This window comes from Oncorhynchus kisutch, linkage group LG6 (genome assembly GCF_002021735.2).
Source record: "Oncorhynchus kisutch isolate 150728-3 linkage group LG6, Okis_V2, whole genome shotgun sequence".
Taxonomy (NCBI): domain Eukaryota; kingdom Metazoa; phylum Chordata; class Actinopteri; order Salmoniformes; family Salmonidae; genus Oncorhynchus; species Oncorhynchus kisutch.
In genome coordinates, this window is record NC_034179.2 from 68,826,085 (window position 1) to 68,970,263 (window position 144,179).

The 144,179-nt window shown below is 43.9% G+C and overlaps 4 protein-coding genes and 2 non-coding genes across 15 annotated transcripts; 2 read left to right on the forward strand and 4 right to left on the reverse strand.

The window, feature by feature from the left end:
* Positions 1-16,840: 16,840 nt before the first annotated feature.
* On the reverse strand, positions 16,841-61,978 carry LOC109893288 (LIM and SH3 domain protein 1-like). Its single transcript, XM_020486446.2, has 7 exons — positions 61,450-61,978; positions 43,322-43,416; positions 37,229-37,313; positions 25,973-26,080; positions 21,856-21,934; positions 20,991-21,103; positions 16,841-20,482 (listed from the first exon to the last, which is right to left on the reverse strand). Exons 1-7 carry the CDS (start codon positions 61,516-61,518, stop codon positions 20,309-20,311), a joined length of 723 nt encoding a protein of 240 aa, XP_020342035.2. The 5' UTR covers positions 61,519-61,978; the 3' UTR covers positions 16,841-20,308.
* A 276-nt stretch (positions 61,979-62,254) lies between these two features.
* LOC109892227 (plexin domain-containing protein 1) lies at positions 62,255-80,527 on the reverse strand. Of its 3 annotated transcripts, none has more exons than XM_020484666.2 (14): positions 80,204-80,527; positions 66,843-66,997; positions 66,140-66,283; positions 65,940-66,009; positions 65,631-65,753; positions 65,421-65,539; positions 65,194-65,293; positions 65,004-65,096; positions 64,766-64,847; positions 64,624-64,684; positions 64,379-64,505; positions 64,063-64,098; positions 63,818-63,975; positions 62,255-63,690 (listed from the first exon to the last, which is right to left on the reverse strand). In XM_020484666.2, the coding sequence occupies exons 1-14, from the start codon at positions 80,277-80,279 to the stop codon at positions 63,571-63,573; spliced, it is 1,464 nt and encodes a 487-aa protein (XP_020340255.1). In that variant the 5' UTR covers positions 80,280-80,527; the 3' UTR covers positions 62,255-63,570. The 3 variants fall into 3 exon arrangements, with proteins under 3 accessions (XP_020340255.1, XP_031683134.1, XP_031683133.1); XM_031827274.1 differs by lacking the exon at positions 80,204-80,527 and adding an exon at positions 71,345-72,059 and having other exon boundaries at positions 62,948-63,690; positions 64,069-64,098; XM_031827273.1 differs by lacking the exon at positions 80,204-80,527 and adding an exon at positions 71,345-72,056 and having other exon boundaries at positions 62,948-63,690.
* A 2,288-nt stretch (positions 80,528-82,815) lies between these two features.
* trnac-gca (transfer RNA cysteine (anticodon GCA)) lies at positions 82,816-82,887 on the forward strand. The gene has a single exon. It is a non-coding gene; the product is annotated as a tRNA-Cys (tRNA).
* Positions 82,888-86,332: 3,445 nt separating this feature from the next.
* trnac-gca (transfer RNA cysteine (anticodon GCA)) lies at positions 86,333-86,404 on the forward strand. Its single transcript has one exon. It is a non-coding gene; the product is annotated as a tRNA-Cys (tRNA).
* A 1,489-nt stretch (positions 86,405-87,893) lies between these two features.
* LOC109893289 (ADP-ribosylation factor-like protein 5B) lies at positions 87,894-92,090 on the reverse strand. Its single transcript, XM_020486447.2, has 6 exons — positions 91,662-92,090; positions 90,823-90,883; positions 90,567-90,714; positions 89,997-90,080; positions 88,909-89,060; positions 87,894-88,763 (listed from the first exon to the last, which is right to left on the reverse strand). The coding sequence occupies exons 1-6, from the start codon at positions 91,705-91,707 to the stop codon at positions 88,715-88,717; spliced, it is 540 nt and encodes a 179-aa protein (XP_020342036.1). The 5' UTR covers positions 91,708-92,090; the 3' UTR covers positions 87,894-88,714.
* A 5,181-nt stretch (positions 92,091-97,271) lies between these two features.
* On the reverse strand, positions 97,272-132,434 carry LOC109893290 (voltage-dependent L-type calcium channel subunit beta-1). Of its 8 annotated transcripts, none has more exons than XM_031827276.1 (15): positions 132,164-132,426; positions 128,614-128,700; positions 114,319-114,438; positions 113,848-113,970; positions 113,412-113,548; positions 112,877-112,944; positions 109,292-109,320; positions 105,597-105,677; positions 105,435-105,493; positions 105,177-105,286; positions 104,113-104,121; positions 102,327-102,478; positions 102,097-102,192; positions 101,704-101,889; positions 97,272-99,579 (listed from the first exon to the last, which is right to left on the reverse strand). In XM_031827276.1, the coding sequence occupies exons 1-15, from the start codon at positions 132,251-132,253 to the stop codon at positions 99,025-99,027; spliced, it is 1,902 nt and encodes a 633-aa protein (XP_031683136.1). In that variant the 5' UTR covers positions 132,254-132,426; the 3' UTR covers positions 97,272-99,024. The 8 variants fall into 8 exon arrangements, with proteins under 8 accessions (XP_031683136.1, XP_020342037.2, XP_031683138.1 ...); XM_020486448.2 differs by lacking the exon at positions 109,292-109,320 and adding an exon at positions 109,907-110,067; XM_031827278.1 differs by lacking the exon at positions 104,113-104,121 and having other exon boundaries at positions 132,164-132,434.
* Between the last annotated feature and the right edge of the window lie 11,745 nt (positions 132,435-144,179).

Sequence of the window (144,179 nt, forward strand, 5' to 3'; positions counted from 1 at the left end):
AATGACCCAACACACTGTGTAAGGATTATTTGACCAAGAAGGAGAGTGAAGGAGTGCTGCATCAGATGACCTGGCCTCCACAATCAGCCGACCTGAACCCAATTGAGATTGTTTGGGATGAGTTGGACCACAGTGTGATGGAAAAGCAGCCAACAAGTGCTCAGCATATGTGGGAACTCCTTCAAGACTGTTGGAAAAGCATTCCAGGTGAAACTGGTTGAGAGATTGCCAAGAGTGTGCAAAGCTGCCATCAAGGCAAAGGGTGGCTACTTTCAAGAATCTCAAATCTAAAATATATTTTTATTTGTTTAACACTTTTTTGGTTACTACATGATTCCATGTGTTATTTCATAGTTTTGATGTCTTCACTATTATTCTACAATGTAGAAAATAGTAAAAATAAAGAAAAACACTTGGATGAGTAGGTGTGTCCAAACTTTTGATTGGTACTGTAAGTATTCAGACCCTTTCCTCAGTACTTTGTTGAAGCACCTTTGGCAGCGATTACAGCCTTGAGTTTTCTTGGGTATGACGCTACAAGCTTGGCACACATGTATTTGGGGAGTTTCTCCCATTCTTTTCTACATATCCTCTCAAGCTCTGTCAGGTTGGATGTTGAGCATTGCTGCACAGCTGTTTTCAGGTCTCTCCAGAGATGTTGATCGGGTTCAAGTCCGGGCTCTGGCTGTGCCACTCAAGGACTTTCAGAGACTTGTCCCTAAGTCACTTTTGCTTTGTCTTGGCTGTGTGCTTTGGGTCGTTATCCTGTTGGAAGGGGAACCTTCACCTCAGTCTGAGGTCCTGAGTGCTCCTAAGCAGGTTTTCATCAAGGATCTCTGTACTTTTCTCCATTCATTTTTCCCTCGATCCTGACTAGTCTCAGTCCCTGCCGCTGAAAAACGTCCCCACAACATGAAAATGCCACTACCATGCTTCACCGTAGGGATGGTGCCAAGGTTCCTCCAGGTGTGACGCTTGGCATTCAGGCCGATCTTGGTTTCATCAGACCAGAGAATCTTGTTTCTCCATTAGGTGGCTTTTGGCAAACTCCAATTGGGCTGTCGTGTGCATTTTACTGAGTGGCTTCCATCTTGCCATAAAGACCTGATTGGTGGAGTGAATTTCTGGGATCTTTTATTTAAGCTCTTGAAACATGGGACCAACACACTTCACATGTTGCGTTTATATTTTGCGGTTGTGATTGGATTTACATGAGCCAACCACAAGATGTCGCCAGCACCACAAATAACAGTTGCACTGCTTACGTGGCAGGACCTGTCATCATTAACTGTGCAGCATCTCAGTACACACAAAATGCCTGTGTGAAATACCTGGATAGCTGAGAACAAATTCCCATCCACCATGTTGATGCTACCTATCCTGTGTTTTCAGATCAGTGCAAATGAAGGAGAGGAGACAAAGACAGGAGGCCACCATTAGACTATTAAGATGCTGCCCACCCATTGAGTGATGATCCCTCATTCCCAGATCTAAACCAGTCCCTAATTAGAAGGGAAGAATAAAAAAGAGAGAAGTTGAATTGGCTTCAAGGTCCAAATTTGAATTTGAGGGCCGTATACTGCTATTACTGACTGACTGACTGACTGACTGACTGTCTGTCTGGTCTGGTCTGTCTATGAGAACCAGTTCTGATAAGCCTGGAGTGCCGATACCATTATCACGGATGGATGAGGGAGTGGGGGATGAGAGGGGATAAGAAGGTGGGAGAGGGGGTTGATAAATGTGCTTGTTGTTTGTTTAAAAAATTGAAACATGATTGCCTTCAAGAAAACTGGATAGCTTAAATAACATTAAAGGGATAGTTCACCCATATTACAAAATTACATATTGGTTTCCTTATCTTGTAAGCAGTCTTTGGACAAGGTATGACCGTAATCCATGCTTTATCATCTATAAGTAACTTTGTTGAGTTACACAATAAATGTTTAGAAACTGAGGCAAACACCCGGGTCACTATCCCACTTCTGACGCCAACGTAGCAAACTGCGGGGCAGAGAAGCAAACCTGGCTTGCCTGGCGTGAAAGACAAACATCCTACGCATTGGGCCAATGGGGTTAACCCACTTGGTTGGAATCGTAATGTCGCTCATATAGCGCGGATCGCTACAATACTTTAACACTTTAGGATGATTTGGACATGAAGCGCAAAAATGCTAATATAGCTACTGTTGACTTTGTGCCACAAATGATAAAAAGTTAGCATTTGAAATAGTGGCCAGGTAAACAATGTATGTCCAGGTCTATATTGAGGGCCAGGCTGTTGAAATGCCCAATTGATTATCTAAATAGTCTTGTAATCCTCTGGGTATTGATGGTCCTTTTGAAGGTGGCACACCCAGGGGAGGACCAAGACATTGAACTCAAACGTCTATTCATGGCTGTGTTAAGTACGGAAAAACGATGTGCAACGTTCAATTAAACGGAAACAGTGCTGTTCTAAATGACCAGTTGAGAAACGGGGGGTTGGGTTGTGGGTTGAATGTTTAGGGGAAACGCTTCGTGCAGTACAAACAGTCACGCAACATAGCAAACATTTAATCGAATTGAACGCACCCCTGGACTGGGATCCGTGTTGCCAGTTTGACAGTGAGGGCAAACACCAGTGGATGCTGTTTAGGGGAAGATGGCTAATAATGACCGGAACGGAGCAAATGGAATGGTATAAAACACATGTATTTGATACAATTCAAATTATTCAGCTCCAGCCATTATCACAAGCCTCCTGTTGCAAACACTGTTATGCATAACCTCTCGTGGGCAGATTCTGCGTGTAATTTAGCAATAATGTCCTTCTGGGTAACTGAAATTACTGTTTGGGTGTATTCATAAATCAGATTTTGTAGCAAAACATTGTCTGTTGCAAAACGTTTTAAAACTGAACCCGTTAATCCAAACGGAAAATGTTTTGCAACAAAAACAGGAGTTTATATTGGACAAGTTCAGATAGGTCCCTCCGGTTTTGAACTGTTTGCTTTCTCGAGTAAACTGCTACTGACCAAACGTTTTGCAACGCAATCCGATTAATGAATACACCCTTGGATCCAGAAATGGCATCAGTGAAGCTGGAAGACAGCAGTCCAACACTCAGACTGAATGTCAACATTAAAGATGAAGAAGAGGAAGAGAAGAACGGGAAATTTGTTTATCATGATATTTGTTTTTATTTGATTTAACCTTTATTTTAACCAGGCAAGAGCAGATGGTTCTAACCAGATGGTTTATCATCATAAGTTATACATCCATAAGTGATGATGACCAAGTCTAGTACAGACCAAATCAGAATGTTTATAAAGTGGTACAGGCTTGGTGGGCCTCATACTTTACATTCCCAGCACTGCAACCAGACCTCCTTGGACTTGGAATTGTTAAAGTTTTCCTCGTTGGAGGAATCTGAATCTTCTGGTTCAATCTGCTTTGTTTTGTATTGTTTTCTTAAGCAGGACAGTTTTTAGTTGTTATTTGGTGTGGTTTGTTTTGGCTTGCTTTTTTTCAGAAGTTTTTTTTAGGCAGAGCAAATATAATTTTTTCCTTCTGAGTGCTTGAATGGGTGTACATCAACTGGGTTGAAATCAGAAGAGTATTCAGGCATGTAGCTGGCCTGGAAGGCAGCTGGAGAGGTGGCCTGGAAGTGGGCATAAATCAGCTGCCCTCAAGAGATACTCAGACATGTTCTGCTCCTGCTCATCAATGAAGATGGTAGCCTACAAGCTCTCTCGGCCACTTCTCCAGTAGCTTCTTTCTCTTTTTGCAGAATCTGCGCAGCATCACATGACATATGCCATACAACTTTGCAACTGATCTAATTGATTTCCCCTGCTCTGTTACATCATTTGACGTTCTGTTCAAAGAGTGGAGAGGTACTCCCCTGTCTGTCTTTTCCGTGATCAAGGCATGCTGAAACTAAAAGACATGTACCAAAAACATGTACCAAAAACATCCAGTTTTAGTCAGGGTTAGTTGTAACATTTTCTCACAAGTTGTTACAACTAACACAGACCCTTGCAGCCATTAGCAAGCTTCTATTTTAGCTTAATGTTAAAACTTTAGCATTGCTAACTTGCATCAAATGTCTCTACACAGACTGGTTATCAACCTGATATAAGTTATTTGTTTCTGGCCATTTTGAGCCTGTAATCCAACCCAGAAATGCTGATGCTCCAGATACTCAACTAGTCTAAAGAAGGACAGTTTTATTGCTTCATTAAATCAGGACAACAGTTTTCAGCTGTGCTAACATAATTGCAAAAGGGTTTTCTAATGATCAAATAGCCTAAACTTGGATTAGCTAACACAACGTGCCATTGGAATACAGGAGTGATGGTTGCTGATAAATGGCCTCTACGCCTATGTAGATATTCCTTTTAAAAAAATCAGCAGTTTCCAGCTACAATAGTTGTTTACAACATTAACAATGTCTACACTGTATTTCTGATCAATTTGATGTTATTTTAATTGACAGAATGTGCTTTTCTTTCAATTCGTTTAGGACATCTACTTTGTGCATGACAAGTCATTTTTCCAACAATTGTTTACAGACAGATTATTTCACATATAATTCACTGTATCACAATTCCAGTGGGTCAGAAGTTTACATACACTAACTTGACTGTGCCTTTTAACAGCTTGGAAAATTCCAGAAAATTATGTCATGGCTTTAGAAGCTTCTGATAGGCTAATTGACATCATGTGAGTCAATTGGAGGTGTACCTGTGGATGTATTTCAATGCCTACCTTCAAACTCTTGACATCATGGGAAAATCAAAAGAAATCAGCCAAGACCTCAGAAAAAAAATTGTAGACCTCCACAAGTCTGGTTCATCCTTGGGAGCAATTTCCAAACGCCTGAAGGTACCACGTTCATCTGTACCAAACAATAGTACACAAGTATAAACATCCATGGGACCATGCCGCCGTCATACCGCTCAGGAAGGAGACACATTCTGTCTCCTAGAGATGAACGTACCTTGGTGTGAAAAGTGCAAATCAATCCCAGAACAATAGCAAAGGACCTTGTGAAGATGCTGGAGGAAACAGGTACAAAAGTATCTATATCCACAATAAAATGAGTCCTATATCGACAGAACCTGAAAAGCCACTCAGCAAGAAAGAATCCACTGCTCCAAAACCGTCATAAAAAAGCCAGACTACAGTTTGCAACTGCACATGGGGACAAAGATCGTACTATTTGGAGAAATGTCCTCTGGTTTGATTAAGCAAAAAAAGAACTTAGGCCATAATGACCATCGTTATGTTTGGAGGGAAAAGGGGGAGGCTTGCAAGTGTAGCCGATGTGAAATGGCTAGCTAGTTAGCGGTGGTGCGCGCCAGTGCCGTTTCAAATCGGTGATGTCACTTGCTCTGAGACCTTAAAGTAGTGGTTCCCCTTGCTCTTGTGGGGCGATGGGTAATGATGCTTCGAGGGTGACTGTTGATGTGTGCAGAGCGTCCCTGGTTCGCGCCCAGGTCGGGGCGAGGGGACTGACGTAAAGTCTACACTGTTACACAAGCTTTTCTGCAGGAGGGACTGGTGCACTTCACAAAATCAATGGCATCATTAGAAAGGAAAAATATGTGGATATATTGAAGCAACAGCTCAAGACATCAGCCAGGAAGTTAAAGCTTGGTCACAAATGGGTCTTCCAAATGGACAATGACCCCAAGCATACTTCCACAGTTTTGGCAAAATGGCTTAAGGACAACAAAGTCAAGGTGTTGGAGTGGCCATCACAAAGCCCTGAACTCAATCCAAAAGAAAATTTGTGGGCAGAACTGAAAAAGCTTGTGTGAGCAAGGAGGCCTACAAACCTGATTCAGTTACACCAGCTCTGTCAGGAGGAATGGGCAAAAATTCACCCAACTTGTTGTTGGAAGCTTGTGGAAGGCTACCCGAAATGTTTGACCCTAGTTAAATAATTTGAAGGCAATGCTACCAAATACTAATTGAGTGTATGTAAACTTCTGACCCACTGGGAATGTGATGAAAGAAATAAAAGCTGAAATAAATCTCTCTTTCTACTATTATTCTGACATTTCACCGTCTTAAAATAAAGTGGTGATCCTAACTGACATAAGACAGGGTTTTTTACTAGGATTAAATGTCAGGAATTGTGAAAAACTGAGTTTAAATGTATTTGGCTACGGTGCATGTAAATTTCCGACTTCAAATGTATGTGTGTGTATATATTTTATATATAAAAAATATATATATAAAATATATACACACAAATACATTTGAAGTCGGAAATGTACATGCACCGTAGCCAAATACATTTAAACTCAGTCTTTCACAAATGTCTTATATATATATATAAATAAATAAATAAAATGACCCTGCTATCTATCCCTACACTCATTAATAATCCAGAGACGCCACCAATCAACACACCTGTAACTCTTCTGAAGTCAAATCTCCTTCACCCAAATACTTCTCTGCAGCTGCCACCACAACCTCTATTTTCTGCGATTTACATTCCACCCCGCGGTACAGTTGATAACCATTGCTATAAATGCTAAGAAGCCAATCTTATATCACTCGTTGGCCTATCCCTCTGTGCTGACACAGATCTACTACTCACACTGATCCTCTCAGGATCTCTCACCTGTCACGAACCGGCTCAAGCCCGTAACAAAGGGAGACAACGTGGAGATAAGGAGTAACAAAATATATATTTATTAACTAAAGCAACTAAGGAAAATATACAATGGTGTGTGTAATCAGTAATCAGTAGTGTAAGTGAATGTTTTGCATGCATGAATGTGATAATGCAGGGTGTTGAAAGGTGCCAAAGCAAACAAACAAAAGGCCACCAAGAACCACAACACAATCTACAAAGGTGTCTGCATGGAGAGAGTCTCTTCCATGAATGTGGAAGAGGTCTATTTATCCTGGGAGACACATGGCCCAGGTGTTTCCCATGAAGCTGACGACCCTCCCAACTCCACCCACCGGCATCCTAATAAGGAAACAAGAACAGACAGAATACGGCAGACAGAGTGGGAGGGTCGTCACATTCCCCCCCATAAAACCGGGGACCAACAAGGACCCCGGAACATCATACCAGCCTCTGCGTCCCAAATTGACACAGCCTCTGCGTCCCAAATTGACACAGCCTCTGCGTCCCAAATTGACACAGCCTCTGCGTCCCAAATTGACACAGCCTCTGCGTCCCAAATTGACACAGCCTCTGCGTCCCAAATTGACACAGCCTCTGCGTCCCAAATTGACACAGCCTCTGCGTCCCAAATTGACACAGCCTCTGCGTCCCAAATTGACACAGCCTCTGCGTCCCAAATTGACACAGCCTCTGCGTCCCAAATTGACACAGCCTCTGCGTCCCAAATTGACACAGCCTCTGCGTCCCAAATTGACACAGCCTCTGCGTCCCAAATTGACACAGCCTCTGCGTCCCAAATTGACACAGCCTCTGCGTCCCAAATTGACACAGCCTCTGCGTCCCAAATTGACACAGCCTCTGCGTCCCAAATTGACACAGCCTCTGCGTCCCAAATTGACGAGGGGTTATGTGTTCACACCTCCACCAACCAACCTCCTCCTCCCCAGACCTCAGCAACCTTTGTGCATAGGAAGCAATATTTAAGAGGAAAGAAGAACACGACCAGGAGGGAACAGACATTATGAGGGGTTATGTGTTCACACCTCCACCTGCACCAACCAACCTCCTCCCCAGACCTCAGCAACCTTTGTGCATAGGAAGCAATATTTAAGAGGAAAGAAGAACACGACCAGGAGGGAACAGACATTATGAGGGGTTATGTGTTCACACCTCCACCTGCACCAACCAACCTCCTCCCCAGACCTCAGCAACCTTTGTGCATAGGAAGCAATATTTAAGAGGAAAGAAGAACACGACCAGGAGGGAACAGACATTATGAGGGGTTATGTGTTCACACCTCCACCAACCAACCTCCTCCCCAGACCTCAGCAACCTTTGTGCATAGGAAGCAATATTTAAGAGGAAAGAACACAAGACCAGGAGGGAACAGACAGGAAAGATAGAACATGACAACCCGAAACAATGGTCAGTCACGTAAACATTCAGAAACATGGCACAAAAGACCAACAGCTACAAACTCCAACGAAAAGAACATCAGGGTCCTTCTTAATTTTTACAACTCCCAACGATTCATAGTCACTTCCAACGATTCATAGTCACTGCCAACGAAACAGAATTTCACTAATTTCAATCATTTAACCTTGTAGTGTTCAGCGATCTTCAACGGCTGTTCTTTAGTACATAATTCTAACAGGTCCTCTGATGGAAAGCGAATGAACTTGTATACATGAGACACCATAGTCATAAGTAAATAATCTTGCTCAACCCCTCTGCTGAGCACATCAGACCACAACCAGAGAAATGACAATCACCCTGAGCACCACAGAAGAGAGATGAGATACGGAGCTTCCCCAAAACCTACAATAACTCAACCCTAGTCTTCGTGCAGATTTGCGGTGGGTATTTACGCACTGTAGCCCGCTGGCAAGGAAATAGAACTCCCCAGCATGCTGGCAAACTCCACCAAGCCACGGATGTGCCCCCGAGACAACTGCTCAGTCCACAGACACCACACAAAAATAACAAACATTTAACCATGCCCAACATGTCCAAAATTTAAACACGTCGCTAAGCCTATCAGGGGAAAAAGGCTATAGCTCCGGGTAGCAAGTTCCACTACCCTACACAAATCTCCTGAGGTACACAGCCGATTTACTCACCTCCTCAGACTGACTTCCCAACAGAAAGTAGAACAAGAGTTTCCAGGCTAGGCAGGGCCTGGAAACTAACCATTCTCTCTCCAACGCAGCACACAAACCAAACAACAAAGGCAACCAATACTGGGCCTATCAAACTCAATATGCAAACCAAACACGTACCTCCACGGTCTCCCAAACCAATAGTTCAAAGATCCCGGATGAGCCCCCACTTGTCACGAACCGGCTCAAGCCCGTAACAAAGGGAGACAACGTGGAGATAAGGAGTAACAAAATATATATTTATTAACTAAAGCAACTAAGGAAAATATACAATGGTGTGTGTAATCAGTAATCAGTAGTGTAAGTGAATGTTTTGCATGCATGAATGTGATAATGCAGGGTGTTGAAAGGTGCCAAAGCAAACAAACAAAAGGCCACCAAGAACCACAACACAATCTACAAAGGTGTCTGCATGGAGAGAGTCTCTTCCATGAATGTGGAAGAGGTCTATTTATCCTGGGAGACACATGGCCCAGGTGTTTCCCATGAAGCTGACGACCCTCCCAACTCCACCCACCGGCATCCTAATAAGGAAACAAGAACAGACAGAATACGGCAGACAGAGTGGGAGGGTCGTCACACACCCATGACCCAGCATACAACACCCTCTGCACTACTCTAACCCTGGTAACCTCAACCTATCTACCTACCTTTCAATGGCGCCATGTTCTTGAGGGGAAAAACAAGTCACCGTTAGTCCCCATTCGTGTGGCGCGGAGTGCCCGCTCCCTGTGACCGACAGAAATACAAACAATTATCACAAGCCCACCTTACCTCCTCCGTTTTCACCCACCCTGAAACCACATATTGATCAGCCAAAAGGCGGGTGTCCACTTTCTCCAAAAATAACAGACTTGTCTTTACCCTGACAATTGGTGCAGGGCTCAGACTCCAAGAACCTCACCAAACCTGCCACCTCTGGTAATTCGCACTCATTTTAAAAATGTATTTCACCATTATTTAACCAGGAAATGCCCATTGAGACCCAGAGTCTCTTTTTCAAGGTAGACCTGGCCAGAAAGGCAGCAACAATCAATACTTTACAGAATTCAAACATACACATAAACAACACAATTCAACAACATGATCCAGCATTTTTTTTTAAAGCCTTTACACTCCTCTATAAGAGTCTCCCGTCAAAAATGTTAATTCATTCAGTGGCACTAACATATCTAGATGAAGCATGGATTGTAAACTATTCCATGCCTCTGGTGCACAAGACAAGAAGGCAGTCATGCCTAATACTGTAAATGTCCTGGGGACTTTAAGTAGCAACCACCAAACAGACCGGGTATGGTAACTGCTGGTGGTGAAGGAGACCAGACTACAGAGATAAAGAAGGAGTTTACCCAAAAGGGCTTTGTAGATGAACACATACAAATGTAGCTTTCTGCGCATATAATGTGAGGTCCAACCCACCATTTAGTACAAGCGCAAGGATTCATGATAAACAGAGCCCAGTCTCTGAAAGACAGAGGAGGCTGCATGCATATAGAACAAGTCACCATAATCAATTACATAGAGAAAACGGTCCTGTACAAGCTTCTTTCTCGTCATAAGCGGGAAGTAAGTCTTAATACGAAAATAAAAACCCAATTTCTACTTAAGATCCCACACAAGACTATCCATGTGAACTTTAAAGGACAACTTGTCATTCAACCATATACCTAGGTATTTGTCAGATGACACTTTTTCAATGGATAAGCCACCAGATGTGACAATGCTAACCTCTGGCTGAGTGCGAGCTCTGGTGAAGGTCATGAATTTAGTTTTTTTGTACATTCAAGACCAGTTTGAGATCATAAAGGGAGGCCTGCAGTGACTGAAACGCAGTCTGGAGCTCTTCAACAGCCTGAACCAGAGAAGGAGCACATGAATATATGACTGTATCTGCATATACTGTAGATGTAACTTTGCTGGTTGCATCCCATTTCCCAAATCATTAATACAAATTGAGAACAACACAGGAGCTAAAATGGAACCCTGAGGCACACCTCTATTAATCTCAAGAAAGCTAGACTTGTGATTGTCAGTATATTCACATTGTGTTCTGTCAGAAAGATAGTCCTTGAACCAATTTACTGCCCCTTCAACAATTTGTCAAGTGAATCAAATGTCTTTTGATAAATCAACAAACAGAGCAGCACAATGTTGCTTTTTATCATTCACTTCCATAACTGGATAAGGCGTACAGCTCACTCTGTTTGCACTTGCCAGCAGCCTTCTTCGACCTACCATCTCCCTTTGTTCCAACATCTTCAACAGATTCACCCTCTACCACCCTCACTCTCTTCAACCTCCACCTCTCTCTTTCCCAACGTTCCTCCTCTGTATTCCAAGTATACGTCTCCTTGTGATAATATTGCATTTCTCCAAACAAACATTGCATTCTTGCCCTCTGAAGGGACACCATTTCCTCCTCCCTTGATCGTCACTACAACCGGAACTCAGTCACCAATGACAGCTAGCTTTATTTTCAGTGTTGGATGCATTGGTGGACTGCGACAAAAATTCAGCCCTGGCATTTTGGCCACATCAGCCCACATCACTGTGCACCCAGACTGTCAAGAATATTACCGAAGGTGGCTCCCCTTATTGTTCGGTTGGCGGTCGCCGGTCTACTAGCTGCCACCGATCCTTTGTTCCGTGTTCGTTTGGTTTTGTCTAATTGTTTTCGCCTGTTCATTGTTTGGTTGTTAGGGTGGTGTTATTTAAGGTCGTTTAACCCGCTTCTGTTTGTGCGGGCTTGTTCTTCTGTATTTGTGAGAGGTGTTAGTGTTTTGTTGGGTTTTCGCGCTGTCCTGGTATTTTTACCTATGGGTACTTATTGTAGTAATAGTTACGCCTGTGTTGGGTATAACTATTTTGTTATTTTTGATTTCGGACATTAAAGCATGTTTTTTCCCCGAATCCTTTGCTCTCTGCGCCTGACTCCACACCCATTCACTCATTGAGCGTTACACAGACAGCAACATTCAAACCTGTCCAGCATTGCCAGCATTTCATTTGATTTATGAACTGTGCTATCTGGAGTGCTCAACGAGTAGTTTAAAGAAATGAAGTAGACAAACTGCCTGTGATTTGAAGTTCTATGAAATGAGTCTGTGTAGTTACTAAGTGATACTGAGTGGCAGGTCATTTTCTTTGACTGTCATCCACTTTTACAACCGTTTGATCCCCCCTTGGTATTGTAGAGTCTATGTATAAGTCATGTGTACAGAGTGTACAAAACATTAGGAACACCTTCCTAATATTGAGTTGCACACCCTTTTGCCCTCAGAACAGCCTCAATTCTTCGGGCATGGACTCTACAAGGTGTCGAAAGCGTTCCACAGGGATGCTGGCCCATGTTTACTCCAATGCTTCCCACAGTTGTGTCGAGTTGGTTGGATGTCCTTTGGGTAGTGGACTATTCCTGATACACACAGGAAACTGTTGAGCGTGGGAAAACCCAGCAACGTTGCAGTTAATGACACACTCAAACCGGTGCGCCTGGCACCTACTACCCTACCTTGTTCAAAGGCACTTAAATATTCTGTCTTGCCCACTCACCCGCTGAATGACACACATACATCTGTCTCAAGGTTTAAAAATACTTCTTTAACCTGTCTCCCCTTCATCTACATTGACTTGAAGTGGATTTAACAGGTGACATCAATAAGGGATCTTAGCTTTCACATGGATTCACCTGGTCAGTCTGTCATCGAAAGAGCAGGTGTTCCTAATGTTTTGTACACTGTGTATATCACACCAACTGACTTGTTCTTTGGATGTTGTTCACACAGGAGACCGTGTTGAGACATTCTCTACATCCAGAGAGCAACAGCAGAAAGATCACAGAGCAACGAGGTCTCACAACTGCCCACATTGCGAGGAGATGTTCCCATTTCTATAAAAAAAAATACACCTAAAAATACACACAGGAGAGAATCCGTATTACTGCACTGACTGTGGGAAGTGCTTCACAAAATCACAAGCTCCATCAGTTCATCAGAGAGTGCACATTGGAGAAAAGCCTTTCTCCTGTTCTGACTGTGGGGAGAGTTTCTCTCAACTGGGCAGCTTTAAAAAACACCAAGGTATACACACAGGTGAGAAGCCCTACTCCTGCTCTGACTGTGGGATGAGTTTCTCCTGATTGGATACCTTAAAATATCACCAATGGGCAGTTTCCCATTGAAGAAAATTGACATGGTTCCTGTCTGCTTAAGTGGGCACTCTCTCTCGCGTGACCATCTTTGAGCATGCGTTCCCGTGCGAGATCACAGCTCATGCGAAAGACAGGAACCTTGACCCTTTTTATGGGGAAAAAAAACATGCATTTAAATTTATCCACCATCTTTGATAAACAGGGCATTCGGAAAGTATTCAGAACCCTGGACTTATTCCACTTTGTTACGTCACAGCCTTATTCTAAAATTGATTATTTAAAAAAAATCCCTCATCGATCAACACACAATACCCCATAATGACAACCCCAACCCACCCAGTTGACCATTTTAAAATGCTGGAAGTCCTCAATGCCAATGTCCATGCTAAAACGGGTTATGTCCACCTAGATATCTCTATCTTGATGGAATAAGCTTGTACACATCAGATCATATAAAGATGGTGTGGTGATTCGTTTTCTTTCAGCATTAGTTTGGATGGATAATTTTTTATACTACACAACTATGACTTTAATGATACACAGGCTTTAAAATGACTACGTCTTTATTAAATCATCTTTTAAAACTCAACGTGTTATTTTAGTCATTGATAGTGAATGTGTTTGGAGATCTGCATTGAACTTAATTGATCAGCCAATGAAAAATTGTTTGTACATGAATTTGTGCTGGTCAAATGCTCCTTCACTTTTGTATGATTAACTACAAAAATGTTTTAAGAGAAATCATTTGTCTGAAGCAGAAAAACACAGGAAATTCAAATGAGCATCACAAAGCTACATTTGACCTATGTACTAGCAAGGTTTTTCAGCTTATGCAGCTTTCACACCTGCTAGAGCAGTGTTTCCCAAACTCGGTCCTGGGGCCCCGCTTGGGTGCACGTGTAGTTTTTTGCCATAGCAATACACAGCTGAATCAAATAATCAAAGCTTGATGATGAGATGATTATTTAAATCAGCTGTGTAGTGCTGGGGCAAAAACCAAAATGTGCACCCAGTTGGGGCCCCAGGACCGAGTTTGGGAAACCATGTGTTAGAGTATTGTAGCTTAATTGATCTACTGTACTCAATGCAGTTTCCCTCGACCTCTAGGGGGCCTCCCACCCCAAAATAAAAATGGTTTATCTGGAATGCAAGTCATGTGCCCAGGGGCCCTGACCTCCAGGGGGCCCCCATTGATTGTGTAAGTCACTCTCACTCAAATATCAGATGAACATATGTAATGGCAAAATGTGTAGAATTGCAAGATCGCAAGCCAGCTGGACTTCGTGTCAATTGCTTCATGTTGACATGAGGGGACGTGTGCGCACAGTGTACTTCTATAGAAGTATTTGAAAATAGGTTACAATTATTTCCTTGAAATAGCCTATGATTTTAAAATACTTAATTCCAAAAATATTAGTTCAAATAACCCTATAACCAAACAGACCTGGTTCAAATACATGGGATTGAGGTGCCTTTGAATGGGGAATAGCAGTAGATGCCAGGTGCACCGGTTTGTGTCATCAACAGCAACGCTGCTGGGTTTTTCACGCGCAACAGTTTCCCCATGTGTGTCAAGAATAGTCCACAACCCAAAGGACATCCAGCCAACTCGACAACTGTGGGAAGCATTGAAGTGAACGAGCCAACAACCCTGTGGAACGCTTTCAACACATTGTAGAGTCCATGCCCTGACCAATCGAAGCTGTTCTGAGGGCAAAATATATCTTGTACACTGTGTAGGTTCACACACAATCCCTCTTATGTCAACAGCTGGCTTGCGATCTTGTTTCTTCTGTACTCAAACCTTCAAATGTAGGCAAACATTTAAAAAAATCCTACAAATGATTCACTCCCTCTCGCATACCTATGCACATTCACCCATTTTGAAGTAAAATAAAGTTAGCCAGGTTTTCGTGCGCAAACCTTTATTTCAATGGCATCACAAAGATATCAGCATTTGCATTGGCTCTGATAAATATAACACTTATATTTGTGTGAGAAAAACAAACTGCAGTGATGAATCTGAGGGATAAAAACATGCATTCAGTGTGTGGACCACTCGACTGTTATCAATACTGTTTAAGATAAATCAGTCATTCATGATTACAGAGACAAGAGTGATGATATGGGAGTTACTTCCGGATCCTATCAATTTAATGCCATAATTAGATGGAATACTTCTCTTCCAGGAACACAAACAGAGCTTCTGAAAAAAACAGTTTAGCTAATACCTTTAATGTATACATTTTTGTTAGTACTGACATGCCAATATAATCTCTGTGTGACTGTGGCTAATAGCTATTGCATTAACACAACCCCCTGGCCTTTTAGGTTCACTGACTGTAAAAAGGGCAGAGAGGACATAGTCCTGCTTCAACGCTTAGATCAAGTAGAGGTCAATCAAGATCATCTCAGCCTGTTCATAGAAAACAACTAGGACTAAGATAATAACTGTCCAAGTTCCTTGATAGGATGAAGTCTCTATCCTTTGACTTACTTATATAGCCTAACACACGAAACCATGCACTTAACATGGAGATATTGTACATTGCACAGTTTGGGGGTTAGTGTTAACCCTCACAGTGTAGTCAAATAGGCACAAACAATACTACTGCAATACAACCATACTCCTTATAGCTTTACATCCTTACCAATTTGACATCTTTACTAACTCCTATGCGTTCTACACACAGATCATCATTTTAGAAGGAGTCAGTAGGGCACAGGGGTTGCCTATTGGAGCCTACTGGGGTACAGGAGACCAGATCTCGATAAGGGTCATCATAGTCGGGTGGCTGAATCTAGAGACCAACAGAGAAGTGTCCACCAGCTGCCAGTCTATCCACCCTACAAGGTCTTCCCCCTCTGATGGGCCATCTTCATTCCCCCCCAGAGGAGCAGTAAAGCCCCCCTTCTCCTCCACGTTGAAGAGCATTCCTCCCTGGAACAGAGATTGAGCAGGATGCACAGGTGTCACATTTATTATGCTCCCCGTCAGTGTTATTCTTTCCTGTTATTTCTATCATGCGGGACACAGGGTAAACGGAGTTCCCAACACCTTAACCACCATTAATATAGCGTCATAATTTAAAATAAATACCGGTGGAAAGATTTGTAATAGTATGAACCAACATCGTACCATAACGCTAACTAGAAACTGTTTTTAGATTCTCAAAAATATGAATATATAGCCCATCAATGTTTCAGCACCATCTGTCATATACAACTTAATCTTTCATTCGTGTATCTTTGCAATTTTACAACCTACAATTCAATAACTAAAGAGCATAAGAGGCTGACGTTTTCATCTGTGTGCGCTTTACTTACCATTGTCAGCGATGGGTACCGCGGATGTAGGAGCGGCTCACCGGCTGGGTCCAAAATCCGGACACACATCATAACATGTAAATTATGTAGGATAGGAAAACAAGTCCCATGATAGCAAAAAACATCAACACTAAAATGTCCAACATGATGAGAATGCCAGAAATGGAGGATGCAGATGTATCGCCAGAACACACGACGAAGAAATTGGAAGCCCCCTTAAAACCGGCGCAGATCGGGGGAGATCGGAAATAGCCGGAGCAGAATAATCTCTTCTCTGCACGAAACCCCTCCCCGCCCTATACTTTCTATAATATTGTACGCGTGAAAGCATACGGGTAGACATTAAAACCAGGTTAGGGAGTAGCGTAAAACATGTGACATTTATTTTTGCTGAGGACCCGGTCCCATATACATGTAATACATGCAATCTGCGTTTAGTGTTCAGCAAAGTCGTAGTCATATAGTCAAGGAATCACACCGAATGAGGAAGAATTTACACCGAATGAGGAAGAATTTACACCGAATGAGGAAGAATTTACACTGAAGGAAGCAAATATTACTGGACGCTACTGAGTAAAAATGACATTTTATTTAATCTGTAGAATATTTAAGTACAATTCGAAGTGCTGAAACAGGGCAACATGAGATGCTTTTATCAGTTCCTTAAAATTCAACTGGAGATTCTTTTAAGAATGTCAATATATGCATGTAAAAAAAAAAAATCTGAATAACAAAAATGCTATCAAAACAAAATCATTTTTTGATGGAATGCACAACATCGGTCTGAATGCTAGGTCAGTGTTTGTGGTTGGTTGATTTATATCTGCACTTCCTATACCAGTATCATACAAAAGCAAGGAATGGTTGATTCATCAGAAGCATAGGACATAAGAGTCTTTAATTGGGGTAGAAGGTTGGAGGACTCTTGGCCATAGGACTGATATGACCACATACATTGGGGGAGGAGAACAAGGTGATGATATGAGATATGATACTGCAGAGTTGTAGGAGTGATACCAAAGCAGAAGAGAATATTGGTCTCCTGGCAGATTCCTAGTCTTTCCTTACACCCAGGTTGGGGGTAGTAGTACGCTTTCCTAGTAGCATCCCTTTCCTAGCCCCATCCAGCTCAATACAGACAATAACATGGTACAATAATAATGTCTACACCTTGCCGCTGTGGTCTATCATCACTCAAGTCACACAAAAACACAATTGGCTTGTCTTTAGCCACTTTGGATTGGCTTCCCTCCAACTACCACCATCATTCACCTCGCTCCGAAATCACCCTAGCAACTAAAACAAAATCACTGCAAAGGAAAAACAGCTGTGGCAGCCAACGTAGGCTTGGTTTATTCCCCATCTATAAAACACACCAAAGCCTCCCAAGTAGCCACGGCTATTTTATTTTGAGAGGCATTGACTGCAGATACTGTACAAGGCCAACCAAATTCATAAAAACTCCAACACCCCATTCACGTCAAGCCAAACCACCTCTTCCTCCTCGCCCTTTCTTCAGTTACTGCAGCAAAGCAAGAGAGACTTCAAATGGCTCTGCCCCAAAACTGCCCTTCATACAGTGTACGAGTTTTAAAATGTCCAGTTGTCAAGTAGAGATCATAGATGCTAAATGCCAGCCTAGACTTACTTTAAAAAAAAAAAATTTATCAGGATGGCAATCTGATTATCTAGTCGGGTTGAGGTGTGCGTTGTGTTCATTCTAATTCATTTAAGCATCATTGTTATAACTCATCACATTACAAAGTTGAAGCCAAAATGATATGAACGGTCAACACCTAACTTACTGTCCAACACGTCCCACCACACTGGTACTAAAAAGGGTACCGTTTACCCTTTATACTGCCCCTTCACCTCATTAGATCAAAATCATTCCACACTACAGCTTTAGTCTGCAGGCAAAAGCCCCTTCCTTCCCCAGCACCATGACCTACAACCCAAAACTGTACAACACCACTATCAAATCAGGCTACACGGCGGGAGTACGGCTTTGTTTTTATAAAGCGGAACAAGACTTTTAATCCCATTCCCCCCCCCCTCACCTGTGACAGTCACAGCGCATCAGAGAAGGGGAAGAAACAGTAGGGTGGGAAAGATAAGGGAAGAAGTAAGTGGTCGAGGAGGAGTTCACCGCGTCCCTCTCCCAGCCTCACACGGTCCCTCAGGACACGGAATGTACAACGATCCGGCGGCACTGGAAGAACCTGCCCCTGACAGGACATCCAGACAGATCTCGTAGCTACGACTATGAAAGTTACGCCATTGTCGCGTAAACATTTCTCAGTTTTCTGTGCAACTACATAGGTAGGGAATGTCCTCTGGAAATGTGTGCCTATAGAATGTCAGAGATTATCTATAAATGCGGGCGAGAGAGCGGGGGCCTAATGTTACTGAGCGCCATGACGACTGCTCATTAATGAGCATGTGAATATTCATGAGCCAGTGGCACTCCAGAACATTGCTCTCCAATGTTGGCACAACAAAACAGGCAAATTGGGTTGAGGAATTATCAGGCAAATACATAACCCATGATGGTTGATTTACCCCATGGATCTAAATCGGTGGGATTGCTAACCCAGCATACGCACACGTCTAGACAAAATTTGCGTGCCTTATTGGTTCATAAATCGAGTTGCCGTTTTATTTCCGAAATGTATTTGATACATTGCCATTTTTAAAATAAGCCTCTTAGAATACCAAACAAAAGCAAAGGGGGAAAAAAACAGCATGATAGGAAATTGAAACACTAACATTTACCACAGCCTGGATTTCTGACCCGGTTCAACACTTCTCATAACAAAGGACTGGAATGTTTAACAACAAAACAAGTGAAAAAAATAAACATTTGAAAAAAAGAAAAGATTGACAATACAGAATTGTTTTGGGAATTGTGTTTGGCCTTCGCGCTTACGATTGATAAACTCGGATGTTGGTTCTCTTGGAATAGGGGCAGGACCTGGCCTGATCCTACCCCCTCTCTCCGCCCCAGACCCCCTCCAACCATCACGTCACTCATCTTCCTGTAAGACTGTCGGAAGGCATGAGGCTGCGAGCGGGAGACAGCAAGAATGAGGAATAGCTTCACACCCACTGACTAAGGTGATGACATGATTGTAAGAAGATTGTAACCACATCCCCTAACTAACTCGTCCCTGATCCCTCCTGTACTTCAAATGCCTGAACTTGAGGTACAAGGCAATGCAGGAGGCGCTCTTCAGTTTAGATAGGATTCCAGTTGAGTTTCAGAACAATACCCACAATGCAGTGCAGGACAGGGTAAGACAGGTGAGGTAACAGATAAGTACTATTGATAAATGCGTACGTGTAGTTATAGAAATATATAAGACCTCTCTGGTAAGACTGATACTGTAGACTGCTCACTGACTGGCTGATGCAACAACAATGGGGTATTGATGGATAATGGAATGTACACAAGTCAAATATTCAAGCTGAGTAACTGCCCAGATATAGTAAGATTCTACACTAAGCTTCCAGTCAGACCAATTTCAACCAGTTTGAAAAACGGAAAAAAGAAGAAAAAACAACTTCTGAAGATGCCACACCCACATTCCAAACTCATTTTCTCATGACCACATTGGCCTCAGTTCTCTGCTGTCATGGCAACTTGATTGACAAATGGGGAGGTTCATATCGTTTTGCATCATAGTTTGCTGGAAAATGAAGTGCTGTAGCTAGGATAGTTGTGATACACTATGACCCCTGACGTATATATAGCCTGTAAGATGGAGGCATGTTACTTCTGTAAGACTTAAATTCCATTTGTGACTGCTTTTTTTTAGTGGACCGAAGAATTGGGACAGAGACAGGCAGACAAACAGACAGACAGGAGACGGCAGCACAGAGAGTCTGTCGTTGGAGGAGAGCAGACCGGGGGGGGGGGGGGGGGGGTCTTACAGGACAGATCAGAGAACGAGTGAAAGAAATAGAAAGCGGCATTAAGATGAGATGGCACTGGGCTTTTCATTTGCTTCTCTCCCTCCCACACTTCTCCTTCTCAGATCAGATGGCCTCTACATAGTTAGCAGGCAGCATGCCCTGCTGGCCAGTGCGCTCGACACGGCCGTACATCCAGCCCTCGTCGATCACCTGCGCGTCCACGATCACATCTCCCTCCTGGAAGCCCACCTCGTCCTCGTCGGCTGCAGCATAGTCATACACCGCCTGGTATCGCTTCTACACACAGGAAGAGAAGGGGGAGATATATATATATATATATAGAACGAGTGAAAGAGAGAAGAGAAAAAGAGAAAGAGGAGAAAAAGAGAGAAAGAGAAAGAGAGAGAGAAAAAAGAGAGAGAAAAAGAGGGAGAGAGATGGAGGGTGAGGGGATGTAAAGGAATAGGAGGGAGGGAAGGGAGAAGGTACGGAAAAAGGGAGAGAAAGAGAACATGAAGTTCCTATAACACCACCTTCAACAGAGACAGTCAGTCTCTGCTACAAGACAAAGCTACTGGGGGGGGGGGGGGGGGGGGGGGTCATGTGGATACTGCCAAACACAGTGGAGGTCCCCATGCAGAGAGAACAGTGCTTACGTCCCAAACGGCACCCCTTTCCCTAAATAGTGCATTACTTTTGACCGGGCCACAATGGGCCCTGGTAAAAAAAAGCAGTGCTTTAAATAGGGAATAGGGTGCCATTTGGGATAGATCCTAACACAAGAGAGAGGAGGGTTCTGTCTCACCCCGGAGCTGGGAGGGGGGGCGGCGGCCACCTGACGGACTGGTCCAGGAGCCGCTGCTGACTCATAGCTGTAGTTCTTAGACGCAGCAGGGGGCTGGTGGGGCTGCTGGAACACTGGTGAGAGAGGGGGAAAAGGAGAGGGGGAGGAGAGAGCCAGAGATAGCGAGAGAGAGTTGGGGAGAGAGAATTGTGAGAGGGAGAGTGAGTGATTGAATCAGAGTGAAGGATTGACATTTCTGGCTATTCAGTCTGACAAATGGGATCCCCCATTCCCCGGGACTCTGAAACAATCCCCCCTATCCCTCCATCTAACTGGCACCTCATTGGTCAGCCCCGGGGCTCTGATACAGAGAATTCCACAGCACAGCAAGTCAAAACTTGCAGCCATCATTTAGCGCCTTTCAGTCAATTATTATAACAATGACTCTCTGTGATATTGAGAGGTGATAACATGTACACAGTGAATGCACAGGTTAACCACTAGCTCACAATCATTGTATTCACGTGTGCTAAAAAACAGGAACTGTCCACAGAGCAGAAAAATCAAAAATGTTATGCCCAGGGATAAATGTAACCATGTGTCTACTCTCACTGATGTTAAAGCTACAAAATGTAATCAAATTTTGGTCTTGAAAAATATATTTTAGATGGTACAATAATTCTCTACACTTTACTTGCTTGTGAAATTAGGCAGACCATTGGAATTTTAGCAACCAGGAAATGTCATCGTGCATCTTTAATAAATGTATTTTCATAGTGTGTGTGTGTGTGTGTGTGTGTGTGTGTGTGTGTGTGTGTGTGTGTGTGTGTGTGTGTGTGTGTGTGTGTGTGTGTGTGTGAGAGAGAGACAGAAACAGCATGTGTACCTGGATTGGGGCTGTTGGGCTGGGGAGATGGGATTTCTCCTCCCATCCTGTTCTTCTCAAACTCCTCATGGTACTTAATCTGTGTACACACACACACACACATTATATTTACATTGTGACATTTGTCATTTAGCTCTAATACATAGTGGCTAGATATAACACCCAGACGTCATGTATGCTGCTGCTTAGTTTGATAAGAAAATTCAGATTGCATCCTGTTGACTGTACCAGTCCAGCAGATAACTATTTAGAGCAGGGAAATAAAGAGCAGTTCCTGTTGTGTCCAGCAGGTGTCTCTAGATCCCTCTCCACGCAGTAGGGCTGCGTGTGTAATAGGTGCGGCGCTACAGTGCTAAGCTACGTGCTTCTTCATTTCTACAATAGGCCTGCTGACACAGGAAATGACATCGCAGCCGGAAGTTGGGTGACCTCAGCGCTGCCTAGCAACCCTTGCTGACACATCACCAGGAACAGGTGAAATGAGAAAAAGTGGAGAGAGAGCGAGAGAGAGACAGGCCTAAAGCGAGGGTAAGAAATTGAAAAGATTAATAGAGACCCAAAGGAGGAAGACAGAAAAGAATGGTGCAAAATATATCATGTCTAACAAAAATACTGGGTGCAAATGACCTTTTAGTCACATGAGCCAACATTACAGTGAAATGCTTACTTACAAGCTCCTAACCAACAATGCAGTTTAAAAAATACAAATAAGAAATAAAAAGTAACAAATAGTTAAAGAGCAGCAGTAAAATAACAATAACGATATTATATACAGGGGGTATCGGTACAGAGTCAATGTGTGGGGGCACCAGTTAGTCGAGGTAATATGTACATGTAGGTAGAGTTATTAAAGTGACTATGAATAGCAGAGTAGCACAGGAGTGAGGGGGGGTACCGCTTGCCGTGCGGTAGCAGAGAGAACAGTCTAGTGTGGTTGGAGTCTTTGACCATTTTTAGGGCTTTCCTCTGACACCACCTTGTATAGAGGTCCTGGATGGCAGTACATGCTTTCCTTATTTATTCAGGTAAATCAAAGCTGCATCACAACCAGCAGCACCAGCCCTAATATAACAACCCAGCCAACATCACAGAGAGAGACAGCATTCATCTCCAAATGACCAATAAACCTGGAGAGAGACAGATCCTTTTCTGCAGTATAACAGCCCTACTATTCCCAGCCTGACTGAATGATAAGACTGACACAGCCTAGATTCTGCCCCCTCTCTCCCTCCCTGGGTGGGTGAAAGAGGCCAGTGTGTTAAGCGGAGGAGAAGACCGTGTTAAGCATGAGTGAGGATATTGCGTTCAGTGACTGTGAGAAGACAGTTTTTTTTAATGTGAGAGAGCGAGCAACATGCTCAATATGTTACATGAGAGTCTGACATTACTTCTGTTTGTTTTGAAGGCGAAGGTTGCACACAGATGGTGTGTGTGTGTGTGTGTGTGTGTGTGAGAGAACAGGAAAAGCTCAGCCCATGCCAGTCTCACTCCCGGACACAAAATTGCCCCCCCCCCCTTCCTCTAAACCTTCACTACATGAATCAGTAGAAAGTTAAAGGAGGTAGGAAGGGAGAGAGGGCTGGAGAATTTAGTGAACGTTCTAAATGAATGTGAATTAAGAGTCATATGACAGAGCGATAAGGAGAGCGAGAGAGACGGGGACTAGTCCAGACAGACAGTTGTGAACGTGAAGGGGCTGGACATCTCACATTTCAAAGAGAGCTGGACATGTCGGTCTCTCTCTGGCCTACTGAGTGTGGGTCCATCCGAGGAGGAGGGAGAGAAAGTGGGGAAAGGAGGGAGAGAAAGAGATCAGCCGCACCCCTTGGCTTGGTCTGTCCTCACACACACTGTTCACAGCTGGGACACTGTAACAGACTTCTCATGACGTTTCTCTTCTCTGTATTTGCCTGGGGTTGTAGAAGTGTTGATGTGTGTGTGTGTGTGTGTGTGTGTGTGTGTGTGTGTGTGTGTGTGTGTGTGTGTGTGTGTGTTTCCAGTGTCTCAGACACACAGGATCTGTTCCTGTATGAAAGCAGTAATTAACCAACACCCTCCACACTCATTAAGTCATTAGAGAAGACCGAGCAGGGCAACTGTGCTACGATGTCAGGAGGCCCTAGGCAGCAGCCTTCTGCAACAGAGGACCACAGAGGGACAAAGTAACATAACCCTGTGCCCAGGCTTCACACAGTACTTCTGGACTAAGAGACAATCTGCACATCAGAGTGGTAAGGACGTGCATGAATACATACATAACACACATACATACTAAATGGTTTAAAGTATGTGGACACTCATTGAAATTCATGGATTCGGCTATTTCAGCCACAGCGGTTGCTGACAGGTGTATAAAATCGAGCACAAAGCCATGCAAACTCCATAGACAAACACTGGCAATATGATGGCCTTACTGAAGAGCTCAGTTACTTCCAATGTGCCACCGTCATAGGAAGCCACCTTTCCAACAAGTCCGTTTGTCAAATTTCTGCCCTACTTGACCAGCCCCGGTCAACTGTAAGTGCTGTTATTGCGAAGTGAAAACGTCTAGGAGCAACAACGTCTCAGCCGCGAAGTGGTAGACCACACAAGCTCACAGAACGGGGCTGCTGTGGGCTGAAGCTCTTTAAAAAATTCTGTTCTCGATTGAAACATTCACTACCGATTTCCAATCTGCCTCTGGAAGCAACGTCAGCACAAAAAAAAAATCATCAGGAGCGTCATGAAATGGGTTTCCATGGCCGAGCAGTTGCATATAAGCCTAAAGCTCACCACGTGCGTTGCCAAGCGTCAGCTGGAGTGGTGTAAACCTCGCTGCCATTGGACTCTGTAGCAGTGGACATGTGTTCTTCTGGAGTGATGAATCACACCTCACCATCTGGCAGTCTGAAGGACGAATCTGGGTTTGGCAGAAGCCAGGAGAACGCTACCTGCCCCATTGCATAGTGCCAGCTGTAAAGTTCAGTGGAAGAGGAATAATGGTCTGGGGCTGTTTTTCATGGTTCGGGCTAGGCCCCTTGGTTCCAGTATAGGGAAATCTTAACACTACAGCATACAATGACATTCTAGACGATTCTGTGCTTCCAACTTTGTGGTAACAGTTGGGGAAGGCCCTTTCCTGTTTCAGCATGACAATGCCCCCGTGCAGGTCCATATAGAAATGGTTTGTCGAGATCGGTGTGGAAGAACTTGACTGGCCTGCAGAGCCCTGACCTCAACCCCATCGAACATCTTTGGGATGAATTGGAACGCAGACTGCGAGACAGGCCTAATCCCCAAAATCAGTGCCCGACCTCACTAATGCTCGTGGCTAAATGGAAGCAAGTCCCCCAGCAATGTTCCAACATTTAGTGGAAAGCCTTCCCAGAAGAGTGGAGGCTGTTATAGCAACAAGGGGGGGACCAACTCCACATTAAGGCTCATGATTTTGGCATGAGATGTTCAATGAGCAGGTGTCCACATACTTTTGGCCACTTTTGGCCACTGGAGTGATAAAAGATCAGATGGTCATGTACAGGTAGAGATATTGGTGTGCAGAAGAGCAGAAAAGTAAATAAATAAAAACAGTATGGGGATGAGGTAGGTGAAAAGGGTGGGCTATTTACCAATAGACTATGTACAGCTGCAGCGATCGGTTAGCTGCTCAGATAGCTGATGTTTGAAGTTGGTGAGGGAGATAAAAGTCTCCAACTTCAGCGATTTTTGCAATTCGTTCCAGTCACAGGCAGCAGAGTACTGGAACGAAAGGCGGCCAAATGAGGTGTTGGCTTTAGGGATGATCAGTGAGATACACCTGCTGGAGCGCGTGCTACGGATGGGTGTTGCCATCGTGACCAGTGAGCTGAGATAAGGCGGAGCTTTACCTAGCATAGACTTGTAGATGACCTGGAGCCAGTGGGTCTGGCGTAATATATATGAGAGAGCGTGAGCGGTCAAAGGAGCCAGCACTGCAGGTAAGGGATAAAGACAGGCCTGAATCCCAAATGGCACCCTGATCCCTATAGTGCACTACTTTGACCAGGGTTCCATTTGAGACAACCTGAGGGAGAGAGATGGACTGGTTGTTGATCCCGTTCTGTGATAGGTACTGTGTGTGAGCGTTGACAGATAGACGTACGTTGCTGATATGGTCCTGTGTTTTCTTGATTCTCTGCATCTCTGGCGTGTCGGCCACAGCACTGAAACCTTTCCCTTTGTTCTTCTCAAACTCCTCCTTGTACTGCACCTGGAACACACAATCACACCCGGTCAGACCACACTGTATAGACATTGTAAATCCTAACACACACACACGTCAAGAGAGTCAAACGTTTCAAAAGAGTACAAAATAAGATCAAACCACATTTTATTTCGGTACATGCTTTGTAAACAAATCAAATGCATTTATAAAGCCATTTTTACATCAGCAACAACAGGTGTAGACTAACAGTGAAATGCTTACTTACGGGTGCAAACACAGAAAACAGAAAAGCAATAACAAGTAATAAATACACAATGAGTAACAACATGGCTATATACACAGGGTACCAGTACAGAGTTGATATGCAGGAGCACGAGGTAATTAAGATTAGTTTATATGTACATATAACTAGACATGAAATGTAAATAAACAGGCTATAGTTTTAATGATTTTAGCATGCGCGGGCCCGCCCACCCTCCCTCAAAAGTGGTGGTGACAGTCACTTCCTGTTGCCAGGGCAGGGAGACCATACACACAGGATGTGCTGACATAGCCTAATAAGGTCACACCAAGAGGTGTGTGTACAACAGAGGGCACCTCAGCCAACATGACAAGTAGGCCTAATGAACAGGAAAATCACTAGCCTATGTCAATCTACTATCCCCCATAGTTAAAACAGTTGACCTATTCTATTGATCAGTTTGTTGAGAAAGAAATGGCCTATTCCAAACAAATTCTGGGACAGTTGTGGGATGATAGATCCCAAATTCATACAAGCAGTAGGCCTAGGCTACATATAAAAATAAATAAATAATAAAATTGTTAAAAAGCAATGAGTCTGATGTAACCGATCAGAACGTTTAGCTTACAATGTTGATACTATTCATTCTTAACATTATACAATTGCAGAAATGCGCACAAGGCAGTAGGACACACGGAAATGTTCATTCCATAATGCAATTAGGGGACAACGCACCGCACATGTGAGCAGTTTGATGTGAAAGGTGAAAACATGTTAGACATTAAGAGGGGAGATCTAATATTCAACAACTAGCATGGGTTGCTAATACGACTAAAATTGTACCTTTGGATACTGGCCAATTAAAGAGTTTATTTTAAATTGCACGCTTTTGGCTAGGCTACTTTGAAACAAGGTAAGACATGCCTCATAATAAACTCAGCAAAAAAAGAAAACACCCCTTTTTCAGGACCCCGCCTTTCAAAGATAATTCGTAAAAATCCAAATAACTTCACAGATCTTCATTGTGAAGGGTTTAAACACTGTTTCCCATGCTTGTTCAATGAACCATAAACTATTATTGAACATGCACCTGTGGAACGGTCATTAAGACACTAACAGCTTACAGACTGTAGGCAATTAAGGTCACAGTTATGAAAACTAAGGACACTAAAGAGGCCTATCTACTGACTCTGAAAAACACTAAAAGAAAGATGCCCAGGGTCCCTGCTCATCTGCGTGAATGTGCCTTAGGCATGCTGCAAGGAGGCATGAGGACTGCAGATGTGGCCAGGGCAATAAATTGCAATGTCCATACTGTGATACGCCTAAGACAGCGCTACAGGGAGACAGGACGGACAGCTGATCGTCCTTGCAGTGGCAGACCACATGTAACACCTGCACAGGATCGGTACATCTGAACATCACACCAGCGGGACAGGTACAGGATGGCAACAACTGCCGGAGTTACACCAGGAACGCACAATCCCTCCATCAGTGCTCAGACTGTTCGCGATAGGCTGAGAAATGGTGGACTAACGCTGGACTGAGGGCTTGGACTGCAGGCCTGTTGTAAAGGCAGGTCCTCACCAGACATCACCTGCAACAACGTCACCTATGGGCACAAACCCACCGTCACTGGACCAGACAGGACTGGCAATAAGTGCTCTTCACTGACAAATCGCGGTTTTGTCCCACCAGGGGTGATGGTTTGGATTCGTGTTTATCATCGAAGGAATGAGCGTTACACCGAGTCCTGTACTCCGGAGCGGGATCGATTTAGAGGTCATGGTCTGGGGCGGTGTGTCACAACATCATCGGACTGAGCTTGTTGTCATTGCAGGCAATCTCAATGCTGTGCGTTACAGGGAAGACATCCTCCTCCCTCATGTGGTACCCTTCCTGCAGGCTCATCCTGACATGACCCACCAGCATGACAATGCCACCAGCCAAACTGCTCATTCTGTGTGTGATTTCCTGCAAGACAGGAATGTCAGTCTTCTGCCATGGCCAGCGAAGAGCCCGGATCTCAATCCCATTGAGCACGTCTGGGACCTGTTAGATAGGAGGGTGAGGGTTAGGGCCAGGAATGTCCAGGAACTTGCAGGTGCCTTGGTGGAAGGGTGGGGTAACATCTCACAGCAAGAACTGGCAAATCTGGTGCAGTCCATGAGGAGGAGATGCACTGCAGTACTTAATGCAGCTGGTGGCCACACCAGATACTGACTGTTACTTTTGATTTTGATCCCCCCTTTGTTCAGGGACACATTATTCCATTTCTGTTTGTCACGTCTGTGCAACTTGTTCAGTTTATGTCTCAGTTGTTGAATCTTATGTTCGTACAAATATTTACACATGCTAAGTTTGCTGAAAATAAACGCAGTTGACAGTGAGAGGACGTTTCTTTTTTTGCTGAGTGTATGTAGTAAAAAGTTCAGGTTTCAAACAATTAAGTATATTTTTTCAAAATGCATACTGCCTCCAGCTCATTGTAAAGTGGTGCGTGATAGTCTGATGAAGCCCAACTTCCGGTGCCTATTGTCACGTTCAAAACAACTGGGTACTCCGAGCTGGGAAATATCGGACTTCAGTGCGTTGACGTCAACTGGGAACAGTTGGGGGCGGGGACAAAAAAACAAAAAACAATTTGCTCCGACTGGGAAAACCAGTTTGGAACAGTAATCCAACTCAGAATTCCAAGTCTGGAACCGACTTACCGACCTGAAGTTCCCAGTTGTTTTTAAAGCACCATATGCATTTGCTGTTTGAGATGCTTCAGCATCTGGCATGTATGTGGCAATTTAAATTTGCCTAAATTTATAATTTACAGACCGATGACCATGACCAGTCAAAAGTATTTACATTGACTGGGATTTCTACCAAATAGTTTTAAAAAACCTTCTTTCACAATGAGATTTTTTCTTCTCCTGGAAAATTGGCTTGTGCCAATTTTATTTATCTGCTTTTTAAAATTTTTTAAATGAATAAAATGGCGGCCAAAAGCCGGCTATTACCAGTTAACGGAAACCCTGATGCATAGGCCTTTGTGTGTGCTTACCCCTCCCTTCCCAATGTGCCCTCAATATGAGAGGAAGTGGCCAGCCCATGTAGAATCAGATGGGTATCACTCTAATGACAATGAACACAGCAGCTCTCCCTCACACACAGCTAGCCTACTTTACCACCGAGGCAACACTTGTGTATTCATACACACACTACAGTAAACACACTAATTAAGTACCAACTTATTCACACACAGAAGTACATACTCAGCTTCCTTATGAAACATAACAGTCCCAGTAACATGTCAACAATGACGATCACTTCTCTCTGGTGCTAGACTGCACCAACAACGAATATCCGCCCGTCTGCCCACCCCTGGAAGAGCCTGCTGCAGTAATCCATTACCAAGCAGCACTCTGACCAGTCTCACACTTACAGAAATACAATCTATATATTATATTTCTACGACTACACTCATCTCTTACAGCCAGCCAGCGTTGTTCTAAGGATTGGGGCAGTCCCACTCCCTGTGTATTTGATGGGTTTATTGGTAGACAGGAAAGTGTAGAGAAGACAGGAAAGTATGTAGAGGTGCACTCTGGGCCAGAATGGAACCCATCCTGGCATGTTGGTCGGGGACTGCGGCTCTAAATGCTCCTTGAACACACAGGTCACCTGACTGCTGTTTGACTGACACCGCTGTCAGAGTGCTGACCTGTCCTCCCCCCACACACACACACACCTTGTGAGGGTAGGCAGGAGATGACTGGGCCATGATTCACAACGTGTGTGACGTGTGGGTCCCATTTGTGTTAAATGACTAAATATAGGCTACACACACACACACACACACACTCTCTCTCTCTTTTCAACATTTGATCTTTCTGGTTCCTCTCGTGTGTAAGTGGAAGAGAGAAAGTGTACATATGTTTTGAGTGTTAATTTGAATTTCTGGGCATGCAATGCATTTGGAAAGTATTCAGACTTTTTCCACATTTTGTTACAGCCTTCTAAAATGGATTAAATAAAACATTCCTCAATCTACACACAATGACAAAGCAAACAGGTTTGTAGAAATCTTTGCACATTTATTACAAATTAAAAACAGAAATAACTTATGTAAATAAGTATTCAGACCCTTTGCGACTCGAAATTGAGCTCAGGTGCATCCTGTTTCCATTGATCATCCTTGAGATGTTTCTACAACTTCATTGAGTCCACCTGTGGTAAATTCAATTGATTTGGAAAGGCACACACCTGTCTATATAAGGTCCCACAGTTCAGTGCATGTCAGAGCAAAAACCAAGCCATGAGGTTGAAGGAATTGTCCGTAGAGCTCCAAGACAGGATTGGGTCAAGGCACAGATCTGAGGAAGGGTACCAAAAAATGTCCGCCAAGACTCTTCCTCGAGCTGGCTGCCCGACCAAACTGAGCAATTGAAGAAGGGCCTTGGTCAGGGAGGTGACAAAGACCCAAATGGTCACTGACAGAGCTCTAGAGTTCCTCTGTGGAGATGGGAGAACCTTCCAAAAGGACAACCATCTCTGCAGCACTCCAAATCAGGCCTTTATGGTAGAGTGGCCAGACGGAGGCCACTCCTCAGTAAAAAAGGCACATGTCAGGTCGCTTGGAGTTTTTCCCAAAAGGCACCTCAAGGACTCTCAGACAACAAGAAAAGAGATTCTCTGGTCTGATGAAACCAAGCTTGATCTCCAGCCTGAATGCCAACTGGAGGAAACCTGGCACCATCCCTACAGTGAAACATGGTGGTGGCAGGATCATACTTTGGGGATGTTTTTCAGAAGCCGGGACTGGGAGACAAGTCAGAATCGAGGGAAAGATAAACAGAGCAAAGTACAGAGATCCTTGATGAAAACCTGCTCCAGAGCGCTCAGGACCTCAGACTGGGGCAAAGGTTCACCTTTCAACAGGGCAATGACCCTAAGCACACAGCAAAGAGAACACAGGAGTGGCTTCGAGACAGGTCTCTGAATGTCCTTGAGTGGCCCTGGCAGAGCCCGGACTAGAACCCAATCCAACATCTCTTGAGAGACCTGAAAATAGCTGTGCAGCAATGCTCCCCAAGCGGACCTGACAGAAGATTGAGAGTATCTGCAGAGAAGAATGTGATAAACTTCCCAAATGCAGGTGTGCCAAGCTTGTAGCGTCATACCCAAGATGACTAGAGACTAAATCGCTGCCAAAGGTGCTTCAACAAAGTACTGAGCAATACTTATGTAAATGTGCACATTTTTATATAAATATATACATTTGCAAACATTTCTTTAAAAAAATGTTTTTGCTTTGTCGTCATGGGATAGAATGGTGAGGGGGAAAAAAACTATTGAACACATTTTAGAATAAGGTACCAATGTAACAAAATGTAGAATAAGTCAAGGGGTCTGAATACTTTCCGAATGCACTCTATGTGATCATAACAGTCGGGCAACCAAATTGAGCACTGCTGACTGCCTTTCAGATATTCTGCCAATCCCTCTACTGTTGTCTACTAAATACAGTTGAAGTCGGAAGTTAACATACACCTTAGCGAAACACACTTAGTTTTTCACAATGCCTGACATTTAATCCTAGTTCAAATAAAGTGGTGATCCTGATTATTTATTTTTTTAAGAATTTGAACTTTCAGAATAATAGTAGAGAGAATGATTTAGTTCAGCTTTTATTTCTTTCATCGCATTCCCAGTGGGTCAGAAGTTTATATAGACTTAATTAGGATTCGGTAGCATTGTCTTTAAATTGTTTATCTTGGGTCAAACATTTCGAGAAGCCTTCCACAAGCTTCCCACAATAAGTGGGTAAATTTCAGCCCATTCCTCCTGACAGAGCTGGTGTTACTGAGTCAGGTTTGTGGGCCACCTTGCTCGCACACGCTTTTTCAGTTCTGCCCACAAATGTTCTATTGGATTGAGGTCAGGGCTTTGTGATGGCCACTCCAATACCTTGACATTGTTGTCCTTAAGCCATTTTGTCACAACTTTGGAAGTATGCTTGGGGTCATTGTCCAAGTGTACCAGTCCCTCCTGCAGCAAAGCACCCCCACAACATGATGCTGCCACCCCCGTGCTTCCCGGTTGGGATGGTGTTCTCCGGCTTGCAAGCCTCCCCCTTTTCCTCCAGACATGACGATGGACATTATGGCCAAACAGTTCTATTTTTATTTCATCAGACCAGAGGACATTTCTCCAAAATGTACGATCTTCGTCCCCATGTACAGTTGCAAACCGTAGTCTGGCTTTTTTATGACGGTTTTGGAACAATTGCTTCTTCCTTGCTGAGCAGCCTTTCAGGTTATATCGATATAGGACTCGTTTTACTGTCCATATAGATACTTTTGTACCTGTTTCCTCCAGAATCTTCACAGGGTCCTTTGCTGTTGTTCTGGGATTGAGTTGCACTTTTCACACCAAAGTACGTTCATCTCTAGGAGACAGAACGCGTCTCCTTCCTGAGTGGTATGACGGCTGCGTGGTCCCATGGTGTTTATACTTGCGTACTATTGTTTGTACAGATGAACGTGATACCTTCAGGTGTTTGGAAATTGCTCCCAAGGATGAACCAGACTTGGAGGTATACCATTTTTTTCTGAGGGCGTGGCTGATTTCTTTTGATTTTCCCATGAAGCAAATAGGCACTGAGTTTGAAGGTAGGCCTTGAAATAGATCCACAAGTACAACTCCAATTGACTCAAATGATGTCAATTAGCCTATCAGAAGCTTCTAAAGCCGTGACATAATTTTCTGGAATTTTCCAAGTTGTTTAAAGGCACAGTCAACTTAGTGTATGTAAACTTATGACTCACTGGAATTGTGATAGTGAATTATAAGTGAAATAATCTGACTGTAAACAATTATTGGAAAAATGACTTGTGTCATGCAAAGTAGATGTCCTAACCGACTTGCCAAAACTATAGTTTGTTAACAAGAAATTTGTGGAGTGGTTGAAAAACGAGTTTTAATGACTCCAACCTAAGTGTACATCAACTTCCGACTTCAACTCTACACCCCAACTCTCCTGTTCTAGCAGTTGGACAAACCAATGCATTTTCCAGACAGTTTTATTAAGGCCAACTGTCTCTCATAACCTTTCACCCACAGTCTTCTCAATACCCCCAAATCTCCCCTCTCTCCAAACCATGTCCAGATCTCCAAGCAGCCACCAGGCCTCAAAGCCTGGCCGATAGAAATCAGCCTTCTATCACAGGAAGTACCAGAATAACAGTCTATTTTGAAAGAGGGGAGGAAAAAAAACAAAATACCCAAACTGGGTCACCTGTTATTGCTATAATAAGATGAGATTGGAGACTTGCTCTCTGTGAACTAAGAGTTGGTGGTGTGTGTGTGTCCGTTTTAGAGCTACTGCACTTTGTCATATGATGTAGGCGGTGTGTGTTTACACGTAGCAGAGATGTGGAGCTGGTTGATCTCCTCTGTAGGTTGGTGCTGTAGATACTAGCTCCAGCATCTGTCAGTTGTCTCATTAGCCTCTGTGTGTGTGTGTGGCTGGTCTCTTATCTCTGTGTGGCCATGTTGTCTCAGCTTTTGTTTACTGGACTTCTAGGATCCACCCAGTCCTCTTGGAGCCCCCTGGGAGCTGGTTAGCAGACTACATACACTGGGACAGTCAGTCAAGTATGGCTGCTAATCCACAGCTAAACCCGACACAAGCACACTCACAGAGAGAAACAAACACAGAGACACAAACACACGCCCATCCCCTCTGCATGTAATCCGGATTGGTGGTGGTGGTGCTGTTAATCAGCATGGGTCTGGACTGTGACTGACTGCAGTGGCCATTTCTCCAAATCTAGTCTTCTAGTCATCCTCTCACTTTATACAGAGAAAGAGATGGAACGAGAGAGACACTAGGTGAGGGGGCATCGGGACTGAGTCGGACTATCGCTTCCAGTCCACATGACTCTTGTGGCAAAGAGAGCTGGCGAAGAGTGAGTGTGTGATATATGGGGGGGGAGGGAGGGGGGGGAATCAAAGCGAAGAGAGAGACCGGCACAGATGGTGTTTTTCTACATGGGGTGTTAGTCTGTTCAACAAACTACTAATAACCTGTCCTCCTAAATACGTATCATAATCACACTTGAGAACATGGGAACATTATTAATATAAACTAAAGGATTTGTAAATGTAGCTGTGTGTGAGTGGAGTAAGTGTGTGGGGAATACTCCATGTACCGGTGGCTGACTAAGGGTCCTTTTGTGAGCCTCCTATAGACGTTTCCTGAACACACTGTGTGGCCGTAGCAGAGGCCCTGTCATAGAGTATTAGAGGAGTAGACAGGAAATAGGCTCTGACTCAAACTGTCCGTGTGTCTCGGAAACTGTGAACATGCAAGTGTGTGTGTGTCTGTAGCTAGCTACTGTACGTCTGTGTGTGTGTGCCCATGCCAGCTCATGATTTGAGTGTTAGTGGCGAATGGAGGTGGAGGGTGTTAGTGTGCGGTGAACTGGGGCCGCTTCTCTATCCCCTCACCACTGCCCGCAGTGTTGCCACGGGAACCCTATTGCTATGGTAGCAGGGTAGGGAGGTCTGTCACACCTCATTACAATACTTTACGAGAGGAAAAGACGGAAAGACACTGATACAGGAGGAGGGAGGTCGAAGGAGGAAGAGAAAGTGAAATCTGAAGAGGGAAATGAGAGGAATGCCAATAGACAGGCTCTTCGTCATAAAGAGGGGGGGGGGCTGTCTCTTCTGGGGGAGGTAAAATATGAATGAACAAAAGAGGAAAAGAGAAGAGTGAGAGGAGAAAGCGGGGGAGGGGAGGAAAAGGAGAACCATGACTGGAGGAGAATCAGCAATGACACAGGCAGAGAACCAAACAGGAAGATAGAGGATGACTGCATGCTAACATGTGGGAGGAGAGCGAGACAACACAAATGCTAGCAGTTTAAAGGAGTGTCTCCACAAACAGGAATGATCATCATAGCGCATTAGAGCCAGAGCATCATCATAGATCATTAGAGCCAGTGCAGCATCATAGATCATTAGAGAATCATAGATCATTAGAGCCAGAGCAGCATCATAGATCATTAGAGCCAGAGCATCATCATAGATTAGGGCTGGGCGATATGGACAAAATATTATATCGCCGTATTTATAAAAAAATATTTTAAAAAGAATGGCATGACTGTATTTTTAGTTTTTGAATAATAAGTTTTGCTTTATGAGTAGTGAGGGAGCCTAAGGTGGCAACACATACTCATTGAAATCACTTAGAACGCATTTCTCCATTCTGGTTGTTTTATACTGTTCAATTCAAGCAAAACAAATGTCAGCACTTTTATCATTTCTGCATTTCCTGCACTCAATTGCAGTGGTGGAAAAAGTAGCCAATTGTCATACTTGAGTACAGATGCATTAACAGAAAATGACTCAAGTAAAAGTCACCCAGTAAAATACTACTTGAGAAAAGTCTAAAAGTATTTGGTTTGAAATATACTTCAGTATCAAAAGTAAAATTATAAATCCTTTCAAATTCCTTATATTAAGCAAACCAGATGGCACCATTTTCTTTTTTACAGATAGCCAGGGGCACACTCCAAAACTCAGACATCATTTACAAACAAAGCATGTGTGTTTAGTGAGTCTGCCAGATCCAAGGCAGTAGATGACCAGGGATGTTCTCTTGACAAGTGCGTGAATTGGACCATTTTCTTGTCCTGCTCAGCATTCAAAATGTACTTTTGGGTGTCAGGGAAAATGTATGGAGTAAAAAGTACAGTATTTTCGTTAGGAATGTAGTGAAGTAATAATAAAAGTCAAAAATATAAAGAGTAAAGGACAGATACTAAAAAAAAAGAATGTAGTACTTGAAAGCATTTTTACACCACTGCTCAATAGAGATCATTTCCACACTGCCACATAGGGCTGCACGATATGGGCAAATAATCTAGGACTTATTTTTAAACAGATTTTGCAATTGCGTTTTGACTTGCGAATTAGAGCAAAACTGTTGGAATCATGGAAATAGAATGACTATTGTAATTCTATAGTTAGAATATGATAGCGGGCACTTTGAATACAGTGTTTGAGATGACAATGATTTAAAATGCCAGGGAGGAGTTATTGTGACAGGGTAGGAACTAAAGTTTTGATATGCGTTTCCTAGGGGACCCTATAAGCTTTGGCTACATCGCATGTTCTCTTAGCTACTTCATGTAGCTATCATATACTTGCTATGCATATTCCTCTTTGATTTAGAAGATACGGTGGCACAAACATGCTGATTTAGCTAGCTACGTTTGCTCTTACTCAGTACATTTATTAGCTAGCTATTAGCATTAGCGACTAACAATTAGGGTCTCACAAGATTTAGGGCAACATGCTAAGAAAAAGACAAACTAGCTGTTTGCCGATGTAAGAAACAGAAACGAAGTGTCATTCTAGAACGCTAGTGGAGTTATATTGAGAAGCAAAGTGAAAAGAGCATGGTTGTCGTCAACATTGTTGCATGTGCAGCATTGACCATGCAGACCGAACGCAAGTGTCTCGTGGTTGAGGAACATCAAATGCGTTCCTTGAGTGACAAGGTGGCTAGGTCTGTGTGGATAGTGGCACGGAGAGAAAGAGGGGAGAGAGATGACTCAAGTAGCGAAATAAACTCTAAAAGTTGACATTACACACAGCGTATCACATTTAACAAACCAAACAATCACATATCGGTTTAGAAGGTGAAGTAAAAACCCAAACCGGTCCCTGCATCAATACCAGTATATAGTAAAATACGGTATACTGCCCAGCCCTATCATAGACCATTAAAGCATCATCATAGCTCATTAGAGCATCTAAGACAGTTTCAATATAAGGATCATTAATTACTTCCACATTGACGGTCTTACGAGGCCTGTGAACTGGGATTACCAGGTGTGTAAAATGGAATAGGAAGGGTGTGTGTGTTCTGGTGTGTAGCTAGTTACCTGGCTCTGCATCTTGCTCTGCTGTTTGAGGCGGAGGTTCTCGGGAGTGTCAGCCACACAGGTAAAGTTTGTCTTGGGGTAGTGTCTGTAAAAACACACAGGAGAGGGAGGAGGAAAACATTAGCACAGGGTATTCACACAGGCACACCATCTAGAACTGTGGTTCTCACCCCTTTTGACTGGCGACCCCCAAAAAGAGTGGTTCAAAGCTCGCGACCTGCTCTCACGCACATGCACAAATCACCGTGCATTGCGCAAACGTAGCCTGTTATTACAGCCCTAAAACACAAGGTAAATCAAATGAAATGTTATTTGTCACATGCGCCGAATACAACAGGTGTAGACTTTGTCGTGTTCAGTTATTTGGTCGACTTTAAGACACCGAAATGAGTTTTACACCTGCATTTTAAACTGAATGTCATTCATGTTAGCAGCCAATTGGAACGAGGGATAACATGTTACTTCCCCGGAGTCCCGGCCAAGCAGCATCATACGGCCTACCTGTACGCAGCGCGGGTTACAGGATCGGAAGCGTGATCGGTCTGTAGCTTCTCGTCCTCACAAATATCGGAATCCATTCGCCAGAATGTTACATCTTCATCCCATAAGTATTGACAGTAGTGTGATGTTACAGCCATCTCCAGACATACAACCAGTACCACCACTGAGGTATATGATGACAACACACTCAAACTAGGCCCATCTGAAATATGAAAAGGATCAATGAAATCACCAGGTAGCCGATTGCTCTTGCAAAGACGTGACTATAGCAGATTGCTGAAGTGTGTTTTACGTGGATACTATAAATGTACTATTTTTGCCAGGCAAGTGCTTTCTAGTCACTAATCTGGATATGCGCTTTCCCGCCTTTGCGCACCAATGCTGATGACTGGTCATTGGTGTTCTGAAGCACAGATTATGTTTGAGACAATCATTTGATGCAATACTGTAAACTTATGTTAGTAACCAGGTCCAATGGGCAAAGGTATCAATATTAAATACAAACGTAAAAATGAAGGGGGAAAAAAATGTATTTTTTCCCCATTCAGATTCACACTGACGACGGGGGCCCCAGTTTGAGAACCACTGGTCTAGAAAAGGTGTATTTAAATCTGACCTACCAGGTGTGGACTACTGCTGATTCTGTTATACCTGATAATTCATTGCACCCATTTGGTGTCCCAGGTCTAAAATCAGTCAAGAAGGGAATACATTTTTTTTTTTAAAGGCAACAGAACTGGTTTCGAGGTCCAGATTTGACTTGAAGAGTCTAGAATTTTAAGAAAAGCAAGGCAGCTCAAATAAACCTCAGTCATTGTTAGAGATTGTCTCCAGGGTGAATTAGGAACCCATGTAGACAGATGACATCTCTGGCCCCTGTCACCGTCAACAGGACTGGCAGGAGGGTATGTGTTGTGGGGGTGGGGATGTTTCTTTCAAGGTTACTAAATGCCTGGTTGAGAGTCATAGCAGGTGTGGAAAAACCAGTGGTGGAAAAAGTTTCCAATTGTCATCCTTGAGTAAAAGTAAAGATACCTTAATAGAAAATGACTCAAGTAAAAGTCATCTAGTAAAATACTACTTGAGTAAACATCTAAAAAGGTATTTGGTTTTAAATATGCTTAAGTATCAAAGTATAAATCATTTCCAATTCCTTATATTAAGCAAGCATGACGGCACAATTTTCTTTTTTTATTTATGGATAGCCGGGGGCACACGCCAACACTCAGACAATTTGCAAACGAAGCATTTGTTTCCCTCAACTGAATCTAGCTGCTCATATGGACTCCACTACCCAGCATGCCCCAGGGGGTGGGACGACCTCAATCCGCCACCCCCTGCATCGGGTATCCCAGTTAGGCAATATGTTTAGTGTTTCCTTGACAACTTGGTCATTGAATTTATACTTAAACTGATGTAGAAAGACGGATGAGCTCAAAGCCTCAAACAATGAGGCCTTCTGAAGAATGCTGAGTAATTATCTAATACCAGGAATGAGAAAATAACTAACAAGCACTTTTAAACCCACACACAGCTCAGCTCAAACAGCAGAGAGGGAGTGTGAGCCCAGAGTATAGTGAAAGTGCTGAACAGAGCACTTTACAGGTTGTGTGATATTAAGATCACTTAAACTGGTCAATTGTACACAAGGTCCAACCAAAATGTGACCTCCACTTTTAACCCAACCCCTCCGAAAGACACACATACAGGGTTGTTGGATAAGTGTGGGGGGCTGCCGCACTGAGCAACCAGGGAGCTGTTGTTGTGGGGGGTTAAGGGCCTTGCTCAAGGGCACAACAGCAGGCAAATGCATCTAGGATTTGATACCAGCAACTTTCTGGTTGCCAGCTCACTTATTGGACAATTTGTCCTGTTGGACCGGGGATTCGAACTGGAAACCCTCCGGTTGCTGCCTTACCTCTAACGGCTGGCTACCTGCAACCTTCCTTGCAGTGGAGCGTGCAAGCACACACAGGTCCGTGTATGCTCAGACACACGTTCCTGAAAAGGCAGAGAGAGTACTGCTATCAAATTCCATTCAAATGTAGTGGTTGGCTGTGCTAGCGGGCAGCTTAGGTCAGGGTTAGAGCTGAAGCCTCAGTTTGCCATGTCATGTGTAACGTTTGGTAACAGCATCCTGTTGTAATCTACTGTTCTATAGAGCTGTAGGACTGTGACTGGGCGGCTTGGGGAAACTGAGGTGCACTCCACACACTTCATTCTAAAAGTCATAATAGATTATTTGTAGGTTTTATTTGGGGATACGGGTGTGTCTGGTTGGTTTGTGGCCAGTGTGTGCTCTACAGAGCCTCTTTTGTGCTTTAGGCCGCTGCAGCATGGAACAGAGAGACGAGTGTGCAGCTGGCACACAGATACTTGATACTCATTGTGCGTTTGAGTTTGTTTTGGTGTGTGTGTGTGTGTGTGTGTTGTTGTACACAACTTTAACTATACTTGTGGGGACCAGTTATACAGGAATGTGTGTGTGAAGGCTATGTAATGCCTGTACATGTATGAGTCTTGCGTCTTGCGTCAGTAACCAACAACACTCATCTATCTGTCAGGCTGCAGTGGAACAAGGTTAGGAGTCACACACTGCCTCCCTCTATCAATGACAGCCACAAACACACATTATTAGACTGCTTCTTTTCCACCTGCTCCTAGTTCCACTATGCCAGTAACCCTTGCTCTCTCCAGTAGCACATGATAGAACAGGAACTAACTAACTACTGGAAAGAGCAAGGGTTACTGGCATAGTGGAACTAGGAGCAGGTGGAAAATAACTTTCTGGTAGGCCACACCCACTCCTGTCCATAGGGGCACTCAAGGACAAAGTAGCTGATCTAGGATCAGTTTACCCTCAATGCTAAATTAATTAGCCTAACCCTCGATGGGATGAGAATACCCGATGTGGCCCTGGATCGTGGTCGGGGGAAAACATCAATGGAAGCGACTCCGAGGTAGGCTGGGGCAGAGTACTATAGAGTAGGTGTGTAGTAAGCCTGTCTTTATCTACGGGACTGAGCTGGTGTAGATGGCAGAACACAGAGAGACGTCGCTAAGACCGAGCCGTCTGACTGGCGTCCACACAGGGAGACTGACAGAAGCCACGACACAGAGGCTAAAAATGTTAAAACATGTCTGGCGGAGACATTTCACTGACTGGGTTCTTATCCCGTCAGTGTCGATCAGGACCTGGCACTGAGCACTGACTGGGTTCTTATCCCGTCAGTGTCGATCAGGACCTGGCACTGAGCACTGACTGGGTTCTTATCCCGTCAGTGTCGATCAGGACCTGGCACTGAGCACTGACTGGGTTCTTATCCCGTCAGTGTCGATCAGGACCTGGCACTGAGCACTGACTGGGTTCTTATCCCGTCAGTGTCGATCAGGACCTGGCACTGAGCACTGACTGGGTTCTTATCCCGTCAGTGTCGATCAGGACCTGGCACTGAGCACTGACTGGGTTCTTATCCCGTCAGTGTCGATCAGGACCTGGCACTGAGCACTGACTGGGTTCTTATCCCGTCAGTGTCGATCAGGACCTGGCACTGAGCACTGACTGGGTTCTTATCCCGTCAGTGTCGATCAGGACCTGGCACTGAGCACTTGGGCAAACTGTGAAAAGTACCTGCTAGAACACTGGGATTATGTCATTCTCTCAGAAAGAATGGCTTGTGTTGACTTCTGTTATTCATTAACTATACAGTTAAAAGACACAAATTGAAAGTAAAACTTGCCAACTGTGTTACTACAGAACAGGGCTCTTCAAATCTGAGCCTGGAGGTCCGGAGTACTGCTGAGTTTCTGTTCTACCCGTTCTGACAATTCATTTCACCCACCTGGTGTCGCAGTCACCGGTAAGAAGGGAAGATTGACTCAAAGCACCGATTTGTATATATAAAATAAAAACTAGGTAGGGTTAGGTAGTGCTACTCGGCTGTACCTGCGCCAAAACGCCAGTCATTTTCACCCAATAGTTTGTTCTCCATTTTTTAAAACAGTGAGCCAACATGGTTTTCAGCACTTCTTTCTATGACTGATCAAAACAACAAATTTCCTCATGCTCTCATCTCTCTTCAGCAGACACACACAGAGCAATGTTTTTGGAACATCAAATCGGTATTGAACCGCAATACATATTGTAAGTGCACCTCAGTACAGTGATAATATCGTATGGTGAGGTCTCTGGCAGTTCCCAGGCTTGATCAACAATGGAACTGACTTGGAGGTCCAGATTTGAATTAGCCTGCTATGGAACATGGTGGGACTGGTCAAGGTGAAACTGCCTCTATAAACACTATTGATTAAATTAAAGTTTGTTTACAGCGTTTGTGAATCCAGGGGTCATGAGAACAACAACAACGGTATGACAGTAGCCTGCCCAAGGCGCTCTCAAACTCCACGGAAACTAAATTGCCAAGAAGAATTTCCAATCTGTCCGTCCTCCTAAATCTCCTACAATCCCCCTGTGAGCTGGCCGACTAATCAGGGCACAGGGATTCTCAGCCCAGCTGTGGGTGGGCAGCATTGAGTGAAAACAAACTTCTATCCACTGCAGAGAGAAAACTACGCTATGATCACAGTAAAACCACAACACAGTTATAGTAGAGTTAGAGCCGGGGGGGGGGGCTCTTCCGCTGATGGGGTTTACTCTGACGAACAGGGATTTACACAAACGGAAAGAAGAGCAACAAACAGTCTGGAGGAGCCTGCTTCCTGAAGGAGGGAGAGCGAGAACGGAGGTCTGAGGAGAGAATAGAGATGATCCTGCTAAAGGCAAAGCCGCATGATCTCTCTGAAAGATCGGGATCTAAGAGAGTAACTGGAGAAGTAGGAAGGTCATGGGAAACTCCCTCCTCTCCAGTATTCAAAGTTAACGTGTGAGTGTGTGTGTGTGTGTGTGTGTGTGTGTGTGTGTGTGTTTTCCTGGTTGGATTCTGGGCAGAGAGACAGATGGACAAACATATTGAGAAGCGGAGGAGAAGGTTGCAAGGGCGTATCATTAGTTAAAGAGTGTTTTCCTAGCCAGACGTGTAATTGAGTGCATGTCACGAACTGTGTGTACGTGAGGGAAGGGGGTCACTAACTGGCCACGCCTTCTTTCCCCAAACACACAATCAAAAAGGATTGGCACGGAGAGAGGGGAATTCCAAGGATTCCTAACCAGCCGTAGGAGCGTGGGCTTGAGTGGGAGTGTGTGTGTGAAGCATGAGTTGGCTGGTGTGTGTGTGTGTGTCACTGCTGAGGAACTTATGGAATTTTCCTTGTTGGCCCCCTGACAAGGAGGGGGTGTAAGCATGCCATTTCCCACACCCAGCTCTTCTCTTCGGTGAGCCAGAGACACAGAAATGGAGGAGAGGAGATGAGGAAATAAGGAAGGGAGGAACTGAGGAGCCTCTACAGCGCTCTGAAGTACACACAGCTGGGTTTGGAACATCACACACACCACTTTGGGTCAGTCTCTGGACCAGTCTTCCGCAATAGGCTAAAATCAGCCACTTCTGTTTGGTGAGAGGGACGAACACCTGAGCCTTTTGCGAACCTCTATTACGTCTCTCACACACACACACAGGTTTGGGGACTACTTACGCATTGCAGTATGGTCTCTTTTCAAAGCCTTTGTAATTCTTCATGTTTAGAGTCATTTTGCAGATCTCGCAGCTGAAGCATCCTTTGTGCCAGTACTGTCAGAGAGAGAGAGAGAGAGAGAGAGAGAGAGAGAGAGAGAGAGAGAGAGAGAGAGAGAGAGAGAGAGAGATTAGACATTCATTTCACTGTTCTCAATGCTAGCATGGAGGACCTAAACCACGCAGCATATTCACACCAGGAAGTGACATATTTGGATGAATAAGAACATAATCATCTTTTTAGCTGGAGGAAAGAGGGAGAATGGCGAAAAAGAGGGGTCTGTTTGTCCAGGCGCAGAGGGGTTAAGGGTCACCAGACAACTTCCTCTTTCTCTGGGCATGTCTACACAGTGGTTATTTATAAGCCACGTCACAGGACGTGTGGCGTGTTTGCAAAACCCATGCGTGAAGCCCAGTGGCTGACTAGACACCGTTTAGAGCAGAGCCACATCCACTTTTAGAGAGAACTGCCAACGTCCACCATGACACCCCACCCATCTTCTGTAAAAGTTAACTCCCCTCATAGAACAAAGCAGCATTGAGGATCCCTGAACAGTTTTGGTCGTGTTTTAGAGATGAAACCTGCTGGCTTGAGCATCCTGTCAGAAAGCCCTTCTACCATTGTGGATGGAGAGGTAGTTGTGTGCATTTGAAAAGTCATTCCAACCGCCCCAGGCATCCAGCACACCTTCTTGGTACTCCACTAATACCACTCGTAATGGTCAGCCACTCTCTGAAGAGGTTGCCCAATGACGCAAACGTCTGAGGATACACACAGTGTTTAAATGAGAGCTAAATGTCCTGACAGGTTGTTAACCTAGCTGGCAGCATAATCAAGGCCTCAAAGTCACGCCGCCTTAATATTCCCTGGCCTTGTGTGGAGATCTAACGTTAATCAGAAACACACACACGCGTCACACACATCTAGTGACGGACCCAGTTTCCCTGCCCTGACCCTACTCACCCATAGCCATTCACAACACTGCCAACAGAGCACATTGAGCTGTCTTAATGGGATGACTGACGGCTGGAAAAGACTCGTGTTCAGTTTGATTTGACCCCCTCTCTTCCTTTCAGCTCTGCAAACCTTGGTCTCCTTCTCTCCCTCTATCCATATTCACAACAGCCCTATCCTTCTTAGTCTCCCCCCCTCTCTCTCGACAGCAGGCTGATCTGTGGCCTGAGGGTTCAGAGGGGGACCGAGGGAGGGAGGCTGGAGGGAAAGAGGAAGGAACATGAAAGGAGGGAGAGAGCGAGGAGAGGGAGGGGTGGATGAGAGTAACGCCAGGGAGTGAGGCAATGATCTGGCCGTTCCTGCTATCAAGGGAAGGCGAGAGAGAGGGAGAAAGATACAGTCTTTATTAACATGGTTCTGGGGTATTCTCTATTCAGCCATTCCTTTTTATCCCTCTCACGAAAAATGTTCCACTACTTGCCTACACACACATAAATAAGACAGCCCACTGAAGCAGATAGACAAACATACATTCATTCAAACACACACAGTAAATTGTGCAGTGTCCCTGTGGTGGGAGAAGGGCATTACGGCTGGGGGTATCCATCAAGGTCTAGAGGTCGACCCGACTAATTGGCAAGGCCGATTAATTAGGGCCAGTTTCAAGTTTTCATAACAATCAGTAATCCTTGTTTTTGGATGCCGATTATAGCCGATTACATTGCAATCCACGAGGAAACAGCATTGTGCATGGCAGGCTGACCACCTGTTACACTAGTGCAGCAAGGAGCCAAGGTAAGTTGCTAGCTAGCATTAAACTTATCTTATAAAAAAAACAATCCATTTGAACCTTTTTGGGATAGGGGGCAGCATTTTCACTTTTGGATGAATAGCGTGCCCAGACTGAACTGCCTCCTACTCTGTCCCAGATGCTAAAATATGTATATTATTATTAGTACTGGATAGAAAACACACTGAAGTTTCTAAAACGGTTTGAATGATGTCTACGAGTATAACACAACTCATATGGCAGGCAAAAACCTAAAACCTGAGAAGAAATCCAAACAGGAAGTGAGAAGTTGATTTTCAAAACAGTGCCTAATGAAATCCCAGTGAGATATGAATGAGGATGCACTTCCTAGGGCTTCCACTAGATGTCACTGTCTTTAGAAACTGGTTTGAGGATTCTACTATAAAGGAGGGGCTCATAATAGCTCTGAGTGAGTGGTCTGGCAGAGGCAGAGAGCCTCGGTCTCATGACGTGCACTCCCGACAGAGTTTGCTCTCGTTCCAATGCTTTTCTTCAGCCAATTAAATTCTCCGGTTGGAACCTTATTGATGATTTATGTTCAAAACATCCTAAAGATTGATTGCATACATAATTTGACTTGTTTCTACGGACTGTAACGGAACTTTGAGTTTTTGTCTGGAGGAAGTGCTCGCGCCTCATGAAGATGGATTACTGGGCTGAACACGCTAACAACAAGTGGCTAATGGGCTTTATGGAACAAATCAGTCATTTATTGTCAAACTGTGATTCCTGGGAGTGCCTTCTGATAAAGATCAAAGGTAAGTGAATATTTAGTTGTTTTTTTCTAGCTTTCTAGCTGTTGATACCAAAATGGCAGATATTCCGCTGGCTGTTTTGGGTTATGAGCACCGTTCTCAGATAATGCTTTTTCCGTAAAGTTAAAAAAAAAATCTGACACAGCGGTTGAATAGAGGACAAGTTTATCTTTAATTCTGTGATTAACACTTGCATCTTTTATCAATGTTTATTATGAGTATTTCTGCAAAATCACTGGATGTTTTGGAATCAAAACATTACTGAACGTAACACGCCAATGTACAATGAGATTTTTGGATATAAATATATGTACATTATCGAACAAAACATACATGTAATGTGTAACATGAAGTCCTCTGATGAAGATAATCAAAGGTAAGTGATGAATTATATCTATATTTATGCTTTTTGTGACTCCTATCTTTGGCTGGAAAATGGCTGTGTGTTTTTTTGACTTGACTCTGACCTAACAATCATATGTTGTGCTTTAGCTGTAAAGCATTTGTTTTAAATTGGACACGATGGGTAGATTAACAAGATGTTTCTCTTTCATTTGCTGTATTGGACTTGTTAATGGGTGAAAGTTACACATTTAAACAAAATATTTTTGAATTTCGCGCGCTGCCTTTTCAGCGGAAACGCTAGCGGAACCCCTGCCCTAGAAAGGTTAACATAATCACTAGTTACCTACACATGGTTGATGATATTACTAGGTAAACTAGCTTGTGCCGCGTTGTATATAATCAATGCGATGCCTGTTAAATTTATCATCGAATCACAGCCGACTTCAACTTCGCCAAACGGGTGATGATTTAGCAGCGCATTCGCAAAAAAGCACAATCGTTGCACCAATGTACCTAACCATAAACATCAATACACAACTATATATTTTTTAAACCTGCATATTTGGTTCAAAGAAATTCACGTTAGCAGGCAATATTAACTAGGAAAATTGTGTCCTTCTCTTGCGTTCAGTGTAAATAGAGTCAAAGTACATGCAGCAGTTTGGGCCGCCTGGCTCGTTGCGAACTGTGTGAAGACCATTTCTTCCTAACAAAGACAGTAATTAATTTGCCAGAATTTTACATAACTATGACATAACATTGAAGGTTGTGCAATGTAACAGCAATATTTAGAGTTAGGGTTGCCACCCCTTTGATAAAGTACGGAACGCGTCCTTATTTCACTGAAAGAATAAACGTTTTGTTTTTGAAATAATAGGTCATTAATATGGTCAAATCCGGAAACTAAGGCTCGTATAATGAAGTCTATGATTTGATATAGCAGTCTGACTGAACAGTGGTAGGCAGCAGCAGGCTCGTAAGCATTCATTCAAACAGCACTTTCCTGCGTTTGCCAGCAGCTCGTTGCAATGTTTGAAGCACAGCGCTGTTTATGACTCCAAGCCTATCAACTCCCGAGATTAGGCTGGCAATACTATAGTGCCTATAAGAACATCCAATAGTCAAAGGTATATGAAATCAAAAAAAATGGTATAGAGAGAAATATGCCTATAAATACTATATTAATTACAACCTAAAACCTCTTACCTTGGAATATTGAAGTCTCATGTTAAAAGGAATCACCAACTTTCATATGTTCTCATGTTCTGAGCACGTTAGCTTTTTTACATGGCACATATTGCACTTTTACTTTCTTCTCCAACACTTTGTTTTTGCATTATTTAAACCAAATTGAACATGTTTCATTATTTATTTGAGACTAAATTGATTTCATTTATGTATATTATTAAGTTAAAAGTGTTAATTCAGTATTGTTGTAGATATATATATACACACACAGTGGGGCAAAAAAGTATTTAGTCAGCCACCAATTGTGCAAGTTCTCCCACTTAAAAAGATGAGAGAGGCCTGTAATTTTCATCATAGGTACACTTCAACTAATGACAGACAAAATGAGAAGAAAAAATCCAGAAAATCGGATTGTAGGATTTTTTATGAATTTATTTGCAAATTATGGTGGAAAATAAGTATTTGGTCACCTACAAACAAGCAAGATATCTGGCTCTCACAGACCTGTAACTTCTTCTTTAAGAGGCTCCTCTGTCCTCCACTTGTTACCTGTATTAATGGCACCTGTTTGAACTTGTTATCAGTATAAAAGACACCTGTCCACAACCTACAGTGACTAGGGGAGGGTTGTAGAACAAGGAGTGTTTCCAGAACATATAGCAGGGATTCCTGGATGCAGTTTATCCACTACGGGACAAAAGCTTTTGCCTTAAATCCATGACTCCATTCGCTCTGATACCTAAGTCTGGTCTGGTGTGTTCTCACACTGGCCTTTACCGACAGACCACCCAGGAGTGTGTGTGTGTGTGTGTGTGTGTGTGTGTGTGTGTGTGTGTGTGTGTGTGTGTGTGTGTGTGTGTGTGTGTGTGTGAAGCTGCTGACCAGCAGAGCCGGGCTGAGGCAGACAAAGGAGTGGGCTCATTCGGGACACAGGCCCTGGTCAATGGAGCTCTGATCCAGAGCCAGCCAGCAACACTGGGCCAAACCTATACCTCAACCACACTACACAGGCCCAGTCAGAGAGAGAGGACCCACTGGCAGATGCCAGAGCCACAGAGAGTGAGAGGCAAAGACGATGCATGTCAAATCGCTGACAGATCAAACACCACCACTGTGTGGGTAGTTTACATTTCTACTAAATCTAGGCCTCAGCTTTTCCCAGATGTGGTGGCCATTTTAGAAGGCGTCTGTCCACCTGTCTAAATATTCATCCCAATCTCATGTCTCAACTCCAGCCTCTCTGTTGCCATACTCTCCACATTCCCTCCGGGCATCTCCCCTAATCTGTAATCCTAATCTGTGTTATTGAGAAGCGATGGATAAACAAATAGAACAAAGGGAGAGCCAATAGAGGAGTGTGTGACTGCGGGTGCTAATGCCGCAAGCGGAGGGGTAAAGATGAGCTGAATGGCAGCAGTGGACTTTGATCCTGTGTTTACCTGGGTAAACGCAATATTGACCTTGGGTGAATTCCAGTTCCATAGAGAACAGGCTTGGATTGCAGCCGTGTCAACAACAACAAAAAGAATACCTGGCCTTGACCGAAACCTGCTAATCAACCAGGTCAGGACTACACCTCCCACAGATCCCATGACCATCTCTGGGACCAATACACTACCGAGAGACAAGGAGAGGAGGAGCGATTCATTTAGAACGAAGGAATGAGACTGTCAGTGTTCAGACTCCAGACAAACCCGGCTGGGGCCTGAGTGGCTGCTGAGGCTGGATCAGGCTGTCAAGTAAGAGAATCAGGACACTGCAGAAACCAAGGCAGAGAAAATGTGATCCAGTAAAAAGCAGGACTGTCTCCCTGCATCAGCACAGCTCCGGGGCATGCGTGTCTGTCAGCGGGGGCCCAGCACTAAATGTTGTGAACGTGCTCGGTCAGCCTAACGATCCCTCAGACTGTGGCCGAGACCCCGGCCAGTATGGACAGACCCCAGGCTATAGGAGGCACTCCAGACACGTTGACTGGCTGTGTGCACACCCGATAGGGACACTACTACACTCACAAGGTTGACACACACACACTCATTCACTGTGTGTGTGTGTGTTGCCTCAATGAGCCCACATCTGGATGCCACTAACTCAGGGTTTCCCCAAACTTAGTCCTCAGGACCCCAAGGGGTGCACAGCTGATTCAAATAATCAACTAATCATAAAGCTTTTAATCGGCTGTGTAGTGCTGTGTAGTAGAGGTCGAACAATTAATCGGAATGGCCGATTAATTAGGGCCCATTTCAAGTTTTCATAACAATCCGAAATTTAGCTGGTTTTATTTTAGTATTTTTGTATACCTTTATTTAACTAGGCAAGCCAGTTAAGAACACATTCTTATTTTCAATGACGGCCTAGGAACGGTGGGTTAACTGCCTTGTTCAGGGGCAGAACGACAGACCTTCACCATGTCAGCTCGGGGGATCCAATCTAGCAACCGTACAGTTAACTAGTCCAACGCTATAACCACCTTTATTTATTTTATTTATTTATTTTACCTTTATTTAACCAGGTAGGCAAGTTGAGAACAAGTTCTCATTTACAATTGCGACCTGGCCAAGATAAAGCAAAGCAGTTCGACAGATAAAACGACACAGAGTTACACATGGAGTAAAAACAAACATACAGTCAATAATGCAGTATAAACAAGTCTATATACAATGTGAGCAAATGAGGTGAGAAGGGAGGTAAAGGCAAAAAAGGCCAAGATGGCAAAGTAAATACAATATAGCAAGTAAAATACTGGAATGGTAGTTTTGCAATGGAAGAATGTGCAAAGTAGAAATAAAAAAATAATGGGGTGCAAAGGAGCCAAATAAATAAATAAATTAAAATTAAATACAGTTGGGAAAGAGGTAGTTGTTTGGGCTAAATTATAGGTGGGCTATGTACAGGTGCAGTAATCTGTGAGCTGCTCTGACAGTTGGTGCTTAAAGCTAGTGAGGGAGATAAGTGTTTCCAGTTTCAGAGATTTTTGTAGTTCGTTCCAGTCATTGGCAGCAGAGAACTGGAAGGAGAGGCGGCCAAAGAAAGAATTGGTTTTGGGGGTGACTAGAGAGATATACCTGCTGGAGCGTGTGCTACAGGTGGGAGATGCTATGGTGACCAGCGAGCTGAGATAAGGGGGGACTTTACCTAGCAGGGTCTTGTAGATGACATGGAGCCAGTGGGTTTGGCGACGAGTATGAAGTGAGGGCCAGCCAACGAGAGCGTACAGGTCGCAATGGTGGGTAGTATATGGGGCTTTGGTGATAAAACGGATTGCACTGTGATAGACTGCATCCAATTTGTTGAGTAGGGTATTGGAGGCTATTTTGTAAATGACATCGCCAAAGTCGAGGATTGGTAGGATGGTCAGTTTTACAAGGGTATGTTTGGCAGCATGAGTGAAGGATGCTTTGTTGCGAAATAGGAAGCCAATTCTAGATTTAACTTTGGATTGGAGATGTTTGATATGGGTCTGGAAGGAGAGTTTACAATCTAACCAGACACCTAAGTATTTGTAGTTGTCCACGTATTCTAAGTCAGAGCCGTCCAGAGTAGTGATGTTGGACAGGCGGGTAGGTGCAGGCAGCGATCGGTTGAAGAGCATGCATTTAGTTTTACTTGCATTCAAGAGCAATTGGAGGCCACGGAAGGAGAGTTGTATGGCATTGAAGCTTGCCTGGAGGGTTGTTAACACAGTGTCCAGAGAAGGGCCGGAAGTATACAGAATGGTGTCGTCTGCGTAGAGGTGGATCAGGGACTCACCAGCAGCAAGAGCGACCTCATTGATGTATACAGAGAAGAGAGTCGGTCCAAGAATTGAACCCTGTGGCACCCCCATAGAGACTGCCAGAGGTCCGGACAGCAGACCCTCCGATTTGACACACTGAACTCTATCAGAGAAGTAGTTGGTGAACCAGGCGAGGCAATCATTTGAGAAACCAAGGCTGTCGAGTCTGCCGATGAGGATATGGTGATTGACAGAGTCGAAAGCCTTGGCCAGATCAATGAATACGGCTGCACAGTAATGTTTCTTATCGATGGCGGTTAAGATATCGTGTAGGACCTTGAGCGTGGCTGAGGTGCACCCATGACCAGCTCTGAAACCAGATTGCATAGCAGAGAAGGTATGGTGAGATTCGAAATGGTCGGTAATCTGTTTGTTGACTTGGCTTTCGAAGACCTTAGAAAGGCACGGTAGGATAGATATAGGTCTGTAGCAGTTTGGGTCAAGAGTGTCCCCCCCCTTTGAAGAGGGGGATGACCGCAGCTGCTTTCCAATCTTTGGGAATCTCAGACGACACGAAAGAGAGGTTGAACAGGCTAGTAATAGGGGTGGCAACAATTTCGGCAGATAATTTTAGAAAGAAAGGGTCCAGATTGTCTAGCCCGGCTGATTTGTAGGGGTCCAGATTTTGCAGCTCTTTCAGAACATCAGCTGAATGGATTTGGGAGAAGGAGAAATGGGGAAGGCTTGGGCGAGTTGCTGTTGGGGGTGCAGTGCTGTTGTCCGGGGTAGGACAACCTCTCGTTGCACTCCACAAGGAGTGGAGTGCCACAAGGAGACTGCCTGTTACGCGAATGCAGTAAGACATGGTAGGTTGCTAGCTAGCATTAAACTTAACTTATAAAAAACAATCAATCATAATCACTAGTTAACTACACATGGTTGATGATATTACTAGTTTATCTAGCGTGTCCTGCGTTGCATATAAATCGATGCAACGCTGGGGGATGATTTAACAAAAGCGCATTTGCAAAAAAAGCACAATCGTTAGACGACTGTACCTAACCATAAACACCAATGCCTTAAAATCAATACACATAAGTATATATATTTTTAAACCTGCATATTTAGCTAAAATAAATCCAGGTTAGCAGGTAATATTAACCAGGTGAAATTGTATAACTTCTCTTGCATTCATTGCACGCAGAGTAATTTGCCAGAATTTTACGTAATTATGACATAACATTGAAGGTTGTGCAATGTAACAAGAATATTTAGACTTAGGGATGCCACCTGTTAGATAAAATACCGAAACGGTTCCATATAATAAATGTTTTGTTTTCTAAATGATTGTTTCCAGATTCGACCATATTAATGACCAAAGGCTCGTATTTGTGTGTGTTATGTTATAATTAAGTCTATGATTTGATAGAGCAGTCTGACTGAGCGATGGTAGGCAGCAGCAGGCTCGTAAGCATTCATTCAAACACTTGCTTGCGTTTTGTCAGCAGATGTTCGCAAGCACAGCGCTGTTTATGACTTCAAGCCTAATGGCTGGTGTAACCGATGTGAAATGGCTAGCTAGTTAGCTGGGTGTGCGCTAATACTGTTTCAAACGTCACTCGCTTTTAGATATGGAGTAGTTATTCCCCTTGCACTGCAAGGGCCGCGGCTTTTGTGGAGCGATGGGTAACGCTGCTTCGAGTGTGGCTGTTGTCGATGTGTTCCTGGTTCGAGCCCAGGTAGGGGCGAGGAGAGGGACGGAAGCTATACTGTTACACTGGCAATACTAAAGTGCCTATAAGAACATCCAATAGTCAAAGGTATATGAATTACAAATGGTATAGAGAGAAATAGTCCTAGAATTCCTATATTAACTACAACCTAAAACTTCTTATCTGGGAATATTGAAGACTCATGTTAAAAGGAACCACCAGCTTTAATATGTTCTCATGTTCTGAGTAACATGGCACAACTGCAACATGGCACATATTGCACTTTTACTTTCTTCTCCAACACTTTGTTTTTGCATTATTTAAACCAAATTGAATATGTTTCATTATTTATTTGAGGCTAAATGGATTTTATTGATGTATTATATTAAGTTAAAATAAGCGCTCTTTCAGTATTGTTGTAATTGTCATTATTACAAATAAATAAATAAAAACCGGCCGATTAAACGGTATCGGCTTTTTTTGGGGTCCTCCAATAATCGGTATCGGCGTTGAAAAATCATACCAAAGTCGACCTCTACTGTGTAGTGCTGTGGCAACCAAAAATGTGCACCGAGTTTGGGAAATGCTCATTAAAGCCCACTGTTAATTATTGACCTACCTGATGCGTTTGCTTTTACCACACTCAACCGCTTATGTTGGCCAGTGGGAGAAGCACAGCACTTGCTAAAATATGCACTTAACACGCATCAACAGACCACTTGTGGTGTGTGTGGGGAGATCTGCTGTAGTGTGCTTAGACAGAGACACCGCCTGCCCGGCACAAAACCATTCTGAAATCCCCGATTGTGGAGAGCTGAGAGACTGAGCATTTTGGTAGAATGTTGACTCACTTGTTTCTGGACAGGAAGCCCACACCCAGCTTGAACTGTGAATTTACAGTTGGTCTGAACAGTCCCTTTTCCACAGTCTTTTCCTAAATCCTCCATCTCACACACAGAGAACAGGAAAATCAAATCTCTCTTTATTCCTATTAATAGCACCATAGTATTGAGAGCAATGGGTGTCCCAGTTCCATAGACTCACATACAGAGCAGAGAACTAACTACCTTACCAAGTCACCTGACCAGGGAAGCAACACATGAGTCACTACCTCAGGTGACTGACTCCACCATGGACTCTGCCTCTGATCTGAGTCACAAACGGAGGCGACTGGCTGGAAAAACCGCTCACCCCTCGGACAACATTAATCAGCTTTTAAAATATATTCCATCTAAATTTTGCCCAACCATTTAAATAGGTCTAAGCTCATTTCAGTGGAAAAACATTGAATTACATGACTTGCTTGTCTGATCAGACCGTATCAGAAAGGCCTATTTGAATAAGATCAACTGACAGATCATCAGTGTTAGTCATTGACGCCGTGTATTTGAATGAGCCTGTTATAAACAGTGTCTGTAGAACGGTCCAGTCAGTGCTGACAGGCGGTAGGCAGACTAGCGTGCAGAGAGTTGGCACTGTTGATCCTGATGAGATAGCCAGGGGGGGGGGCTATTTGGGGAGAGAGGGGTTTTGCATATGTTTTTTTGCAGAGCAACAGTGTATGAGGTTTGTGCCTGTAGGGGTGTGACTGCATCAGCCAAGATGATGAGCGGGGGAGTGGACATGACTCAGCTACAGGGGAGGAGTTGAGTTTGACCTCTCAGCTTGCCTTAAAATGATGGTGGCGGTATCTGTTGGTTCAGTCAACAGATTGCATTCTGACCTTTGACGTAACTAAGACGTTGTACCATGCAGGGTTGTGTCTGGATCAAAAGGAGCTTACGGTGGTGGGTGTCACAGGGGGTGCAGTAGATTGTTAGTGCGGCAGATTTTTTTTTATACTTCTTTTAGCATTCTAAGCCAATTTCCTGCAATTCTACACATTTATGTTAATACATTTTTGTATTTGACCTTTATTTAACTAGGCAAGCCGGTTAACAACAAATTCTTATTTACAATGACGGCCGACTTACCTATGGAGCTGAGAGAAATTTTGGCTCTTTTAAAGCCATTTTCCTGCAATTCTACCATAGAGATGAGAAAATGTTGCTGTTATAAAGCCAATTTTCTGCAATGTTATGCATTTTGCCATGGCTAATGCAGTGTTCTTCTGCTAAAACATCAAATCTACACTGCTAAATCAATTATTTTTGGAATGGTCAATTCTCCCTTACTGTCTAGCTTTAATTAATTGTTAGTTCTCAAATATTCAATTATTTTAAAATATATAGGTCCATAATCTTTAAAAAATATATATATTTGACCTTTATTTAAATATGCAAGTCAGTTAAGAACAAATTCTTATTTTCAATGACGGCCTAAGAACAGTGGGTTAACTGCCTTGTTCAGGGGCAGAACAACAGATTTTTACCTTGTCAGCTCGGGGATTTGATCTTGCAACCTTTCGGTTACACGTCCAATGCTCTAACCACTAGGCTACCTGCCGCCTGTTCTACATACTTTATATATTTGCGTTTAGTCGCTTCAGTTTACACTGAAAGCGTTTTTCCAGTCCCAATTTAATTAAATCATTTTAAACAGGAGGCACAATAAATCTTAATCTTATCCTCCAGGGCTCTATTTTATAATATCTGGAACGTGATTAGACCTAACCATAACCAATTTCAGAAAGTGGTACTAAAATGTAAAAAAAATAAAGTAAAAAACACAATTTGATCATCTAAAATGCACCTTAAGGAATCTCACTGATGAGGTGAGCTTTGCTTCGCCTGTTTATGCACGCCATTTTCTCAAGTCTTGTTATTTTAACCTCTACCCTGCAAAAATAACACCATACCCAAATCGGACTCTCACGCAAATTGATTTTGTCCCCCCAGACCAAACGTGATCACGACACGCAGGTGGAAATACCAAAAACAAACTCTGAAACAATTATATTAATTTGGGGACAGGTCGAAAAGCATTAAACATTTATGGCAATTTAGCTAGCTAGTTTGCAGTTGCTAGCTATTTTGTCCTATTTAGCTAGCTTGCTGTTGCTAGCTATTTTGTCCTATTTAGCTAGCTTGCTGTTGCTAGCTAATTTGTCCTGGGATATAAACGTTGAATTGTTATTTTACCTGAAATCCACAAGGTCCTCTACTCCGACAATTAATCCACACATAAAACGGCCAACCGTATAATTTCTAGTCATCGCACCTGCTTCCAGCCTTCTTTAGACTTATTGTGATTGCAATCTAACTTTCATAATCATTTTTAAAAAAAATTTATTTTACCTTTATTTAAACAGGTAGGCTAGTTGAGAACAAGTTCTCATTTGCAACTGCGACCTGGCCAAGATAAAGCAAAGCAATTCTACACATACAACAGAGTTACACATGGAATAAACAAAACATAGTCAATAATACAGTAGAACAAAAGAAAACAAAAAGTCTGCATACAGTGAGTGCAAATGAGGTAAGATAAGGGCGTTAAGGCAATAAATAGGCCATGGTGGCAATTAAAACACTGGAATGGTAGATGTGCAGAAGTAGAGATACTGGGGTAAAAAGGAGCAAGATAAATAAATAAATACAGTATGGGGATGAGGTAGGTCGATAGATGGGCTGTTTGCAGGTGGGCTATGTACAGGTGCAGTGATATGTGAGCTGCTCTGACAACTGGTGCTTAAAGCTAATGAGGGAGACATGTGTCTTTAGCTTCAGAGATTTTTGCAATTTGTTCCAGTCATTGGCAGCAGAGAACTGGAAGGAAAGACGACCAAAGGATATACCTGCTGGAGCGCTAGCTACGAGTGGATAACCTGTAGCCAGTGGGTGTATTACCATGACTGAACATACCATGACTAAAAGGTGTATTACCATGACTGACCAACCTCAGTTCCTCTTTCAAATTACCCACATGGGTATAACCAATGAGGAGATGGCACATGGGTACCTGCTTCTATAAACCAATGAGGAGATGGGAGAGGCAGGACTTGCACCGTGTTCAGTCACAAATAGAACTGACTTCTATTTTAGCTCCTGGCAACTCAGATGCTCGTTGGCACGCGCGAGCAGTGTGGGTGCAATGATTGAATAACAAGTACGTGTAAAAGTATTTTGCGACGCGAGCGGTGTGGTCAGCATGTAAGCTAGGGCTGGGCGATTTGACCAAAATATCATATGCTATTTTTCAAATAAGACGGTATTTTATGTTTTTGATTCATTCAAGTTGAAAAATTTACTTTATGAGTAGTGTGTGACAGACCCTAGGGTGGCAACACATACATTCTAGATCAAAACACTTGGGTGAACTTCTGAAATCATGGAAATATAATGTTTATTATAATTCTATAGTTAGAATAGAAATAGTGGTCACTTTGAATAGTGTTGTTTGACATGACAACGAATGAAAATGCCATGGATGAGTTATAGGAACCAAAGTTATGTTACGCGTTTCCTAGGGGACCCTATAATTTTTGGCTACATTAAATCTTTATTCATATAGCCAACATATTCATGCTTCGCCTATTCCTCTTTGATTTAGAAGACACTGTTGCACAAACAACTTGCTGATTTAGGCCTCCACCAGCACTAGCCAGCTAACTAGCAATTAGCATTAGTGGCTAACACAATTTAGCTTAACTTGCTAAGAAAATACAAACTAGCTGTTTGCAGATGTAAGAAAGAAACTAATATTGTAATTATACAACACTTGTGGATTTATATTAAGATCAAATTGGAAACATTGTTGCATGTGCCGCATTGACCATACAGACTGAACGAAAGTGTCCCGTGGTCAAGCAACAACAAATGCACTCCTTGAGTGACATGGGGTGGGACTAGGTCTGTGTGGAAAGCGGCGTGGGGAGAGAGAGAGAGCGGAGAGGGATGACTCAAGTAGCGGAGTAAACTATAAAAATGGGCGTCACACACTGCATATCACATTTAACAGACCAAACATTCAAATACCGTTATAAAAGGTCAAATAAAAACCCAAACCGGTCCATGCATCAATACCGGTATATAGTAAAATACGGTATACCGCCTAGCCCTAATGTAAGCTACGGCTTATATATAGAAAATAGAGTCCTAAACCAAAACTCAAAGGCTGTGACATTGAATGATCTTTTTAAAGAGCTTTTATCAAGTTAGCTTATCTACGCGCTCCTACATGTTACCTTGCACGTTAAGAGGAGATATTTGAGTCGGAACAGGAGACAAGAGACTTCGTTTTATTCTTCTTTAGGGCCTTATGTGCACGCTTCCCCTCCCTGAACCAGCCCTTCTTCCAGAGTTGAAGAAGATCACGGGTTTCTCTCTCCCTACTCTCCCCCTCTACCTGCGGGGGGGGGGGGGGGTTCTGCTTTTCAAAGAGGAGAGGAACTTATCTGTGAGCTTCTTCCCTGCTGGGCAGAAACAGATAAAGCCTTCACCCTACTGCCTGGGCTGCTCACACCCAGGTACACACGTTTGAAGCCACAGAGCAGACGTATAGTGGTATTTATGTCAATGAAATATTGATAAAGCAGGCAGGCAGAGTCCTTGCAGAACGGGTTGCCCATAGGGAGAGAGAGAGAACGTCCATCCAAATGAAAAAAAAGTATAGGCACGAGTCACAGACACAGGGTAGAAGGCACATATTGAGTATGCGATTACCTGTATACAGAATCTCCCACACAGGAAATCATTCCATCAATATAACAGACACTCTCAGAACGCAGAAACACAGACGCACACATTATCTTCTGTCTTGCACACAGTCAAACAAATCCAATACGCACACAGCCATGTTTCCAGGCTTGGTCAAACCAGGTTTGCATAGTGTGTACAGTCGGCACTATGGTTATGAATAACCTACTATCTGGCAAAATCCCATCTCCTGCAGTTAACATAACCCTTACAGTGAGGCCCCTGGTCCTCAAGATCACTCATCTGTTTCGATAGCTAGGAGGACTTGTAAAAAACCTCTGAAGCATAGTACTGCATTACTAACAGGCAACGTCAACATATTGAAAGCAAGACAGATAAGTATGCCTAATCTCTTAAGTCTCACATAACATTTCCTGTCTTTACCCCTCATCCTCAGGTGCCCCCTCCTGCAGATCCCAGCCCCGTCCCACTATAATGAAATGCAGGGCGGCAGACAAACTAGCATCTATGACCCAGCTTCTCCACAGCACAGCCCCATACATTACACAAGAAGACAGTTTGTCAGGTAAGCTAGTATTCAGCGGTCGCCGAGGGAACCGCACGCTGCAGCCTTGACTACCCTGGCTGCCTTCACCTGAACCAGACTGGAAAAACTGCCGCCCGTCACGGCTGGCCTCGTCTGGTTTAAACAAACGAGAAGGGCAGGCAGTGCCCAGAAGGGGAATAGGGAGGTTGTTTTCATGTCTGAGGAGGAGAGCGCTGATGCGGAATAGCAGCGAAGACAGACAGACGCTCCCTGGGCTCAGAGGGGGAGACGGGCAGCACAGCAGGCCTCTGACAGAGCACATTTTTATGGGAGTGTCTGTCTGCCGGAATGTGCGCTGCTTCGGGGCAGCGTGCTCACGATTTTCCAAAAAACACGGTGGCGGTTCTGCTTAATGTTCAGTTCACCTGATTTCTAGCCAGAACACCCAGAAACAGTTCACATGAATATGTACGGGATAGTTTTATTTTAGGATCTACATTTCAATCCAAGGTCAGGGCTGTCAATTTCATCTCCATCCTGTTGGACAACAATAAATAGGGCCTTGTTCTTTCGCAACAGGGAGTATGAGGAGTTCAAACCCATGGGCGTGCAGTGCACACTATTATTGGCATCTCTGATGTCTGGTAATGTGCGCTATCATCTCTCACCAGACACTCCATCTATCGACCCAAATAGATTACACCCACTTATGGTAGACTCCACAAGGCCTTCCCAATGTCCAGTAGACAATTTGTAACCCCCGGCATCACTTGGCTGAGAGTGTGTAGAAAATGCCTATGCATCCTTCTCTCACCACAAAGGGTGACCCCGCCCACATCCTCCACTAGAGTCATGCAATGTGCACTCTGCTCAGTGCGCTCTGGCAGCAAAAGTAACGGACCTTCAAATTACACAAAGAGGGACCACATGAGAATATGTGATTATTATAGCCTTGGCCTATCCTGTGTGCAAAAAGAAGTGGGTACAGGGATTGTGTGGTTCAGCTTGATTGACAAGAGTGTAAGGGAAAGGGAGATGCATTCAGTTGTACAACTGACTAGGTATTCAACTGAAATGTGTCTGCCGCGTTTAACCCAACCCCTCTGAATCAGAGGTTCAGGTGGGCTGCCATAATTGACAACCACGTCTACCATGCCCGGGGAACAGTGGGTTAACTACCTTGCTCAGGGGCAGAACGTCAGATTTTTTTTACCTTGTCAGCTCGGGGATTTGATCCAGCAACCTTTCGGTTAATAGTCCAACGCTCTAACCACTTGGCTACATGTGCCATAAAGGTAGTGTCGTTTCCGTTGACAGCACAAATAACAATGAGCTACACAAGACAACATGCTGCAGAACATGTGTTACTGCAGTACTGAGTGACAAGACACTAAACAGACAAGACCACAATAGTAGAGTGACTGTTTTATATTACACTTGCTAGCCTGTGCGTGCACACAAAGCCCTCACAGATGGATGTTGTGACATTGTGTTGACTTTTTAAAAAGTATTGACAATTTCCCTTAACGTGTGAAGCATGGCTCTGTTCCCTTTGAGTTTTAAATCTTCCACACCCTGATAGATTACACTTCCTTATCCGGAGTAGCTTGTGTGAGCTGCTAGTAAACATTGGATTTTGATAAGGCACTCTATTGCAACTGAACAACCCCAAATTATTGTTCCAACCTGAAAAACCAAGATGCTTAGCTTGAGTCAAATTGACACTGACACAAATTACACCAGGAAGTTCTGGCTATGAAATTCGCGATGGTAACGCGTCACATGTTTATTTCTGGATTTAGTGAGAACTGAAACTAACGTTAGCAACTAACTTTGAAATCACTAACATACTCATTAATCTCGCTAGCTAGAACTGAAATGAACCATTTGGGCTAACCTAGTAAGATAGATTTCACAATGCAATGGAGTAAAAGTTCATCTTTAGTGACCAGCAAACTAGTTAATCATAATTGATCGAGGTATGCCATCAATTACAATCTGACAGACTGGTCTGATATTTGGCTGATGGCAATGCTACCGACATTTCTGTATTTGATAACGTTAGCTTAGCTAACCAGACGTTAACGCAGCGAGCGAAACTGGCTTGTTTGTGGTGAAAACAGGAAACACTTCGTTCAAGCATTGAAATCTGTGAAAATCCAACGTGGCAAAAGTGAAATAAAAATATCAGTATTTAAAACGTCTAGTTAGCTAGATAACATAACTAACTAGTAAATCTAATTAGCTAGTTAGCTAAACGTTCATCAACAAATCAAAAGAGCACGCTAGCTAACCTTATTAGTCTTTCACAATCACATCCACACAGACAGGTAACGTGCTATCTAGCTAATGTTAGTTAGCCTACCTGCCCCGGCATCACAAATCATTAAACACGCTAAAGAAAATTGTATTGAAAATGGAATGTATAATACACAAACAGAAGCAGGGGACTGCGAATTCAAATGTTTGGTTATAAATATTTTTTCCCTTACCTTGTCCAGACAATTCACTTTTTCCGTGGGGTACACGATTGTGCCACATCTGCCACACGACGGATTCATGTTTGAGGAATGCTGTGTAGTCGGATAAATTAAACGATAAAAACAAAAATATCTGTCAAGTAAAAGTGTTCTTCCCAAACAATACGGGTCGAGTTTGACGGCTGGATTGATCAAATCCCGGAGATTGTTGTCGTTCTAACCACACAGCTGGCTGTCAGTACACGAACCAGAGACGTAAAGCGCGGGCACGGCGCCTCTCTTTCCAATGCCGCGCTCCCGAGGAGAAAGGAAAGGGGGCGGTCCCACAAGGAGACGCTTGATTTCAGAGGCGACGTTAATAATGAGATAAATCCCGTGATCAGATATCAATCTATGGAGATCGATCAGCGTATATTATATTTGATACTGAAATCCAACGCAAATAGCAATACTCAATGCTTTTTAGTTGGTTGATTCCATGGAATGCGGAACTAGATTTATCACCCCACCATCACTGGTCGTCACTAGTTACCACAGCCGCAACGTCATAAACTCCGCCTATTTCTAAAATGTATATTCTTCCAATTTGATTTTCAACCTAAACCCAACCTTATCCCTAAACTTAACCACACTGTTAACCTTATGTCTAACCCGAATCTTAAATTAAGACCAACAAACTAATTTTCTGTTGCTATGAATTTGTTTGATAAAGCCAATTTCTACTTTGTGGCTGGGCTATCTAGTGGAAACCACCATCACAGTGGAACAGGCGCACGACAACATCGTGAACATGACATACAGAAAAAGTATCTAGAATACACGCCAACGTTTTTTATTCCACGTGATGATCATGCCATCTGCTACAATATGTATGTAGGCTGCTGTGAAGGCCTACATGGAATACAGTTGCAAATGAGTTCGGTTTGGGTGACATCTGCTGTCACAAATCAGAATTGGTTTCGCTGGTCAGGATGCAGAAATTATAGGCCCACTGAGTTTTCTCCTTTTCTGGTTGACATTATAATTAAACATTATTCATTCTAATAGCTTTATTCTTTCAAATTACTGTATTTCAAAACATGATCCTCAATCTGGGGTTAATTTGGAAGGTCAAAGTCATGTATGAAGAGCATTGAATTGCCTCTGATCAATTTATGAAATACATTCTTGGCATACACAGTACCAGTCAAAAGTTTGGACACACCTACTCATTCAAGGGGTTTTCTTTATTTGTACTATTTTCTACATTGTAGAATAATAGTGAAGCCATCAAAACTATGAAATAACACATATGGAATCATGTAGTAACCAAAAAAGTGTTATACAAAATACATATATTATATTTGAGATTCTTCAAAGTAGCCACCCTTTACTTGAGAGTGTACAAAGCTGTCATCAAGGCAAAGGGTGGCTACTTTGAAGAATATAAAATATATTTCTATTTTTTTTAAACACTTTTTTGGTTACTACATGATTCCATATGTGTTACTTCATAGTTGTGATGTCTTGCTAGTATTCTACAAAGTAGAAAATAGTCAAAATAAAGAAAAATCCTTGAATGAGTAGGTGTGTCTGAACTTTTGACTGGTATATAAAAAAAAGCAATACTGGAACAAAACATTCAAACATGAACTGTACAGAGATTATCATTGAAGAACATCGTCAACTGGTCTTCGTTCTTGTCATGGAAGTGCAGGGATACAGAATCCTTTATAGTGTTTTTTCCATGGATGTTGATAGCCATAATGTTCACAGTTTATTCCAGTTACACATCCCATGGAGGTGTGTGGTAAATGGTGAGACAGCAATCCATACCTGCTGAGAAACTTGGATCTCAACAAAGAAATTCTAGCAAAGCCTAAAAGTGGCCTCTTCTCATTTGTCCCTTTCCCGAAAACCTGCGTCACGGATGTGTACGAGAAGAGTTTAAGACTTTGTCCACCAAAAAGTATATACAATATTTTTGCCAACAAAGACAGGGACTATATTGAAGTGATTATTGAAAAATGAATGAACAGAAAAACATTATTTGTGTAATGGAGTAGGGAATGTGTGTGTAGCTCTAAGCTCTCGCCTTCCTCTCCTACAAACTAATTTTTCTCATTTTCATCATCCAGTTGCTCCTCAGTCCGGTCAGCACTGTCCAGCTTCCATGATTCCCTCCTTCTCGTGACCTTCGACCTCCACCTCTGCGTAGTTGGAGTGGAATCGCTGCTTCCTGAACTTCATGGAGGGCCAGTAGCTGTTGCGTCGCTATTGAAATAAGATCAAACAGGTCATTGTTTTGAAAAGGTTAAAGAGAATGGGAGTAGAAGTCTACATCTAGCAGGACACAGACTGACAGAGCTGGTTGAATGTGAGCCCTGATAGTGTTACTAACCTGTAGGATGTAGAGTGGTGAGGCAGCAGAAGGATGAGAGTTGATGTAAAGAGCCAGCAGTGTCAGAGCCAGCAGTAGCACCAATGCAGCTACTACACCTACTATAACTCCTGTGTGAGCTGACTCGTCGTGTTGTCTCGGAGGGCCTGTCTTCATGTCTAACCAGGAAAGAAAGACAATGTACAATCAAAATCCTGTAACATAGCTCCATACACACTATTCAAAGGGAATCAAGATCCACCCACCTTTACCATTGTATAGAATCACACGTTTGGTGTTATCTGCAGGAAGATCAAATTTAGGATCAGTTTGAATATTGAACAGTTAGGACTCAAACTGCTGCCATTGTTATTTTCCTGAACTCCATTTCTGTGCAATTTCTTTGCATGTTCTAAGAACACTCAGATTACTGTAGGCACTGGCTAAAAACAGACACTGAGAGCTAGAGCATTACTATGGCATCATTGTTCTTGCTCTGTTTAACACTGCTGGAGGCACAGTTGAACTCTGATACTCCGATATAAACCCTCCCAGGCACACTCATTTACACACTTGACTTACTCTCCGTGGCAGGGCCTTCTGGTAGGGGCCCCAGGGGTGTGGTGACCTCAGAGTCTGAGGGAACTGAAGGGTCAATAGAGCTGTCTGGTCCCCCCTTGGAATAATCCTCACAGGTGACATCTTTGGCCTGTCCATATAATGGATGAGAATTGTGGTTTTAACAGAGGAAGCTGAGAATGTGATTTACATTTGATGTACAGTACATGTAAAGTATGTGAACGTTCATTGACATTGTCCAATTCTACCTCTTCTGAACAGGCGTAGTCCAGCCACTCCTGCCTGTGTCTGTCCATTCCGTCTGAGCACCTGAAACAGACACAGATTTCAAACACAAAGAAACAAGGACTTCTTTATTCAGATAGGGATCTACACTCCTCTCCTGCTCACCTCTGGAGGACGTTGCACCAGGTACAGCCAGAGGTTAGGTTGGACGAGAGGCAGAGTTCACAGCTGTCATGCTGCAGACAGGCTGGACAGAGGGAGGAAGAGACAGAGACCTGGGTTTTGATTCTGCAGCGACATGATTGGCATTGGCATTAACATTATACTAAGCTGTGCCTGTGACTGGTTATTGAGGATGAAATGTCTGAGAGGACTGTATGAGGGATAGAGATTAGCTACTTACTAGGCAATGCAGTGAACTCAAAGGCAGAGTTGTTGGTGATCTTAGTTGTGTCGATGTCCACCCGATGGTACTCGTAGAGCCGACGTTGGGCATCTATGTGAGAGATATCATTTCAGATCATTTTAGCAAAAGTCTTTGACATCAAAGACTTGCCAACCTGGATGTGGGTTAGGGAACCCTTGCTTCTAACCTGAGGATTGAGGGGAAGGCAGGTTCACCATGAATGCATCTGACAACCCTGCCTTCACTTGGTGCTCAGCAGAACTTATCACCTCCACTGGCAAAGGTATCTGAAAGAGCGAGAGAGACAGGTAGAGAAGAATTGACAGAGTGTGCCTGGCGTTTAGATGAAATACATTCAAATCAGAGACGTGTTGTACAAGGTTCATAAGTGTGCATGTTGTAAGTCTCTCTCACATCTCTGTAGCTGAAGGTGATGGTCCCTGTGAGGTGCAGGGCAGCCTGGAAGGTGTATGCCCCCTCTGCCTCCCTCCCATGGAGTCTCACCCGCTCCCACTGCACCACAAACACCTCACCTGGGGTCAGTAAAGGACAGGTCACACCGAGGTCAACCAAGGGTCAAAAGTCAAATAACAAGCGCTGTCTGAATGTTACTCTATGGCTTACCATTGTCCAGGTACTGCACAGTAGACTCCTTGGAGAAGCTGGGGTCAAAGTTGGCCATGAGGGGAGCGATGTACTGTGTTGCTGTCAGCATGCGGTGTGTGACCGCTCCCATGAAAATAAACCCTGAAGAAGGTCAGAGGTCAGGGTTCTATGGAGATGCATGCCAAGTGGCAACTGGTAGTTACAATAGTTCACTCCTTCTATGCTTAACGTAAGTAACAAGCAGGAAGTAGAAAGGAAGAAATGTGATAAGTGGCTCCATCTGAGTTTGAACAACTTGCCATGTGTCGAAAGAATAATGAAATGTACCTCCTGTTGCTATGGTAATCTGCCTCAAATAATGTCCGTAGAAAGGGAAGTCAAATGAGAGGGCAACCTTCTGGAATAGGAGGAAGAGAGAGAGGGAGGGAAATTAAATGTGCATGAGCGTACGTGTGTGTGTGTGTGTGTGTGTGTGTGTGTGTGTGTGTGTGTGTGTGTGTGTGTGTGTATCTAAGTGTGTAACTCACCGCAGCCTGTCTGTGTGTATTGGACAAAATGCCATGCATTCTGACTTGGCCATGTCCTAGGTCGTTTAGATCTACCCAGAGTTCATCTGTGCGCGGGTCATCGGGGCCAAAACTACGCCATGAGTAATACCTACCAGCGTCCTCCTGTTATAGAAACAGTAGAGGTGAGTGCAAGAGGGGAAGTTGCGGGATGAGATGGGAGAGATAGAATAATGGTGTGAGGGGGCGTGGAGATGAAATGTTATCATGAACAACAGGGTTAACAGTGAAAGCAACATTTGAATGCAAGCCCACATAAACAAACAAACACACATTCTAAATAGAGTTCCAGTCTCCAGTTTATTACATAGTAGTATCAAAAGAGAGGGATACTAAATATGAAGAATGCAGGGTGCATACTAAATAAGTTATGCGGATACGCTTTTATAAACCTTAGGATATCCTTGAATGTCTTGGACTGTACATTTTAGCAGCAAGGTTGAACTGATTCACTGCAATTTGATTTGATCTACATTGTTCAACTCTTTTCAATATACCCTTTGCAGTCTAATGCGTTTCAACATTGATTTGTTTTATATAAGGCCAGCAGGGAGCAGTATTCTACCACCACAACTGGAACAAGTGAATCTCGCATTGACATACTGTACGTACACATGTTGTCCACACTAGTGAGTTGTTGGACAACTTCCGCAACGCCACTCACCACTAAGTGTGTCATGTTGTCTGGTAGGGTGTCGATGGTCAGTCCTCCTCCCAGTACTTCCCTGGCCACCCTGGCATCACCCAGCCACGGTTCTCTGGGGATCCTGTGTGATGGCCTCTCATCATGCTGCTGTCCATTCACATGATACCGCATCGCTGTCCAAAACACAGCGAGTCAGTGACACAGATCAAGTCAGTGTCAATCCGAAGGTGCATGTCGGAACCCACTCGGTCACATTATAAACAAATCAAGCATCTGCTTTAGGCAGAGTTGGGCAAGCTACTTCAAATTACTTCTCACGGGTGGAAGTTAAGCTCCACTAAAGCTAGCCATAAGAAAAATATAGTTGACTTAACTAAAGTTACTTTGAAAAAGTAGTTCACTACATCAAAACTACTAAATTATCATATCTAAATCTGAAATGTCATGGACTACAAATTGGAAGAACAGAACACTCTGGAGTCAGATGTTAACAGAATGTATAATTTAGCCCATTAAACACAAATCAGTTTAAAGTGGGAATTAGGCAGGTCTTATGCTGAAAAAGAAAGGAAATTCTTGCCTACATCACCCATATTTTCTTTTTGCAAAAAAACTTCAGTAGGTAGCTACACCCATGGCAAAACAAAAGTAATTCTCTTCTGAAAACACTACCAAGATTAGAATTTTGCTAAACTATCACAAAGCTAATGCAAAATGTAGTTAAATTACTAGTTGAACTACATGTAGTTCACTACTCCCCAACCCTGGCTTTTGGTTACTGAATAATCCTGAACTGAGTGTGTATTACTCAATGCAATGGTTTGGATATTGTGGGCTGAATGTGAACATAGCATTAACATATCTCTGGCCATGAGGGAATGCTGGCATGCATTTCAACTTTTGAACTCCTTTTTTCCTACAACTGCACCTGCACGCACCCATGCATGCACCCGCGCACACACACACACACACACACACACACACACACACACACACACACACACACACACACACACACACACACACACACACACACACAAGACGTGTGTTGGCTGGACCACAGTCTAATCACAATACAACAAACTAGAAAGGCCTTGAGGATTTCTTGTTTGTCTGCCGCTTTGCTTTTCTCTCCTCCTCCTCCTCTCCTTGTCTTGCATATCCCACGGACTGCAATGTTCTGTCTCTTGGATCCAAAGTTGTGAGCAGTTCCCAAAGCTACTTACAACACAGCATATGTTCCACAACATTCTGCTAAAACATTATCCAAACAAATAACTCAATGTGGATTTGAAATCATCTGGGATTAGGAGGGACCAATCTCTGAGGACCTCCGTGGTTATCAGATAACACATGTGGGGACATCACTCTGCTTGAGGCCACAATGCATCTGGTTATTCTGCTTCTCAGGCCGGAGCCATATAGATATTTTGTGTTTGGAAATGACAGAAGTTACCGATTCAACAAGAATGCATATACGATTTCATCCGTTTTCAATTGTCCATGTGTGGCCGTAGCCTCATTCAGGTTTTGATTGCACGTTGTGATGTAGAGCTCCCCACTGGACATTTTGTTTAGTTGCGTCTGGTTGGTTTTCTTTTAAAGTACTTTGAGTAGGGGGCTGAAAGCAGAAAGTGTTGTGTTCGGTTTGGGACATTTCTCAGTGCAGTCTGGTCATGATCTGTTGCTGTCATTTTTGTTATTTGTTTGTTTATCGCATGGCAATTGCTTGTGAGTTATTGAGATGGTTAGTTGCCAGTTCATCTATCTATGTCAGGAGGTGTTTTACATGAGTGGTGCTGGAGATGTTGTCTATGTGTGGTGCTGGAGATGTCTATGCTAGCTAGATTCCATTGTTAGTTCTGCTGGCCTGTCGCCATCCAGTGTCATACAGATGCTGGCTAGCATTGGTTACAACATCCAAGCCTTCTCGTTTATGTCAGCAGTGTTGTGTTTTATGTGCACAGAACATTGTCCATGCGTTAGATTTTTTTCATGTGTCCGTTTCTGTATAGAATACAGTTGCGAGATAAAGTTGTACATCAAGCTTTATTTTCAAAACTTGACTGCTGACACGCACATTTTTGAGGGATTGTATTAATTGCACAAATGATCAAAATACTAAAATATACAGTTGAAGTCCGAAGTTTACATACACCTTAGCCAAACTCAGTTTTTCACAATTCCTGACGTTTAATCCTAAAAAGAATTACCTGTCTTAGGTCAGTTAGGATCACCACTTTATTTTAAGAATGTGAAATGTCAGAATAATAGTAGAGAGAATGATTTATTTCAGCTTTTATTGCTTTCATCACATTCCCAGTGGGTCAGAAGTTTACATGCACTCAATTAGTATTTGGTAGCATTGCCTTTAAATGGTTTAACTTGGGTCAAACATTTCAGGAAGCCTTCTACAAGCTTCCCACTATAAGTTGGGTGAATTCTGGCCCATTCCCCCTAACAGAGCTGGTGTAACTGAGTCAGGTTAGTAGGCCTCCTTGCTCGCACACACTTTTTCAATTCTGCCCACAAATGTTCTATAGAATTGAGGTCAGGGAATTGTGATAGCCACTCCAATACCTTGACTTTGTTGTCCTTGAGCCATTTTTACACAACTTTGGAAGTATGCTTGGGGTCATTGTCCATTTGGAAGACCCATTTGTGACCAAGCTTTAACTTCCTGGCTGATGTCTTGAGATGTTGCTTCAATATATCCAAAACAATTTCCTCCCTCATGATGCCATCTATTTTGTGAAGTGCACCAGTCCCTCCTGCAGCAAAGCACCACCACAACACAATGCTGCCACCCCCCGTCCTTCACGGTTGGGATGGTGTTCTTCAGCTTGCAAGCCTCCCCCTTTTCCTCCAAACATAACGATGGTCATTATGGCCTAACAGTCGCATCTATAGCTCTGACTATGAATTTGAGAGTGGTTACATTTCTCTAGGCCCATCCCTCAGCCTTCAGAAAATAAAACATAAGGTTAGGTCAACTTTGAATATTAACTATTTAAATTTTTTGTTATCTGCATTGGACTAGTTTGTGTATTATCATCAAATCAAATCAAATCCAGTTGTATTGGTCACATACACGTGATTAGCAGATGTTAAAGCGGGTGTAGCGAAATGCTTGTGCTTCTAGCTCAGACAGTGCAGTAATATCTAGCAAGTAATATCTAACAAATTACACAACATATACCCAATACACACAACTCTAAGTAGGAATGAATTAAGACTATATACATATGGACAAGCAGTGTCAGAGCGGAACGGACTAAGATACCGTAGAATAGTACAGAAAACAGTATGAGATGAGTAATGCCAGATATGTAAACATTAAGTGACTAAGATACCGTCGAATAGTTTAGAATACAGTATATACATATGAGATGAGTAATGCCAGATATGTAAACATTATTAAGTGACTAGTGTTACATTCCTTAAAGTGGCCAGTGATTTCTAGTCTATGCCTATAGGCAGCAGCCTCTAATGTGCTAGTGATGGCTGTTTAACAGTCTGATGGCCTTGAGATAGAAGCTGTTTTTCAATCTCTCGGTCCAAGCTTTGTTGCACCTGTACTGACCTCGCCTTCTGGATGATAGCGGGGTGAACAGGCAGTGGCTCAGGTGGTTGATGTTCTTGATGATCTTTTCGGCCTTACTGTGCCATCGGGTGCTGTAGGTGTCCTGGAGGCCAGGTAGATTGCCCCAGGTAATGCAATGGGCAGACCTCACTACCCTCTGGAGAGCCTTACGGTTGTGGGCGTAGCAGTTGCCATACCAGGCGGTGATACAGCTCGACAGGATGCTTTCAGCTGTGCATGTGTAAAAGTTTGTGAGCGTTTTAGGTGACAAGACCATTTCTTTAGCCTCCTGAGGTTGAAGAGGCTCTGTTGTGCCTTCATCACCACACTGTTTGTTTGGGTGGTCCATTTAAGTTTGTCAGTGATGTGTACACCAAGGAACTTGAAGCTTTCCACCTTCTCCAACTGCGGTCCTGTCGGTGTAGATAGGGGGGATGCACCCTCTGCTGTTTCCTGAAGTCCATGATCATCTCCTTTGTTTTGTTGAAGTTGAGTGAGAGGTTGTTTTCCAGGCACCACATTCACAGAGCCCTCACCTCCTCCCTGTAGGCTGTCTCGTCATCGTTGGTAATCAAGTCTACTACTGTTGTGTTGTCTGCAAACTTGATGATTGAGTTGGAGGCGTGCCTGGCCATGCAGCCATGTGTGAACGGGGACTACAGGAGGGGGCTGAGCATGAACCCTTGTGGGACCCCAGTGTTGAGGATCAGACCCAGGGCCTCAAGCTTAATGATGAGTTTGGAGGGTACTATGGTGTTGAATGCTGAGTATAGTCAATGAACAGCATTCTTACATAGGTATTCCTCTTGTCCAAATGGGATAGGGCAGTGTGCAGAGTGATGGCGATTGCATCGTCTGTGGATCTACTGGAGCTGTAAGCAAATTGAAGTTGGTCTAGGGTGGCAGGTACAGGGCGATAGTCATTAAATTCAGTTACCTTTGCCTTCTTGGGTACAGGAACAATGGTGGCCATCTTGAAGCATGTGGGGATAGCAGACTGGGTTAGGGAGATATTGAATATACCCATAAACACACCAGCCAACGTTGACAATCTCACTTATTGTCAACGTCATTACATGATGAGTTTTTAACTGATGAACTTGCTTTCCTGATTCAGACAGCTTCAATGTTGCGCAACTTTTAGGAATTTTTCGTCCGACTCTGAAAGAGGGGGTGTGTTCATGACGTCACATTTACTGTATGAACGTTACCGCACGTGTTGCTTTTTTTCAAACGGAGTGTCTCTTCTAACCCTAAATTTGGGAACCTTCCTGTACTGTATACATTTACTGTTTTGTCTCTTGCTTTCAGTAGACGAAATGACGTTTTCGAATATCGGTAGGCATATGGCAAAGAGATTCCATCTGTGAATCTCACTCTTCCCGGTGGAATCACCATAAACATGCCGTGGTCAGCACGGCTGCTGCAAATTCTCTCTGAAAATAACTGTTGTTGAGCAGATCAAACTGACTTGGGTAACAGGCAGGTAGTAACACAGTCTGCAGTCTGGTCACGTTTGAATTTTCCTACTAGATCAGCGAGAGAAAGAGATGTTTGTTGTAATCGTATACCGTGTGTGATAGAACTCCAACTCAGAACATGGCCATTTTTGGTACCCGATTTTGTTGTTGCACCGACTGGGTGGAATCAACCCTGGCTGGCACAAACAGGTGTTCATTTCATATAAACTGCCCATTTCTGAGTCAAATCACTTCATTCATTTAAACTGTTCAGAACGTTTAGGTATAGTTAACCCTAAGTGAATAAATCTGGTGCTTGACAAACACTAGCAGTTTGTGTCCGTGTGGCTTGTCTGACAAATCTGAAAAGAAGCCTATGTTTAGTATATAAATAGAACGCTAAACCAAACACTGAAATAACCTACAAGTGGAATGTGTGTTGGCAATGATCTGATTCTATGGTAGCCACAAGTGTTTGTGTGGGTGGGTAGGAGACATAAAGTAGGTGTTGGTGATATAACCTATCGGTTAAGTTGGCATACCTCACACTAAAATTAGTAGACTGGGGGGAAAAACACAGGCCAGCTGCTCAAACCATGAAAGTGCATTCATTCACAACACCTCAAAATGTGGTTCTAAGTGATCACTTCACCAGCGATTAGTGATATTCTATCCAAAGCCCTCATCAAACCACGGCCACAGGATGAGTATTACTGGCACCACCCATATTTGTCATATATTTGTCATTTTGTCTGATATTTGCACGCACTCCGAATACGATATTTCTTCTTGATGTGCCATCTTTTGTTTCATTACAGCATCAATGAAACATGACTGCTGAATATGGAGATGGGCGTTGGAAAACAGACTGCATAAAATACAAGGTGGTCATTGTTATAAGGTGCCTCTTATGGTATGTAAAACATAGCAACAGCAATGCATTGCCACAATATGTATAGCTTTATTCTATCTGTGATGGTCTGCATTGCAATGAGTGGTCATGTTTTGGAAGGGAGGGGTGTGGAGGGAGCAGGGCTGTAGTTGGCCAGCTCTGATCAGTTCAGTGGTCTAGAGTAAAACTCTCAAGGCCATCGGTACTTAAATCACTGGCTTATCACCAAGCCAACAAGAGGAGCCTGCCTGTCTAGAGGATTCTGATAAGAGGGCAGGAGGTGGGGGAAGAGGTCTCACTTCGGCTTGTCACCAAAAGCACTCACAAACTTCTACAGATGCACAATCGAGAGCATCCTGTCGGGCTGTATCACCGCCTGGTACGGCAACTGCTCCGCCCACAACCGTATGGCTCTCCAGAGGGTGGTGAGGTCTGCAACGCATCACCGGGGGCAAACTGCCTGCCCTCCAGGACACCTACACCACCCGATGTCACAGGAAGACCATAAAGATCATCAAGGACAACAACCACCCGAGTCACTGCCTATTCACCCCGTTATCATCCAGAAGGCGAGGTCAGTACAGGTGCATCAAAGCAGGGACCGAGAGACTGAAAAACAGCTTCTATCTCAAGGCCATCAGACTGTTAAACAGCCACCACTAACATACTGACTCAACTCCAGCCACTTTAATAATGGAAATTGATGTAAAAAATGTATCACTAGCCACTTTAAACTATGCCACTTTGTTTAAATACCCTAAATTACTCATCTCATATGTATATACTGTACTCGATACCATCTACTGCATCTTGCCTATGCCGTTCTGTACCATCACTCATTCATATATCTTTATGTACACATTCTTTATCCCTTTACACTTGTGTGTATAAGGTAGTAGTTGTGGAATTGTTAGGTTAGATTACTCGTTGGTTATTACTGCATTGTCGGAACTAGAAGCACAAGCATTTCGCTACACTCGCATTAACATCTGCTAACCATGTGTATGTGACAAATATAATTTGATTTGATTTAAAGGACTGTTTGTGGTAAAGAGTCACTCTTCCATCCAGACTGTTTTGCATGTGTTCCGTCCTGCTAGTAGGATGATTGCTGAGAGAAGGGAGTGAAGAGGGTTTAAGTGCAGCTAAGTTTCATCTAATGCCCCTCATCTCAAATAGACTCAGGCGATCAGGGGTTTATCACTCCATCCTATTTGTAAATCGTAAATGTCTTATTTTGTCGACATTATCATTTGAGATTCTTACATGGTATGCTTTTATTGGCTCTAGCCGAGGTCTATTTCAAAGGAAATGTTCAGTCATATATATTTTTTATACCACTAAAACATAATGACCACTATCTTGCAAGCATGTACTACACTGTCCAACTGGATGCAATTGTGCTAAAGGCTCTTATATCCCATAACTGATATAGATCCTATAAATCACTGTAAGTTAAATTCCTATGCATTCTTATAGCCTGGTCCCAGATCTGTTTGTGCTTCTGCCTACTCCATTGTCAAGACAAACATATGTTTGGCATGACAATTCCAAAAGGTGTACACTCATTTAGCAGACACTCTTATCCAGCGGCGCTTACAGGAGCAATTCGGGTCTATGTGCCTTGCTCGTGGGCACATCGGCAGATTTTCCAGGTAGTCAGCTCGGGTATTCGAACCAGCGACCTTTCAGTAACTCCCAACACTCTTAACAGGCAGGCTACCTACTGCCTGCTTGGCAAGCGAGCAGAAACAAACAGACTAGCACCAAGGCTAGTAATTATACGGCATAACTCTACAGAGAACAGTTAAATACTTCAAGAGGCGAGATAAGGAGTATATAGAGGGCTGTGAAGGAAATAGAGGGGACTTAAGGGCAATTTAAGGGCAATTAAAATGCTAAAAGAGTGTGAGAGGCCTGTGATAGTGGGTAGTGTCACAAGGGAGATTTGGTCCTAGATTGTTTTGTATCCTTGCTCTTCTTTTTGAGGAAAAGTACCAGGACCGTCTCTGCAAAAGAAAATATCAAAAGTCCAATTGGATCTTTAGTGTCACGTTTTCCCCATAGACGTATGCGTATGCCAGCACTGCAGCATGTTTCTGGGGAAATGAGGTGTGGTATGGTTGGTGATGTAAAACATATAGGACCATTCTATTTCTATGGCTACAACATCCAATTCTCTTGTGAACCCAGTTCCAACACAGTTCTACAATCCAGGGTCATCTCCCCAGATGGGAGAGAGAGAGAGAGAACATACAGAGCCAGTTGAAGAATCAGGCACATGTGACTATAGTGTTCTAGAATGTCTGTTTTTAAAACCAGCAGGCGGGGGTAATAAATCATGTGTTGCAGTGGCTCCTAAACTTTTTCACTCTGGCCCCCCTTCCATCATTGGCGAACATTCTGTTGAGTGATCATGTGATATCTGAGTTAATTTTGTACTTTTTTATTTATTTAACTAGGCAAGTCAGTTAAGAACAAATTCTTATTTACAAAAGGCCTCCTGCGGGGATGGGGGCTGGGATTAAAAATAAATGAAATTAAAATATAGGACAAAACACACATCACGGCAAGAGTGAGTGCCTCAAACATTACAACAAAATCAATGCGCAAAAAAATCGACCATTTTTTTTTGTTGCTAAAATGGGCTAGTTGATCTGGACATTTCAAACAAGTTATAAATATCTTTCTAACGTCTGCGATGACTGACATGACAAGACGAAAACTGTAGATGCACTACCCAATTTGGTGCCTTCTACTATTACAAGTTTTAAAGGTATGTTGAAAGCCCAACTGACTCCCCCCCCCCCCCCCCCGACCTCTCGACCCCACAGTCTGGGAACCACTGTTGTATTAGAATGCCTGATGACAGAGGAGAAATAGGATATGACAAGTGAGAATACCATTATAACATAAACACCTCCTCTGTTATAATGTAAGGCTCACACTGAGTGCTTAAACACAGGCAACTGTCACTTAGTCACAGACCTCAGGCTTTCCTTTCATTTGATTTTAATTGTCTAAAACAGAGGTCAGGTCTGCAGAAAAACTATATCACACCCTCTCTCAACATGGTCAAGTTAAAACTACAACTCATAGGCCGATAGACAGTCAAACAGTCTTCTGGCCTGAGCACTAAAATAACCCTGATGCTAAGAAACCACTCAGCACATATTTCCAGGCCGGTTTCTGTGAGTGGTCAGTCAGACCGGGGGTGAGAGGGCACACCCTGTCCTGCATGGGAGCAGCTGCCAGGGCTGGCCCAGGATCAGCCGGATGCCACACTAATTCCACAGATCAACTCAATGTGGCGGATGGTATGAATATGACTGCCTTCTTTTTTTATTTTTGCACTGACTCTATGCACACTCACTGAACTCTACACACTCACTGAACTCTACACACATGCACTTAATTTGCTCACACATATATAACACGCACACTGACACTCTGTTATCATATATCCTGATGCCTGGTCACCTTACTCCTATACATATCTGCCTCTATCACTCTTGTATCCCTGCAGATTGTAAATATGATATAGACACTGACTCTGTATAGCATACTTACTTTGCAGTGTTCTTGTTTCTATTTCCTGTGTGTTTTTGTTCTACTTTATTTTATAGCACTACATTGATATTGGTTACTGCATTAGGAAATAGCTTCCAAGAAAGGCATTTCACTGTACTTGTGCACGTGACAATAAAAGCTTGAAACTACAAAACCCACAGCAAGTGATCATTGATACCTGAATTAAAAAGTGAACTTTTGACCTAATATGGCAAAAATCTCTTCAGCCATTCTTATGGATTATTGAAATGTACGTTGATTATTAGGCTTTGTGACCAGGTCATGGCATTGCCTGCAATTTTATACCTAATTTCATGCAATTCAAATGTGATAACTAATGCCCATGAGGCGCAGACAAAAAGTATCAGTTTTACACTTTGTGTATTCTATTATTCTAACTCTCAACATTAAGTTGAGACCCAACTGAGTTCCTAAAAATATATATATATATATATATATATATATATATATTTGGTCTGCAGGCCTAGAAAAAGGGCCTGCAGGCCAACAGTTGCCCATCCCTGCTTTACACTGACACATACTGCATGCACACACACTCACTCACTACAGCTGCAGTGGTAATTGTAGGATCAGAACCACAAGAGGAACAACCACCATCCAGAATGCCAACAGAAAGTGACTGTGAAGAGTCTGGAAAACTTGCATCAAGCAAATTGTCCTCACGTTATAACTTGAACACATTACTCATATCAGTCAAATAAGATTTGGTGGGTGGCATAATACCCGAAAACCTATATATGATAAAGCCTATAAGGTAGCAGGTGTTATGCTGAAACAAGAGATTTTACATTTTGAAAAAACACCAAGATCTCTTCTATGAAAACAAGAGAGCAGTGATGACCTCATACTTCCTTTGTTATGGTGAAACCCAATCTCTCAGTGGATGAGGTAAAGGAATTAATTCTGGTTTTCATTGTACGATAAGACAAAGCCCATAACGAACTAAGTCAGGCATCTCAATGAAGATCAGTGCTGAACCATGTCTTATTCCCCAATGCCAACATCACACCTCATCATCCAGAAAATCACTTTCTTTAACTCTGCCAAAGAATCGTTAAAGGGCAATTCTACCACTTTTCAACCACATTTTCATTATTTCCAGCACAATATTTCTACATACGTGAAAATGGAGCATTTCTATGCTTTGTAGAATTTTTTTTAAAAGTTATAATGTTCTAGCCGATGACACCGTTACATTTAAAACACTTAAGAAACAGTGATTTTCAAACACTATGAGATGCACAGTGACATGGGGAGCAATAAAATACCCCCCCTTCTGACTACAAACAAGGTTTTTGAAAATCACTGTTTTAATTTGTTTCTTTTAATCCTACTCTGTGATGTCACAGATAACCATTATTTTAGGACGTTTCTTCTTCTTCTCTTTTTGACCACAGATCATAGAAACGTGACGTGAACACGTATGTAGACACTGGTATGGTGCTGGAGATAATGAATAGGATCTTTGTCTCCCTCCCTGCTCCTCTATCCCTACTTCACGGATCCTTCTGTTCTCTTGAAACTTGCCAGGAGTGTCTTTATCGATGTCACAATGACCCTTGCTGTTGCAGATCAAAATCTCCACGACAGTGAAATCACATCTGTGGATGTCAGCCACACAGATATTTAGTATATCCAGATTTATCCATTCCATTTTTTTCTGTTCAGGCTTGGCCCCAGTATGGCTGGACCAGACACAAGTCATTTGTTAAGTGAAATTCTCAACAGGACAAAGAACAGAGAGCCAAGCTCTGAGGTCAGCAGCCTCACAATTCATTTTCATCCCTCAAACTGTGTTTTCATAATCTGGTTAAGATGCTGCAGAAAGCTCTCGAGGGGTATCTCCACTTGATCCTATTTCAAACAGCTTCTTTTTTTTACACTGCATGTAAAAAATAAAATAATCTAATTTTATGCCTTGTAAGATAAACACAAAAAGCAATTCATTTAGCTCAGCGAAGAGCAGTTGTTGTTTTGAAGGTGGTAGATAGTATCAGGGAAGAGCTGTTGTTGTTTTGAAGGTGGTAGATAGTATCAGGGAAGAGCTGTTGTTGTTTTGAAGGTGGTAGATAGTATCAGGGAAGAGCTGTTGTTGTTTTGAAGGTGGTAGATAGTATCAGGGAAGAGCAGTTGTTGTTTTGAAAGTGGTAGATAGTATCAGGGAAGAGCTGTTGTTGTTTTGAAGGTGGTAGATAGTATCAGGGAAGAGCAGTTGTTGTTTTGAAAGTGGTAGATAGTATCAGGGATGAGCTGTTGTTGTTTTGAAGGTGGTAGATAGTATCAGGGAAGAGCTGTTGTTGTTTTGAAGCTGGTAGATAGTATCAGGGAAGAGCTGTTGTTGTTTTGAAGGTGGTAGATAGTATCAGGGCAGGAGAATGGGATGCATCTGCCTTTCCTCAAGGGATTTTGGAGCAAAACAAAGGTCACGAGAGGAAGACAGTCAGCAAAGAGTACTAGTGAAATCAAATAGGAATTGGGAGCAGTGATTTGGCTAGTAAGGGTCACAGGATTTATTGAAAAGTGAGGAGATCATAGAAAGAGGAGTGCAGTGGTGGGACAGTGGTGGAGACAAATCTAATTACTCAATCTCTGATGTAAGGCTTTACATGGCTAGGAGGAGAAACACATCGCGATGCAACCCCCTCCATCTGTCCACCAGCATTCCTGTCACACCCCAAGCACACAGAAATGCATACACTTTCAATACACATACATACAAACACACATGTAATATGTCATTGTTGCACTGTATCGGTGTCTATAGTTTTGTTCGATGTTGTGTCTGAAACTTTTCCCCCTTGCTGCTGTTGGACCAGGTGTCTTTTGAAAAAAATAGATTTTATCTCAGTGAGAAAGACCTGGATAAATAAAGGATTTTTAAAAAACACACACGATTCATCAAGCTACCACCTTTTTTGCCTACATTCCAAAACAGTTTCTCTCTCTCCTTTCCCACCCTGGACCGCCTGACTTTTAGGCTAGCAGAGTGGCAGGGAGAAATACGTCCAAATCTAATGTTAGGCAGAAGCTGTTTTGTGGGTTGTTATTCTGAGTCATTTGCACGTTTCTGGACCATGGTGTTTTTTTATGGTCACACTTTCATTGCAAACTAGGAACTAACTTTTCTGCACAAACAAAGAGTATAAGGGTACGCCCGTTTCCAAACACAATCATGAACCTGTACCATTTCCCTTATATAAGTCAATTAGTGAAAAACAGTGTCTTCAAAGACACGTAGGTTATTGAAGCCATGAAATACAAAATAAAAAAGAATGCCATAACGCTTACAGCTTTTCTTTCATGTTAAATACAACAGTTGCTATTATTCCATGTGATCATAAGTTGTTGAGACATCTTAGGATGGACGTGGGAGAGCCATGGAGGGGAAAGAGAGATGGACAGATGTAAATGGCATATGTTATGTAAATAAAAGAGGATTCAGGAATTTAAAAAAGGGAGAGAAGCGCCTGGATGAGGTGGTATTTTGTACGGCAAGAAAGTGCAACACCCGAGCGACCTGAAGAGAGGCTGTGTGAAGCAATGGGGGCTGCTGATGGGAGGACGGCTCATAGTAATGGCTGGAACGTAGCGAATGGAATGGCATCAAACATGGAAACCATGTGTTTGATGTATTTGATACCATTCCACTAACTCTGCTCTAGCCACTACCACAAGCCCATCCTCCCCAATTTAGGTGCCACCAACTTCCAGTGGCATGAAGAGAGTGATGCCTGGGGGAAATGAGGAGAGAAGGAGGGAGGAGACAACAGGTGAAAAAAGGTGAGGAAGTACATTGAGACAAGAGAATCAGGATGGAAAACACAGGAGAGGTAGGGGAGAAAGAAAAGCTTACCTGTTTGTTGCTGAGCCCAAACTCTCCCCAACTCTGCCTGGGAGAGAAAGATGAGCAGCAGCACACTGAGACACATGTTGTTCAGCAACAACAAAAACACACAGCTCTCTCTTCACTCTCTCTTCCTTCTTCTCCCTCTCTTCTCTTTCAGCCACAGAGTTTATCCTGGTCCCAGTCACCCTGTAGCTCCCTCTCCTCTCCCTCCCTCGCGTGCTCTCTCCACTTACACACTCTCTCTCCCTCTACGGCACCCTCTCAATGCTGTTCTTCTGTTGCCATGGCGATGACAACGACAGAGGGATGATCAGGCGTAGCAGCTGAGGAGATGAAAGTGTTCTCTCTCTCCCTGCGTGTCCTGCCTCTCTCATGTTCTCATCCTCTTTGCTTTGATGTGCCCCACTCTCTGTCTCTCTCCTTCCATATTTGGACTTGGATTCTAGTGAAATCGTCTGGAATCACAGTGGGGCCCTCTCTCTTATCTCTGAGGGAACTCAATAGTAGATGCCATGCCATCTCCTTGCCTTGGACAGTGATATAGTGCCTCTGTGTTCAGACATGGCTGCTGCCGAGAATTAAATGAATGCAGTAAAAACAGTACAATCTCTTCCCGGAATCTGTCTATTGACCTTCTGGTTATAAACTGCAGTGAAGAACAAGCGGTTAACAGTGCTTCTAACCGTACAGCCACCATACCAGACAATTACCACAATGACATATACAGGTACTTTCCAGAAGCACTTTAGTTTTGGTTTTCCATGCTCACTGCTATGAACCTTTATCTGGTCAATACAAAACAAACATATTGTCTGAGTACTTAGCATACGTTCTGTGGGTCATATGAAAAAGGGACACGTCTGGTTTTGTTTGGCTATGGTTTAATTTCCAGGCACATGCGACAGCAGCTCTGCCTGTTATACTACTCAAATCAAATCAAATCCAATTTTATTCAAATAAGCTTTCCTTTACACACATTGTGTGTCTCCACCATCACTCCTGCTTCTCTCTCAGCTGTTCTACAATCAGTTCCACTTTGAAAAATCAGGCTAGAGAACGCTGGTGAGGAAATGACAGTTGAGACTTTTCAAGATTCACTGCTGGAAAATGTAGCCTACATACTAGGGCTAGGGACATATTTAGTAGGGCATGATACTCGGAATGTCATTGAACATTGGAATGTTACAATAGAGCTGACTGTTCTCTTGCACAATGAAAAGATACATCTCGGTTTTACTGTACACACATTTCTACGAGCATGTTCTGAATAAGCTCCCACAATTTCATTTGCTTACACTGGTCTCTACTGGTCATCTGGGGAATTACAGCAGAAATAGAGGGAGAGACTTGAATTGTAAGTGACTCACATTATGCTGCGGGTCATTCAGCCTTTTCCACGAGTCAGTCAGATTCAAAGAGGTCAATAACATGTTGGATCTGGATGTAAAAATACAAACCTCCGAAGAATGTTCTGCTGTTCCAGTGTCATTCACATCAACCCAAACTATTTCTCATATTCAGCTCCTCTCCTGTATTACAAACACCCACTCAGTTCTGTACTCTTTCCCCCTCATTTAACACAGCTCTCTCTCTCTCCATCTTCCTCATTCACTCTTTTTTTAGTAGCCCTCTCCCTGTCACCCTGTCTTTCTCTCCATTTTTCTGTTCCTCTTTCATGTGTCTGTACATCTGATCCTCCTGTGTTATGCAGACGGCTGGGTAAATATTGGCTCTGTGTTCTGGATGTGGTGTGTGTGTGTGTGTGTGTTTCTGAAAGTAATCAGATTACACTACAAAATGTGGGTAATCCAAAAATTACATTACTGATTACAATTTTGTACAGGTAACTAGTAACTAACAGATTACATTTAGAAAGTAATCTACCCAACCCTGCACACACACACACACACAAACACACACACACACACACATACACACACACACACACACAGTAATCAGATTACTTTACAAAATGTAGGTAATCCAAAAGTTACATTACTGATTACAATTTTTGAAAGGTAACTAGTAACTAACAGATTACATTTAGAAAGCAACCTACCCAGCCCTGCACACACACACACACACACACACACACACAGTGTTCTAAGGCACTGCATCTCTGTGCTGGAGGTGTCACTACAGACCCTGGTTCGATTCCAGGCTGTATCACAAGCGGCCATGATTGGGAGTCCCGTAGGGCTGCGCACAATTGACCCTTTTGGAAAGGTAACTAGTAACTAATTAAATTTAGAAAGTAACCTACCCAACCCTGCACACACACACACAGTGGTCTGAGGCACTGCTTCTCAGTGCTAGAGGCATCACTACAGACCCTGGTCCGAATCCGGCTGTATCACAATTGGTCGTGATTGGGAGTCCCGTAGGGTGGCGCACAATTGACCCAGCGTCGTCCGGGTTAGGGTTTGGCCGAGGTAGGCTGTCCTTGTAAATAAGAATTTGTTCTTAACTGACTTGCCTAGTTAAATAAAGGTTAAATAAAAAGAAAAGAAAACATACACTTTATAGTTACAGGGTGTGGAGCAATGTTGTAGTAGCTCTAACCTATTTAACACTTAGAACATTGACTAGAATACCTCTAGTGACAGGGCTTTCTATCAGGGGGTATAGCTCAGTGGTAGAGCATTTGACTGCAGATCAAGAGGTCCCCGGTTCAAATCCGGGTGCCCCCTCATTTTCTTTGATACATATCAATCACAGGTCTAATAGTTATTATCAATGGTGGGTTGGTGAATAGTAAATGGTCTCTAACTGGGTAGGTAAGGCCATCATAAACATGGGCCCGATTCAGACCCGAGTTAATGGAGCTTAATTCCCTTTTTATGCAGTTTTCTCTCTAGGTGTATTCTGACCTAGAATTTAAGCTTGAGATTAGCATGCTATTCACCTGCTATTTGTTTTGGGTGGAGATCAAATAAATGAAGGTGTGGTGGAAATGTGTCTATAGATAATCCGGACTCTGACCTTGACTTAATTCCCTAATAATTCCACCGTCTTTGCGCAGAAGGAAACAATGAATAAGGTCTAGAGAACCTAGCGGTTCCAAGTGGAAAAAGGCATCTACTGTATTTTTCCTGGTAGAAATACAGTAACACCATTCTTCATGCACTGTAATTTACAACTTGATAAGAGCTGTTAATAAGAGCTAGGTAAATGAGTAATCCGTTTGGATAAGGGAATTGTAAATATAAACAACACTTCTTTTAGATATATTTGACCTTGTTATCGCGAGACAAATGTTGAACCAGTCATATGGCTGCAAACTGGAGCATATCAACATATCAACTTCCCCACAGTGACGTTTCTGAAATGCTGTGCCATTATGCAGAACTTAAATTGTACAGCATTGTATTGAAACTTGCTGTGGAGATTGTTATAATGGATGAGCCATGATTAAAATACAGTATATACATTTAAAGTGGGTAAAACAGTATGCAGTAGTATGAAGTACTTAAGTCAAAAATACTTTCAAGTACTACTTAAGTCGTTTTTTTGGCGTATCTGTATGTATATTTTTGACTACTTTTACTTTTACTTCTCTACATTCCTAAAGAAAAATATGTACTTTTAACTCCATACATTTTCCCTGACACCCAAAAGTAATCGTAACATTTTGAATGCTTAGCAGGACAGAAAATTAGGCCTACCACTGTTCTGTCATCAGGAAACTTGATGATTGAGATGGAGATGTGCGCTGCCACACAGTCATGAGTGAACACAGGGTTGTTGGGTAGGTTACTTTCTAAATGTAATCCATTACAGTTACTAGTCACCTGTCCAAAATTGTAGTCAGTAACGTACGTTTTGGATTACCCAAACTCTGTAACGTAATCTGATAACTTTCAGTTACTTTTGTATTACTTTCCCTTTGCCCCCACCCCCATCAAAGTTGCCCATCCCTGTCATAGACAAACAGAATATGGGGATGTTGAAGCCTAGACATAGACAGATCTATAAACAAACATGCACATATGGTCAGTTTTAACCAGTTTACAGTTTAAATGTATGTCTATCTCTATTCCTTTTCCATTAGAAATATATATTGTAAGACTGATTGATTAATTTCATTTATTAGACATGTTTAAAATACATACATAAGAGTGGTCCAGCTGGATATGCCTCCACCTACAATTTAAGAAAATCATCAAGGATACCAGAGTTAATCTCGAAAGTTTACTTCTACTGTGGTGCTTTTTTAGTAGTACCACAACCTGTCCAGTAGATGGGAGCATTTTCTTCTCACCCACATAATGTAGTCTTACGGCTCACTTATGAGACATGCTACTATTTAGCCATTTTGAGTGAGAAAACTTGATATGGACCATGGATGTTTTATGAATTTCAAGTTCTTTGGAAGACTATTCCAAATCATGTCAGAAACCCAACCATTCCAAAAGGGTTCTTTCCCCATACCGCTCTTAAATCTGAAAGGATCAATGTTGGTTCTCAGGGGTGGAAAAAAGTGCTCAATTGTCATCCTAGAGTAAAAGTAAAGATACCTTAATAGAAAATGAATCAAGTAAAAGTGAAAGTCACCCAGTAAAATACTACTTGAGTAAAAGTAAAAGTTATTATATTATTATAATTTATTATATTAAGCAAACCACATGGTGCCATTTTTACACTTCAACACTCAGACATCATTACAAATTAAGCATAAGTGTGTGAATTGTGCTTCAACATGTAACGAGTACTTTTGGGTGTCAGGGAAAATGTATGGAGTAAAAAGTACATCATTTTCTTTAGGAATGTAGTGAAGTAAAAGTAAAAGTAGTAAAACAGTAAAGTAAAGTACAGATACCCCAAAAAACGACTTAAGTAGTACTTAAGTACTTTACACCACTGCCCCTTCTAGTGGAATAGTTATGGTTATCCCTGACCAAGTTGAGGTAGTTACATAAGTATTTGGGGACCACACAGTGGACAATCTTAAATACAAGACACAATTTTAAAAAACAATAGCAATGGGAGCTCATAGTATCAGCTGGTAGTCTAAAACATGTTACCTGATCATAACTGTTACTGTAAAAGGGTTAGGTTTATTACTGTCAGACATTGTTGCCATCATACTATCAGGCCTATATTTATTGTACATGGTATAACCCATAGGATTATCCTTCACTTAGGAGAAACTAGCTGTTAAAATGGTATTCCTTAAAATCCCTTGTTGAGGAAGTGTAGCAGACATGCCTGATGGAAGGTCATTCATTGTATTGTCAGAGTCATTCTCTAGTCATTTACACGTTTCTAGAAGAAAAAGACGTTTCGACAGCCTGATGAAGACAGCTTGGCTGTCGAAACGTTGGGTATTACATTTTTTGCATCTGAGCTCCTAGAGTGTGCGGCTCTCCTTTATTTTCAAATGTACACGTTTCTATCACCACCAGATTTACTTTTGAAATTCGGAGGAATGCAATCTCCTTGTTGTAATGCAAATAAACCTCAATGTCATTTCAAGTGGCTGGGATGTAATAAGGCCTGCAGAGCTGTTTTTTGTTGTTGCATTGTCTTCCCAAAAGGCCTTTTCGCACATTTTTAGTTTCCAAAGTCACGGTTTTAACAACATTCTGCACCCTTAATTGTCTCATCATCAATTCCTGCCCTATACACACCATGAAACTTAAACTGGTCGAAACGTGTCACGTGAGTGGTTATTGTTGTTGTTTTATGGCAAATGCACGAATGAAATGCACGACAGAACTAGAGTTTTACTATCTGAGGTTTACCACTGTGACCAAACCCATATTTTTATCTAATGTGTTTAGGGTGCATGCATTATTCATAAAAAAATATATATCATTGGGCATGCATGAGAGCCGACTGATGTTGTTACTGACAAAAAGATACAAAGAAACACTAACATTCGTTTCTCCCTTGATAGCATATATAAAATACAGTGTACTGTACAGTACTGAAAGCACCCAAGAGACACATGTATTTGTCTCCTCCTAGTGTGCGCTCTCCTAACAGACGAACACGTCTTGAAAAACATCGTTAACCCGCGAAATACATGTTTTTTTTGCCGAAAATAAAAACTACCGCATAAATCAATGTTTTTCTAATATATGAAGATAGTCCTTAGGATAATTAGCTTTTATTTTGCTACTAAAGTACAGTGGGGGTATAGCTCAGTGGTAGAGCATTTGACTGCAGATCAAGAGGTCTCCGGTTCAAATCCGGATGCCCCCTATTTTGACCCGCTAATGCGCGAGCTGTGGAGGGGCTGATGTTATCAAGACTAGTAAATAAAGTGTAGGGCAGCTGTTAACTGTTCGGAATATAAACCTTCAATTGCTGATTGACTGACAACCGTGGTACCATATACCACAGGTATGAGAAAACATTTATTTTTACTCCTCTGATTACGTTGGTAACCAGCTAATATAAGGCACCTTGGGGGTTTGTGATACATGGCCAGTATACCACGGCTAAAAGGGCTGTGTCCAGACACTCCGCGTTGCGTAAGAACAGCCCTTAGCCGTGGTATATTGGCCAGCCAATCGGCATTCAGGGCTCGAACCACCCAGTTTATAACAGACCATTTACAACTGGTATGACAAAACATTTATTTATACTTCTCTAATTACGTTAGTAACCCGTTTACAATAGCAATAAGGCACCTCGGCAACCCCACGAAAAGTACATAGAAATGTGAGTTATATTAAAATCTGGTCCCAATTCCAAAATCACTTTAGCCTTAAACAAGCAAGCAGTTTCTCTCTATTAACATCTAATCAGACATAATACAGAACATTAATCTGCCTTCCTTGGCAAATACAAAATCTGCATGGGAGCAAGACATGGGTGTTCCATATATATATATATATATCTATATGGAACAGAAATACAACAACATGTAAAGTGTTGGTCCCATTTTTTCATGAGCTGAAATAAAAGATCCCAGAAATGTTCCATATGCACAAAAAGCTTATTTCTCTCAAATGTGTTGTTCACAAATTTGTTTACATCCATGTTAGTGAGCATTTCTCCTTCTCCAAGATAACCCATCCACCTGACAGGTGTGGCATGTCAAGAAGCTGATTAAAACAGATTGATTAGTATACAGGTGCACCTTGTGCTGAGGACAATAAAAGGCCACTCTAAAATGTGCAGTTTTGCTACACGACAATGCCGCAGATGTCTCAAGTTGTGAGGGAGTGTGTAATTGACATGCTGACTGCAGGAATGTCGAACAGACCTGTTGCCAGAGAATTGAATGTTAATTTCTCCACCACTTGCCACCTTCAACATCATTTTAGAGAATATGGCAGTACATCCAACCGGCCTAACAACTGCAGACCACGTGTAACCACGCCAGTCCAGGACCTCTACAACTGGCTTCTTCACCTGTGGGATCATCCGAGAAGGGGGGGGGGGGGTACTGAGGAATATTTCTTACTGTAAAAAACGCTTTGTGTGGAAAAACTCATTCTGATTGACTGGGCCTGGCTCCCAAGTGGATGGGCCTATGCCCTCCCATCACTGCAGCCCTGCCCAGTCATTTGAAATCCTAATACATGTATTTGACTGATTTCTTTCTTTGAAGTGTAACTCAGTAAAACCTTTGAAATTGTTGCACTTAGATTTTTGTTCAGTATATACATCATTTTGTTCAGTATATACATCATTCAGGCGTTCCATGTGTAATTCCCATACTACAGAGAAGGCAGCCCAGTCACCAGTTTATCAATAATAACATTTATTTGTACAAAAAAATATTTTGTACCGTAAAATACATAGCCACTGTATATGTATAAAAATACATGATTAACCTGTTTTAAAATCAGACAATACTTGTTTGTCATCTTGCTTTTTACAGAAAGCATGCTACTATTTTACACTGTCAAGCAAACCCCTTTTCTTATTTGATATAAATACTTCAAGTAATTTGTGCATTGTTAGCTTAGAAGGCTGAGCACCAGTCTGATCACCATTAGGTCTGGCCTCTTAACCTGTTGTACTGTAGTTTTCCTCAAGGTACAAATCTGTATGTTAAAGAAATCCAATGCAACCTCCCATTCTACCTCTGTGGAGTTCATGAGGACAGGAGGCTTAAATACTGTGATAGGTCCCTTTTCAGCTTATGTGGGGCATATTGTGTCATCCTCATGGAGTCAGGTCTGACAGCTAGGGATTCTTATGTAAACATGGTGGACCTCTAGAACGGAGTCTCACACACACACCACACATAGATACTAATGCACATGCACACTGGCACACCCTGGCATGTCTAGCTAAGGTTCCTCCAGGCCTCCTCTATCCCGAGGCAGTCCTGGACTCTGGTCAGCCCTGGCATACACACTAAGGGCTGGGTAAGGCATGAGGGTGACAGGGCAGGACTGGGGCCACCCCTGGGGCTCAGAGGGGCAGTGTCACTACAGATAGTGGAGATCCTGATCTGGGCACTGTGGCTTTGGCTGTGACGTCTGAGAGGTTGTGTTTGTTGGATCAAAGGATAGCTGTCCTGGTTCCAATTGGGATGAGCCCACGGAAGGAGTTCTAACTGGCCAGGACACGAGACCTCATCCAGTCCAGACTGGCAGGTAGTCTGGAGGTTAGGAGAAAGAGATGGCAATGGTTTTGAAAATTAAACTGTGTTTGAGTGACTTAAGGTTATTTATGGGAATGTTATAATACACACACACACACACGGAGGAGGCCCAGGCATGTCTGTAGTTATGCAGTGTACTCACCCCTCCCCTGTGAGGGCACAGCATGCCTGTACATGCCAGGAGTGGGCTGTGATGGAGCTGAGGGTGAGGCACTGGGAGATCTCTGCCACCGTCATAGAGTCCTTCATGTCCTGCTTGTTGGCCAGAACTAGAATCGCAGCATTCTGTAGGTCCTACACACCAGTCAGACAGGACAGGAGAGAAAGGCAGGGTTACATTCTGTAGGTCCTACACACCAGTCAGACAGGACAGGAGAGAAAGGCAGGGTTACATTCTGTAGGTCCTACACACCAGCCAGACAGGAGGCACAATTATCTCGTTTTTATATTCAACATATTTACACGTCTGAGCGTTTCCTGTGGAAATCTACAGAATCTCTCTGCTGCGACGTCTCAGATAATAGAAAATAGCAGCATCAGCGGAACAGAAACTGAATAGCTCAGCTGTCAATACACTGGGGAAATGTTGAAATAACCCATCATGGTTTGAAATCAGTTTGTTTGCTCTGTAGTGGTGATAGGAGTCATATTGAGAGCATGAACACAGCTCACGCGTCAACATGTTAAAGCTGCAATGTGTCACTTTCTGGGCCACCTGATCAAATTCACATAGAAATATGAATTATAGATCGGTCATTCTCATTGAAAGCAAGCCTAAGAAGCAATTTTATACACCAGCTTCAAACAGCTAAAAATATTATATTTTTGGTTATCAAAAAGATATTTCACAGCAGTTTGGATTGCTTGTTTGTCACAAACTGAAATTAGGTGAACTATTACAATTTAGCAACCAGGAAATGGCTGGTTTCTGTATATTGCACCTTTAAAAAGACACATAAGGTGAGTGACAATGGAACATGAACCACCTAGAAAACAAAGTGCCCTTATTCTTAAAAGTAATTCTCAATCATCCACCTATTGATACAATAAGGAAATTACAATCGGCTAATATTTCTGGTGTGTCACATACAGGAAAAAGGAAGTTAAGAATGAAGTGTACTTTCCTGCATTTGAAACTGGTCTTCAGAAAAAAAAATCTGAACAGTGAGGTTGAGCTGACCCTCCCTCCCCCTTCCCATAATCCCCCCAAAAGCCCCAGGTGGTTGTTACCTCATGTGCAAGCATGCGGTGAAGTTCATCTTTGTTCAGATTTAGGCGCTCGCGGTCTGTGCTGTCCACAACCAGAATAACAATCTAAAGAGAGACAAAACAACTGAATACCCTGGCCAAAGAGGACCAACTTACTCACTTAAACTTTACCCCAGGCTCTGAGTGCTCTCATCTCATCAACATTTAATATGACTTCAGTAACAGTCTAGTGTGTTAGAGGAATACTCAGGACAGCAGACTGATATGGTTAGTTCTGTAACAGATGATGTAATAGTGTTGCCTTATCAATGACAAGAACAATCAGCTGCTGATTAAAGTGTAATAACTCAGTGTTGGCCTGATCGTTGGAGAGCTGGAAAACATCTCGTCTCCAGCTGTAGCTATTCAGACAGTCTCGGAGGGAAGTTAAAGCTAAAAGTGTTTAGGCATTAGCACCTTCATCAGGGTTCTATTTCTACTCCAGCTCTAACTGGCCAGAAACCAACCTGTACACACTTTGTTACATTAAAAAAACACACATGCTGTTCCTTCGACAAAGACATTCTGCGGCACACACCAAGAGATCCGTACCTCTGTGTTGCAGTAGTAGGAGTTCCAGCTGGCTCTCAGGCTTTCCTGGCCTCCGATGTCCCACACCAGGAAGCGGGTCTTGCGTACAGAGATCTCCTCTACGTTACTGCCAATGGTGGGGGAGGTGTGAACCGCCTCTTTGGTAAGGCTGAGAGGACAGAGTGATTGTTATGACTAAGTGATTATAAATATAATTTGCATAAATTTGAGACTTATGTGATCATGAATTATACAAATCTATTTTGATATCACTCACAATTGGTAAAGGATAGTGGTCTTCCCAGCATTGTCCAGGCCCACTATGATCACTTTGTGTTCTATGAGAAAAGGAAAGAGGAAAGTGATTTACACACTTCTACACAACAGACACACAGATTGCCATTCACAGACCTGTGACCCCCAAAGCTAATCAAACATCACCATGACAACACATCTGACTGATGGACTCTCTTTGAAGGGTCTAGCCATGGATTCAAATACCAGATATGAAAAACATGGGCAGACATCTTTATTATCCAAAGGGGTCAAACCCTCTGTTTGCAGTGTTACTGCAAACGTACTATTAGGTAAAACAAGGGCCATTTGACCCTGATAGTCAACCCCAGGGACCTAACCTGCCATCATCTCATCAACGAGGTAAACAGTACTGATTGACAAAATGTTATTGGTTACATAATATTAATGCAATTCACTATCACTACCGCTACATAGAAAACAGATAATTACACGGGACACGTGTGCAGAACGTTGACACAGTGAACAGAACATCCAGTACGGACTAGCTCGTGTCCGACAGAAATTAACCAGTTATTGGAAGGTGCCCGGTGTAGTTAGAAATTTTGCTACAATTTTGGCTATGCCGAAATTAACCATTTTTTAAACTGTCACTAACGTTATTGAAAATCACGTCTAACAGTTTTTCTTGCGTTCTCATAATTTAAATCCAGTCCATAACAACACTCTGCTACAAAGCAGCTAACGTTGTCAAACCAAGCAAGCAGAAATTATCAGGCACGGAGTGGAGATTAACGTTACTTAGGAGCAACAATAATAGCAGTAAATTAGCTAAATGTATCCAGGCACACAACTGATTACCTCTGTCTCCGAAGACAGTCATCAGCTTGGTAAAGAGTAGTCCCATATCCACCGGTGATGAGAATGAAGACAAAATAAAATAATATAAAAATATTTCAAATACAGCAAATCAGATAGCTGTTAACGGTAGCTGGCTAGCTAGCACAATAGGCAGCCCACACTTCAAGCAAAGATAGCTAACGTTAGCTAGCTAAATAACTGTACTGATAACTAACCCTGTGCTGTGCATCGAGGCTATTAAGCCAACTACCTGGAAAACATTAGGTAGTACAACCTAGAAAGGTATTTTTTCTGACGTTCGTCGACACAAACAAAACGAGATATGTGCCCATGGGTTGTCTATCGATACCAAATTGATTCTGCGATCAAAAGAGGCAATGCATTCTTTTACTTAGCCAGCTAGATTTTGGGGGATGATTGGAGCGAGTCACAGAAAAAGGCGGGGCAAAGGAATTCCTCAGCAGCTAAAAGCGGGCGTGGCCACGCGTCTGTAGCAAAACATGACGCAAATGTGACGAATGAAATGAGAGCGCTGATGAATGGGAGGACAACTCCATCACCCACATATGGACGCGGAACTACTTTATAGTTCCTCAAGCCTAATCTCAAACAGGGGATTTCTACATGTTTAGTAACCAAAAGTGAAACAATGACTGTGACATCCAGCTGGAATGTCCTTTCTATTCCTGTGATTGAGAATGTGTTTATCATAAACTTCAGGGCATGACTTTCCCAATTTGAAATATTGTCTACAATGATGGCAGAAGTGGGAATGTCTCACAACTGTAGGCGCTAAGAAATCTGGATCTTTATTTCACCATAGTGCAGTGTGTAATGTTTTTTGCATGTAAACCTCACCCATGGGCACGCATTGGTTGAATCAACGTTGTTTCCACATCATTTCAATGAAATGACATTAAACCAACTTGGAAGAGACAATGAATTGACGTCTGTGCCCAGTGGGCAGGGTCACTAGCTGATCCCCTTCAATCACATGAATATCCATCAACTGTTTTAAAAACGGCACTCTGCACTAATATCTTAGTTTCCCCGTAAAGTACTGTGTACTTTGACCAAGCCTCATTTCAGGGGAATTCTACAGGTGATATTTATTGATGGCATCCAAAAGTAAAACAAGGACTGTGACATTCCCCTGGAATTCCCTTTCTATTCCCGTGAATGAGAATATGTTTTGAATTAACTTCAGGGCTTGACTTTCCCAAGTTAAAATGTCCTGGTGGTAGAAGTGATAGTCCCACAACATGAGGCTTCTGCTTAGAAGTCTGGATCTTTATGGCAGTGCAGGGGGTAATGTGTTTTCCATGTAACTTCAGGATCACTAGCTGTTCCATTTTTCCATTTCATTCACATTAATATATTTTAAAAACGCTATTATCACACTCATATCTTAGTTACTCTGTGAAGTGTATGCCCCAGTGCTCCTACTGAATATCGCCAACACTGACATCCACCCTAATCCGAACACTGATCAGACCCCTATTTAGTTACATGGGATTCACTCAAGAATCCTGTAATGGTAGGACTCAGTCAGGGGTCACTCTGGGTCATGGTGTGGACATTAGTGAAAGCCTGAAAAACTATGCAACATATGATCGCAGATTCAGGAAGAGGGACCACCGCACCCAAATTTCTAGATATTTACTTAACTACTTCCTCCCATAGAACATTATATGGTTCTTACTTCTTTTTAAAATGTCTGGAATTAAAAACAAAACAAAATAGTTTCCTCCACAGTGTAGGCATGACAATCCAGGGCACATCACGCGCTGAGCTGAGTCTTGCGGCTTTTGGGTTTTCAACCAGAGATGAGTCTAAAACCACAAGTTCTTTCTTCTTCTTTTGCTTTCTTCTTTTTTGCCTTCGCAAGAGAAACAGAAAACGTATTTTAAGCCATAGTTTATGTAACAAAAGGTCAAGTACAGCAAGCTTCAGCTGTTATACGTATTGTTACGCATGCGCCTGATGAGGTTTTCTGTTATTTGACAACGGCTTCAATCAGCAATATACCTAAGTTACTTGCAGTGCCAGAATTGAGTGATCATTTAAAGTATAGCTAATTTAAATGGCAAACTAATGTATTCAGTCATACAGCTCTCTAGGTGTGGAGGATGTGCAAGTGTGTGTCCCTGATAATCATCAGTGATTATCGGCCCCCTCTGCTGTTTCGTGGACTTCAGGAAACAGCAAACGGAGCACCCCCTATCCACATCGACGGGACAGTAGTGGAGAAGGAAAAAGTTTTAAGTTCCTCGGTGTACACATTACAGACACACTGAAATGGTCCACCCACACAGACAGTGTGTTGAAGAAAGCGCAACAGTGCCTCTTCCACCTAAGGAGGCTGAAGAAATTTGGTTTGTCACCTAAAACCCTCACAAACTTTTAAAGATACACAATTGAGAGCATCCGGTTGGCCTGTATCACCACCTGGTACGGCAACTGCACCGCCCTCAACCGCTCTCCAGAGGGTGGTGCGGTCTGCACAACGCATCACCGGGGGCAAACTACCTGCCCTCCAGGACACCTACAGCACATAATGTCAGGAAGGCCAAAAAGATCATCAAGGACAACCACCCGAGCCACTGCCTGTTCACCCCGTTATCATCCAGAAGGCGAGGTCAGTATGTTCATCAAAGCTGGGACCGAGAGACTGAAGACTGAGACTGAGTCTTCGGCAATGTCATCTATATAATAGCCTCCTACACTCTACTCAGCAAACTGGATGTAGTCTATCACAGTGCCATCCGTTTTGTCACCAAAGCCCCATATACTACCCACCATTGCGACCTGTACACTCTCGTTGGCTGGCCCTCGCTTCATACTCATCGGCAAACCCACTGGCTACAGGTTATCTACAAGTCTCTGCTAGGTAAAGCCCCACCCTATCTCAGCTCGCTGGTCACCATAGCAGCACCCACTCGTAGCACACGCTCCAGCAGGTATATCTCACTGGTCACCCCCAAAGCCAATTCCTCCTTTGGTTGCCTTTCCTTCCAGTTCTCTGCTGCCACTGACTGGAACGAACTGCAAAAATCACTGAAGCTGGACATTCCCATCTCCCTCACTAGCTTTAAACACCAGCTGTCAGAGCAGCTCACAGATCACTGCACCTGTTCATAGCCCATCTGTATACAGCCCATCTATCTACCTCATTCCCATACTGTATTTATTTATTTTGCTCCTTTTGCACCACAGTATCTCTACTTGCACATCCATCTTTTGCACATCTACCATTCCAGTGTTAAATTGCCATATTGTAATTACTTCGCCACTATGGCCTATTTATTGCCTTAACTCCCCTATTTGACCTTATTTGCACTCACTGTATATAGACTTTTCTTTTTTTTCCTACTGTATTATTGACTGTCTGTTTTGTTAATTCCATGTTTAACTCTGTGTTGTTGTACAGTGGGGCAAAAAAGTATTTAGTCAGCCACCAATTGTGCAAGTTCACCCACTTAAAAAGATGAGAGAGGCCTGAAATTTTCATCATAGGTACACTTCAACTATGACAGACAAAATGAGAAGAAAAAAAATCCAGAAAATCACATTGTAGGATTTTTAATGAATTTATTTGCAAATTATGGTGTGGAAAGATGGCCTACTTCTCATATTTACATTTGTTATTTAGCAGACGCTCTTATAGAGGACTGCAGTCTAATCAGCCATGAGAGCACAACAAAGCGACAGCACACTTTTTTTGGTAAATAAGTATTTGGTCAATAACAAAAGTTTATCTCAATACTTTGTTATATACCCTTTGTTGGCAATGACAGAGGTCATACATTTTCTGTAAGTCTTCACAAGGTTTTCACACACTGTTGCTGGTATTTTGGCCCATTCCTCCATGCAGATCTCCTCTAGAGCAGTGATGTTTTGGGGCTGTTGCTGGGCAACACAGACTTTCAATTCCCTCCAAAGATTTTCTATGGGGTTGAGATCTGGAGACTGGCTAGGCCACTCCAGGACCTTGAAATGCTTCTTATGAAGCCACTCCTTCGTTGCCCGGGCGGTGTGTTTGGGATCATTGTCATGCTGAAAGACCCAGCCACGTTTCATCTTCAATGCCCTTGCTGATGGAAGTAGGTTTTCACTCAAAATCTCACAATACATGGCCCCATTCATTCTTTCCTTTACACAGATCAGTCGTCCTGGTCCCTTTGCAGAAAAACAGCCCCAAAGCATGATGTTTCCACCCCCATGCTTCACAGTAGGTATGGTGTTCTTTGGATGCAACTCAGCATTCTTTGTCCTCCAAACACAACGAGTTGAGTTTTTAAGTTATAGTTATATTTTGGTTTCATCTGACCATATGACATTCTCCCAATCTTCTTCTGGATCATCCAAATACTCTAGCAAACTTCAGACGGGCCTGGACATGTACTGGCTTAAGCAGGGGGACACGTCTGGCACTGCAGGATTTGAGTCCCTGGCGGCGTAGTGTGTTACTGATGGTAGGCTTTGTTACTTTCATCCCAGCTCTCTGCAGGTCATTCACTAAGTACCCCCGTGTGGTTCTGGGATTTTTGCTCACCGTTCTTGTGATCATTTTGACCCCACGGGGTGAGATCTTGCGTGGAGCCCCAGATCGAGGGAGATTATCTGTGGTCTTGTATGTCTTCCATTTCCTAATAATTGCTCCCACAGTTGATTTCTTCAAACCAAGCTGCTTACCTATTGCAGATTCAGTCTTCCCAGCCTGGTGCAGGTCTACAATTTTGTTTCTGGTGTCCTTTGACAGCTCTTTGGTCTTGGGCATAGTGGAGTTTGGTGTGTGACTGTTTGAGGTTGTGGACAGGTGTCTTTTATACTGATAACAAGTTCAAACAGGTGCCATTAATACAGGTAACGAGTAGAGGACAGAGGAGCCTCTTAAAGAAGTTACAGGTCTGTGAGAGCCAGAAATCTTGCTTGTTTGTAGGTGACCAAATACTTATTTTCCACCATAATTTGCAATAAATTCATAAAAAATCCTACAATGTGATTTTCTGGATTTTTTTTCTCATTTTGTCTGTCATAGTTGAAGTGTACCTATGATGAAAATCACAGGCCTCTCATCTTTTTAAGTGGGAGAACTTGCACAATTGGTGGCTGACTAAATACTTTTTTTGCCCCACTGTGTCGAACTGCTATGCTTTATCTTGGCCAGGTCGCAGTTGCAAATGAGAACTTGTTCTCAACTAGTTTACCTGGTTAAATAAAGGTTAAATAAAAATAAATAAATAAAAAACTGAAAAAAAACACTTCTATCTCAAGTCATCAGACTGTTAAACAGCCATCACTAACAAAGATTGGCTGCTGCCTACATAGACTTAAATCATTGGCCACTTTAATAAATTGACCACTAGTCACTTTAAATAATGCCACTTTAATGTTTACATATCTTACAGTATATACATATGGGATGAGTAATGTATCTTATACCATCCATATATTTATATGTACATATTCTTATTCCATCCCTTTCCATTTGTGTGTATTAGGTAGTTGTTGTGGAATTGTTAGATTTCTCGTTAGATATTATTGCACTGTCGGAACGAGAAGCACAAGCATTTTACCACACTCGCATTAACATCTGATAACCACGTGTATGTGACCAATACAATTTTATTTGATCAAAGGAGTGACACAATGAAATTCCCAAGCACCTTTTTCTTCTGATTAAAATTTTAATTAAAATACGAATTTATCCACAGATTAAAAATGAAAAGGCAGAAAAAGCAAAATGTAGCTACAATCAGGCACCAATGATACATGTTCTTCCATCTTTTTAACAATTGCGATAACGCAACAATAAACATTATTTACCAATTATTATTTTATATTTATTGATTTGACTGAAGGGGTGGGCAGAAGGAGCCCACCAAAGACATTTGAGGATCCTCCATTTAGTTAACTGAGTTAAAGACCAAGACCCCCCCCCCCCCCCCTTTACACTCTTCTCACTAGTGCTAAAGAACTGAGGACCTTATAAAATGCAAATGTCCACAGGGAAAAAAACACCACTAAAAGTCAGTCAGAAATCAAGAAGTGAAGTGCATGGCATCTGACATTCAGACAAGCTAGCCGTTTGGTTGAACGTTTGGGGTGATTTACCACGCAAAACAACTCTTACATAACTGTTAGTGTGCCCTGTAACACGTAGACAACACAAAGCTGGTGCAGAGAAAACAAGATGGTGGTGGACATCGTGCTGGAGCGACAGGGTGGGCTACAGTGCAGGGTAGTTGCCAAGAAGACACATACAGTAAAAGACACACGTATGAAAACAGCGAGTGTGACAAGAGATAAGACATCCCGCCATGACAATGGTGGACGTGGCTTGGCGAAACATTCCGGCACTTGTGATTGGAGTTCTTGAAGTAAAGTCGGAGGGTGTGAGAGACTATTAGGTAGGACATTTCATTCACGCGACTACTACTGTAGTGCTGCTTATGAACTGTACCACATTCAAAAAGACAAATGTATACGACACGAGCGAAGCTATCACCCACAGACAGACAGTATCCCTAAAATAGCAGTAAACAGATGGGGACAACCGGACAAATACAGTTCTATTGCAATGCTATGGCTGAAGTCGGTTAGGGAAGAAGTAGTAGTATCTTTGGGGTGTTTCCTTTTATTCGTAACATTAAGGTAAGTGTCAAACGAAGAAACCAATTATCTCAAAACTATTCTGAAGACATTATGGCAACTTTTCCATCCAGATAGCTTTTAAGGTCTGGGTGATGAGGAATCGGGGGAGAGGGACTCAAAAAGCTTAGGATCCATCCTGAAAGTGTCTGAATCCTGAAGCTGAGCCTGAAGCTGTGGGGATAGAGACCCTGATGCTCTGTACTGTACATGGGACATACAACCCTGTTTAAGACTGCAGAGGACAGACACGACAGACTATAGCTCTATCAGCCTTCACATTCTACACTACAGAGATTAAGCCATACAGATCACACAATGATGAATTCATAATGATAACTGTCCTCGTGCTGTCAGTTCAGTAGGATTCCATGGTATTCATGCAGTAGTACTAACAAAATAAACTAAAAAGAGACCAACCAAACTGCTTTTTTTCTCAAAACATAAATTAATTGAATATAGCTAAAATATCTGGATGAGGTGGATGGCGTCTGGCAGTTGGTTTCTTCTTTACAGCGTACTCAACAATGAGAAAAGTACTTCTTTAATAGGGTTGTAAACATATTAATTCATGAGCCTCTGATTGGCATGGCCCCCAAACCCACCCTCCTCTCCCCGCTAACCCCCTAGCCCTAACCGTGAACTTCCTCCCTCCCTCCCTCCCCCAGTCTGTCCATCAGCCTCCTAGCCCATATGTTGTGATGTGTGTTCAGCGGATGTACACGTCCCTCCCCCAGTCCTCCTGATTCTTGTTGCGGCCCATGTTGGTGCCGGTGTCCCCGGGTTCCTGGCAGTACCTCTCCCTTAGCTTGGCCCGGCCATGTTGCCCAGGCTGGGTATGGGAGGCCATGGGAGGGTGGTTGAGGTTCTCCTGGTCCGGCTCGGCCCCCTCGTCTTCCCAGGAGGCCTGTCGGCCATGGTGCTGGGCCAGGTGGAGGCGGCTGCCCCCGCCCCCTACCCCGCGGTACATCTCAGACTCCTCGTAGGGGTCGGTCTCAATGTCCATGCAAGAGTCCCCTGCTTCAGTGTAGGCCGAGTCCCGACTGCCCTGAGTCTCAGAGTCGAAGGTGTCCTGCCGGGACAGGCCCCTCCCACCCCCTGCCCGTAGCTGGCCCCGTGAGGAGTGCATGTAGGTCTGCTGCTTCTGCTGCTGCGGTTGCTGCTTCCCTCCCTGGTCACTCTGGTAGTCATGGAGACTGCCGCTACCACCGCACTCCGACAAAGGCCCTTCCCGCTTCTGTTCTCCGGTCACCAGGTACGGCCCCTGCAGCGAGCCCCGCCCACACCACACGCCATGCAGAGACACAGTGAGACAGAACAAGGCCCGGGCAGTGGGTTAGTCAACAGGGTTAGGACAGGTTAGGGTGCAGTTAGATCAAACAGGATATCAGTAATGTCAGTCAGTCAGTTCACAATGCAACACATAGGTTTACAGTATAACAATGGATATATTTATGCAGTACTTATAACACACCGTGTAAATAATTACTTGGTCAAAGTGACATTATTTGTTGTATTTAATACATGCACGCAGACTCTTTTCCATAGACTACAGAAATGTGTTCATTCATCATCTGTAAGAGAAACAGCTATGCAGTCATTAGACAAGCAAAACACCCTGTTCAGCTCCTGGCTGCAAAACCAACAGTGCCCTCTTATGGCAGATCTTTCACAGCAGCTAAAATGATGTTTCAACTAATTGTGATATCTCTTCATTCACAAGCATGTTCCTCCTAAGTAGTAAGTATTACATTCTGTTTAACTCAGCACACTTAACAAGACACTTTAGAGTTGGGCGAAGCCAACATTTGGCTGATCCTTGCTAATGACTTTGAATAGGCAGAGCTTAGTCACACCCATGGACAGTAAAATAATAACTGAACAAAATCTCCTCCAAATGAATCTATACAGCCGCCATTCTCTTTTGTCAGACTGTGTTACTCCCACGCGACGCTCGGCCCTCAGCCGGGAGATCAGTGCAGGCGGAATTGACGCGCTATCTGACTTAAGACAATGTACAGCTAGCCGCACCATATCAAATATGACCTACTGAATCAGAGAAAGCACTGTTCATAATAGTGCATTTATGTCTAAATGAACACGATTAAATCAATTCTGTGGGTATAACTCATTGATATATGGAAGCAGCTTGGACACTTTCACAAGATCTTGGACTGTGACAGTCATGAGTCATGCTGTATGTATTTGGCTGAAGCCAGTGGCTGATTGGAGATGAGACTCAGATTATAATTTTTCTGCTGGTTAGAGTTTCCTGTGTGAATTCATGAAATAGGACATTCCTATTAGTCATGGCCCACATCACTTTACACACACACGCGCGCACGCATATGCATGCTCTCACACACACACACAGCCCATCCCTGCCACGCCACACAAATCAGAAAACTAGAAATGATGCCACAACAACAAGGCACACATTGGCCAAGCGGCCGAGATGATTCGCTCCTTTTCAGGGACGGTGCCATGGCAACACGGAGAAGGGAAGTAAACTGGACACCGTTTCCCAGACGATAAAGGAGTGCTGAAGAAAGGAGGCCAGGCAGGGAGCCCTGAGGTTGGGTAAGGGGCACACAACGCCATTTTCTCAACCAATTACAGTAAACAGGGAATCGGCAGCAGACCAGAGACAGAGGTATTGTACCTCTCTGACTGATGGACAGATGGAGGATTTTCATTTGATCCAATAACTGCGCCCGTCAATTCATTTCACAACTCCAATGTGATTGTGTGTGTGTGTTATTCTCACAGAAAACCCTCCCCAGTGTTGGTTTGGTCTGGAACCAGTGTCCTGCCCATATAAACTCTCCTTTGCTAATTTTGCTGTGTGTGTTGCTCTAACATACTGTGTCATTTGCAGAGAGGTTCTCGAAGAGGACGAAGCTCTCTGTTTGTGTGTGGGTGTTTTCTAATGCAGAAGGCTTTCACAGTAATGTGTGGGGCCTATATTGTTCTGAGCACTCTGATGTGTGTGTGTGTGTGTGAATATGAATATGAATGTCTGTGCTCAATTGGATCCAATGTGATGGACCCAGTATACACTCTCCAGTTAATAGCCCCCTCCATCTCTCCATGTATGTAGTGTTTCTCTATACAGTATTATGAATGAGAATGTGGTCTAAACAATGTGATTAGGTTTCTTCTTTCAGGTCAAAGGGAGGGATGGAGAGAGGGAGGGAGGATGGGAGGAGATATATCTGGAGAGCAGGCAGCCGGTTAGGAAGGCGGTGTCGCTCCCCCTGAGCCGTCCCCCGTCCCCCACAGCTGGCCTTTAGAGGGCGTGCTCGGCCACTTTCCCATGCTCGGCCCCGGGGCCATCCAGGCCGGGCCAGAACTCCAGGTTGCGGCGCAGGGAGGTGAGCACCTGTACCTGCAGGTTGGAGACGGGCTCTGGGGAGGCGGCCAGGGCGGCCGTGGCCATGGTGCGGTTGAGGAGGGGGTTGGGGGGGTTACTGCTGGGGGGGTGGGTGGCCTTCCAGTAGGCCTCCAGGTAGTCAGCCAGATGCTCACAGGCGTCCTCCAGCTGGTTCTCATCCAGGATGATGTCAAACAGCTCCTACATACAACACAGAGGGACATTATGTTAGTGTCTCACCTGTCAACGTCAGAGATTCAGCCAGCTACCTAAAAGGGCATTCATTTCAATGTTAAGCCAATGCCATTGTTCAGACTGGGAATTGTGAATTAATTTGTTCAGGGCAAACAGCATGTAAGAACATGTGCCTTTCGGCCATGGAATCCAGGGCCACAGACAGACACTCACAGGGGGGCACTGGGCCAGCTTGTCTGCTGCCACCATCTGCACATTCAGGTGTTTGGCCTGGGACTTCCCCCGGGATTTAATGAGCCTCTGGAGGACCTGAAGGGAAACAGGCAACAACATACAGCTGGTCACTGACAGAGATGTCACATCTACAGACATTTCAGTCACATACATGACATTTCAGTAGGACGTGATAGAGGAAGTCAATCGACCACAAATTCAGAGGGTACCTTAGGTGAGGCTATTTTGATGTAGACAATGATAGGAGCCAGGGAGGTCTTAGCCAACTGAGAGGGGTGGTTGATGGTGTCTGCGTCTAGGGCAACCAGCTGCAGGGTGCGGGCCAGCTCAAAGATTCGCTCAATCTCACTCTGCACCTCCGCTATGTGGTAGAGAACATGGAAATGCAATAAGTAACAGGGTGTAGTAGGTGTCTGAACACACAGAGGATACAACTTGAATTGGTTGTCAAATCTCAATTCTGTCCACATTTAAATCCCTTCTGGAGTATACAGGGAGATCCGTGTGACTATTGCCACTTTGATAACTCATATTTCACACACACACACACACACACACAATTTCAAAATAAACAGGATACATACACGCACATGCAAACGTGGCATGTTAACACTATCATGCATGTCAACATTTTGGCAAGAGGTTCGGTGCATGTGAAACAACCCATCGCATTAGATATTCCATTTACACACCACTAAATGGAACATAAGGGCATTCTCATTCTGTTGCCACATTCCAACGAGCAGTAACTGATGTTTTGCAACTGGTAAACATGGTCTCTAACACAACTTTTTACATCAACTCAAACTCTGGAAGGAAGGAGGCTTGTAAGAATGAGATGCATGTGGTGGCACTTGATATACTGTTCTGAACATGTCAACGAATAAAATCATCTGAAAGTGATGAAGTGTAATAGCATTCGCTGTTAGAGCTATCAGGCAGAGCAAACGTATTAGTCTGTTTGGATGTTCTCGGCTTTATACACTCTTATTCTCCTTCAGCAAAACCCTAGAAGAGCCTGTATGGTTTTAACAGCGTGGCTGTCCCCATTTATCATACGCTCAGATGTGTGTACAATTTCTTTGGAGGGAGGGGGGGGGGGGGGTCTGTGTTCCAGCCACAATTACATTATCTCTCTGTGGAGCTTCTGGTAGCAACCCCAGCCACAATTACATTATCTCTCTGTGGAGCTTCTGGTAGCAACCCCAGCCACAATTACATAAACAGGGGACAGGTAATTTGCAGAGGGGATGCGGGCTTCAGACGGTCTCCCTCTGAAGGGCTGAAGTAGAAAGGGAATTAAACCTGCAGGTGGAAGGCAGCGACCAGAAGCTCCGCAGAGAGATAAAATAAATTAACTTTACCTAAAATAATGAAAACCTAACAAACTGTCCTAGCTTTTATTAACCTCCAAATTCCCTCTATTTACACTGCATCTCTGTGAAGAATGAGTTCCCTGTATCAGAGATTGGTAGTAACCAATGATGTACGGTATATAAAACACATTAATATATGAAAGTCTAATTGTGCTTGAGTTTCAGTATGCATACAGGCTCCTTGTAGGTAAAGTGTTCTTACATGTTGCTTTACAGTCGGGTCCCTAATTCTGGGTCACAGGGTGGGAGGCAATGGGGAGTATCAACTTCCCCTGTACACTCCTCCCTGATCACAGTTGCCCCCCCAGGCCCGCTATCACATTTCCCCATAACCCCAGACAGACAGACAGCAGGCAGACGCTCAGCTGAGCAGCCTAGAGCCACCAGACCCACCGAGCACTCATTCTGCTGTGTAATTAGTCTACTCTTTCCAAGCCTTAGTTCAAATTGTTATTATTGCAAGCAACAGGCTTTCACAAACATGTGTGAGGGACAGACAGGCAGACAGATGCATGAGGTATGAGTGTATGAGGAGAGTAGTGAGAGACAGACAGGGGAGGAGAACAGAGAAAAAAAAAGCTCTTGGTTGTCTTCCTCGTGGGATTGAGAGCATACGTACCCAGTACGTCTGAGAGACGCAGAGCGAGTGGAGGGAAGGTGGGCGAGAGGGACGGGTGGGTGGAGGGTAGGAAAAGACAGGATGGAGAAAGAGAAGAGGCCAGATCAGAGAGGGACGGGTGGGTGGAGGGTAGGAAAAGACAGGATGGAGAAAGAGAAGAGGCCAGATCAGAGAGGGACAGTTGGGTGGAGGGTAGGAAAAGACAGGATGGAGAAAGAGAAGAGGCCAGATCAGAGAGGGACGGGTGGGTGGAGGGTAGGAAAAGACAGGATGGAGAAAGAGAAGAGGCCAGATCAGAGAGGGATGGGTGGGTGGAGGGTAGGAAAAGACAGGATGGAGAAAGAGAAGAGGCCAGATCAGAGAGGGACGGGTGGGTGGAGAGTAGGAAAAGGCAGGATAGAGAAAGAGAAGAAGCCAGATCAGAGAGGGGCAGTGAGTAATTAAAGGTAGAACAACCCGTTCAGGTTCCCATGGACAGGCTACACTGCCCCCCTCTCCTCAGCTAGCCTCTCCTCTAGAGGGGCCATGCTGTCCTGTGCTTAGCCCTACTCACTGATATCGAAGACTATCTATGCCAAAAGGAACGGATTGATGACCTAAGTAAAAACATTTGTGTAATTCAATTCAATTGACTATGAGGCTCCCTACTGTATGTTATCAATAGATGCTAACATCCAATATTCCCTGACCTTTTGCTGACCAGGTAGCTATCACCAACAGAAACAATACTTTTAAATATCTTTATCCCAATACTCGGTGACAGGTAAACACCAGTCATTGTCCAAGTACAAACTGGCATTTCATTTAGAGTCAGGCAGGTCATCAGCAGGATCAAATACTTACACAAGCTAAGATTGATATATGACAACACTGATAGTGAAAGGTAACAACACAATAGCCCAACGTATGATAAGAGACATGAACTAACAAAGCTTTTTGAAATGGATCGCGCGGGTGTGTGTTGGAAAGGCACAGAGCCAGTCCTGGCGCTTATTGTGATCAATGGTTTTCTTATAGGTACAAGAAAGGTACAAGGATGTCTTGCCCTACTGGTCCTGTCTTACCCAGGCTGGAGCGGGTGCTGGAACGCTCGATGATGGTGTGTTTACTGGGGTTGTTGAGGACCGAGCGCTTGGCAAGGGAGATGTCTGCGGTCACCCGGGTGATGGATATCCTGGAAGAAACACGATCAACCAATCAGGGCTGAGAACTGGAAACGTCTAAAAGCAGGTTAACTAAATAGTAAGTTGAAGACGTTTTCAACCTTTACTAAATATGGTCAAAATATTTCAGTCGTGTTCTCTGGCTGGCCTGAAACTCACCTGCCCTCAAACTTGTGCTTGAGAAAGTCAAAGAGAGCCTTTTGCATCATGTCAGTCACCTGGTGGGAGACGAGGAGAAGAAGAACAACCGAGGCGTGGGATATGACCGGTATAATAAACCATGAAGACAGTTGGGGAGATTGAGCTACACAGTAGCCTTACCTCGTAGCCCTTCAGTGACGGCCCCACTAGAATGATGGGTCTCATGGAGGGGACCACGTCGTAAGGGGGGACATGCTCCATCTGAGTCAGACAGGAGAGCCCCAAGAGCGGGGTGAGACACTATAACCACTGTGTCTGAACAAAGACATACACACGAACAGAGCTCACGCATACTCTGAGACGCACAACCTATAGCCACTTTGTACGCACACGTACGGAGCTGCACAACCTACGGCCACAGAAACACACACATAAATCAACATTCTGTCAACACTCTCCCTTCTCTCTGCACAGTCAGAATGATATATAAAGCATTTCAGACAGAGACCATTTATTTTCTTGGAGAGGATAAAAGCACCAAGACCAAGCGCAATTTTTTTTCACATTTCCATTTCTCAAGTCTGCTCTCCCAGTCATAGCAAATGAAATAAACTATAATTCAACTGGATCAGAATGAGCTATTGAGAATGGTAAGAGCCATTATTGATATCTTAAAATTCTCAGGAGCTTCCGTCCAGCCAAATGGCATACGTGACTGTGGTTCCAGTCAAAGATAACTCTCAGTATGTACATACAGTGGGGCAAAAAAGTACTTAGTCAGCCACCAATTGTGCAAGTTCTCCCACTTAAAAATATGAGAGAGGCCTGTGATTTTCATCATAGGTACACTTCAACTAAAAAATCCAGAAAATCACATTGTAGGATTTTTAAAATGAATTTATTTGCAAATTATGGTGGAAAATAAGTATTTGGTCACCTACAAACAAGCAAGATTTCTGGCTCTCACAGACCTGTAACTTATTTCAGAGGCTCCTCTGTCCTCCACTCGTTACCTGTATTAAATGGCACCTGTTTGAACTTGTTATCAGTATAAAAGACACCTGTCCACAACCTCAAACAGTCACACTCCAAACTCCACTATGGCCAAGACCAAAGAGCTGTCAAAGGACACCAGAAACAAAATTGTAGACCTGCACCAGGCTGGGAAGACTGAATCTGCAAAAGGTAAGGAGCTTGGTTTGAAGAAATCAACTGTGGGAGCAATTATTAGGAAATGGAAGACATACAAGACCACTGATAATCTCCCTCGATCTGGGGCTCCACGCAAGATCTCACCCCGTGGGGTCAAAATGATCACAAGAACGGTGAGCAAAAATCCCAGAACCACACGGGAGGACCTAGTGAATGACCTGCAGCGAGCTGGGACCAAAGTAACAAAGCCTACCATCAGTAACACACTACGCCGCCAGGGACTCAAATCCTGCAGTGCCAGACATGTGCCCCTGCTTAAGCCAGTACATGTCCAGGCCCGTCTGAAGTTTGCTAGAGAGCATTTGGATGATCCAGAAGAAGATTGGGAGAATGTCATATGGTCAGATGAAACCAAAATATAACTTTTTGGTAAAAACTCAACTCGTCGTGTTTGGAGGACAAAGAATGCGGAGTTGCATCCAAAGAACACCATACCTACTGTGAAGCATGGGGGTGGAAACATCATGCTTTGGGGCTGTTTTTCTGCAAAGGGACCAGGACAACTGTTCCGTGTAAAGGAAAGAATGAATGGGGCCATGTATCGTGAGATTTTGAGTGAAAACCTCCTTCCATCAGCAAGGGCATTGCCAGCCTAGCCAGTCTCCAGATCTCAACCCCATAGAAAATCTTTGGAGGGAGTTGAAAGTCCGTGTTGCACAGCAACAGCCCCAAAACATCACTACTCTAGAGGAGATCTGCATGGAGGAATGGGCCAAAATACCAGCAACCGTGTGTGAAAAACTTGTGAAGACTTACAGAAAACGTTTGACCTCTGTCATTGCCAACAAAGGGTATATAACTAAATATTGACATAAACTTTTGTTATTGACCAAATACTTATTTTCCACCATAATTTGCTAATAAATTCATTAAAAACCCTACAATGTGATTTTCTGGATTTATTTCTCTCTCATTTTGTCTGTCATAGTTGAAGTGTACATATGATGAAAATTACAGGCCTCTCATCTTTTTAAGTGGGAGAACTTGCACAATTGGTGGCTGACTAAATACTTTTTTGCCCCACTGTATCTGTGTGGTAGACCCCAATTGCTGTATAGAAAGAAGCCAGATAGACACCGAGCCAAATGGGTTTTTAGGCCCAGAGAAAACGGACAACAAGCACACACTAAACCTACAAAAAGATACCTCATTTTGAACCAACATACATTTCTCAAGACACTTACTTCAAACACTCAAATCACATTGAAAATGACATGCACTCTTACGCAAAACACCCACACACAGTCAATCAATATTCTAAAACAAGTAAAACAAAACGCATACATTAACATTCCATCAATATGAATCATGAGGAGCATGATTCATCTGCCCAACACCGCATCTATAAGCATCTGCTCTGTTATAGAAAGCGTCCTGTTTTGGAATGACAGGTGAGAGGAGAACAGGTCCCATGGTCTATCCACTAACAGATAGGAAGGCATGAGGAGAATACAGATGTAGGCTCTTCATTTGACCCATTTGAAGGCTTAGTCCATAACGTTGGTTGATCCATGGTTAGGCTATTAGCTGGCCAAAAGTAGTGTGCATGAAAAGTGTAATACTGTTAATATAACGGTGTGCTAGTGTGGGTTTTCAGTAAATGTATGTAAATCACGCTGCAGGAAATGCAAATGAGCTTCAAGATTCTCAGCAACAAAAAGGGATCCAATTAAGATCCTACACCTGTAGGGTGCTCGTGTGTATTCGGTGTCAGCTCTCTGTATTCTCAGCACGCCTTCTCCTCTGTATTCCATGCAGCACTTTAGTGCACTGAGAGCAGTAGCATAGAGGCTTGAAGAGCTCTCCTCCACTAAGTTCCGTTACGTTACATAAAGCCACACCTCCACAACCAGGCAGTGGACGCAGTTCACCTCATTACGATTCACTACATCTAAAAAATACACTTAAGAACTTTTCCAAACGGTGCTCATCTCTAGAGGGGCAGTGCTGAGGGAGATGTACTGTGGATCACCATTTATGTCTCTTCTTCTGAACAACATGAACTTTCACGTAATCTATAGAAAGTGTTTTTGCTATTGGAGGACAAAGCGTGCCTCTGCCTCCACAGTCTCCTGTATCTACGGGATCAAAGCTGTGTTGACAGCTCTGAGATGGGGAGGGATAGCGAAGCGGGCTGATGATAGGCTAATGGCTGTCACTCAAAGCAGCCATCCAGAATGGGAATGAAAACACATCAGGGAGCATTAACGTTCACCAGAACCGTGTGTGACAGGGGCCGTGACACGCCTGCACACTGACAGCCCGTGTTTACCCAATCAGCTCTGACTGCATACTGACAGCCCGTGTTTACCCAATCAGCTCTGACGACAGAGACAAATGGAAGCCCTGCTTGCATTTGGGAGAGTGGAACTAACATTTCCCTTCCTACAGTTCCTCCCTATAATTTCCCAGAATTTCTTAATTGATCATTTTGGAACACAATATCCCTGGGGACAACTGCAACACGGAAATCTTCTTCTTGGGGAATAAGTGAAAAACTTGACAAAAATGAGGAAATTTTCAAATCCAGTCACCTCCCACTCTCTCTAGCATAAGCTGACATGAGAGCAGACTGAGAAACATGGAGAGACAACAGAGAGGAAGAGGAGGAGGATGAGACAGAACAGAAGGTAAAGGTGAATTAAAGGTCAGCACCGACTCACCGACTTCTGTTTCTGTTTAGCCGGACCACCTACAGTATCATTCCGCACATCAACCCCCACGAGAAGACAGAGCAAAAGGGACAAAAAGAGACAAAAAGCACAAAAGACAGAGGACGTGTTGTTATTGACAGGTGACGATTAGTTGGGAATTGGGAGTGGAGCTGTTCAATAGGACAGCGGAGGCCACACCCACTGTAGTCTGATCAATAATGACATTTATTGTTTAGAGTTGCACCGTCGATGAATATTCATACATTGCTTTTGCATCGGTGAATGTATGAACATGTTCAGGGTCGTCTTTAGCTCAACCCCTCCCCCCAGTTGATCAGCGCAGAAACGCACAGGCAAACATAACTCGGCGTTACCATGGTGACCAGAGACAGAGGGGCCAATCGGGATTAGGGAGTCAGACAGGCGCTGGCTAGCGGCGGGAACGGTGGGTCAGTTTAGTGCAGTAAGTCGGAGACGGTAAGGGTAAGAGGGGCTAGTGGGGACAGACAAAGGTTATTATAGCCTAGGACTGGGCCATAGCTGCGTGCAGTAGTGGGGGTTTTGGTTGAAGGGAGGTGGGGATGGGAAGCAGCCGTAGTGCCTGGGGCCCCTGGAGGGCTTTACCTTCTTAAAGAAGGGCAGGCGGTGGATTTGGCCCTGGGGGGAGGTGACGCTGCCTGCGCTGCCCTTGGGGGAGCGAGGGTCACCCTGGGGCTCAGGGGGCTCCTCAGCATCCAGGTCCAGGGGGTCAAGGTCAAAAGCCATCGTGGACATGTCCACATGAGCTGAGGGGTGGTGCGGGGTAGAGAGAGAGAGAGAGAGAGAGAGATGACAGGGACAGAAAGAGAGAGAAAGAATATCGAGCAATAGTGAAAGAGGAAGAAAAAGTGGAGATGTATACAGAGAAACGAGGACAGAGAAACGAGGACAGAGAAACGAGGACAGAGAAACGAGGACAGAGAAAAAAGGAGGAAAGAGAAAAAGGAGGACAAGAAAGGCATGATAAGAAAGGTAATCAATAAAAGACAAGGCAATCAAAAGCAGAGAGTAGGACAGACTCCGATCTGAGATCTAGAAATGGGAGAAATGAAAGCGTTCTGAACCAGAAATAACAGTGTTGAAATAAAAAGTCAATAGGTGACTACGAAATCAGTGTATGAGCAGGTCAGAAAAACAGCAATCGAAACAGAACAGTGAGTAAGCGAGAGATGTGGAGAGAAAGGAGGTGGTGGAAGAGAGAGCTATCCACTGCTGAAGAAGAAGTGTCGGAGACAAGAGAAAGAGAGAGAAAGAGCAGGGAGAGAGAAAGAGCAGGGAGAGAGCAGAGAAGAAGAGGTGCTAGGAGGTGGAGGCAGAAAAAGGTGTGTAGCTGCCTTGAGGGTTTTGTGTGTGCTGCGACTGGTTACGGTGGTGAGGGCTCTGTGTTTTGGGTGTGGGTAGGGGTGTTTTAACCCGGCACAGCCAGGCAGGAAGAGGGGTTTGCTGTGTGCTGCGACTGGTTACGGTGGTGAGGGCTCTGTGTTTTGGATGTGGGTAAGGGTGTTTTAAGCCGGCACAGCCAGGCAGGAAGAGGGGTTTGGTATATCAGTTCAGGTATAACAAATATGGTTGATACAGAGAACCATACTATAACTGTAGTGTTTTAACGTAACACATCCATCATTGTTAGGTCATCCATCAACGAAGAAACAACGCCAGTTACAGTCAATCTACGTCTGATCTAGTCCGTCTGTCTTCAATTCAATTATTCAATGAACTCACTCCCAGTCAGTTCTTATCTGATAAAAACATGTACACTACCATTCAAAAGTTTGGGGTCACTTAGAAATGTTCTTGTTTTTGAAAGAAAGCAAAAAAAAATATCCATTAAAATAACATCAAATTGATCAGAAATACAGTGTAGACATTTTTTATGTTGCAAATGACTATTGTGGCTGGAAACAGCTGATATTTAATGGAATATCTACATAGGCGTACAGAGGCCCATTATCAGCAGCCATCACTCCTGTGTTCCAATGGCACGTTGTGTTAGCTAATCCAAGTTAATCATTTTAAAAGGATAATTTATCATTAGAAAACCCTTTTGCAATTATGTTAGCACAGCAGAAAACTGTTGTTCTGATTAAAGAAGCAATAAAACTGGCCTTCTTCAAACTAGTTGAGTATCTGGAGCATCAGCATTTGTGACTTCAATTACAGGATCAAAATTGCCAGAAATAAAGACATTTCTTCTGAAAGTCGACAGTCTATTCTTGTTCTGTGAAATAAAGGCTCTTCCATGCGAGAAATTGCCAAGAAACTGAAGTTCTCATACAACGCTGTGTACTACGCCCTTCACAGAACAGTGCAAACTGGCTCTAACCAGAATAGAAAGAGGAGTGGGAGGCCCCAGTGCACATCTGAGCAAGAGGACAAGTATATTAGAGTGTCTAGTTTGAGAAACAGCCACCTAACAAGTCCTTAACTGGCAGCTTCATTAAATAGTACCCGCAAAACACCAGTCTCAACGTCAACAGTGAAGAGGTGACTCCGGGATGCTGGCCTTCTAGGCAGAGTTGCAAAGAAAAAGCCATATCTCAGACTGGCCAATAAAAGGAAAAGATGGGCAAAAAAACACAGACACCGGACAGAGGAACTCTGCCTAGAAGGCCAGCATCCCGGAGTCACGGAGTCACCAATGTTGACGTTGAGACTGGTGTTTTAAACTTGGATAGGCTAACACAACGTGCCATTGGAACACAGGAATGATGGTTGCTGATAATGCGCCTCTGTACACCTATGTAGATATTCCATTTAAAAAATATATATATAATAATAATCTGCCGTTTCCAGCTACAATAGTCATTTACAACATTAACAATGTCTACACTGTATTTCTGATCAATTTGATGTTATTTTAGTGGACACGGAAATGTGCTTCTCTTTCAAAAACATGGATATTTCTAAGTGACCCCAAACTTTTGAACAGTAGTGTATATATTTCTGTAATTCCACACCATCAATCTTTCCTTCTGTCTCTATGTCTATTTATTTCCCTCCGTCTCAGTGAACCGTACTGTCTATCCAGCAGCATGACTGAACTGAACTACACTGTTTCTGCTCAGTGCTAACACATAAGGTATGGGCTGAGTCTCAAATCGGACCCTATTCCTATTAAAGTGCATTACCTTTGACAAGGGCCAATAAGGCTTTGGTCAAAACTAGTGCACGATGTAGGGGACAGGGTGCCCTTTGGGATGCCTCCCTGGTCTGGCCAAGCGTAGTGATCAGATTTAATGAGAGGAGCACTATATCCTCCGCTCTATTTCAGGCTGGTCCTGTTAGCCATACTAATGACCTGCTAGGACCCCTCTCCTTCTCTCTGTCTATCTCACTCCAGTATCAGCAGCACACCCACTGAGACGCTCCCCTTCACACTGCAGATATCCGTTAAATCATGGATCACCAACTATCCAGTTAAAATCTACACGGAATATTAGCGACAGGCCGCGACAGAGGGCTATATCTATCGTCACACACACAGTGCTGTAGTGTGTGTGTCTCTTCTAGCCAGTCGAGAGGTGAAGATGACCCCGCACCCCCCCCTGACCTTACCTGTGCCAGGAGGGGTGGGCCTGCGTGTTCCAGTGGCAACGTCCAGGCTGGAGCTGCCACCAGATTTACTGTAAGAGGGTGGAGGAGAGAACAATGAGTGGATGGTTACTGGTGAAAAGTGAGGTGGACTGAAAAAAAATTGTCACTTTTCCTATTTTTAATTGTGAAGTAGTGACTGTTGATTTGGTGATCATTGTACTGTATTATGTTGCATGCATTGTGGAAGCTAATTGGATAACAAGGTTGGCTCAATTCGAATTGAAGGCAGTCCATTTAGAAAGTAAACTAAAATGACAATTGAATAATCGAAAAAAGGGCATTTATTTTCAATGACTTCTCAATAAACTGAAAAGTAGACGCTACTTATTTCAAATTCAAATCACTTTCTGAATTAACTGCCTTCAATTCGAATTGAGCCCAACCCTGTTGGATAACAGCTCTGATATGACGGAGCCGATAGGTAACTGATCTATGTTGCCGTAAAGTGACAGGGTGATGTGTGCCAGGGGACGTGGGTGTGGGCAGCAGCCAGTACCTGGAGCTGAGGCGGTTCTGTCTCATCTTCTGCTCCTGCAGTAGCCGGGTGTTCTCCAGTTTGACTGGGCTGGGGATGAACCCCACCTCACAGCCCTCCTTCACCAGACGCCCAATCCACCAGTCATTATTGTACTTCTGCACAGAGCACACAGACAGACAAACACCTCAATACCACCCAATAATACACACACCGGTCTTCCCCTCCCTCGCTCAGAGCCCCTGCTGTTGTTGCCAAGGCAACCACCACCGCCATCTTAGCTTGCTTATCGACACATCAATCAGATATATATATATAGAACCGGATGTTCATACTATAACTGAACAATATCCCGCCGTCTTCGTAAAGCTCAAGGGTATGGGGACTAACTCATCTTCAGAAACAATCTAACAATAAGAAATAAGAAGGCCCAGTGTTGTTTACGCAGCTCTGGTACCTCTTTGATGTGTAGGAAGTCTTTGGCTTCAAAGGAGATGGCCATGCCCTGCACTGGGACGTCGTCGTTGGGCCCAGAGTTGTAGCCCACATTCGTCCGCACAGCGAAGGCTACTGGTTTGGTCTGGGGAGGTGGGAGCAAAAGAAAAAGGCAGAACAAAGAATGAGAATAGAGGATAAGAATGACGAATGACATGAGGGCGACAGAGTGGACAAGACAGGATGAGATACTAAACTCATGTCGCTCAATGTCTATTATTTCACAAAGACTTAATGAATGTTAATTGAATTGAAATATATGTTATAATATGTGTTAACCGTGTGCCTAAAACATTGAGGGGACACTGTTAGCGAGAATAGTCAGGTGTATAGTTAGGGTCGGGGTGAATGGTTAAAGACTGTGCTGTTCTGTACGGCTGTACTGTATAACAGAGGGACAGGGTCACAGGAAAGGGCCATGGTGACCTCTGACCTTTGCTTTCTCGAGGGTGGCGAGGGCCTGTAGGTCTGCCTCCTTCCGCAGCGCCTCTGGGTCCTCCTCCAGGGACACATCTGAGTCCGACGGCCGGCTGGTGTAGGAGTCGGCAGAGCCCTGCAACACACACACACACACACAGGGACAGAGTAAGGAAGTGAGAGAGTGAGTGAGGGTTTATGTGAGAGAGAGAAAGAAAGAGGGCAGAGAGATAGGAGGAATAAAGAGAAGGAAAGAAGGAGCATGGTCATTTGTTCTAGTGTGCTGTATGTTTGTACGAGCGTGTGTGCATGTGTGTGTGTGTGTGTGTGTGTGTGTGTGCGTGTACACAAGCGTATTCTATGGCATGACCACACATCCTTGAATAAAACCCCTGAGGGCAATAAAGACAGCAATAGTATTACTGGAACCACACACACACACACACACAAGCAACACACACACCTCCCCATAACAAACACCAACAGACAGACATGGGGGAGAGAAATGAGTTGACTGTAGAGGTATGTGTGGAATTAGGGATGAAACAGTTACCGGTTTCATGACAAACCAAGGTAAAATTCCCGACTATTAGTATACCATTTCAACTTTGAATTATCATTAAAACCGTGTTTCATTGCCACAGTTTGAAAAACTCAAGGTAAATACTGTCACACGATAACACGTTATGTAAACCTTATGTAAACGTCCCTTTTTCAGGATCCTGTCTTCAAATAACTTCACAGATCTTCATTGTAAAGGGTTTAAACACTGTTTCCCATGCTTGTTCAATGAACCATAAACAATTAATGAACATGCGCCTGTGGAACGGTCATTAAGACATTAACATCTTACAGACGGTAGGCAATAAGGTCACAGTTATGAAAACTAAAGAGGCCTTTCTACAGAAAAACACCAAATGAAAGATGCCCAGGGTCCCTGCTCACCTGCGTGAACGTGCCTTAGGCATGCTGCAAGGAGGCATGCGGACTGCAGATGTGGCCAGGGCAATAAATGACAATGTCCATACTGTAAGATGCCTAAGACAGCGCTACAGGGAGACATGATGGACAGCTGATCGTCCTCGCAATGACAGACCACGTGTAACACCTGCACAGGATCGGTACATCTGAACATAACACCTGCGGGACAGGTACAGGATGGCAACAACTGCCTGAGTTACACCAGGAACGCACAATCCATCAGTGCATAGACTGTCCGCAATAGGCTGAGAGAGGCTAGACTGAGGGCTTGTAGGCCTGTTGTACGGCAGGTCCTCACCAGACATCACCGGTAACAACGTCACCTATGGGTACAAACCCACCGTCACTGGATCAGCCAGAACTGGAAAAAAGTGCTCTTCCCTGACGAGCCGTGTTTTTGTCTCACCAGGGGTGATGGTCGGATTGGCGTTTATCGTCGAAGGAATGAGCATTACACAGAGGCCTGTACTCTGGAGCGGGATCGATTTGGAGGTGGAGTGTCGGTCTTGGTCTGGGGCAGTGTGTCACAGCATCATCGGACTTAGCTTGTTGTCATTGCAGGCAATCTCAACGCTGTGCTTTACAGGGATGACATCTTCCTCCCTCATGTGGTACCCTTCCTGCAGGGTCATCCTGACATGACCCTCCAGCATGACAATGCCACCAGCCATACTGCTCGTTCTGTGCGTGATTGCCTGCAAGACAGGAATGTCAGTCTTCTGCCATGGCCAGCGAAGAGCCCAGATCTCAATCCAATTGAGTACGTCTGGGACCTGTTGGATCAGAGGGTGAGGGCTAGGTCCATCCCCCCAGAAATGTCCAGGAACTTGCAGGTGCCTTGGTGGAAGAGTGGGGTAACATCGGGAACGGGAAAATCTGGTGCAGTCTATGAGGAGGAGATGCACTGTAGTACTTAATGCAGCTGGTGGCCACACCAGATACTGACTTACTTTGATTTTGACCCCCCCCCCCCCCCTTTGTTCAGGGACACATTATTCAATTTCTGTTAGTCACATCTCTATGGAACTTGTTCATTTTGTCTCTCAGTTGTTGAATCTTGTTATGTTCATACAAACATTTACACATGTTAAGTTTGCTGAAAATAAACGCAGTTGACAGTGAGAGGACGTTTATTTCTTTGCTGAGTTTAGTCACCCAATCAACATATTATGTTAATTAAAAAATCCGGCAGACGTCGACTTGGGTTGTAAAAGTGTTCCAACAGCAGAAACACTATAGAATCCTATAAAGACTCCTGTATTTAGGTCAATTGTTGGGCTCATTGCAATTACTATAACGGTCTTCTTAAGATTAATTTGTATTTATGTCAATAGCGCATGAGGTCATTGCATACACTCAAATGCAACACAGAAGATTGACTGTGTGTGTGTGTGTGTGTGTGTGTGTGTGTGTGTAAGTGAATAATTATAATAAAACACCAATAATAATAATAATAATAATAAATACATTTGCTATTCCCTCGTTTATAGGCGTGCAGTAGGCAAACCCAGTGATGCTACTGGTCCCTCATCTACAGTTGTGACACAGACACTCGAGCATTTGAAAAGGCAGGCTCATGCACCCACATCAAAAAAATGCTCAAGACCTCACTGCAGGCCTTTCATATTACATTGCAAAGGACATGATGCCATTTCAAATTGAGAGGCCTGGCTTTCTGAGGCTGATGGAGGTTGCTGTGCCTCACTACCAAGTGAGTGCTGCTAATTTGATTTGTTTGTTTGTTTGATTTGATTTGCTTACTTAAGGTTGTGTTCATTTAAAGCTGCACTAGGGAAACGTTAAACTCTCATGGCCACATGGTGCCATCTTTAATGCTAATGTTATTATTTTAACGTTTATACACACAAAAAGTGCATAGTGCTGCTAATTTTATTTGTTGTTTGTTGGTTTTCAATATAAAACGATTTCAGTGTATCATTACTTTTTGAAAATTCCCAGCACATTTTAACAAAACCGCGATAATACTGATAACCGTGATCATTTTGGTCACTATAATCGTGATATGAAATGTTCATACCGTTTCATCTCTGTGGTATAACACAATCAAGGCCTTGTGCCCAACGTGATAATCTGTTTTTTCCTCCCCTGGGATCTCTCTCCCTCCGCTTTATCTCTCCTTCTCCCTTCTCAACATGTTATTTTCCACTGCCTGGCTTTTCCCATCTCCCTATGCTTTGCTTCATCTCCGTTTAGACCATAATATGTACTGTAGTGTGTTCTGTCCATCTCTATTTAGACCATAATATGTACTGTAGTGTGTTCTGTCCATCTCCGTTTAGACCATAATATGTAGTGTAGTGTGTTCTGTCCATCTCCGTTTAGACCATAATATGTAGTGTAGTGTGTTCTGTCCATCTCCGTTTAGACCATAATATGTACTGTAGTGTGTTCTGTCCATCTCTGTTTAGACCACAATATGTAGTGTAGTGTGTTCTGTCCATCTCTGTTTAGACCATAATATGTAGTGTGTTCTGTACTACTGCCTGGTGCCTACCTCATTTTGAATGGCTCGAGGCAAATATCCCAAACAATCACCTATAATTGTCATCAGGTCCACCTCTCTGTGGCATTTCTTTTGTTTCACCCTTTATTAATAACCTGGAGGCACAAAGGGAACCTGCCTGGCTGCCTGCCTGGCTGCCTGCCTGCATTCAAGCCTACTCATCAAATACACACATTACTGTCTGGCACATAACACTTGACTGGTGTGATATGAGTGTGAAGTGGATGCATCAAAACACATATGCAAACCTGAATCACATCTGATCAGGCGCTTTGATGTGTTTGAGTGTGGGCGTGTCAGAGAGAGAGGGAGATAGAGATAAAAAGGCCTGGATTTAATATTAGCACTGATAAATTACTCATGAAGTGGCTATGGTTTCGTCCACTTCCACCACCCATGATGCTTGGTAACCTGAGCCTCTCTGGCTGACCCTAATCCACCCATACCACACAATAAAAACGCTGGCCTGGCCTCCTCTCTTGGGGGGGGCTCTGCTCAGAGCGGAGCGTTCCCTGCCTGCTATACTGTACACTACAGCCCAGCACTGGGAGTACAGCCTGGCTCACTTGTCAAATGTTTGAGTGCTCTCTTTATGTAACTATCTCACTTGTTCTGTTTTTCCAGGTGTCAGATTCTCTCGCTCGCTTGCTGCATACACCCGTGGGAGGTGCAGACAAGAATGCGGACAGCTGAATGTGCAAGGCAGAATGAGTGAGTCATTAGGTGTGGGGTTTTAAAATAGAGGTGAGAATGTGGTGAGAATTGACATCCACCATATGTAATGATTTCAAATAAGAGTTCAAATACGTGGGCATTTGATAATTAGCACACAAGTATGTGCCATAACAAAATCAGAAAACTCGGACTCCCTATTGCTCTCTGGCTGTTACAACAGCAACTACAGGTACTGTTGCTACGCATAGAACCGTGTGAAAAGAAGAGAAGAAATTAAAAGAAGGGTCGAGTCCCAGAATGCCCCAGAAGGTAAACAGGGTCAGGGGTCGGAGGTGAAGTTTCAGCGGCTTTAGCCTCCATCTCTGCTCCAGAGCAATAGAGACCAGACAGGACTTGAAGGGCTAAATGTACACCAGGGCAACCTGCCGCTGACAAACAGAAACACTGTATCTGAGAGAGAGATAGGTACTTTGATATTTACTGTGTCACTTTATACGGTTTGAATGAATAACAAACAGAACGTCGATTGTAGTGCAGCCACCTGTCGCATCAAAATCATCAGTGGCTTAGCAATGCCACGCCCGGTAACCAAGGCAACGGTTACACTTCCAGGGGAGCCACCCGACCATCCCTACTTCCTGTTTCATTAACACAAACACACACCCTTGCCCATCTCCCCGACACAGACATGCAGTGTTTAATAATGATGATAATAGCCGTTGCCACTTACCGGCTCTGAGTCATCCTCTAACCCATACAGGTGCATCCCAACATGGAGAGCTGAATATTACAGAAAGGTTAATTAAGCTAGATGAGCAACCAAGAGGACTGTGTCTGTCTACGAGAGAGAATAAAGAGAGAATAGCTTACTGCCTCAGAATAACTCACAGAACAGCAACTCCCTGACTGCTGCAACAGGTCTGTGATGCAGTGAAAGCAGCAGAGAGGGAGCAAGAGGGATGAGTGAGTCTGCGTGTGTGTGTGTGCGTGTGTGCGCGTTCGTGTGTTTACAGTATGCGTGACTCACTCACTCAACCTGGTCACGCCACATAACAAAACCGCAGAATAGAAAGACAGAAAGACGGGAGTGAAATCGATGGAGAGAAAAAGAGAGAGGGAGACACAATTAGGGATTTAATCAATCCTTGACTAAACAAATAAAGTCTGGAGGGGGAGTGTGAGGCAGAGACCAGGGTGATGTACCGATCAACAGGCAGTATGGATACTCTAATTACTCTTACCCTACCCCTTACGCTTTCTCACCTACTGTCCTCTCTCTCCTCCACCTTTCTCTTTATCTCCCATCGCCTCTCTACATGCCCCTTTACTGCATACTGTCCTTCCCTCTTCCACTCCCTCTCTTTGTCAATGGATTCTGTCACTAATTTAGTTGCTCACAGCTCCTGTTCAAAATAGCTAAAGACCACCTGATCCCATAGCTGCTCTCCCATTGGCCAGGCCAGAGTTCCCAGTAGTGTCATAGTAACCAGCCCAGTTGCTTAGTAGAGAGAGAGAGAGAATCAGAATAGGACCGCTCACTTTTGGAAGTGGTGAAGGCAGAAGAAATGGCTAGATTAACATGCTCTCAGAAACACACTCAACTGGTTACTAATGGCTACAGCTGAGCTTGTATTTGATAAACATCCTGCTTCAAGGCTTTGCCTATAGAGCTGGGCCCATAGACTTATATAACGATGACTGGGTCCCACCCAAATCAATAAGACAGAATGTTTCATAATACGCACATCTCTGATAATGTCACTCCATACCCGTATGGAAAAGATCTAGAAGAATTTGACAAGATTCGTATATGTTCTCCCTAGAAATAGTCAGTAATACATATGACACCAAATACATGTATTTATTAGACATGATGTCCACATCATTGGTGCCCGAGGAGGAGCTGTTGTGGGGGTTACCTTCCTTGCTCAAGGGAAGAATGGCAGATTTTTCCACCTTGCTGGCTCAGGGATTCGAACAAGCAACCTTTTGGTTACTGTCCCAACACTCTAACCGCTAGACTACCTGCCACCCCAGAGGGGAGGAGGAGGAAGAGGTAGAGTCGCGGTGGAGGAGAGAAGGAGGACGAGGATATGGGTAATCACTTCAAAGCTGAGCCATGGCAGAAGGTTTCACAAACTAGATTTTCTTGGCAAATATTCACACACACACACACACCACACACACACACACACACACACACACATATATATCCTTATCCATTAAATACAATTTACAGTAAGAAATGCTTTCAGTTGAAAACTGAGGGAAAAGAGTGGGAGTGGGAAAGACAAGAGCATTGAATAATGAGGGGTGAAAAGCGTTGCCTTGAGGGGAGAAATTATGTTAATGATGTTGCCTCTTCTGATGCAATGAAGCCCTTACTGTTCCAATACGCGATGGCATGATGGAGGAGGGAGAATGCATCTACAGGCTACAGCATAAATTACAGACGCATGATATTCGGCACATTTTTCCACCATGCCGGCTCAGGGCTTCGAACAAGCAACCTTTCGGTTACTGTCCCAACACTAACCGCTAGTCTACCTGCCACATAAGTTACAGACACATGATATGGAACTTTCTCACTCCTAATTAGTCACGATTCATTCAGGATTATCCGTAAATCATGGTAGCATCCACATTAATGTAGAAGTGTGTTGGAAACATATTCATTTCTTATTTTCAATAAAAGTGACAATACATTTACCATTTGTTTCTATCGGGCACAAAGTCATCTGAAACACAGCCAAAACAAACAAGAAATGCATTTAACAAATTAGTAGAGTCACAAGCTTGATGTAATCATTTCATGCTAAGAATATGGGACCAAATACTAAACTTGACTACTTTAATACACATATAAATGAATTTGTCCCAATACTTTTGGTCCCCTAAAATGAGGGGGACTATGTACAAAAAGTGAAGTAATTTCTCAACGGTTCACCCGACTATATTGATGAAAATACCCTCAAATTAAAGCCGACAGTCTGCACTTTAACCTCATTGTATCATCTCAAATCCAAAGTGCTGGAGAAGAGAGCCAAAACAACACGTGTCACTGTCCCAATACTTTCAGAGCTCAGTGTATCCAGTATGTGTGGGTGAATATTATATGCATCTATCTAGTGTCCCTCCTTTGTGACTGTCTGAAAACATTGAATACGTATTGTAAAGTCATAAGTCATAAAAACAGACTACGATTCAAAGTGAGAAGGCGGTGTGTGTGGCAGAGTGAAATAAGATCGAAACGATGGCAAGAAAAGATACCGAAGTGAAATACAATAATGGTCCAAACCATTGGTATGATTAATTATGACATTCTAATCCTGACAAGATCACAATCTCTCACTACTCCTCTAGGCTGTATTTCTGCCCCAGCCCTCCCTCCAAGTCCTCCCTCCAAGTCCTCCCTCCAAGTCCTCCCTCCAAGTCCTCCCTCCAAGTCCTCCCTCCAAGTCCTCCCTCCAAGTCCTCCCTCCAAGTCCTCCCTCCAAGTCCTCCCTCCAAGTCCTCCCTCCAAGCCCTCCCTCCAAGCCCTCCCTCCAAGCCCTCCCTCCAAGCCCTCCCTCCAAGCCCTCCCTCCAAGCCCTCCCTCCAAGCCCTCCCTCCAAGCCCTCCCTCCAAGCCCTCTGTGTGATCGGAGCAAACAGTCTGCCCAGCTGTAAACACAGTCAGAGACAGGGCAAACACACACTCAGACTGCCAGCAGAGAGGGAGATGGGACAGAATGATCAGCCCAGGCTCAATCCCTATTCTACAGGGGTTTTCACATCCCACAACAGCAGCACTGGCAAAAACAGTTGGTACAACACCAGTCAGCTGTGGAACTGAAGAACAACAAGCAACAACAAAAAGCAACACTCTTCCAGAGGATTAAAAAAGCAACAGGTATTGAGAAGCAGAATGCCAGGTTGGTAGCTAACAGTGTACTAAGAGAGGAGTGTTAGAGACGTTCCGTGTCTCGCGATGGCCAGTGGCGCTTCCCAATGTCTAAATGGCCATGTGCTTGGCACACGATGCCTGCCGTTGTCATGACAATGGGCTGGACGACGGACAACCGTGTCTTTGTGAACTGCTATCTAAAAAAGGCCCTGCACTGCGGAGAGAGACAAAAACAAAAAGAAGTGGGTCATGTACAGACCTCACCGCAAATACACAGAGAGGTGTGATTCAGCTCAAAGTGGGCACTGATGAAGTAATATCAACAATAACTTTTTTTTAAAGGATAAGCTAATAGCAGATAGTAGTACTAGGCAAGTCTAATTACACTGTTGAGACATACAGCATTTTTTTAAAGTACTCTGAAACCAAAACAACAACCAAAACAATGACAATACGCCTAGGAACTGTAACAATAAAAAGCACTAAAAATGTCAGAAAATACCCTCGGGGTCCACCTATCAAGAGATCAGCAACATAAATGTAGCACTCGCTCTGAAACTTGTGGAGATCAAAACCATTACATTCTCATGGACACTCTTCGTTAGGAAACACTGACGTTAGGCACGATGTGATCTGCGTCTCTGGGGATCCAGGCTGAGACCAGCTGGGACAGGACAGAGAGAGAGAGAGAGAGAAGGAAAGAAGCCTCAAAAAATGGCTATAGGGGCTAGGGTCTGGGACAGTGAGGCTGGCGGGTCCCTCAGCAGGCAGGCAGTCTACCAGGGGGACTGGAAGTCTAAATAAAAACCCAGTGCCCTCCCTGCAGCTGTGGCCCAGCCCAAAATGGAATCACAGAACGCAGTCGAAACAATAGGATCAAAGAGAGCGAGAATGAGAGAGACCAGGAAATGGCGCATCAAAAACTTTTTTCTAAGTTAAAGTGTCCTGTCCACCAACCTAAATTTCAACCCTCTTTGACACACACGCCCACATAGTCTCACAGACATACTCCAACACACACACTCCTACAGTACGGCAAGGCGCCCTTCCCGGACCAGGTGCCAAAACAGACTCACCAAAAGTGTAATGCGTTTAGATTTAGACAGGTCTGTCTTACCATGCCGGGCCTGCGATACCTGTCGGTCTGCTCCATACCGCGCTTGCCACACCACGGCAAACCAGAGGGGCAAAGCCACAGTCCACACCAACGACCAGCAGTGTGCGTGTGAGAGAGAGAGAGACTGTGCCGGCAAGTGTGTAAGTCCAAAAGTATGTGTGTGTGTGTGTGTCTGAAAGAGAGAGCCAGAGAGAGAGTACTGTATGTGTGAAAATAGGAGAGTGTTCTCCTAACCCTCCTAACACACCCCCCCACCTCCAAGAACCTGAACCTTGTGTATGAGGAAAGGAGAGGGGAGTGAGGGAGCTGGGGGGGGGGGTGGGGGGGGGGGGGGGGGGTTCGGGTTGCAGGACTTGTGCTACATTTGCAAACTGGGGAATTATATTTAGCCCTGGCAGGACAGAAACAGGACCGTGAACGCAACACAGCGAGCCCCAGAAGGAGGCTTGGTATGCAGCCGTCAGTCATTCAATGCCCCCACTGACATGGGAGAGAGGCTGGGGCAGGGGGGGGGGGGGGGGAATAAAAAAAAAAACTGTCCTCTATCCTGCCCTCTCCCTCTCTCTATACCCAGAACAGGACATCAAACAAGGGGATGATATGGGGTCAGAGGGGAGGAAGTGACTAGATTGGGGGGGGTGAACAGTGTATCAGTGGCAGAAACAAGGACATCCAGTGCGCAATAATATGACAGCACACTTGGAACCAGTCAGCACATAGGAGGTGAGTGTCCCCTAAAGACAAGGGAAATAAAACTGACACATTTCAAGGCCACACAGGTTTATTCTAAAATCTCTTTGATTAAGTTCAGGCAACAGTTGGCATTCCTGTTCCAGCTACACAAACTAGATCCAATACCTACTAGCTTTCAGTTCTAAAGTGTTGCACTTCAATCCGCATAGCTGATGTTTTGACGTGTCGGAGGTGGAACTGCGTTAGAGCTGCCCAACCCACAAGTGGCTCCTCGCATTATACTGTACCTAAAGCGGACATTGCCATTGGCTGCACGGAGTCGCACTAAGCGAAATCCCATGCAGCTTGTTTACAAGTTGGAACACTGGAATGTGAGATGTAATTTACACCTCGATAAGGCTGATAGAAATCCTCATTATTTTGTTGAATAATTTCCATATATCCTACACTTTCTTGTTTTTCATTTCTAATGCGAGTTGAACGGATGTGGCTTCGTAACAATGATCACAAGAGCAGCTGCTCATGGATTTGACGCGGTTCCACCTATGACACCGCCAAAACATCAGCAGTGGCGTAGCACAATTTAGCAGGGCCCCCGGGGACGCAAGGCCCAAGCAATTCTAAAGCTAATGTTAGATTATTCAAATATGTAATCCAAGTTTAATAGCACTATTAAATGCTGCAAGGCTAATTTCTTTAGCATTTTGGCATGTTTTTCTATAGATGTAGAACATAAAACTAAATGTATAAAGCAAACCCTTAGGCCTTGCGCAGCAAATACTTTGAATGTTTAAGCATATGATGCAAAACGGTGATGACATTTTCATCTTAAGGGGTTAAGATATAGGTTGAGACATAGCTGGCAAGCCACTGACGGAGTTGACAACTTCTCAAGACAGACAGATTTTTGCCTCTAAAAACAAAAGTGCAATACAAACCATCTAAAATATGGAAAATCATTCATTTGAAAATCACCAATAAAAAAAACTACCATTCCATCAGATCTTTCTGCACTCTGATAGAGTTGATGTTTCACGGAGTTAACAAAAATTGCTTTTTTCGTCATCAAGTGGTTTAGACCAATTAGCAATGAGTTTTTTTCCTCAGTTGCTTTATGACTAAAAGCTAATTAAATGTAACATCTTGGAACCAACATTCATACTCCAGATGGCGTTGACAGTTTATGTTTGTGACCATGGTGATTCCCATATTGTCTGTTTACATCGATCAAAAGTAGAGAACTTTCCAGACCATGCATTGCCCTATATGTAATGAGGACATGAATAAGGATTTCAGACAAATCTGACGCTGTTGGCCAAATCTCCGAACACATCTTTTAGGAATAACAATTTGAAATATATATTCTTTATAGTCACAAGAAAGATACTTCTTTGGTTAATATCCATTATTGACATTTTTATTATGAAATTGTGATCCTTAGCATTTCCAGGCATAAGGCAGACATGGAAATGAATAATATTGAAAATTAAAAAATGTAAATGTACATTTTAAGCTCAAATAATGCAACAAAATAATTGTTTTAAACTATAAAATAAAATGTTTCCCCTGCTAGACAAGGACAGTCCCAACCTTCAAGAATCCCTGAGCAAATGTCCTGCTATTCTATACATTTTGCAATGAGAAAAAAAAGTGTGTTGATGTATGGGGTTTTATTGTGGGGGGAGGGGGGGGGAGGGGGGGGGGGCTCATGGGGGTGAGTGCTACGCCAGTGTACATTAGCTATGTGGGTGTCGGCTGTCGCCGGTTAATGCTTGATCTGATTGAATCTAGGCCTAAACTAAGGAGAGCAGGGTGTCTGGTATCTCTCTATTCCACCAGCAGAGGGCAACCTCTGACACTGTGACAGGTGCCTCGCCATAGCGACGCAGGAGTGGTTGACTGACTGGTGATGAACAGGCAGCCAGCCAGCCAGGTCCACAGCATGAGGAACAGATTGCCAGAGAGAGGCAGGCAGGCTAGTATTCTCAGAGCCACTCCCAAGTGTCAGCCACTCAGACTACTGTTTGGTTCCCTCGCCTCAAAGAGTAGCAGCCGACTGCCAGGCTGCACTGACAGAAGGACTGATGACATTTTCTCTTCCAATGGAAAGGGAACATACACCCGAGCAGGATTTCTCTCCCACACAGCTGAGAAAATATGAGGGCGAAAAAGAAATGAGGAAAAATGACTAACTGCCACTCAGACGGAGGAAATTGTAACGATCGGTTTATCAAATTCTCCTCACTCAAATGAGAAGAGGTGATTTCAGGGTGTATTATTAAGATAGGCTTCATCCTGTGAACATTGCGGTCGTAGCATTTAATGTATTTGTCCTGAGCTTGGAGCAGCTTTCTTTTACGTAACACAAGTCGCCCCCTCTATTGTGAAACAGCCAATTGACCTGACCCTGGTGCCATCAAAAATAATGATTAATCATGACCTAATGGCGTTGGACTGACACAGTTGCTCTAAATGGAATGGCAAAAGAAGGAAACTGAACCCCGGCGAATGAGCCCCCGGGGATGCCAGGTTGATTATGGTCCTTCACTGACTGTGTTGTGTAGGGGTCAGCTCATCTCATGTCTCTATGGTAGAATAGCTGGAGGGCATTGCCGGACAGTCAACTGTATTGATCACAAAAACCCATCTGTGTGTGTGTGTATGTGCGCGAGAGAGAGATAGGGAGAAGAGAAATAGACAAAGAGATTGATAGATAAAGAGAGAGATGTAGAATTGAATCCTCAAATCATCTTCAGTCAGCCCAGACATTGAAACAGCAATGAACAATTCCAAAGAGGCAAGGAGGTCACAAGAGGTGCATCTGATCTACATCTTGTGTCTTTCACATCCATATGGCCTCTTCTTTCCCAGGTTACAATCACAGCTAGTAATGGTGCTCATTACTACATGCCTGCCACTCCCTGTGTATCTTAAGTACTCTATTCTTGTGTACACACACACACACACACTAATCCATCTAAACATCCTCCTCTCCTCTCCATCCCACTGCGCCTGCACACAGAGGGGAGATTCGGTGTGCCGGTTGCCATGGAAACCAGACCAGTGTACCGGCTTCACCGCTGGCTGTTTGTGTGACAGTGTGTGTGTGTGTGTGTGTGTGTGTGTGTGTGTGTGTGTGTGTGTGTGTGTGAGACTTAAAGCTTGGAAAGAGTGTTCAGCTCGCAGTTGCGCAAGAGGGGGCAAACATATACAGTGCAGCTAGCTGCATACATAGACATAACACAGCCTGCCTACATAGTGCATTATGACATGTAAATGAAGGATTTACTGCAAATTGAGGTTGTATACAGGTTGGTATCTATTTGGGACACACACTTTAATGGCGCCTGCTACCGTACATGTCCGGCTCAGAGCAGACTTACAGAGAGTTAATGAGGAGATGTGCCAGTGAGTAGGGGAGGGAGGGGTGCCACAGAGGATGAAGTTAGCTAACCTTTAGAATCCACAGGAAGGCTACACTCCCTGTGTTCACTGCCAAGAGAGGGGAGTTTTTTGTGTGTGACACCCATAGCGAGCAGGTTAATGTCGTCAGGCAGGGGCAAAACGTCCCCTACCTCAAATGAAGAGGTCGGGGAGGGAAAGGGGACACATGGTGGCATGACACAGGGCCGCTTTAATAAAATGTCACGTCCGCATGATGAGCTGTGATGGAGATGACACGTGTGTCACCTTAAACACCTTCCCCTCTCTCCAGACCTCCCGGAAAGGAAGTGTCTCTGTGTGGTGCGTTTCCCCCATGGAAACATATTTCCTAAAGCCTGTCTCTCCTGCTGGAGAATAGCAGGCTCCCATGGGCTCACCCTGACAGTGTTGATCAATGAACCACGGGGAACCTGGGGAGGGCGTGCTGGGGAGGGTCTGAGCCCTACACGAGGACCTGGAACCAGGACATGACAATCAGGACTGGTGGGATTTATCTCCTGGAGTCCCTAAGAGGCACGCTCTCACTCTCGGTCTTGTTCTTATCCAAGCTGCATCGATCTGACCAGTTTATTGTTGATTCATAGTGAAAAACATTGAGTCCTGAGTAGGTGGGGGCGTCCACTGGGGAGGACAGCAGAGGCATCAATTGTGTTTATGAGAGCAACATAAATGAGGGGTGACCGAGATAGGTCAAGGGAAAAAGTAATAAGACAGCTATTGCACAGATGAGAAAGAAGAGAAGGAAAGGGGGAGGAGAAAGAGGATAACAACGTGTAACGTAAGTAAAACTGCAGAGAGCTTCGACGGCTGTGTGCGAGTGACCATGTGAATGAGTTTGGGTTACTTATATGAGAAGGCACTGCAGCAACATCCATACTGATCCAATTGGGCTATTCTCACCTATGAATCTCTTGAACTAATCACCAGAGGAATCAGGCAGTCTAATATACGGTACAGTATAGGTACAGCATAAGGCGAATAGGGGGTCTTACCTGCCGGACAAAGCTGTTGGAGGTGGTGTCAGAGGAAGTGCTTCCATCGGAGCGCTTGAAGCGGCTCTTCCGTTTGGAATACTTTCCCTAGAAGGAACGGAGATAAGGAGACAAGAAACCCAAAAAAAAGAGACATTAGAAGAAGCTTCACAAAGCAAGTCTTAATAAAAAAAGTACACTTGAACAAAGTTTTGTTCACAAACATATTTTCTGTTGAGAAAACATTACGAAACCTCCCAGCTTTGTTCTAGCGGTAAATTCATCTCAAGACTTTTAAGTGCACAAAATTCAATTGTTTATGATACTGGAACTCTATGATCAGGAGAGCTTCAGGAACATCGAAGACAATGACCAGAACAGATGGAGCGCTGCCAGAGATGGGAGTTAAAAGGAGACCATGTGTCCTGATCCTCTCCCAGCACCAGTGTACTCCACCATCTTAGCTCAGCTTCATGTTCTACTTCCGTTACTTGTCATTATTCATGTAGGTTGGGACCCTGTAATGTGATTGGCTGATCCCTGGCAAATGGCCTATCTGGCTTGTGCAGGGCCCTCCACTGCATTAGAGCCCACCCTGGCCACGTCACCATGGATACGCAGTGCCGGATAATTGCATTTGTTGGCAATCAGGAAGCCTGATGGATCAGACTAGTGGGTTGTGCCGCTCCTGTGTGCACAGATGGACAGGGACCGCTGCCTGAGCGGAGGCCACAAGAATAGTACATAGGAACATATACACTCACACATTTACACTCACACATTTACAATACACTCACACATTTACTGTATGCATGAATACGTGCAGTGTTCAAAAGGTAGACACCCACATGGGACATATTCCTGCAATCAATAACCTCTCAGAGCCATGTTCTCTTTCACAAAATCATGCTCACAAACTGTACAGTTTGCCGCCACACACCTGCTCCCAGCAACCCAACCAACCCCACCTTCATACACGCACGCACACACCTGCGCCCACAGATATGACCACATTTATCAGAGCAGTACACTTTACAACAGGTCTAAATCAGAATACTCCTCAGTGTGTGGTATGGGCCAGCTGTCAGAGAGTTTGAGTCAAGCTGTAGGTCCAGCTGTAGTCCAGCTCCCCTCCCATCTCTCATCATCACTGAGCCGGGGCACCATAGTGCCCAGAGGTATGTCTCTGCCTGTGCTGACAACTTCTAAACAAATGTGCCCTCAACAGCCGCAACAATGCTGGCCCGGACATGTGCAGCATCCTCTGTGGTCTACACACTATAGATCATATTCAGAGGATGAAGAAAAGAGAAAGCGCAACACGATCTCTGCATCCTTGACAGGTGAGTTGTAGGAAATGAGGAGGAGGGGGGGGGGGGGGGGGGGTGTATTGAGCTGGCCATGGGGAGAGGCTGGCTACAGTAAAGGGCAGGGAAATGCCATAGAGGGGAAGTAGGGAGGGGAGGTTTCCTGTCGGTAACCAACCTCCAGGGCTAAGTGACTAATTAGAGGGGGGTGCGACGCGAGCGCTGCTCTGTTAGACAGGAACTGTAAACTGGGGAGGGATGGGAGGACAAGCCTGTGGTGTGTCTCCATCTTCCAGCATTACCAGAGCACAGGCGAACATTCTCTAGGCAAACATACAGCAACAGCACTCCTCTGCTGGTGCTGCATGCAGAAGAACAAACACAATCTATAATCTGAGCTATTGTATCCAGGCTTGATTTAGATCAGTTCAGCATTCTCCGGCGCCTGCTCATATATTTCCATCTCTGTTGGGGTTGGTTGTTGCCATTCAGTGTTGCTGGGGGGCCTTTCCTCCAGGATATTACTAGTACGGTCACAAATGGAACCATTTTTTCTATATAGTGCACTGCTTTTGACCAGGACCCACAGGGCTTCAGTCAAAAATAAGTACACTATGTAGGGAATGTGGTGCCATTTGGGACGTAGTCTACAAGTGTGGTCCCCCGGTCGTCTCTCCACAGCTGAGTTATAAATATGCCAGCGTGACCCGCCGCAGGTCTGCGTGAACTTTATATCTAATTGATCCGAGTGCCACACACAAACCCTTCCCCACATTACACAAGGAGGGGGGTCCATCTGTCTCTCAGCACAGCACTAACACACAAGGGATAGAAATCTGACATCTAAAAACAGTCACAGAGAAAGAGCGAGAGAGAGAGAGAGAGAGAGAGAGAAATAATGATGGGGAAGGGAGAGAGGGATGGAGAGAGAAAGAGTGGGAGAGTGAGGCATGCAGGAAGCATACTTGGCATGGCTTGAGGTGTTGGGTTGTATACAGCACGTGTTGTTTTTCTGTGATGTCGCGGTTTCCGTGGAGAGACAACGATGGAGCTTAGCGTGGGCGGGTTTGTTCTGGTCATTGGCGTGGTTTGTTCTGGTCATTCTCATCCCCCCCCCCATTCGATTTTATGACAAATCATGCCCACGTAACCAGTTTTAACATATACTGTATCTTCCCGAATGCCATTTATAGCTACATTCTGTGCATTTAGAGTTCTAAAAGAACAAGTGTTGTGTAAAGAAAACATTGCATGAGCACAGATATAGCAATTATCAAAAGCCAATATGCTGTTTTTTTGGAGGGCAGAAAAGGCATGGCTCTAAGGGAGAGCATTATAACACAGGATATGATAATTATGTGCGATTTTATTCCATTAAATGTGTCTGCCAGTGTGTATGGCATTCATCCCCTCTCATTTCTGGAAAAAGGATGTTCGTGATCCTCATCATTAATCAGCAACACCTTGAGTCCATGACAGTTCCTGGCAGCAAAGAAACAACAATGCAATAGCTATGAGTAGGCTATAAAGCCATTAAACAGAGTTTGGTGTCCTTACTCCTGCATGAAGGCAAAACGGATGAGCGAGAAAATCGTGTCCACTGTCCACACAGTCCATTAATACGTGGGCGTGGCTTGCATCACTTGTGGACTTCATCCATCTAGTAACATGTAGCACATAGCGCTATAATTGCGGACAGAGTTAGTTCAATCATCATTGAGCATTAGCCTACAATAATAGGCAGCTTTGTGTAATTATTGACCATCAAATGGTCAAACCAAAAATAGTCATTGTCATGTCATAAATACACACTTTTACAACACAGAAATTGTAATAAAAAAAAATGTTTTAAAAAATTCTATAAAAAAAAAAGTATATAATTCCTGTGGTTCTATTTGAAAGTGGAAGAGGAGAAACGGAAGAAGAGACACACAGCAGCCACAGTTACCATATTAATGGCCCACTGTGACCAAACCAATGCTTTTACTATAGATGAAGAATACATGCATTACTTTGTTATTACCCTGGTTATTAGGCCTACTGATAAATTCACATAGCAACAAAAACGTGTCAGGGAATTATAACCTACTCCATTAAATCTTATTCGCAGCTGGTTCGTTCACCTGCTTCCCTGCTTGTATAGTCCCTGTTATGACAAGTCAAACTGTGGACTGTCAAAATGTCTAAACAAAAAGCTTCAGCAACAGGCGGACTGGCTCCATCAAACCTACGGTGTGATTTCCCGGGTAGCCTATACTGCTTACCTGTGCGTGTGGATGTTGATCAAACATGTCCATTTGGATCTCCTGGGTTGAGGTCGAAGGCGTCCTGGACATACTACTTTTCTGTACCATTGATTTACTTTTTCAATCCTATTTTCTAATTCCTATATTTATGATGATATCGCTATTGTCATTGTCAACGAATTACTTGCCGTTGTTTCCCCGAGGGTGCTTCCCAAGCGAAGTACAATAGCAACAGCGGCGTCGTCTACAGTCTATCCTAGCCCACCACCCTCTGTTTCTTCACTCAGACAATACGGACGCTGCACTCGAGATTCCAGCTGCGAACCGAATAGGTCCACGCCCCATTGACCAGGCCCCACCCTCATCACTGATTAATCAACGAGAGACCAACACGGAAGGGATGTCTTGTGATTGGGTAATGGGTAAGGCAATTAGACTAGGTTGCAACCTGGTCTAACCACAGATTATATCCACATTTTTAGATGCTCACCTCATTTCAAGTAGCACTGTAAGCACTTGTCGGCAGTGGTACATCAGTGAGGATATGTAGCCTGTTGGTTACTGTTTTTTCTTATATACATTCTATCTATCACATCGCTCACTTCATCTCAATGGATCAGAGAAACATGAAAAGCATCAATATAGTCCTGAAGATGATAATTATACGGTACATTGATTCCAATGTTATACAGATAAGTCAATATTCATTACATTAAAATCATGAGACACGAAAAACAAAAGTACATTGCATTTTATTTCCCCCATATGAGCACTACATTGTTATAATGGTCATAAATACAATACCAGTCAAACTTTGGACACACCTACTCATTGCAGGGTTTTTCGTTATTTTTACTTTTTTCCACATTGTAGAAAAGTAGTGAAGACATCAAAACTACAGGGAGACAGGACGGACAGCTGATCGTCCTCGCAATGGCAGACCACATGTATCAACACCTGCACAGGATCGGTACATCCGAACATCACACCTGCGGGACAGGTACAGGATGGCAACAACAACTGCCCGAGTTACACCAGGAATGCACAATCTCTCCATCAGTGCTCAGACTGTCCGCAATAGGCTGAGAGAGGCTGGACTGAGGGCTTGTAGGCCTGTTGTACGGCAGGTCCTCACCAGACATCACCGGCAACAACATTGTCTATGGGCACATACCCACCGTCGCTGGACCAGACAGGACTGGCAAAAAGTGCTCTTCACTGACGAATCACGGTTTTGTCTCATCAGGGGTGATGGTCAGATTCGTGTTCATCGTCAATGGAATAAGCGTTACACAAAAGCCTGTACTCTGGAGCGGGATCGATTTGGAGGCAGAGGGTCCATCATGGTCTGGGGCGGTGTGTCACAGCATCATCGGACTGAGCTTGTTGTCATTGCAGGCAATCTCAATGCTGTGCGTTACAGGGAAGACATCCTCCTCCCTCATGTGGTACCCTTCCTGCAGGCTCATCCTGACATGACCCTCCAGCATGACAATGCCACCAGCCATACTGCTCGTTCTGTGCGTGATTTCCTTCAAGACAGGAATTTCAGTGTTCCTTCATGGCCAGCAAAGAGCCCGGATCTCAATCCCATTGAGCACGTCTGGGGTCTGTTGGATCAGAGGGTGAGGGCTAGGTCCATTCCCCCAGAGATGTCCGGGAACTTGCAGGTGCCTTGGTGGAAGAGTGGGGTAACATCTAACAGCAAGAACGGGCAAATCTGGTGCAGTCTATGAGGAGGAGATGCACTGCAGTACTTAATGCAGCTGGTGGCCACACCAGATACTGACTGTTACTTTGATTTCGACCCCCCCTTTGTTCAGGGACACATTATTCCATTTCTATTAGTAACATGTCTGTGGAACTTGTTCAGTTTATGTCTCAGTTGTTGAATCTTATGTTCATACAAATATTTACACATGTTAAGTTTGCTGAAAATAAACGCTGTTGACAGTGAGAGGACGTTTCCTCTTTTTTCTGTGTTTACTAACCAAAAAAAGTGTTAAACAAATCAAAATAGATTTGATATTTGATATTCTTCAAAGTAGCCACCCTTTGCCTTGATGACAGCTTTGCACACTCTTGGCATTCTCTCAACCAGTTGGAATGTATTTCAATCAATAAGTGTGCCTTTTTAAAAGTTAATTTGTGGAATTTCTTTCTTTCTTAATGAATTTGTACCAATCAGTTGTGTTGTGACAAGGTAGGTGTGGTATACAGAAGAAAGCCCTATTTGGTTAAAGACCAAGTCCATATTATGGCAAGAACAACTTAAATAAGCAAAGAGAAATGGCAGTCCATCATTACTTTGAAACATGAAGGTCAGTCAATCCGAAAAATGTCAAGAACTTTTAAAGTTTCTTCAAGTGCAGTTGCAAAAACCATCAAGCGCTATGATGAAACTGGCTCTCATGAGGACCGCCACAGGAAAGGAAGACCCAGAGTTACCTCTGCTGCAGAGGATAAGTTCATTAGAGTTACCAGCCTCAGAAATTACAGCCCAAATAAATGATTCACAGTGTTCAATTAACAGACATATGTCAACATCAACTGTTCAGAGGAGACTGAGTGAATCAGGCCTTCATGGACAAATTGCTGCAAGAAAGCACTACTAAAGGACACCAATAATAAGAAGAGACTTGCTTGGGCCAAGAAACATGAGCAATGGACATTAGACCGGTGGAAATCTGTCCTTTGGTCTGATGAGTCCAAATTTGAGACGTTTGCTTCCAACCGCTATGTCTTTGTGAGATGCAGAGTGGGTGAATGTGTGGTTCCCACCGTGAAGCATGGAGGTGGTGTGATCACTTTTCTGGTGACACTGTCTGTGATTTATTTAGAAGTCAAGGCACACTTAACCAGCATGGCTACCACAGCATTCTGCAGCGATACGCCATCCCATCTGATTTGCGGTTAATGGGACTATCATCTGTTTTCAACAGGACAATGACCCAACACACCTCCAGGCTGTGTAAGGGCTATTTGACCAAGAAGGAGAGTGATGGAGTGCTGCATCAGATGACCTGGCCTCCACAATCATCCAACCTCAACCCAATTGAGATGGTTTGGGATGAGTTGGACCGCAGAGTGAAGGAAAAGCAGCCAAGTGCTCAACATATGTGAGAACTCCTTCAAGACTGTTGGAAAAGCATTCCAGGTGAAGCTGGTTGAGAGAATGCCAAGAGTGTGCAAAGCTGTCATCAAGGAAAAGGGTGGCTACTTTGAAGAATTTCAAATATTTCGATTTGTTTAACACTTCTTTGGTTAATACATGATTCCATATGTGTTATTTCATAGTTCTGTCTTAACGATTATTCTACAATGTAGAAAATAGTATATATAAAGAATATATATAAAGAATTAATTGGATTGGAGTAGGTGTCCAAACCTTTGACTGGTACTGTACATAGATGTCCATTCATGTCCATACTGCGATGCACAGGCATACTGTAGTCCATTCCTCCTTACAGTCTGATGCACAGTAAAGGATCTGACATGGCTGAACTCAGGGGAATAATAAAGTCAAATAATATTGAATCAAATCAAATCAAATTTATTTATATAGCCCTTCGTACATCAGCTGATATCTCAAAGTGCTGTACAGAAACCCAGCCTAAAACCCCAAACAGCAAGCAATGCAGGTGTAGAAGCACGGTGGCTAGGAAAAACTCCCTAGAAAGGCCAATACCTAGGAAGAAACCTAGAGAGGAACCAGGCTATGTGGGGTGGCCAGTCCTCTTCTGGCTGTGCCGGGTGGAGATTATAACAGAACATGGCCAAGATGTTCAATGTTCATAAATGACCAGCATGGTCGAATAATAATAAGGCAGAACAGTTGAAACTAGAGCACCAGCACAGTCAGGTGGAAGTTGAAACTGGAGCAGCAGCATGGCCAGGTAGACTGGGGACAGCAAGGAGTCATCATGTCAGGTAGTCCTGGGGCATGGTCCTAGGGCTCAGGTCAGTTGAAACTGGAACAGCAGCATGGCCAGGTGGACTGGGGACAGCAAGGAGTCATCATGTCATGTAGTCCTGGGGCATGGTCCTAGGGCTCAGGTCCTCCGAGAGAGAGAAAGAAAGAGAGAAGGAGAGAATTAGAGAACGCACACTTAGATTCACACAGGACACCGAATAGGACAGGAGAAGTACTCCAGATATAACAAACTGACCCCAGCCCCCCGACACATAAACTACTGCAGCATAAATACTGGAGGCTGAGACAGGAGGGGTTGAAGCTATTGAAGCTTAGCAGTACAGATGTGGCCAGCTAGGTTCATCTAGAACTTTTTACTATGTTCTTACTGAATCTGACCGCCATCCTTTGTGTATTTATCAACTTCACTTCAGTATTTATTCAGTTTTCACAAATACATTTTCCCCATTAATATGTTTTTAAAGGCTTAATGAAAATGTCAATTTTTTGTATAAAAATAGTAGTAGCAATAACGAGTACAAAAATAAAATAGAGAGGAAATCCTGTCTGAATAAGTAGTGTTCTTCATTGGGGGAGGTGCATGAATGTAAATCACACAGGTATGTATTGAGTGTATCAGATATCAAGGTAAGACCCAGATGCAGACCGTGTCGAAGTGAAAATGTTTATTACAGCAACAAAGGTATAGGACGGCAGGCAGACAGGGTCAGGTAATTCAGAGGTGGAGCAAAGGTACAGGATGGAAGGCAGGCTGAGGCAGAGGCAGAGTGGTCAGGCAGGTGGGTACATGGTCAGGCAAGGGTCAAAAACCAGGAGGACGAGAAAAGAGACTGGGGAAAAGCAGGCGCTGACACAAAACCGCTGGTTTGCTTGACAAACAAGACAAACTGGCACAAACAGACAGAAACCACAGGTATAAATACTCAGGGGATAAGTGGGAAAGATGGACGACACCTGGAGTGGGGTGGGTGGAGACAATCACAAAGACAGGTGAAACAGATCAGGGTGTGACAGAGTGTAGATTGTTTTTTGTCCCCTTCTTCTGTCCAGTGTAAAGTATTTATGTGAGGTCCTCATGCAAGGAATGTCCCTTTATCAGTGCAGTTCTGTGGTGTGTGTGTCCTGAGTGGCAGTGTGTGTGTGTGTGTGTGTGTGTAGGTTATGTGCCTTTATTAACTGGGTGGTTTGAGCCCTGAATGCTGATTGGCTTAAAGCAGTGGTATATGAGACCGTATAGCACCGGTATAGCAGAACATTTATTTTTACTGTCGTAATTACATTTGTAACCAGTATATAATAACAATAAGGCAACTCGGGGGTTCATGGAATATGGCCAATATACCATGGCTATGGGCTGTATCGAGGCACTCCGCGTTGCGTCGTGATTAAGAGCAGTCAAATCAAATCAAATCAAATCAAATTTATTTATATAGCCCTTCGTACATCAGCTGATATCTCAAAGTGCTGTACCGAAACCCAGCCTAAAACCCCAAACAGCAAGCAATGCAGGTGTAGAAGCACGGTGGCTAGGAAAAACTCCCTAGAAAGGCCAATACCTAGGAAGAAACCTAGAGAGGAACCAGGCTATGTGGGGTGGCCAGTCCTCTTCTGGCTGTGCCGGGTGGAGATTATAACAGAACATGGTCAAGATGTTCAATGTTCATAAATGACCAGCATGGTCGAATAATAATAAGGCAGAACAGTTGAAACTAGAGCAGCAGCACAGTCAGGTGGAAGTTGAAACTGGAGCAGCAGCATGGCCAGGTAGACTGGGGACAGCAAGGAGTCATCATGTCAGGTAGTCCTGGGGCATGGTCCTAGGGCTCAGGTCAGTTGAAACTGGAACAGCAGCATGGCCAGGTGGACTGGGGACAGCAAGGAGTCATCATGTCAGGTAGTCCTGGGGCATGGTCCTAGGGCTCAGGTCCTCCGAGAGAGAGAAAGAAAGAGAGAAGGAGAGAATTAGAGAACGCACACTTAGATTCACACAGGACACCGAATAGGACAGGAGAAGTACTCCAGATATAACAAACTGACCCCAGCCCCCCGACACATAAACTACTGCAGCATAAATACTGGAGGCTGAGACAGGAGGGGTCAGGAGACACTGTGGCCCCATCCGAGGACACCCCCGGACAGGGCCAAACAGGAAGGATATAACCCCACCCACTTTGCCAAAGCACAGCCCCCACACCACTAGAGGGATATCTTCAACCACCAACTTACCATCCTGAGACAAGGCTGAGTATAGCCCACAAAGATCTCCGCCACGGCACAACCCAAGGGGGGGGGGGCGCCAACCCAGACAGGATGACCACAACAGTGAATCAACCCACTCAGGTGACGCACCCCCTCCAGGGACGGCATGAGAGAGCCCCAGCAAGCCAGTGACTCAGCCCCTGTAATAGGGTTAGAGGCAGAGAATCCCAGTGGAAAGAGGGGAACCGGCCAGGCAGAGACAGCAAGGGCGGTTCGTTGCTCCAGAGCCTTTCCGTTCACCTTCCCACTCCTGGGCCAGACTACACTCAATCATATGACCCACTGAAGAGATGAGTCTTCAGTAAAGACTTAAAGGTTGAGACCGAGTTTGCGTCTCTGACATGGGTAGGCAGACCGTTCCATAAAAATGGAGCTCTATAGGAGAAAGCCCTGCCTCCAGCTGTTTGCTTAGAAATTCTAGGGACAATTAGGAGGCCTGCGTCTTGTGACCGTAGCGTACGTATAGGTATGTACGGCAGGACCAAATCAGAGAGATAGGTAGGAGCAAGCCCATGTAATGCTTTGTAGGTTAGCAGTAAAACCTTGAAATCAGCCCTTGCTTTGACAGGAAGCCAGTGTAGAGAGGCTAGCACTGGAGTAATATGATCAAATTTTTTGGTTCTAGTCAGGATTCTAGCAGTCCTTAACCATGGTGTATTGGCCATATACCATGAACCCCCGAGTTGCCTCATGCCTTATTGCTTAATTGACTCATTCATTTGGGCTGCAGAAGGGCTTAGCATTCAGGTGAGATCCTTCTCTCCAGCTGTTTGCCTACTGATGTCCATTCAATTCCTGATTCAGATGACAATGTCATACAGTTATTTTTTGGTCAAGAAAATTACTACAGTAACCCATTTGGCATGCCTTCTTATCAAGAAGAGAGATGTCAGTTGCATTCTATGCTGCTGGGTAGTCTGAATGGCTTCGAGGCCGTTTAAGTCAAGTCAAATCAAATCAAATTGAACATGAACAAAGCTAGCAGGTTAGCTCCACGGCTTCACTCCTGAAGGTGAATGCTTGTGGCAGAGGCTAGTTGCAGGTAGAAGTTTTATGGGAAAATGGCTTCAGTCTGGTCATCCCGTCTCCTCCATGTCCTCCTGTTCTACACAGCAGATAAAACATTCACGTAGTGTAGTAATCTTGAACTTAGTCTTCTCCAGACAGAATGCAGGTGGATGTTATATTTCATAACTCTCCACCCATCAGGCATTGATGCGCTTTGAAAGACTAGTCATGGCTCAAATCAACACCATCATCCCGGAAACCTTAGACCTACTCCAAATCGCATACCGCCCCAACAGATCCACAGATGATGCAATCTCAACGGCACTCCACACTGCCCTTTCCCACCTGGACAAAAGGAACACATATGTGAGAATTATGACTACAGCTCAGCATTCAACACCATACTCCCATTGAAGCTCATCACTAAGCTAATCACCTTGGGACTAAACACCTCCCTCTGCAACTGGATCCTGGACTTCTTGACAGGCCACCCCCAGGTAGTAATGATAGGCAACAACACATCTGCCACACTGATCCTCAACACGGGGGCCCCTCAAGGGTGCGTGCCTAGTCCCCTTCTATACTCCCTGTTCACCCAGGACTACATTGCCAAGCACGACTAAAACACCATCATTAAGTTTGCTAATGACACAACGGTGGCAGGCCTGATCACCGACAACGATGAGACAATCTATAGGGAGGAGGTCAGAGACCTGGCAGTGTGGTGGCAGGACAACAACCTCTCCTGCAGCGTGAGCCAGACAAAGGAGATGATTGTGGACTACAGGAAAAGGAGGGCCGAACACACTCCCATTCGCATCGAGGGGGCTGTAGTAGAGCGGGTCAAAAATGTCTAGTTCCTTGGTGTCCACATCACCAACAAACTATCATGGTCCAAACACACCAACAAAGTCATGGGCATGACAATGCCTTTTCTGCCACAGGAGACTGAAAAGATTTGGCATGGATCCCAAGATCCTCAAATAATTCTACAGCTGCACCATTGAGAGTATCCTGACCGGCTGCATCACCGCCTGGTTTGGCAACTGCTCGGCGCTAATGAGGGTAGTGCGTACAGCCCAGTACATCACTGGGGCCAAGCTTCCTGCCATCCAGGACCTATATACTAGGCGGTGTCAGAGGAAGGCCTAAAAAATGGTCAAAGGGGCCTCTCGGGTGGTGCAGTGGTTAAGGGCGCTGTACTGCAGCGCCAGCTGTGCCATCAGAGTCCCTGGGTTCGTGCCCAGGCTCTGTCGTAACCGGCCGCGACCGGGAGGTCCGTGGGGCGACGCACAATTGGCCTAGCGTCGCCCGGGTTAGGGAGGGCTTGGTCGGTAGGGGTGTCCTTGTCTCATCGCGCACCAGCGACTCCTGTGGCGGGCTGGGCGCAGTGTGCTCTAACCAAGGTGGCCAGGTGCACGGTGTCTCCTCCGGCTCATTGGTGCGGCTGGCTTCCGGGTTGGATGTACGCTGTGTTAAGAAGCAGTGCGGCTTGGTTGGGTTGTGTATCGGAGGACGCATGACTTTCAACCTTCGTCTCTCCCGAGCCCGTACGGGAGTTGTAGCGATGAGACAAGATAGTAGCTACTACAACAATTGGATACCACGAAATTGGGGAGAAAAATTATTAAAATAAAAAATGGTCAAAGACTCCAGCCACCCAAGTCATAGACTGTTCTCGTTGCTACCGCACGGCAAGCGGTACTGCTGAACATAAGACTGCTGAACAATTGAACATTTAATCAAATATGCCACTGGGACTATTTGCATTGACCCCCTTTGTTTTTACACTGCTGCTATTCACTGTTTATTATCTATGCATATTCACTTTACCCCTACCTGTACAAATTACCTCGACTAACCTGTACCCCTGCACATTGACTCGGTACTGGTATCCCCTGTATATAGCCTCGTTATTGTTATTTTATTGTGTTACTTTTTTCTTTCTTTTTTTCTTTCGTTTATTTAGTCAATATTTTCTTAACTCTATTTTCTTAAAACTGCATTGTTGGTTAAGTGCTAGTAAGTAAACATTTCACTTGAATACACCTGTTGTATTTGGCTCATGTGACCAGTGGCGACCTGTCATTCATGATATATAATTTTTTTGTGGGGGGAGCTTGCTGTTTTGCATGTTATTTTTGCATTAATACGTGTCACATATCAGTTTGCAAAGAATGTAAAATAATACATATATCATTGAGTTAATTAATCAGCATACAAACATGGTCTCTTTTTTGTTTTCTTGAGTAAGGCAGCTCCAAAATGCAGGTGTTTCAGCCTAGCTCCATGCTTTCTGTGGTGGTGGGGCAAGCCAGCAGAAAATACGGAGCGTTGCACCATGATTGGCTTAGTGTTCTGTCACTCATGGGGACACTACGTCACTGCCAAGTCTAAGGGTAGAGCTAGAAAATTCTATTCCCTTAGGTGCCTCCATAGAGTTGCCATCCAAGATGGCGTAGCAGTAAGTCGTCCTGTCGTGTCGTGTCCCTGTATATTTTGTTTATATTTTGTTTATTTTTCGTTTTTTACATATTTTTCGTCTTTTACATAGCTATCCCTTTAAAAACATTTTGCTAAACCTAAGCTTCCAAATACGCTGGATCTTCACAACTAGCTATCTAGCTAAACCGCAACCCTGGACGACTACCCCTGGCTAGCGTTTCCACCCACTTAGCTTGAAGCTAGCCCGGCCTGCGCTACCACCGTAGCATACTCCTGAGCTACAATACCCGGGCCCACGACCGGTCTATCGATGTCACCGCATGAAGAGGAATAAACAGACTCACCCCATCGCGACGTCCCCCAAAGGCTAACTCTCTAGCCCTCGCTATCTCCCTGCTTGCTAATTCGGCCTGCTAACTGCTAGCTTGTCCAGCTCCGGTCCGCTAACTGCTACCTTGTCTAGCCCGGGCCTACAAACTGTTAGCTTGTTAGCACAGGCCTGCTAACCGCCTGAATCGCCGCGTCCCAAACGCCCACCGGACCCATATTTACTTTCTATCTCTTTTGACTTTTAATTTGTTTATACCTTCCGGAAACCTGCCTCACCCAATGTGATATGGAATCGCTATTATTTTTTATTTATTTTTAGAACACACTCAAGAACCTCCAGAAGCTAACCAGCTAACTAGCTACAAGCTATTTAGTCATTGTTCGTTTTTTTAACCTGGATAACACTCGCCAGTCCAGCTTCCCTTCCCCATCCACCGCTGCCCCCTGGACACTGATCTCTTGGCTACTTAGCTGATGCACGCTGGACTGTCCATAAATCACGGTACTCCATTCTGCTTGTTTGTTTTATCTGTTGGCCCCGTTGCCTAGTCTACGCCATTTTACCTGCTGTTGTTGTGCTAGCTGATTAGCTGTTGTCTCACCTACTGTTTTAGCTAGCTTTCCCAATTCAACACCTGTGATTACTGTATGCCTCGCTGTATGTCTCTCTCAAATGTCAATATGCCTTGTATACTGTTGTTCAGGTTAGTTATCATTGTTTTAGTTCACAATGGAGCCCCTAGTTCCACTCTTCATACCCCTGATAACTCCTTTGTCCCACCTCCCACACATGCGGTGACCTCACCCATTACTACCAGCATGTCCAGAGATACAACCTCTCTCATCATCACCCAGTGCCTGGGCTTACCTCCGCTGTACCCGCACCCCACCATACCCCTGTCTGCGCATTATGCCCTGAATATATTCTACCATGCCCAGAAACCTGCTCCTCTTATTCTCTGTCCCCAACGCTCTAGGCGACCAGTTTTGATAGCCTTTAGCCGCACCCTCATACTACTCCTTCTCTGTTCCGCGGGTGATGTGGAGGTAAACCCAGGCCCTGCATGTCCCCAGGCACCCTCATTTGTTGACTTCTGTGTTCGAAAAAGCCTTGGTTTCATGCATGTCAACATCAGAAGCCTCCTCCCTAAGTTTGTCTTACTCACTGCTTTAGCACACTCTGCTAACCCTGATGTCCTTGCTGTGTCTGAATCCTGGCTCAGGAAGGCCACCAAAAATTCAGAGATTTCCATACCCAACTATAACATCTTCCGTCAAGATAGAACTGCCAAAGGGGGAGGAGTTGCAGTTTACTGCAGAGATGGCCTGCAAAGTAATGTCATACTTTCCAGGTCCATACCCAAACAGTTCGAACTACTAATTTTGAAAATTACTCTCTCCAGAAATAAGTCTCTCACGGTTGCCGCCTGCTACCGACCCCCCTCAGCTCCCAGCTGTGCCCTGGACACCATTTGTGAATTGATCGCCCCCCATCTAGCTTCAGAGTTTGTTCTGTTAGGTGACCTAAACTGGGATATGCTTAACACCCCGCCAGTCCTACAATCTAAGCTAGATGCCCTCAATCTCACACAAATCATCAAGGAACCCACCAGGTACAACCCTAACTCTGTAAACAAGGGCACCCTCATAGACGTCATCCTGACCAACTGGCCCTCCAAATACACCTCCGCTGTCTTCAACCAGGATCTCAGCGATCACTGCCTCATTGCCTGTATCCGCTACGGAGCCGCAGTCAAACGACCACCCCTCATCACTGTCAAACGCTCCCTAAAACACTTCTGTGAGCAGGCCTTTCTAATCGACCTGGCCCGGGTATCCTGGAAGGACATTGACCTCATCCCGTCAGTTGAGGATGCCTGGTCATTCTTTAAAAGTAACTTCCTCACCATTTTAGATAAGCATGCTCCGTTCAAAAAATGCAGAACTAAGAACAGATACAGCCCTTGGTTCACCCCAGACCTGACTGCCCTCGACCAGCACAAAAACATCCTGTGGCGGACTGCAATAGCATCGAATAGTCCCCGTGATATGCAACTG

Excerpts from the sequence above, each read along its gene's own strand:
- LOC109893289 (XM_020486447.2), bottom strand. The coding sequence starts at position 91,707 with ATGGGACTACTCTTTACCAAGCTGATGACTGTCTTCGGAGACAGAG. Across the intron at positions 90,715-90,822 it reads ACCACTATCCTTTACCAATT|CCTTACCAAAGAGGCGGTTC; the intron begins GTGAGTGATATC and ends CTGTCCTCTCAG. Across the intron at positions 89,061-89,996 it reads ACCGCATGCTTGCACATGAG|GACCTACAGAATGCTGCGAT; the intron begins GTAACAACCACC and ends ACTGGTGTGTAG.
- LOC109893288 (XM_020486446.2), bottom strand. The coding sequence starts at position 61,518 with ATGAATCCGTCGTGTGGCAGATGTGGCACAATCGTGTACCCCACGGAA. Across the intron at positions 37,314-43,321 it reads AAGAGACCATACTGCAATGC|ACACTACCCCAAGACAAACT; the intron begins GTAAGTAGTCCC and ends GTGTTTTTACAG. Across the intron at positions 21,935-25,972 it reads CACAGGACCATATCAGCAAC|ATTAAGTACCATGAGGAGTT; the intron begins GTACGTCTATCT and ends GTGTGTACACAG.
- LOC109892227 (XM_031827273.1), bottom strand. The coding sequence starts at position 71,480 with ATGACGTTGACAATAAGTGAGATTGTCAACGTTGGCTGGTGTGTTTAT. Across the intron at positions 66,998-71,344 it reads CTGTACCCAAGAAGGCAAAG|CGATGCGGTATCATGTGAAT; the intron begins GTAACTGAATTT and ends TGTTTTGGACAG. Across the intron at positions 65,294-65,420 it reads TCACCTTCAGCTACAGAGAT|ATACCTTTGCCAGTGGAGGT; the intron begins GTGAGAGAGACT and ends TCGCTCTTTCAG.
- LOC109893290 (XM_020486448.2), bottom strand. The coding sequence starts at position 132,253 with ATGGTACAGAAAAGTAGTATGTCCAGGACGCCTTCGACCTCAACCCAG. Across the intron at positions 105,287-105,434 it reads AAGCACAAGTTTGAGGGCAG|GATATCCATCACCCGGGTGA; the intron begins GTGAGTTTCAGG and ends TGTTTCTTCCAG. Across the intron at positions 102,193-102,326 it reads TCAAAATAGCCTCACCTAAG|GTCCTCCAGAGGCTCATTAA; the intron begins GTACCCTCTGAA and ends GTTTCCCTTCAG.